We start from the raw sequence: 142,100 nt of genomic DNA, 5'->3' as shown, positions 1-142,100 counted from the left end.
ATTATGCTGGCCAAAATAAATCAGGAGAAGAAATATCAGATGTGAAATACAGCGAAACTGAACAAAATGTAAAGAAAAAGACAACCCTAGCAGGCTGACCAAGAGATGAGGATCCAGCAGGGAGCGGGAGGGAGGGGGCTAAACAGGGGGGGAGAGAAGAGCACAAGGAGTTGTAGTGATGGGTCACAGCTGCTATGGTGGTGGGAGCACTATGGGGACCACCCCTGGGGGAGAAACCAGTAAGTAGACAAAAATGAACAAGGATGTAAGAAAAGAAGAATAAAAGAGATGGTCTTTAAGGACAGGGGAGACCCTAAAATAACATAAATAAATGCACTTAAAGGGGAGTCTCATCCTGAAAAATAATGGCGGCATTGCAGATGCATCCCCTCCTCACCAGATCTAGAATAGATCTCCAGGAACTTTCTCTGGTAGGTGCCGCAATTAAGCCTGCTGTGTTAGAGAAACAGAGAAAATGCTTTTTTAAAAGATTGATTTATTTTTATACAAGAGCCGGGGTGCAGGGCAGAGGCACTGCAGGGTGAGAAGATTCACCAGACACAGAGTGGGGAGCAGAACAGGCAGATGGACCAAAATACACTGCTGGGGGGAGAGAAGCAGGGAGATAGGAGAGGTCTGCTGTGCCATGTGCTTATATCCCTGGCCGGCTGGGAATTGAACCCGCACATCAGAGGCTGTGGACAGTTTCACAGCATTGTTCCCAACATACTGTGCCACTGGGGAGGCCCGAAAGGGCTATTTTTTTTTCAAGATTTATTTATTTTTACAAGCACTGGGTACAGTCAGAAGCGGGGGAGGTTGAGAGAATTTACCAGAGCCAGAGTGGGGAACAGAATAGGCAGATTGATGAAGGACAATGCTGAGGGGAGCAGCGGGCATGGCAGGAGAGGTCTGCACGCCCTGTGGGACCCTTGCCAGCAGCCGGGATGGAACCAGCGATACGAAGGCTGCAGGCAGATTTGCAGCCCAGCGCTCAACCGCTGCACCACTGGAGGCCCACCAAAAGGGCTGTTTTTAACTGCAGTCTCTTATGACTAGCAATCATGTTTGGGATGAGGGGCATTCTAAAAATATTAAGTAATTCATGTTCAATGTTAATGACAGCATCCTCAAATGCTACAATGATACCTGAAAGTTTTGTTCTGTCTCGTTTTAGCCCAAGCTCCTTCCTTATGAAGGAGGACGTCCAGCACCCACAGACCTGTTCTGAGGATGGACGCAAACTCCTTCCCTCCCCTGTCCTACAAGAGGGTTATAACTTACCATTATTATAAATCCTTTGGTGAAGTACAAAATACAAAATTTGGGAGTCCAAAAATATCTGGTCCTTGTGCTTATTTTTTGATCTCAGAGAAGTTACTGATACCTTTTGGACCACAGGGTGCACAACTACAGTGTAGGAATAATAGCTCTATAGCGTCATTAATGGAGATCATGGAACTAAAGCAATGAACTTGTTGCACAGGGTCAGGCAATCTCCATCAGATGCTCAATAAAGTCCGATTCCTTTCTCCTTTCAAGAGAAATTCAACTTCTCTCCAAAGCAAGCATAACAGAGGAAGTGGCAACACATTTAAAAGTAAAGTGCAGCTATCCCCCCACCCCCGCCGATGGGCTAGGGGTTAAATCCCAGTGCTGTCACCATGACTGGCCTGAGTTCAATCCTCAGCCAGGAGTTGACCCACTAGGTGCAGTAGACCTCTCCTGTCTCACCCGCTGCTCCCCTCAGCAGTGTATCTCAGAAGATCCTCCTGTTGTGCTCCCTACTCTGCCTCTGGTGAATCCTCTCATCCTCCCACACATCTGGCCTGCACCCCAGTTTTTTTATGCAAATATTTTTAAAAAACCTTAAAAAAGGGCCTCCCCTAGTGGGAGAGCAGTTGAGCACTGGACTGCGAAGATGCCCGCAGCCTCTGCAGCGCCAGTTTAATCCCTGGCCGCCGGCAAGGGTCCCACATGGTGCAACAGACCTCTCCTGTCATGCCCGCTGCTCCCCTCAGCAGTTTATTTCGTCAGTCTGCCTGTGCTGTTTCGCACTCTGGCTCTGGTGAATACTCTCACCCTCCCACACTTCTGACTGTACCCCAGTGCTTGCATAAATAAATATCTTTAAAAAATCTTTTAAAAAGACACATAAAGGGGATTTTCTCTAAAATATCCAGTTCCCACGAGTAATTGTGGTTTACACAATCCCTGAAATAGGAGGGATCCTTATAGCACCATCTATAGAGAAAAGATCTCAAGAGCTTAGGAAAGAAACCTTCAGTGTCAAAGGTGCTCCCCATTTTAGAAAGTTTCCTTCCCTGTTTGTGACAGTGTCCAGATGACCCTGCTGAAAGGTTTGTTGGGTGTGTCCTTTAGTGATGCAGAGAGGGCCACTGCTTTCACTGCAAGGAGTGGGTTAATAATAACCCATTTTAGAAAACCAAACACTTGCAGCCAGCATGTGGCAGGCTGTGTGGCTCCTGGTCACTCAAGTCTCTGGGAAGCCTGGATTCTCTTCAAGGAAGAGTGTAAAGTTGCCTCCTGAGGCAGTGTCCAGGGGTCCAAGGTCGCTCTTCCAGGCTCTGAAGTACCACGTCAGCTGCACAACAGGGAAGCAGTGCTGCAGCCCTAACATGTGGGCCCCAAACCAGCAGGGGCAGCATCCCAGACCCCTTGTGAGAAATACAGAGCCCCAGGCACCAACAACCCTCTGGGTCAGAACTTGTGCCCCCAGGAGACTGGGACATGACTCTGCCCTCCTGACTGCTGGACCTGGGGTGGGAAGGCGGTGTCAGCCCCAGAGAAGATTACAACATGTAAACTTATAATTCCCCAAAATATATCCTAAGTTTACAGAAATTAAACACACAAATCAGTGGAACATAGCAAGGAGCCCGGCAAACACACCCCAGCGGTCATCATTACAGCAGGGAGGCTCTGGGAACAAAGACGGGGGATGCGCTTTCCGTCAGGGGGGCTGGCCACCCACCGGGTCACAGTCAGGAACGACCTGACCCCCATGTTCCTCCAGGACCCAAAATGACCCGCGCAGAGCTCTGCACCCCCAGACAGCCCCATCCCGGGTCCCCTGACTGGCCCGCTCTGCACCAGCCACTGGCAGGGACTTGTCCTCACCTCCCTCTTGCTCCGGGTGGTTCCTGAAGAAACTGGGCTCCCGCAGGCAAGAGCTTCACCCGAGTCTGGAGCAGCGAGTGCCGAGGAGACCCCAGCAGCGGGGGAGGCGGGAGCGGGCGCAGGGCCAGGGCTGCAGGGGCGGGTGTCGGGGCGGGCCCAGGGCCGGGCCAGCGGGAGAACCCCGGGTGCTCACGGGGCGCCCCCGCCAGTCCTGCATCGCTGAAGCTCAGAAAATCCAACTAAACGGAGGCGAACACCCCGCGTCTCCGACGACGCCGTTAACGTAGAATTTCCACGCGACTCCACAGCAAGTCGCGCCCCGTGACTGAAAACACGCGAGGATTGTTCACCCGGGACCACACAGGCCCGAACCCGCTGCCCCCACAGGGAGAGACGGGGCGTCCCGCCCCCCATTATTCCCTGCCTCTCCCCGTACCGCCACCAGCCTGCGCGCTCCCCGCCTGCGCGCTGCCCCCGGGGCTGCTCCCTCCTCGGCCCGCGGGCCGCTCCGCTGTGGCGGGTGCTCCTGGCCCTGAGTCTCTGCCACTTCCGCTCCCGCATCAGCGCGCAGGGACGTGACGTCAACACGCAGGGGGCGGGGCGAGGCCGAGGGAGGACAGGCTCGCGGGGGAGCCAGGCGCGGGTACAAGGCGCGCGCCGCCTGGTGGCTGGGGTGTGGGGGGACAGGGCCGCCCAGGCGGGATAATGGGGGGGTGGAGGCCCCAGGCCTGGGACAGGGGGCCAAGGGGGAATGGAGCTGGGGCCGACGGGCGGGTCAGCCCCTCCAAGGGGAGATGCAGCCGCCGGGGAGAGTCGTGGAGGCGGTAGGCCAGTGCAGACGGGGGCAGGAAGCGGGAGTGTGTGACATCACAGCCTTCAAGATGCGGAGACAAAATGACGTGGAGGCAAGAACCCTCTGAAATAGGGGTTCTCGCTCATTTAGAAAAATTTTATATCGCCCTTCTGTGGGGAACTTTGATTCAGCTATTAGAATTTGGAATATTAAATATATGCATGTGCATTAAAAATATAGTAATGTTTTTTTTTTTTGAGAAATGACCTCAGGAAATTCTGTGAACACAAATAAAAATGTATAGCCGTAAAAATGCTAACCAGCACTTTCTTGTACTAACAAATACAAGAAAAAATCTCCATCAGAACTCCAGGAAACAGTCAAATATGTGACAATAAATGTAGCAATTAGGTACAATCATTCTGAATAGTTATCAATGGATAACACTTATAACATTAAATGAAAGAGAAACAATATAAAATTGCAAATATAGTGTTATTCCAGCATGGATAAAAAATTTTATGAAATAATATACTGTGGACGCAGAACAGAAGGGAGAAGTTACTTTGCATTCGGTGGAAGAATATAAAACAGTGAAAATACAGAGACTCTAGCTAAATCCAGTATGTGGGTCACCTTGCCTGCATGTTGTTGAGTGAAAGAGTCAAGACATAAAATGAACATATTATGAATGATTTAAATTTTAGATACGAGACAAAATTGAAATCATGTGTTAATCATGTGTGTCACATGATTAATCACACCTAAGTGACACACATAGGTGTTGAATTGTCATGAAAGGCAGAGGTTATACTTGTAATGACAGCCACATATTTGTGCTTACACAAAGAAGATTATGAGAGTGTGGCCTTGTGTTTCTTCACCCAGTTAATGGAGTCATTTGGTCATTCTGAAATTTCACGTTTATACTATCCAGGACCCTTGCACACAGGTGTTTCAACAGTGAGTCTTCCCTTAACCCAGGAAGGCCAGATCACCTCTTCTAATTGCTCTCATTTCCTCAACTTTTCCAGTGACTCTCAGCCATCAGTGACATCTTGTTTAATATGCTATTTACCCAGATGCACACAACAGATACAACACCCAGAGCAAACCTAGAATATGTGTCCCCTTCTTCACTGACATCAACCACCTGCCCCTGTTCCATGTAAATCTTGTGATCACCCCATAAGAATAGGGGATATTTCCACATGTGACACAGACACCCACAAATAGGGATGCCACAGAAACACTGAAAGTGACGGATGGCCTGTTACTACCTTACTGGAATCAGGTTATGTTCAAGTGTGTGATGACTATAGATCCTTTCTGGTGATTTCTTTTTCCCTAAACACACTCTAAAATATGATTTAACAAAAGAGAGAGCTAGCTGGATTTTGGAGTTTATTTTGTTATAAAAATTATATTTTATTTATCCTTTGTGCTAAGCTATATTTTATAATCTTTTTAAAAGATTTATTTTATTTATTTATGCTACAAGAACTGGGATGTAAGCCAGCGTACAGGGAGTGAGAAAAATTCAGCAGAGACAGAGTGGGGAGCAGAACAGGCAGACCCACTGAAATACATTGCTGAGGGCAGCTGCCCCTCCCGGATGAGCCATGTGGGTCAGCTCCCTGGACAGATTCAAACTCCTCCTGCAGTGGCTTTGGATAGCTTTATAGTGCTGAGACTTCGCCCCTGAATCACCAGGGGGGACCCTATAGTTTGTAATCTTCAGAAATTTGATGATACATTAATGATTCTCTTTTCTTTTTCTGAAATTACAGAAAGGATTAAACAAGGATATATATGGGGAATAACTGTATATACACATAGGGTTGAATGATTCCAATATCCACTTGCAGAGCCACTGTCTCCTACCAATAGGCAAAGAGCTTTCTTTTTTAATTTTTTAATTCGTGTTTATTTGTGCATGCAAGAAATGGGGTACAGGCCAGTGGTGGTGGACTGAGAGGATTCAGCAGAGAGATCAGGAAGCAGAATAGGCGACTGACAGAAATACACTGCTGAGGGGAGCAGTGGGGAAGAGGAGAGGTCTGCTTTCCCATGTGGGTAACCTCCCTCGCCGGGGATCAACTTCCTGATGTAGTAGCTACGGATTACATCATAGTGCTGATACTTAACCCCTTGCACCACCACGGAGGCCCGAGCCTACATTTTTAAAATTGAATTGGAAACCAAAAAGTAATTTTTTTTCCAGATCTAGCCTGATGACTTTGTCACACCTCCCAGGGTGTCAGTCCTCAGCCTTGGTCAGTGGTAAGTGGGGGATTCCTGATGTCGCTGGGAGCCTCCACGTGTGCAAGGGAACTAGTGACGAGGGTCACTTGGTCTTCATTGGGACAAAGGGACAGCAGGGCCTGATCCGCACAACAACCTGGACCCCAGCTGGGGTGTCTGCCAGTGGTTAAAATGGTGAGAGGTGCCGTATTTGTTTCATCTGAAAGCCCCTTGGTGACAGTATTAAGTGAGTTGGGGACCTGTAGCTGCCAACCCATGTCTAAGAAGCAGTTCTTGTCACTGGTTACTTGCAGGAGCCCAGGAGAAGCTGACAGTTGGGGACAGACTGATGCTTTCCTAACACAAAATCCAGGCAGTGTGTGCTCTTTGTCCACACTGGCTGGCTCAGGCGTGAGTTCCTTGTGACTCTCCTCTTCTGCAGTCTCACCCTGACATCCAGGGTAAGCTCAGGCACTTTGGCCGTGGGCAACCTAGGACTACCCGGACTCTCTGGACACTGGCAGGTGGCTGGGAGGGCTGGATTGTCCCAGTGAGAGCAGTGGGCTTGGACTGAGGCTTCTACTTGCCTTACTTGGTCCTTACTTTGTGCAAATAGTTTTGTGAATCTGAACATTGTGTCTGTGTAAGGAATTCAAGCAAGTATCCAGAATCAGATCTTGGTTATTTAGAAATTTGGTATTTTTCTTATTTTTATGTGTTTAGTCAGACAGCCAATTCAGTATCCACCTGTCACTGTGAAAATGGGATGGAAAGTAGGCTGAAGAGAGTGTACTCCACTGAAAGGAGGCCGTTTCTTCCTCTGAGTTGGCTGGCCTCTTCTGATCACACTTGGGGTCACACTTCTGTGATCAGGCTCAGTTGGTTTTGTCAAAATTACTTTGGAATTTCTCGTCAGCTATAAAGGAAGCTTGCCAGTTGGTTGGAAAATTTCTAAACTTCTTATTGATCATTAAAAATCATAGGTTTCTTTAAAAATCCAAGTTTTATTTAAAATAATCAATTTATTCATCAAAAGCTACATAATAAGTTTCTGTAAACAATATTCCTTGTCAAATCTTTTTCTTAAAAGATTTATTTATTTGTGCATACAAGAACTGGGGTACACACCAGAGGTGCGGGGCGGTGAGAGGATTAACCAGAGACAGAGCGGGGAACAGAACAGACATATCTACTGAAATACACTGCTGAGGGGAGCATCAGGTGAGTCAGGAGAAGTCTGCTGTGCCATGTGGGCAGCTCCCTGGACAGGCATCAAACTCATGCTGCAGTGGCTGTGGACAGCTTCGTAGGTTGTGTCTAAGTCCCTTGAACCATCAGGGAGGTCCTCTTTTTTCAAATTTCTGATAAGAGTCTAAGAACAGACAAACTGCAAAGCAGAAATATTAATATCTCTCTCCTTTTTTTTAAGATTTACTTATTTATGCATACAAGAACTAGGAGACAGACCAGATGTGCAGGGGGTGAGAGGATTCACCAGAGACAGAGTGGGGAACAGAATAAGCAGACTAACTGAAATACATGGCCAAGGGGAGCAGCGGGTAAGTCAGGAGCACTCCACTGCACAGTGTGGGTAACTCCTTGGCTGGCTGGGGAGCGAACCTGTGTTGCGGAGGCTGCAGACAGCTTCACAGTGCTGTGCTTCACTCTTTGCACCATCAGGGATGCCCAATCTATTTCTATCCCTTCCCTTTTCATGGCCCAGCTAGAAGGGGTCTTTTGTCTTTCCTAGGAGCAGGCCTCATCTGTGAGGTCAAATAGAAACCAGGACTTTATATAACAATTTGAATTTTCACTGCTTGACTTTAAAATGTTTCCAGGGCCTCCCCAGTGGTGCAGCGGTTGAGTGCTGCATTGCAAAGCTGCCCGCGGCCTCTGCAGCACTGATTCGATTCCTAGCTGCTCCCCGGCCACCGGAGGAGGGTCCCACATGGCGCGCAGACCTCTCCTGCTGCCTGCTGCTCCCCTCAGCATTGTACTTCGGTCCTTCTGCCTGCTCTGCTCCCCGCTCTGACTCTGGTGAATTCTCTCGCCCTCCCACACTTCTGACTGTACCCAGTGCATGTATTAACAAAAACAAACAAACAAATAAATAAATAAAACATGACTCTATTAAAAATATAATATGGTTCCAATTGTGGGTTCTAGAGGTTTTAAAATGATTAAAATGGGACACTTATTAGAACACATAAGAACTTCAGTTTCCATCTCAAATTAGAAACCTCCTTGATAACCAAAGGGGGGGGGGGAAAACTTAAATGGCTATATCGACTTAACCTGAAAAACTTAAGTTGTTTTAGGAATTAGTCTAGCTAATTCCTAACTGCAGCGCCAGTTTGTTCCCAGCCACCGGCGAGGGTCCCACCCAAAAATAAATAATAAAAGTAAATTAATAATAATTGTTGTCAGTGTTGTCACAAATACTGGTAAAATAACTTTCTCTAAAATATAGTGCAAATGGCCCAAATTCTAAATAAGAGATCTGTTTTTACCTTTGTGTCTTTTGTCTCCAGAGGGTTGCTGGGTTAAAATGGTGCCATTATATATTCTAAGATTTATTCATTTATGCATACAAGAGCTGGCATACAGGCCAGAAATGCGGGAAGTGAGAGGATTCACCAGAGACAGAGCAGGGAGCAGAACAGGTAGATCGACTGAAATACACTGCTGAGGAGTGCAGCAGGTGAGACAGGAGAGGTCTGCCTCGCCATGTGGGTTTCTCCCTGGCCGGCTGGGGATCGAATTCGTAATGCAGAAGCTGTAGATTGCTTCATACTGCGGTGTTTAACCCCTTGAACCACCAGGGAGTCCACCACAAACACGAGTTCAAAATGCAACGGTTTAATTAAAGCACTGGTGAGCACCTTCATTGATGTTTCCTCCCCTTGTCCTAGCAAAAAAAAAAAAAAAACAATAATAATAATTAATTAACCAAAAAAAACCTCTGGTATATAAATTTGTTTCATTTGTAATGCTGCATTTTGAACTTCGTATCCTAAGACAAACTAAAGCTACTTCTGGTTTCTCTATCTTCAATCTGTTCTATCATTATTTAAATTGTGGAATATTTCTCCTATAAAATTAATGTTCTAATAAGTTCAATACAATGAAAACTTGACTACTTAATGAGCTTTTGGTTTATATTTTGCTTCTTAATGTAGGAAATCTAAACTATATTGTTTATCATTTCACCTAAAAAAAAAAAAGACGTGTTTATGTATGAGTTATCCAGTAGAAAGGAATAACAGCATAACAGCTCTTACAATGTCCTGAGGTGAAAAATGTGAGCCTGACTTGTTCATTAGCCAAAGTTATGTTGGACAAGGCCTGGGTGTGGACAAAACGTTCGGGGAGTGACTGATGGAGTTTCCCTGTCCAGGCGCCTGACTTGTGGCAGGGCAGCGCCCCCTGGCGGCGACGGAGGGGGCGGCGGGAGGGGCCGGCTGGGGTAGCGCGGGCAGGTGCCTCAGCCTCTGTGGTCGCTGCTCAGAGAACCCGGGGACCCCACATCCGCCACCCCGGGCCCCCTGGACGCCTCAGACTGTCGTGGACACAGCGGGCTGCACCCCGAGGCTGGGTCTGCGTGGGAGTCTCTGGCCGGTACCCCGGGGGCTGCTGCAGGGGGCCAAGAGTCCGCGAGCAGCGGGCGCGGGCGCGACTGTGTCCTGACGCCCTGGGCTTGCCCGTGTCATCCCAGGAATATTCTCTCTCCGCCTAGAGTGCAGGAGGCAGACTTGTCAGAGGTAAAAGATCCGGGTGCTCATCTGGGGGGGCGCCAGGAGAGACCTGTCCCTGCCCCTGTCCACCTCTCTGCAGGCGGCTGCCCTGTGTGTGGACAGTGTCCGCGTCTCCAGGTCCATCCACAATGTCACGTGTGGTCTTTTATTCCCGTCCGCGTTTTCACTGACCTTTACCTGTGTGTAAACTCTATCTGCTCTTCATGAAATACAGCCCCTCCCCCCATTCTGGACAGTCCATGGCCTGAGAAAGTCAGAGTGAATGACCTTCACTGTGGAGCACTCCCTGGGACACCCCGAGGGGCATCAGACCGGATTCGGGTTGGGAGGGGCAGCAATCAGGTGAGAGTAGCTTTAGATTTCCTGTGGGGGAGCCTCTGCTCTGTGCAGCAGGGTGGGGGTACACACTAGACAGCGAGCAGGATCGCCCGGAGCCCCAGGATTGTGAAAACGAATGAGGAAGTGTAGCTGGGACAATGCTCACTAAGCGCTAAGTGAAGAACCAGACAGTCAATCACAGAACTTGGGAAAACAAGTGCCTTCGATGCAAATAAACTATGTTTTCTCCCGAGTAGATTTGCACCTTACCGTACCATCCACTGGCAGACATCGCAGCTCAGGTGCGTGTCCTCTGTTCAGATCAATCCCTGCTGTGCCGTTGTCCCAATGTGGCCCATGTGACCCTCGTCCCTAGTTCCCGTGCCCATGTGGAGGCTCCCAGCAACATCAGGAATTCCCCACTTACCACTGAACAGGGCTGAGGACTGACAACTTGGGTGGTGTGACAAAACCATCAGGCTAGATCTGGAAAAAAATTACTTTTTGGTTTCCCAGTCAATTTAAAAAATGTAGGCTCGGGCCTCCCTGGTGGTTCAAGGGGTTAAGCATCAGCACTGTGATGTAATCCGTAGCTACTACATCAGGGATTCAATCCCCTGCCAGGGAGTTGACCCACATGGCGGAGCAGACCTCTCCTCTCCGCCACTGCTCCCCTCAGCAGTGAATTTCAGTCGCCTATTCTGCTCCCTGCTCTCTCTGCTGAATCCTCTCAGCCCAGCACCTCTGGCCTGTACCCCAGTACTTGCATGCACAAATAAATAAGAATTAAAAAAATAAAAAAGTAAGTTTTTTGCCTTTTGATAGGAGACAGTGGCTCTGCAAGTGGATATTGGAATCAATCAACCCTGTGTGTATAAACAATTATTCCCCACATATATCCTTGTTTATTCCTTTCTGTAATTTCAGAAAAAGAAAAGAGCCATTAATGTATCTTCAAATTTCTGAAGATTGCAAACTATAGGGCCCCCCTGGTGATGCAGGTGTTAAGTCTCAGCACTATAAAGCTATCCAAAGCCACTGCAGGACGAGTTTGACCCTGTCCAGGGAGCTGACCCACATGGCTCAGCATTTCTCTCCTGTCTTCCCAATGCTGCCCTCAGCAGCGTATTTCAGTGGATCTGCCTGTTTTGCTCCCCACTCTGTCTCTGCTGAATTTTTCTCACTCCCTGTAACGCTGGCCTACATCCAGGTCTTGTAGCACAAATAAATAAAATAAATATTTTAAAAAGATTATAAATTATAGTTTAGCACAAAGGATAAATATAATTTTTATAACAAAATAAACTGCAAAATCCTGCTAGCTCTCTCTTTTGTTAAATCATATTTTAGAGTGTGTTAAGGGAAAAAGAAATCACCTGAAAGGATCTATAATCATCACACACTTGAACATAACCTGATTCCAGTAAGGTAGTAACAGGCCATCCGTCACTTTCAGTGTTTCTGTGGCATCCCTATTTGTGGGTGTCTGTGTCACATGTGGTAATATCCTCTATTCCTATGGGGTGATCACAAGATTTCCATGGAACTGGGGCAGGTGGTTGATATCAGTGAAGAAGGTTTGCTAGGTTTGCTCTGGGTGTTGTATCTGTTGTGTGCAACTGGGTAAAAAGCACATTAAACAGGATGTCACTGATCGCCGAAAGTCACTGGGAAAGTTGAGGTAACGAGAGTAATTAGAAGAGGCGAGCTGGCCTTCCTGGGTTAAGGGAAGACTCAATGTAGAAACACCTGTGTGCAAGGGTCCTGGATAGTATAAACATGAAATTTCAGAATGACCAAATGAATTCCATTAACTGGGTGAAGAAACACAATGCCACACTATCATAATCTTCTCCGCCGAGTAAGCACAAATATGTGGCTGTCATTACAAGTATAACCTCTGCCTTTCATGACAATTCAACACCTATGTGTGTCACGTAGGTGTGACTAATCATGTGACGCACATGATTAACACATGATTTCAATTTTGTCTGGTATCTAAAATTTAAATCATTCATAATATGTTCATTTTATATCTTGACTCTTTCACTCAACAACAGGCAGGCAAAGTGACACACATATTGGATTTTGCTAGAGACTTTCTATTTTCACTGCAAAGTAACTTCTCCCTTCTGTTCTACATGTAAAGTATATTATTTCCATGCTGGAATAACACTGTATTTGCAATTTTATATCATTTCTCTTTCACTTAATGTTGTAACATAAGTGTTTTGCAAGTCATTGATAACTATTCAGAATGATGGTACCTAATTGCTACATTTACTGTCACATATTTGACTGTTTCCTGGAGTTCTGATGGAGATTGTTTCCTGTATTTGTTAGTACAAGAAAGTGCTGGTTAGCATCTTTACGGATATACATTTTTATTTGTGTTCACATCATTTCCTTAGGTCATTTCTCAAACACTGCATTACTATTTCTTTTAATGCACATGCATATGTATAATATTCCAAATTCTAATAGCTGAATCAAAGTTCCCCACAGAAGGGCGATATAAAATTTTTCTGAATGAGCGAGAACCCCTATTTCAGCGGGTTCTTGCCTCCATGTCATTCCGTCTGCCCATCTTGTAAAGGCTCTGAAGTCACACACTCCCTCTTCCTGCCCCCTCTCTGCGCGGTCCTCCCCTGTCCAAGACTCTCGGCGGCTGAGTCTCCCCTTGGGTGGTCTGACCCGCCCCTCGGCCCTGGCTCCATCCCCCCTGCGGACCCTGGCCTGGCCTGGGGCCTCTACCCAACAATTGTCCCGCCTGGGCGGCCCCCACCCCCCCCATACCCACCCCATCCCCACCCCCCAGCCACCAGGCAGCGAGCTCCAGGTACCCGCGCCCGGCTCCCCTGTGAGGCTGTCCTTCCTCAGCCTTGCCCCGCCCCCTGCGTGTTGACATCACGTCCCTGCGCGCTGACGCGGGAGCTGAAGTGGCGGAGACGCGGGGCCTAGAGCGCCAGCCCAGGCAGATGGGCCCTTGGGCCGAGGAGGGAGCAGCCCCGGGGGCAGCGTGCAGGCTGGTGGCTGGTGGCGGGGCGGGGAGAAGCAGGGAATAATGGGGGGCGGGACGCCCCGTCTCTCCCTGTGGGGGCAGCGGGGTCCGGCCTGTGTGGTCGCGGGTGAACGATCCTCGCGTGTTTTCAGTCACGGGGCGCGACTTGCTGTGGAGTCGCGTGGAAATTCTACGTTAACGGCGTCGTGGAGACGCGGGGTGTTCGCCTCCGTTTAGTTGGATTTTCTGAGCTTCGGCGCAGCAGGAGGGGCGCGGGCGCCCCGTGAGCACCCGGGGCTCTCCCCTCCCTGCCCTCCCCTGCAGCCCCCCGTCCACCTGCAGCCCCTCCGCACGCCTCTCCTGCAGCCGCGCCCCTGTGCCCGCTCCTGCCTCCCCAGCTGCCGGGCTCGCCTTGGCACTCGCTTCCCGGGACTCGGGGTGAAGCTCTTGCCTGCGGGAGCCCAGTCTCTTCAGGAGCCAACCGGAGCAAGAGGGAGGTGAGGACAAGTCACTGCCGGTGGCTGATGCAGAGCGGGCCAGTCAGGGGAACTAGAACGGGGCGGGCTGGGGGTGCAGAGCTCTGCTCTGGTCATTTTGGGTCCTGGAGGAACATGGGGGTCAGATCGTTCCTGAGTGTGACCCCGTGGGTGGCCAGCGCCCCTGACGGAAAGCGCATCCCCCTTGTTTGCTCCCAGTGCCGCTCTGCTGCACTGATCACCCCTGGGGTGGGTTTGCTTGGCTCTCCGCTGTGCTCCACTGATTTGTGTGTTTAATTTCTGTGTGTTTGGAATATAATTTGGGGAATTATAAGTTTACATGTTGTAATCTTCTCTGGGGCTGACACCGCCTCTCCACCCCAGGTCCAGCAGGCAGGAGGGCAGAGTCGTGTCCCAGTCTCCTGGGGGCACAAGTTCTGACCCAGAGGGTTGTTGGTGCCTGGGGCTCTGTATTTCTCACAAGGGGTCTGAGATGCTGCCCCTGCTGGTCTTGGGCCGGCATGTGAGGGCTGCAGTGCTGCTTCCCTGTTGTGCAGCTGACGTTGTCATTCAGAGCCTGGCATAGAGACCTTGGACCCCTGGACACTGCTTCAGGAGGCGACTTTACACTCTCCCTTGACGAGAATCCAGGCTTCCCTGACTCTTGAGTGACCAGGAGCCACACAGCCTGCCACAAGCGGCTACAAGTGTTTGGTTTTCTAAAATGGGTTATTATTAACCGACTCCATGCAGTGAAAGCAGTGGCCCTCTCTGCATCACTAAAGGACACACCCAACAAACCTTTCAGCAGGGTCAGCTGGGTGCTGTCACAAACAGGGAAGGAAATTTTCTAAATGGGGAGCATTTTTGACACTGAAGGGTTCTTTTCTAAGCTCTTGAGATCTTTTCTCTATAGATGGGGCTAAAAATAGCTCTCCTATTTCAGGGATTGAGTAAACCACAATGACTCATGGGAACTGGATATTTTGGAGAAAACCCCCTTTATCTGTCTTTTTAAAAGGTTTTTTAAAGATATTTGTTATGCAAGCACTGGGGTACAGTCCAAAGCGTGGGAGGGTGAGTGAATTCACCAGAGCCAGAACAGGAAACAGAACAGGCAGACTGATGAAATACACTGCTGAGGGGAGCAGCGGGCGTGGCATGAGAGGTCTGTTGCACCATGTGGGACCCTCGCCAGCGGCCAGGGATCAAACTGGCACTGCAGAGGCTGCAGGCAGCTTCGCAGCCCAGCGCTCAACTGCTGTCCCACTAGGGGAGGCCCCTTTTTAAAGCTTTTTTAAAAAAATTGCATAGAAAAACTTGGGTGCAGGCCAGATGTGTGGAAGGGTGAGAGGATTCACCAGAGACAGAGTAGGGAGCAGAACAGGAGGATCTTCTTAGATACACTGCTGAGGGGAGCAGTGGATGAGACAGGAGAGGTCTGCTACACCTGGTGGGTCAACTCCCGGCTGAGGATTGAACTCAGGCCAGTCATGGTGACAGCACTGGGATTTAACCCCTAGCCCAACACCGGGGGGGTGGTGGGTAGGGGGGAAACGCTGTACTTTACTTTTAAATGTGTTGCCACTTCCTCTGTTATGCTTGCTTTGGAGAGAAGTTGAATTTCTCTAGAAAGGAGAAAGGAATCGGCCTTTATTGAGCATCTGATGGAGATTACCTGACCCTGCACAACATGTTCATTGCTTTAGTTCCATGATCTCCATTAATGACGCTATAGAGATATTGTTCCTACATTGTAGTTGTGGACACTGTGGTCCAAAAGGTATCAGTAACTTCTCTGAAATAAAAAAATAAGCACAAGGGCCAGATATTTTTGGACCCCCCTCAAATTTTTGTAATTGGTTCTGAACCAGAGGTTTTATAATGATGGTAAATTATAACCCTCTTGGAGGCCGGGAGAGGGAAGGAGTTTGCGTCCATCCTCAGAACAGGTCTGTGGGTGCTGGACTTCCTCCTCCATAAGGAAGGAGCTTGGGCTAAAATGAAACAGAAGAAAACTTTCAGGTATCGTAGCATGTGAGGATTCTGTCATTAATATTTAACATGAATTACTTAATAGTTTTAGAATGCCCCTCATCCCAAACATGATTGCTAGTTATGAGACTGCAGTTAAAAACAGCCATTTCCGTGGGCCTCCCGGTGGTGCAGCGGTTGAGCGCTGGCCTGCAAAGCTGCCAGCAGCCTCTGCTGCGCCAGTTCCATCCCCGGCCTCTGGCGAGTGTCCCACAGGGTACGCAGATCTCTCCTGCCGCGCCCGCTGCTCCCCTCAGCAGTGTCCTTCATCAGTCTGCCTGTTCTGTTCACCTCCCACACTTCTGACTGTACCTAGTGCTTGTAAAAACAAATAAATCTTTAAAAAAAAAATAGCCCTTTCGGGCCTCCACGGTGACATGGCGGTTTGAGCACAATGCTGTGAAGCTGTCTACAGTCTCTGAAGTGAGTTCAATTCCCACCCGGCCAGGGAGTTACCCACATGGCACGACAGACCTCTCCTATCTCCCTGCTGCTCCCCCCCAGCAGTATTTTCAGTCCATCTGCCTGTTCTCCTCCCCACTCTGTCTCTGGTGAATCATCTCACCCTGCAACGCCTCGGGCTTGCACCCCAGCTCTTGTATAAAAGTAAATCAATCTTTAAAAAAAGCATTTTCTCTGTTTGTCTAACACAGCAGGCTTAATTGCTGCACCTACTAGAGAATGTTCCTGGAGATGTATTCTAGATCTGGTGAGGAGGGGATGCCTCTGTAGTGCCAGCAGTATTTTTCAGGATGAAACTCCCCTTTAAGAGCATTTATTTACTTATGTTGTTTTAGGGGCTCCCCTGTCCTTAAAGACCATCTCTTTTTTTCTTCTTTTCTTACATCCTTGTTCATTTTTGTCTAGCTACTGGTTTCTCCCCCAGGGATTGTCCCCATAATGCTCCCACAACCACAGTAGCTGTGACCCATCACCACAATCCCTTGTGCTATTCCTTCCCCTCTGTTTAGCCCCCTCCTTCCCTCTCCCTGCTGGATGCCTTAGCTCTTGGTCAGCCAGCTAGGGTTGTCTTTTTCTTTACATTTTGTTCAGTTTCTCTGTACTTCCCATCTGATATTTCTTGTCCTGATTTATTGTGCTCAGCATAATCCCTTCCAGCTCCATACATATCACCAACAGTGGCATGAATTTGTCTGTTTTCTTTGCTGAGTAATATTGCCTTGTGTATCTACACCACACCATTTTGATCCATTCATCTGTTTTGTGGCATTTGAGTTGTTTCCATGTCATGGTTATTGAAAATAGTTCTGCAGTAAACAAGGGAGTTCAGTTTTCCTGGGGTGTTTTTGTCCCTTGGGTAGATTCCTAGGAGTGGACTCACTGGATCATGTGTAGAACCATTTTCAGTGTTCTGAGGAACCTCCACACAGACGTCCATAGTGGCTGGACCAGTTTACCTTTCCACCAGCAGAGTAGGATGCTCCCTTTTCTCCATTACTCCTCCAGCATTTGATGTTTCTGGGTTTGTTTTCTTTTAATGTGGAGCATTCTTACTGGAGTGAGGTGTCAACTTTGCGGTTTTGATTTGCATTTCCTTGATACTAGTGATGCTGAACCTTTTATCTGTGCCTGTTGGCCATTTGCATTTCTTCTTTGGAGAAGAGTCCTTTAACTTCTGCCCATTTTTTGGACTGGATTATTTGTTTTTTTGAGTTGTGTGAGCTCTTTGTAGATCTTTGATATCAGTCCTTCATCTGTCATATGGTTTGCAATTTTTTTCTCTCATTCAGCAGGGTGTCTCTTTGTTTTGATCATTGTCTCTTGCTGTTCTGAAGATGTTTATGTTCATGGAGCCGCAACTGTTTACATTTTCCTTTGTTTTCTTTGCTTCTGGAGAAGAATCCTCAAAGACTTTACTGAGGTTTGTGTCATGGAGTGTTTTACTATGTTCCCTTCTGTGTATTCTATGGTTCCAGGTTCCACATGCAAGTCTTTCATCCACTTGAGTTGGCTTGTGTATAGTGTGAGGTAGTGGTCTAGTTCCATTCTTTTTGATGTTGCAATCCAGTTTCCCCAGCACCATTTATGGACTTTAGATATTGTTGGTGCGCTTATGGTCCTTTGACATGGATCTGCTCATTTGCAGAGTTTTTTTTTTTTTTTCCTTCCTCAGTTCCTCACTGGCGTCTTAGCACCCAAATAACTGATGGTACTTCTGATCTCGTAGGGTGGAGCCTTCCCGGAAGTCAGCCCACGGCTGCACTTCAGCAAAGTGGAGCTCTCTGTTCTTTGTTGTTGACCGTCTTTGTTGTTGACTGTGGACCCTCTTCTGCCCTCAGGATCTGAGCTCTAGGGGGAGACAGAAAATGACAGGGTGCCGTCTGGCAGGACACCGGGATGGCTTTCAACGTTGGGCAAGTTCATTGGAAACACAGGAATTTCATTCTATTCTGTCTTATATTTCTGGTTTGTGTTTTGGTAAAGGCAATGAGCTAGTCAGAGTTAGGATCTTCCCGTCAATCACTGTTTCCTTTGCTCATTATGACACGTTCCTACACAATCATGTAGTATTAAATGTATAATAAAATCAGGCTTTTCATTTTGCCTGGTGTTTAAAATATAAATAAATCATATTATGTTCATATTCTTCTCTAGGCTCTTTCACCCAACAGTACGTGGGCGAGGCGATCCACAGGCTTGGCTGTGGCCGGAGGCTGGCGTTTTCACTGCATAGAGTATTCCACTCAATGTCAAGTAAGTGTCCCTTTCTATGGCACAGGCACGCTGGATCATTCCATTCATATTTTCTATCCAAGCTGGAATAGCACCACCTCATGAACTGTGCACGCCCATTTCTTCAGGGATCACGGTGGCAGTTTATGTATACGGAACTCTTGGACTGCTCCTGGGCTTTTCACTGAGGTTGTTTCCCAGCATTTGTTCCTGTAGATAAATGAAGGGCCAGGGACATCTCCACAAGTACAGATTTTTCCTTTTCCAAAGTCCTTTCCCAAACACTGAACAGCTCTTTCTCAATGGCTGATTCTCAGGCCCCAGTGCCACGGGAGGATGGCAGGGACTGCTCTCAGGAGTGAGGGGAGCCCTGCATCCGTGCTTCCCAGCACCGCTTCATCCTCACCCTTAAGGCTTTGGCGCCATCTGTCCCCTACTGCCAGTCCCGCCCTTCACCCTGGTTCCCACCTCTCCCTGCTGTGCCTCTGGGCGCTCCCTGCTCATGGTAGGCCTTGGGCACTGTGCGTTTTGGGTCCAGGTCCTCTCCTCCGACAGCTGTGGTGGGCTGGGGCCTGGTGGGTTGCAAGGGTGGATTTCAGCTCCCCGGAGCCCTGTTTTTGTCCACTTTGGCCCTGAGCCCTTGGGCAGGGGCAGCTCAGAGCACCCCCACCCTGCCGGCTCCATCCACACTGCTCCCCGTGTTCTTCGGCCTGTCGGGCCACAGGAAGTTCCCTGAAGATGTGGGGGGTGTCTTCCCTGCACCCCCATCACCGCTCAGGGCCTGGTGGGCCTGGTGGGAATGTCTGGGCCAGGAAAGGGTTAGGCGGGCAGCACTGCCCCCTGGTTGCTGCAGGCAGTGCTCCGGTAGGAGACAAGGGGGCAAAGGGGGAGGCTGAGGGTCTCAGGGCAGCCCCGCTCTAAAGCAGGTAGCTGGACTGTGGTCCTCACCCAACCACTTCAAGGGGACTCACACTGCAGTCACCCACAGAAGGTTAACAAACATTTATTTACAAGGGAAGGGGAATGAGGAAATGAATGACTCATGGAGAAAAGGGAGATAAAGTTTTAAATGCGTCCTACCCTTTCCTCCTACCTGGAATCCCAATGACCCTCCGAGACCAAACCTGCCTGGACGAGAGCACGAGCCAAGTCCCCGAGACCCCCTAACAGGGCTGGTTTTATTTACAAACAGGGAAGATGGCCGCTTAACACCACCCTTTGGCGATAATGGGACTTGTAGTTCCCAGTGACTTGACGGAGTGGGGTTGGCGTCCACAAAGCCCATATGGAGTTTGCTCAGGACATCCTTTCCCCCTATAGGGGAAGGAAGGGCACAGAACAGGTTTTCTATGATCCGAGCAGACCAGGTAAAGGGGAGCCCTGGAGCCCTCAGTGGGTTACTCAGGCTTTTATTGAGCATTTACATGTAGTGCATCTACCAGAGACACGACAGGGAGGGGTGCTGGAGGGGCCAGGAGGCCAAGGCCTCCAAGCCCCCGGCAAGTCTTCACTCTGGCTGGGTTCTCTGGTGTTCTTTCCCCCCTTTTTCTCTTCTGCCTCTCTCCTGCTTCTTCCTCCTGCCTCTGCTTTCCTTGGTGACTATCTCTTTACTCCTCCCATGGCCCACAGAAGTAAACAACACAACAATGTAACAACTGCAGGTACCCTTTAGGCTGGGCAATCCTAATGCTGGGATGGCAGAAAAGCCTGAAAACCGTTTACCCTACAGCCGGCAATAATGGGAGGGGGAGCCAAGCGAGGACCTGAGCCCGACACTGCTTCCCTCTTCTGCACGGTGCGAGGATGGTGCCCTCAGCCTGCTGGGGTGGCTGCCCAGGAGCCAGTGAAGGTGTCCCCCCTGCAGCTTTAGCACCCCCCCGGGAATGGAGGCCCAATCAACACAAGTGGCCCTGGGCACGCAGGACAATTGAGCCAGATCCCAAGGCTGGCGTCCCCTGGGTCCTGCTGCTCTTCAGCCCTATTCTGTCATTTCTTTATTTCTCGGTTCTCTCAGAGTCCTCTCCCCATCCACGCTCCCCCAGCAAGTCTCGCGCAATGGCGCACAAACAGGGGCCTGAGGGGAGGACAGGCTCCTGCCCCCACAGTGGGGGATACAAGGGCGAAAAAGCCTCAAAGGTTGATAGGCACAGGCCTGAGGCCCGGCTGTGTGGGGAGGACTGGGGGCTCCTGAGGAGCAGATGGGACAAACTGATAGTGAGAAGCCTGAGTCTGTGAAGCTTCTTGGAAGTTTGCTGAGGACCTCCCCTGGTGGTGCGGCACTTGAGCACTGGGCTGCAAAGCTGCCCACAGCCTCTGCAGCGCTGGTTCGATCCCCGGCCACAAGGGAGGGTCTCACATGTTGCACAGACATCTCTTGCTATGCCCGCTGCTCCCCTCAGCAGTGTACTTTGTTGGTCTGCCTGTTCTGCTCTCTGCTCTGGCTCTGGTGAATTCTCTCTGGCTTCTGTTCAGGTAATCTAAAAATTGTGATGCTCTTTTACCCTCAGTGTACTTTGCTGAGCCTTGTCAGAGGAAGAGACCTATTCTTAAATCACTCTGAATTTCATGCATTGACGGACTGATGCTGACCGCATAGCTGCCAAAAGACGTCAGCTTTCAGGGGCGGCTGTGGTCAGAGCACCGGTTCGGTGCATCACGTAACTCTACTGGGTTTTTCTCCCCTGTGTGGTTGCCATTTCTCCTGAGTGTGGGGAGGGGTCATCTGTACTTTGATGTAGAATTTGCTGTTTGAGCTGCTGTCCAGGGCACCCCAGGACTGACTTCTAACACGAAGGCTTGACCACGATCAACCCTAAAGTGATACATGGGGCTATGTGACTCCCTTGTAATTGCTCTCACTAAACTTACCCTGTTTTCAAAGTCTCAGGATTGTAGGGTGACAACTGGAACCTGTGATTTCTGCCAACAACACTCCACATTTTTGGAGTTTGAATTTTTTTCCCCTAAGCCTATGGAGAAAAAACTGCAGTTGTGCAAATTATTCCTCCTGGCATAACTAAGAAAACGGCCTGTGTATGCATGTTGTGGTTGTAGGGCCTTTCCTTGTGTCTGTCTTGGCCTCTAAAAGGCTGTCAACATTCTGAACGGAGAAATGTGATAAAACTAGCACAAGTGGTATGTTCCTTAATCCCCTTCCTCCCCGTCAGGTCTGCACCTGGACACCCCACAGCAGCTGACCCCTCACCCCTCCTCACCCCCCCCAGCCTGTGACCTAGGCCTTGGGGCCTGCGGACCCATTTTCTGCCACTGTGTTCTGGCATGTGGGTCCCGCTACAAACTCCTGAGCGGCAGGCACCTGTTTTCTCTTGTCCTCAGGGGCCTCTGGCCTTCAATGTCTTCATCACTGAGTGCAGTCCCCCCTTCCTGCCCGTGGTCCCCCGTGTTCATCCCCCCTCCCCCGGTGTCATCCCCTTTCCAGCCGGGGTCCTTAGGCCATGCTATTGGCAGGTCTGGGCGCCTCCCCAGTGCATCTCTCTGCCCAGGCTCCTGCCAGCAGGCCCCCTGTGCTGCCAGGCCAGGCCATCTTTCTCTGGCCCAGAGCTCGGGTGCAGCTGGGGTCGGGCTCCTTCTCTGGGGCCAGTGTCCCCAGCACCATATAACGGGTGCCTCTCCAGCTCGCTGCCCGTGGGCAGCGGTGGCGGTCCCTCCCCTCCAGGCAGGCGATGCCCTGTGCGTCACCTGATCCATCTGAGTCCATGAGGTCAGGCTGCCGGTCAATCTATTGCGCTGACACTGAGGGGCCTTCCAAGTCAGCCGGGAACCCCGGCTGGGTGGCCGGGCAGGGCGGACATCAGGGGCGAGGTGGGGCCTGGAGATGCACAGTGGACGCCTGGGATATGATGGGAGCCAGGCACTCCAGGTGCGGCCTTGGTAACAGCACCGAGGCCTCAAGCAGAGCCGACGGGGCTGGGGCCCGCGCAGACCCAACCTGCGGATGAGCGCCTGGTCTCCCTCCCTCTTCCCTGCCTCCTCCCTCGCACCGCAGCGGGGACTGTCCTGCCCTTGAAGGGCCGGGCCTCGTGCCTCAGCAGCCTCCCATGTCCTGCAGTCGGGGTCAACCAGCAGCAAGGCCCGAGGCTTCTGTGTGTTGGGTCTTCCCGAGGCCCGTGGGGATGGGGGTGGTGAAGACCCCAGCAGCAGGGAGCCGGGCAGGACATGGGTGGACACGGGGAAGGAAGAGGGGACACAGGGTGGGCCAGGCGGCTCTGTCCCATGGAGCCCCCACGCACTCGGGAGACCCCGCCTGAACAGTGCCCTCCCGGCCCCCCACGTGGCGGGGGCCTGTCCTGTCTGGCTCCGGCCGCCCGCGGAGGCCACCTGGCAGCTGGACGGGGCGGCTCAGGCTCGGCCGCACCAGAGGAAGGCGTCCTGGGTCTTGGACCCGGCTCAGTGGAGGGAGTCGTGCACCCGCAGGGTTCGGCTCGCCTCAGGGAGCAGCAGGAGGCGACCGGCCCGTGGGCTCGTGCTGGACCATGCCGAGCAGACAGTCCCCGCGCCCCCGGCAGGAGCTTCGGTCCCACGGAGCCCTGGCCTCCAGCTGCTCAGGCGGCACTAGCGCTGGAGAGACGAGCAGACCCACCCCGGGGTGAGTGGGCGCCGTCCTGGCCCCCTGCGCGTGACACGCGACCCTCTCACGGCCTGCCCCTCGGCAGCCGCTTCAGCCAAGGCGGCCCGCGGGGGGGCTGGGAGGAGCCATGGCTTTTCGCTGGGCATTTCGGAAGAATGTGGATAGGGCAGGCGGGGCCTGTGGGAGCGGCTGGAGCTTGTGGGGCGTGGGGGTGCAGGAGGGGCATGGGGTGCGGCCGGGGCTGGCAGGGCGCGGGCTGTGAGGGCCTGGCTCCTCCTCCAGGCCATAATTTCCCGACGTGTCATCTTCAGGTTTGCTCTCTGGCCCCCTCAGTCTGAGCTGGGGTGCACCGATGAGGCCCCACCTGGGGGCCGAGCTGGGGATCCCTGCTCTATTCAGCCAGACACCTAGAAGCTCTTGGATTCTGGGGGCGAACAGCAGGGACTCCCCTTCCTCGCCCTTCCTGGCGCGCCCTGGCCCTCCTGGAGGCCTGGCCGGTCCTCCCCGGCGACCTAGGGTGGCAGCAGCGCGGGCAGAACCCACAGCTGGGCATGTGCCCCGGGTGACGCCATGGTGCTCCCGCAGGCCTCCAGCATCACGCGCGGTCAGGCGCCCCAGTGCGCCCCGCAGCCCACGGTCCCGCGGTGCAGAGGACAGGGCGGGTCTCCCTGTCGGGGAGGCGTCGGCGCCTGGGTGGTGGCCGGTGGGGGGCGGGGCGCCTCTGGGGCCTGGTTTAGGGGAACCGCAGTGGAGCTGCTGGGACCGCGCGGGGCACTGGGCGTGGGGCCACAGCAGCAGCAACACGCCTGCTCAGCAGAATGCGGTGTTTTGGTGCCCTCAGCAGCTGGACCCTTGATACACGATTCGGGGGTGGACTGTGCTGAGAAACAGAAGTGTAACCACGGATTAGGACCACGGGAGGGGCCACGTGGAGGCTGCCACGCGCACGCAACCCCAACCCCCGCTGCGCCCCCGGACCCCCGCTATAAAAAGGCAGCTGGAAATGTAATGTTAAGGCGATTTCTTTAGGGTGTTCATTCCCCAAGTTCCAGGTTGCAGCTGCCTCATTGAAGCACAGTTTAAAGACTCCGCTTCTGGCTGTGCTTTACTAGCATTCGCTGGTGACAGGTCACTGAACCCCAGGCTGCCGGTGCAACCCTCCTTGTGGACTTGTCCTCTACGGCTCTTATGATAGTGAGTTGTGTGCCATATACACTCCGTTTGCCAAGGGTTTCATCATATATGGATGATGAATGTGTCAGAGGTTTTCTCAGCCTCAGTTGATAGGACGGCATGGTTTTCACTTTCCTTTTTATCGATTGGGTGAGTTTCATTGATTGATTTCCAGATCCTGAGCCATTCTCGGGTACTGGTTTAAATCCCATTTGGTCATGTTGTGTCATCTTTTCATTGCATTGTTGGATTTGGTTCATTAAGCTTTTATTGAGGATTTCTGCATCTGTGTTTATTAGGTGCACTGTCTCTAATTTTCTTTCTTTGTGTTCATGTTTGCTTTTGGTATTAGTGTCATGTGGACCTCATAAAATCTATCTGGACATATTCCTTCTTTCTCAATTTTTGGAAGTATTTTAGAAATACAGGAATTAGTTCATCTTTGAACGTTTTGTAGAACTCACCGGAGAAGTCATTTGGTCCTGGACTTTTGTTTTCTGGGACAATTTGGTGACTTTTTCAATTTCTTTGCTTGTGATTGATTAGTTTGGGTTTTTCTATTTCTCCCCTATATAGTCATGGATAATTCTCTAATATCTAAAATTCTATCCATCTCATTTAGATTGTTGAATTTATACATTTTTTCAAAGAACGAGTTAATGATCATATTGGTCTTTTAAACTGTCTTTTTCCTTTCTATTTCATTTATTTCTGCTCTGAATTTTATTATTACTTTCCTTCTACTGACTTTTGAAATTTGTTGCTCTTCTTTTTCAAGTTCCTTGAGATTAGACACAAGTTCTTTAGTTTGGCCTCTTTCTTGTTTCTTGATGTGGGCCTGTATTGCTATAGAATTCCCTCTTGGTACTGCTTTTGAGGTGTCCCACATATTCTGGAAGGTTGTGTCCTCACTATTATTTATCTTAAATTAAGTTTTGTTTTCTTTCTTGATTTTCTCATGAATCCAGTGACTTCTCAGTAGTGTATTTTCAGCTCCTTGTATTAGAGACTTTGTTTTCTTTTTGTAGTTGATTTCTAATTCAATATCTTTATGGTCAGAGAAGATACTTGGTATGATTGAATCTCCCAAAATTCATTGACATTTGTTGTGTCACTCAGTATGTGGTCAATCATGAAGAATTATCCTTATACAGGGCCTCCCTGGTGGCACAGGTGGTTGAGTGCCACATGGTGAAGCTGTCTGCAGACTCTGCAGCATGGGTTCAATCCTGGTTGGCTGGTGAGAATCCCACATGGTGCAGCAGACCTCTACTGTCAAGCCTGCTGCTCCCCTCAGTAGTGCATTTTGTCGGTCTGTCTGTTCTGTTCCCTGCTTTTGCTCTGGTGAATTCTCTCACCCTCCCGTAATTCTGACTGTACCAAGTGCTAGTATAAAAAAAATAAAAAGAATGATCCTTGTACACTTGAGACAAATGTGTATATTGGCTTTTGTCTATGTGTGTGTGGGGGGGGGTGCAGTTCCCTATGTATGTCTATTAATCCCATGTGGTCTATTCCTTTGTTTAGGATAATTGTGTCCTTATATATTTTGTGTCTGATTGTTTTGTCCATTGGTGAGTGTGGGATATTAGAGTCTGCAAGGTCATATGTATTTTCTCCAGTGTCAGTTTTCTGATTAGAAATTAGTTGTCTAATGTATTTTGGTGCTCTTCTGTTGAGTACATATTGATGAATGTTATATCTTCCTGTTGTATTGTTTCTTTAGTCATTATTGTCCGTTTCTGCCTCTTGCTACCTTTTAAAGTTGGAAGCCTATTTGATTTCATATCTCTGTCCTAGCTTTACTTAGGGTGTCATTTGCTTGTAGAATATTTTCTTTCCCTTGTCTTTCAGTCTATGTTTATCATTGGGATTTGGGTGTGTTAGCAGCAGAAGGTTGGATTCTGTTTCCAGTTCCAACTTCATACTGTATAGCTTTTATTTTGCCAGTTCAGCGCATTGACATTTGATATAGCCGTCATACTTATTTTTTTGTTTGTTTTGTTTTAATTCTATTTAATTGCTGTTTCAGTTTTTGTTCCTCTCTTTCATTTATTTATTTTTATTTTTTAAGATTTATTTATTCATGCATACAAGAACTGGGGTACAGGCCAGATGTGCGGGAGGGTGAGAGGATTCACCAGAGACAGAGTGGGGAACAGAACAGGCAGATCGACTGAAATACACTGCTGAGGGGAGAGCAGGCAAGACAGGAGAGGTCTGCCGCACCATGTGGGTCTCCCTGGCTGGACGGGATTGAAACCACACTGCAGAGGCTGTGGACTTCTTCACAGCACTGTACTCAACCGTCTGTGCCACAGGGGAGGCCCCATCTCTTTCATTTAAATACAAAAATTCCTTTTAATACTTCTTGGAGAAGGGGAGGTAAAGACTGCAAACTCCTTGAGATTGTGTTTGTCTGAGAAGGTCTTTATTTCTCTCTCTATCTTTGCAGGAGGGAGTTTTCTTCTTGGCAATTTTTTTCTGGGTGTATTTTGAATATGTCACTCCATTCTCTGTTGCCTACAGTGTTTTTCTGGAGAGTCTGGTGTTAGTCTACTCAGGGTTCCTTTATATCTGTTTCTTTTCCCTTGTCAGCTTAACTATTTTTTTCTTTATCTTGAACTCTGGTAAGTTATACTACTCTGTCTGGCTATAGGTTTCCTTTCCTCTAGTAGCTTGATTTTCTTTCATATTCCTGTATTTGCATGTTCAATTCACTCTTCAAGTTGGGGAAGTGTTATATTATTTCTTTAAATAGTTTTTCATTTCTCTGTTCTCTCTCTCCTGTTATGCCTATCATTTTGATGTTTCTATTCTTTGAATTCTCATTTTTTTCTCTTTTAGTTCTCTTTATCTATTTTGTTCTTTCCCCATTTGCATCTTTGAACTCACTGATTCATTCTTCCATTTGGTTTGTCATTTTTCCTTGGTTTCTCCAGAATTTTTTATCTCCCCCATTGCTCTCTCTACTTTTTGCATTTCTGTTATTTTCTTTTTAGAGTTTTAATTTTGATCTTCTGTTCATTGTGTTTCTCATGCCATTAATTTGCATTTCTAGATTTTCTTAAATATCTAAACTGTTTTTCTGAGTTTCCATTTTATTGTTCCAATTATTTAATTTTCTTATTGTACTTTTAAATTCTGTGTCTGATAGGAAGAAAATCTCTTCCATCTCCTGTGACTTGGCTCTGGATATTAGTTTTCTTTCTGTGGTGCCATTTTCCCCTGAAGACTTGCATGGCCATTTGTATTTTCCTTTCTTCCCATTATATGCTTTTGATTTGCTCTGCTGTAGTGGAACATTTGCTGTGTGAAGGTCTTCGTCTCCCACTGCTATGGCATTTACTGTTTGGTGAGCATGGCAGCTGAGTCCTTGTGGGGTTTAGTTTGATGCTGGGAATTTGCTTTGAGTCTCATTGGGGCCAGGAACTGGGCATGATAGCATATGGGGCTGGGAGGCATGGGGCCTCCCCTAGGGTCAGTTGTATTCCCCAGTCCAAAGATGGAATAAAGATACTGAAAAGGTACAATATTCAGCACTAAAATGTACAGTATTCAACAATAACAGAATTACAACAACAATATTACAGACAAAAAGAAAGTATGACCCAAAGCCATGAAAAAAAGAAATGAAGAGAAATTTTCTGTGAGGAAGTGCAGACATTGTTCTTACTAGACACATACTTTAAATTAGCTATTTTAAATATTTCAAAGTCCTAAAAAATCATATCTAGAGTAAAGGGAAAGTGTGAAAGTTATATCTTACCAGAGAATATAAAGAAAGAAACATGAATTATACAATGGAAATTTTGGAGTTGAATACAATAACAGACTTGTATAAAAATACAAAAGGGAGGGTCCTTCCTGGTGTCACAAGGGGTTAAGATGCAACCTATCACGCTATCCACAGCCTCTGCTGCAGGAGTTCGATCCCTGGCCAGGTGGCTACCCACATGGTGCAGCCGACCTCTCCTGTCTCGCCCGCTGCTCCCCTCCGCAGTGTATTTCTGTCAACCTGACTGTTCTGCTCCCTACTCTGTCTCTGGTGAATCCTCTCACACTCCCACACATCTGGCCTGTACCCTGGATCTTGTGTAAATAAATAAATAAATCTTCAAAAAATTACTGAAGGGAGTCTTTTAGGTTCAAATGAAAGAACACTAGCCAATACCTTCTGTCCACATGAACTGATGGTGGGAATATGATGGTGACTACATATGAGAGGAGAAAGCCTACACTGTACAAAAATGAACAGTGATGTAAACTATATATTATTATATTATTGTGTATGTAAAATAGAAATTAATTACAAAAAGAAATAAAGACCTCCAGAAAGGGATACACATAGCAGACTTAAAGGTATTATTAATGCTTATTTTCGCATTTTAAAATCAGATGATACTGACTTATGTGAACAGGTGCAAAACTGTATAAAGTTGCTTTTTGTGAGACTCTATGAAAGGGTAGAGGGGAACTATATTAGAATGAGGTTTTTGTGTACTATTGAAATTAAGTTGGTAGCAACTTCAATTACTACCAATTATATATTTATAATTACTAATTATAAATTAAGATTAATTTTAATCCCCAAATCAGTCAATAAAAATATCCAAAATATGTAATTAAAAACAAAATAATTAAAATGGTACACTGGATGGCTAATATAACATAAAAGCATGCAATAATGGACAAATGAAGAAAGAAAAAAATACATGACATATAAGAAATATTTAAATGCCAGATGCCAATTCTACTTTATCAGTAATATTATTGAATAAAAATGGGTTAAATGCACCAATGAAAAGAGACAAACATTTAAAATGGGTAAAACATGATGAACTACATACTGTCTACAAGGCCCACACTTTAGTTGCAAACACACAAATAGGTTTCAAGTAAAAGTCAACAGTCACATCATCTAAACAATAAATGAAAGAGCCTGAGTGGATAAGTTAACACTATCAAAATATATTAAAGACAAAAAATCTTACTAAGACAACAAAGAACATTTTAGAAAAAAAAAAGAATCAATGTATCAAAGATACAAAATGATTAAAAGCATAATATATCATATACCTAACAACAGCGCCTCAAAGAACATGAAACAAAAACTGACAGAATTTGACAGAAGTTAATAATTTAACGACAACCATTGACAACTTCAATAATATAGTAATTAATTTCTATAATGAATACATAAAATAGAAAAATTGTGAGCAAGGAAATATAAGATTTTATAGCACTGTATGCCAACTAGACACAAAAGATAGCCTAAGTCCACCCCACCAAACAAGAATAGAATATGCATTCTTTTCCAGTTCACATACAGCATTCTCTAGACTAGATCAAATGATAGGCAATATAACAAAGGTCCATAAAAGTAAAAGAACCACATTAGAATAAAAGTAGAAAACAATAAATGGAGAAGATTTGGTATTTGTGATTTAGTTTGTATAATTTATGTTATTTGTAAATTTGATCTACCATTTATGTAAATAAATGTAAATACATAACTATAAAATTTCAGGAATTCAACTTTATACTTAGACATATGCACATTTGCACACGAACAGCCCCAGCCCCAGTGCCACAACCACATCAGTTCATGCCATCTACCCTTCTCCCCTCCCCTGCCCTTTCCCCTCTGGTAACCACCATAGTTTTCATAGTCTAAGATTATTTCTGTGTCTTATGCCCATTTATTTTATTGGTTTCTTTGCATTCCACAAATGAGCGAAACTATTCAGTAATTGTCTTTTTTTACTTATTTCCCTTAGCATAGTCACCTCAAGTTCCATTAACATGTCTCAAAAGGTAATGATTCATCTTTTATAATAGCTGATTAGTTTTCAACTGTGCATATAAACCATAGTTTCTTTTTTAAATAATAAATTTTATTTTTATATTCCCCATAAAATTGCAGTCCCCCCATTCTGACCCCAATCCCTCCCCTCCCACCCCCGCCCCCCAAAAAGTGACTCTGGTTCATAGTTTTTTGTTGATTTTGATTTTCACTTTCTTATAGTTATTCATTTTCCTTGTCCCTTATTTAAGTTTTCTAGATTCCTGCTATGAGTGAGACCATCCGGTATTTTTCTTTTTCCTTTTGGCTTATTTCGCTGATCATGATCCCTTCCAGCGCCATCCATGTTGCTGCAAATTGCATGCGTTTATCTTTTTTGAATGCTGAGTAATATTCCATGGTATATATGTACCACATCTTCTTGATCAAGTCATCTATTTTTGGGCATTTGCGTTGTTTCCAAAGCTTAGCTATTGTAAACAGTGCTGCTATAAACATAGGGGTGCAGGTGTTCTTTGGAATTGATGTTTCTGTGTCCTTTGGGTAAATACCTAGGAGTGGAATTGCTGGATCATATGGAAGCTCTATGTTTAGTAGGCCCAGAAATCGCCACACAGCTCTCCATAGTGGTTGGACCAGTTTGCACTCCCACCAACAGTGCAGGAGAGCTCCTTTTTCTCCACACCCTCGCCAACACTTGTTGTTGTTAGTTTTTTTAATATGTGCCATTCTCACTGGTGTAAGATGGTATCTCATGGTAGTTTTGATTTGCATTTCCCTGATGACAAGTGATGTTGAACATTTTTTCATATGCCTGTTGGCCATTTGCATTTCCTCTTCAGAGAAGTTTCTTTTTAGCTCTTCTGCCCATTTTTTGACTGGATTATTTTCTTTGTTGTTGTTGAGTCTCATCAGCTCTTTGCAGATTTTTGTGATCAGACCTTTATCATTAGTGTTGGGTGCAAAAATGTTCTCCCAGTTGGTGGGGTTTCTCTTTGTTTTTGTTATTGTCTCTTTTGCTGTGCAGAAGCTCTTTAATTTGATGTAGTCCCAGCTGTTTATCTTTGCCTTCACTATCACTGCTTTGGGTGATGTGTCTGTAAAGATGTCTTTGATGTGCAAATCACGTAGTGTTTCGCCTGTATTTCCTTCTATATATTTTATGGTTTCAGGTCTTATGTCTAGTTCTTTAATCCATTTTGAGTTGATTTTTGTGTATGGTGTGAGGTAGTGGTCAAGCTTCATTCTTTTGCATGTAGCGACCCAGTTTTCCCAGCACCATTTATTGAACAAACTTTCTTTGCTCCAATGCATAGTCTTTGCTCCTTTGTCAAAGATTAGTTGACCATAAATCTGTGGGTTTATTTCTGGATTTTCTATTTGATTCCATTGGTCTGTATGTCTGTTCTTGTTCCAACACCATGCAGTTTTGATGATTATGGCTTTGTAGTATAGTTTGAAGTCTGGGAGTGTGATGCCTCCATTCCCTTCTTTTTTTTCTTCAGGAGAGCTTTGGCTATTCGGGGTTTTTTGTGATTCCATATGAATTTCATCAATAATTGTTCTATTTCTTTGATGAATGACATTGAAATTTTGGTTGGAATAGCATTGAATCTGTATATTGCTTTTGGAAGGATGGCCATTTTAATATTTATTCTTCCAATCCAAGAGCAGGGCATGTCTTTCCATTTCTTTGTGTCTTCTTCTATTTCTTTTAACAGTGTTTTATAGTTTTCTTTGTATAGGTCCTTTACCTCTTTTGTTAGATTTATTCCCAAATATTTGATATTTTTTTGTTTCAATAAAAAAGGGATGTTTTTTTTTATTTCTTCTTTTTCAGATTTATTGTTTGTGTATAGGAAGGCTACTGACTTTTGCGTGTTGATTTTGTATCCTGCCACTTTACTGAACTGATTGATGAGTTGAATTAGTTTTTCTGTGGAGTTTTTGGGGTTCTCTATGTATATTATCATATCATCTGCAAATAGTGATAGTTTGACTTCTTCTTTTCCTATTTGGATTCATTGGATGTCTTTCTCTTGTCTTATTGCTCTGGATAGGACTTCCAGTATTATATTGAAAAGCAGTGGTGAGAGTGGACATCCTTGTCTTGTTCCAGATCTTAATGGAATTGCTTTCCGCTTTTCACCATTGAGAATGATACTGGCTGTTGGCTTGTCATAGATGGCCTTTATGATGTTGAGGTATGTTCCTTGTATCCCAAGAATTTCAAGGGCTTTTATCATGAATGGGTGTTGCACTTTGTCGAAAGCTTTCTCAGCATCTATTGATATTATCATGTGGTTTTTATATTTCTTTTTGTTGATGTGTTGGATAACGTTTATTGATTTTCGCATGTTAAACCATCCTTGTGTCCCTGGAATGAATCCTACTTGGTCGTGGTGAATTATCTTATGGATACATTGTTGGATTCTGATAGCTAAAATTTTATTGAGGATTTTTGCATCAGTGTTCATTAGGGAGATTGGCCTGTAGTTTTCCTTTTTTGTGTTGTCCTTGTTTGGTTTTGGTATTAGTGTAATGTTGGCTTCATAGAACGTGTTTGGTATTGTCCCTTCCTTCTCAATTTTTTGGAAGAGTTTGTGAAGGATAGGTACTAATTCGTCTCTGAATGTTTGGTAGAATTCATTTGTAAATCCATCAGGTCCTGGGCTTTTGTTTTTGGGGAGGTTTTTGATTACCATTTCAATTTTGCTGCTTGTAATTGGTCTGTTTAGGTGTTCTATTTCTTCTTTATCTAGCTTTGGGTGATTGTAGAGTTGTAGAAATTTATCCATCTCCTCTAGATTGTTAAACTTGTTTCCATATAACTGTTCATGGTAGTTACTGATTATTCTTTTGATTTCTGCTGTGTCCATTGTGATTTCTCCTCTTTCACTGATGATCCTGTTTATTTGTGCTTTCTCCCTTTTTTCCTTTGTGAGTCTGGCTAGGGGTTTGTCTATTTTATTGATTTTTTTCAAAGAACCAGCTCTTGGTTTCATTGATCTTTTGGATTGTTTTTTTTATTTTATTTTCAATTTCATTTATTTCTGCTTTGGTTTTTATTATTTCTTTTCTTCTACTGGTTTTGGGGTTTTTTTGTTGTTCTTTTTCTAGATCTTTGAGCTTTGAGATTAGGTTGTTTCTTTGAGTTCTTTCTTGTTTCTTGATGTGAGCCTCTATTGCTATATATTTTCCTCTTATTACTGCTTTTGCTGCATCCCATACATTTAGGATATTGGTGTCCTCCTTGTCATTCAATTCAAAGAATTTTTTAATTTCTTCTTTGATCTCCTCATTAGTCCAGTGGTCTTCCAGTAGTGTGGTTTTTAATCTCCATGATGTAGGAAAGTTCCTTGCCTTCTTTTTATGGTTTATTTCTAGTTTGATGCCTTCATTAAACCATAGTTTCTTTATCTAGTTATCTGTCAATGGATATTCAGGTTGAGTCCATGATTTGGTTATTGTGAGTAATGCCGCCATAAACATAGAAGTGCATAAATGTTTTCATATTAGTGTTTATATATTCTCTGGAAAAATACATAGAAGTGGTATTTCTGGATCTTATGGTATTTATTTTTATTTTTAAGGAACCTTAAGACATGCATTTTTCATAGAGGATGTAATAATTCACATGCCCAGGAGGATTGAGGGAGTGTTCCTCTATCTCTACAACCTTGCTGACTCTTTGTTCCTGTCTTTTGAATAGAATTCATTTTCACAGGTGTGAAGTGATACCACACTGTGGTTCAGATTTTCATTTCCCTAAAGCGTAATGAGCATTTTTTTCATATGGCATGGACCACATGTGTTCTTTGGAGAAAACATTTTTTGCTCTTTTATCCATTTTTAACTGTTGTTTAAAGTTGTTCAGTTGGATGAAATCTTTATATATTTTGGGAATTAACTTGTTTTTGGATATGTGCTGTGCACATATTTTCTATCAGTCACTAATTGTTCTGTGAATATTTCTTTATCTGTGCAAAGGTTTTTCAGTTTGTATCTTTAAAGATGTATTTATTTATGCATATAAGAACTGGGGTACAGGCCAGAGGTTTGGGAGGTGACAGGATTCACCAGAGACAGAGCGGGGAACAGAACAGGCAGACTGACGTAACACATTGTTGAGGGGAGCAGTGCGTGCAGCAGGAGAGGTCTGCTGTGCCATGTGGGTAGCTCCCTGGCTGGCAGGAATCAAACTCCTGCTGCAGAGGCTACGGCCAGCTTCATAGTGCTGTGCTTAACCCCTTGCGCCAGAATTAATCCACTTGTTTATTTTTGTTTTTGTTTCTGTGCCATTAGAGTGAGTCCCTGAATGCATCTCTGAGGTTGAGATCCGTGAGCACATTGCCTCTTTTCTTTTATGTATTTTATGCCTTAAGGTCATGCTCATCACTTGGGAAACTGCCAGGGTTTTGGAAGATCTGTGCTACAAATGGTATACAGAACAAATATATGCTAACTTATGCCATGGAATGTTATCTAGCAAGGAAAAGGAATGAAGTACTGATCCATACATTGTACAGCATGCATGAACCTTGAAAATAGAATAAGTGAAAGCAGCCTGTCACAAATAATACCTATTGTGTGACTGCATTTACATGAATTGTCTGTAGTAGACAAATAACTCCACAGATACAGAAAACAGATGGGCAATTTTTCATGTACTAGAGAGGGAGGGACACAGGGAGGATTTGTTATTGGGTTAAGTTTCATTACCTCAGAAGTTCATGAATATGTCCTAACATTAAGTTGTGGTGACAGTTCTACAACTATGAGTTCCTAAAACCCACTGAATTGTACACTTTAAAAAGGGAAATTTTTGGTCTATGAATATAGTTGATATTTAAATTAGATGAAGAGGGCCTCCCTGGTGGCATAGGCAGTTGAGCGCTGCATTGTGAATCTGTCCGCAGCCTCTGCAGTGGGGGTTCCATCCTGGCTGGCCGGCAAGGGTCCCACATGACTCAGCAGACCTCTCCTGTCTCCCCACTGCTCCCCTCAGCAGTGTATTTTGTCAGTCTTCCTGTTCTGTTCCCCGCTCTGTCTCTGGTGAATCCTCTCAGCCTCCTGTGCATCTCGCCTGTATCCCAGCTCTTGTATAAATGAAAAAAAAATCTTAAAAAAAATGGAAAATAAAATAAATGAAGAGATTGCTTACTTGGGCATTTAAATTCAATTTTAAAACCCCTGTAAGGGGGCCTCCCTGGTGGCACAAGGGGTTAGATGCAACCTATGAAGCTGTTTGCAGCCACTGCAGCTCAGGTTCAGTCCCTTCCAGGGAGATACCCACATGTCGTGGCAGACCTCTCCTGACTCAGTCTAAGCTGTTCCCCTCAGTGGTGTATTTCAGTCAATCCACCTGTTCTGTTTCTCACTCTGTCTCTGATGGATCCTCTCACTGCCCACGACCCCTGCATCGCTGGCCTGTACCCCAGCTCTTGTACGCATAAATAAATAAATCTTTAAAAAAAAACTCTGTAAGACCACAGATGATACTGACTTGTGGTCAAATCCTGTCCTGGTAGACAATTTCTATCCTCTGGGTGACATTTATGCTTGCTGTCTGCATCTCAGGGGCAGATTACTCATTGCCCTCCCTGGACTCTAATATGTACAAGGCAAGGCCATGTCTTCCAGGTTTTGTCTCCTGTACTGAGCACCTGCTGTGCTGGGCTTGCAGAAGGAATCATACATGTTTGTTAAGTGCATTACGTCGCATTCACTCATCTCATCTATACTGATCAGTATCAATCTAACACATGTATCATTAAGAGAGAAAAACTGACCCCAGAGTACAAGGCAGAGATGATCTGAAATACAAAGTGCTTTGGGGAAACTCATATAAAAGCATCAGGAGTGAGTGACAGATGAAATTACAGGGACCCTTGATTCCTGGATTTGCACTACCCCACTCAAGTCTGTACTACTTGTATGAGCTCTTTACAGAAATAATGGGCACTTTTTCAGTTGTTCTAAATGTACATATAAAGGCTATTTCTCTGCCCTATGCACCAGAGCATTATTACTTGTGTTCCTTGGCATCAAATGCTGCATGTCTGTCCTCTCTGAAAACAATTTTAACATCAGTAGGAAAGCCTTTAACTCTCTGGCTCTGAGTTTTATTTTCCTAACAATTAAGTTGTCATTTCATACTGTCCACAGTCTTCCACTTCTTTCATTTTTGGACCATATCAAGTGGGGATAAATTATAAATTTGACTCACTCAAGATACTAACTGAAATCATTATTCTATTTTATCAGTGTCCAGAATGTAAACAAACAGGGCAGATTTGTTCTTCAATAAAATCATTGTTATGCAATGGAAGGCTGTGATTGCTTAATATAATAAAACTACAAGCAGGGTGACCATGTGGTGTCAGTCACAGAACATAATGCAGACACAAAAGGGTGAGAGTCTCACAGGTGTGTCTAGACTTAGAGAGCACAGATGTTTTGGTGGAGGGACATTCATTATCTACTGAGCGTTTGGTGTCCTGAGTCCACCTGGAGCAGGCTCTCCTTCGAAGCATGAAGTTGTCTATCAAAGTCTTGTTCTGGATGTTTCACCTGCAGCCCAGATTCCCCTTCCTCACCCCCATTCTAATTCAGCCCCCATTTCTGTGTCCCACTTTGCCCAAGGCAGTCCTGGGAAATTATTCAATTCCTTCAGGAAACCCATCATGTTGTAGAAGAGATGAGGTCTATTACCATGAATCTTTAGGTGACAGTGGGTGCCAGCACTTGATGTTAATGGAATTTTGAGCGCACAGCTGGAAAAGGAAGTGTGCTAATTAGCCCTGACTTAATGGATGCTGGACTGGGTGGGGTTATATAATCACCATCTCTGGTGCAGTCCTCATTTAAAGCTGAATGCATTTAAAGCACTTAGGGCCCCTCACACATCCCAAAAGAGCCACGCCAGGGCCTGTAGATTTGAGACAACATTGCTCTTCAGGCCATAGTTCTGCCCCTCAAAGATTGCAAGCACACTACCACCCAAGGCTTGCCCCTGCTGGTCCCCCTGCTTGTCCTTCCTTGCTTTCAGAGAGGCTTTCCCTGAAGTCTTGATTTAAGACAATATGGCCTTCTTCCTTGCTTATTTCTTCTCCATAGTGTTAATCGTCAAGCTATCCACCACACTGCCAGCTTAGTGATGTTGATGATGTGTCATCTTTTTATTATAGAAGCACCATTGGTTTACATTTTTGTTAGTGTTTTGGGAGTATAGAATTTCCCCCCTCAGGTGCAAAAACCTATACTTGTTTGCTTAGCAGAGATGAGTGGACTTCCTCCCCCAAATGGAGTTTTTCTTTTTTTTCCAAATGGAGTTTTTTAAAGGAATAGAGGAATCAAATGAAAGAATTCTCAGTGGCCATATGGAAGAGATAATGTGGTGTATATACATATACACACAATGGAATACTACTCTGCAATTAAGAAAAAAGATAAATTTACACCATTTATGGCAACATGAATGGAACTGGAATCTATTATGCCAAGCAAAATAAGCCAGAAGAGCAAAGATAAATACTGGATGATGTTACTTTTCTGTGGAATATCAAGAAACCAAACAAAGTTTGTCAAAGACAAACTTTAGAGTCTATAAATCCTTGATGATGTGTCTTCTTGCCTAGGACACCAGCACCTTGAGGGCAGGGGACAGCAGAGTTCTTGTACATCTAGTAGGCTGGGTTAACAGTTTAACCAATCAACTCAATGCCTTCCAGGGATGGATCATATTGCACAGGTTATGTTGGACATATAGGAATGTTCTGACAGGCCTATGACTCCAACCCCCAATTTAAAAACCAATAGCAAGTCCAGATTTGATTTTACAAAGTCGAGTCAGTCAGAGTTACCTGTGAGGGGGAATATGTAAGGACCAAAGCTTATTGGAATCTCTTATTTTGACAAGTGCCCTCATAGACACGCTCGTCACTTAGGTCATTAGCTCATGTTCCTTCGTCTAGCAACTTATAAACATGATAGGACTGTGGACTTTCTCGACATTGTCTTTGCTTCTTACCAGAGGAACTCTTCAAAGCAAACAAAGTTATTGTCTTGCTGACATTATTGCCCAGGCAGCCTTGCCAATGTGGAAAGGACATTTCCAGCAGAGCAAACTGTAGAATTCTTTCCTTCTTTTTGAGTCTACAGCACCTTTTCCAAAATCTCTTTCTGTAAGCATGTGTCATACATACAGTGTAATACAGATACATTCTATTGTCATCGTCTGTGTCACATTCTGGTGTACCCGAACTTGCAAAAGGATTCTTTAAAATGTAGGTAGACCAAGGGTCATTCTTAGTGCTGTGAGTTCTATGGGTTTTGACAAATGCATGTTGGTAAATGCAGCTATCTTAGTATTTTCCTAATAAGTTATTTGTGTTTTTAACATCATTTTTGCAGAGCATAAACTTTTAATAAAATGCAAAGGTCTGTTTATTATTTCATAGGTCATGCTTCTAGTGTTTTACCTAAGAAGTTATTAGCAAATCCAAAGTCACATCTATTTGTATTATTATGTCATATTCGAGAAGTTTTATAGTATTGCACTTTACTTTCATGTTTATGATTCAATTTTCATTTGTTCATTTTAAATTAAGGTTTAGGTCTGTATCTAGGTCCATTTTATGAGTGTTGTTGGATTTCTGTGTATAGGTCTCCTGCAAATTTTGTTAGATTTATGCTTAGATATTTATTTTTTTCTTTTTTATTATTTATTTATTTTTAAAGGCTTATTTATTTATTTACTTATTATTTATACAAGCACTGGCTACATTCAGAAGCATGGGAGGATGAGAGAATTCACCAGAGACAGAGCAGGGAACAGAACAGGCAGACTGACGAAGTACGCTGCTGAGGGGAGCTGCGGTCGGAAGGAGAGGTCTGTGTGCTATGTGGGAACCTTGTTGGTGGCAAGGGATGGAACCAGTGCTGCAGAGAATGCGGGCAGCTTCACAGCCCAGCGCTCAACCACTGCACCACCAGGGGAGGCCTTGCTTAGGTATTTCATTTGGGGTAGAATATTTATAACAGATAATGTTTCTTTAATTTTAAATCCCAGTTGTTTGTGTTGCTTATGGGGAAACTAATAAACTTTTGTATATTGACCACATACCCTGCAACCTTCCTATAATTGCTAACTATTTCTGAGATTTTTTAAAGATTTCTAGGGGTTTTCTACCTGGAATACAAAATTGATTGTTTCATATCAATATGTATTCCCTTTATAGCTTTTCTTTTCTTTTACTTATCATATTAGTTAGGACAGCCCCACAGTTCTGAATTGGTATAGTGGCAGAGGACAAAATGGCCTTTTTCTCCATCTGAAGAGGAAATCTATTTGGTGGCTCATCGTTAAGTGTAATGTTAGTTACATATTTTCTTTTATACATTTAATTAGTTTAAGGAAAAGCCCCTTAAATTCTGGGTTTTTGAATTTACTTTTTTTAATTTTGAATACGTGTTGAAATATATTGAGTGTTTTTATGTCTGTTGATACGGTAATATATATTTTCTTATTCACTCTTAATGTAAACTGTTATATTACTTGATATGTAAGTGTTGAACTGGTCTTGTATTACAGGAATGAACCACACTTAGCCATGATGTATATAATTTTTCAATAATTTCAATACAAGTCACTGGATGTGATTTTTTTTAACATCTCTAGTTTTTCAGTTTTATTATCTTTTTATTATATTTAGTTGTTTTGGTTTACAAAGTAATTATGTTCTCAAAAATGAATTGTGTTACGCAGGAGGTGCAATACGGAGGCAGAGTGAAGACACTGGGCTCAGCGCCACCATAAACTCACAACAATGTGCAGGATAACATCGATGCCCCTGAAAGAGAAATGAGTGACCAGGGCACACACCAGGAGCAGGGACCAATGGCAAGAAACCGGGAAAACGTTAACTGACCTGCATCTACAGTTATACTGGAGCAGAATTAAACCCCCTACAGATGTGGACTCGGTGACACAAGCCACATTGGGGACTTTGGAGATTCAGCACTTCCCTCAGCGCTGGGCTCAACCCGCTGGGCCCTCCGGGAGGCCCTATTTTTGAAGACACCGTACCAATTCTCTACAGCTGTGAGTGTTTTTCTGATGGTAGAAGGTACATAAATACTTCATACCTATAGATGCACACACAAGCCAAACTCATGTAGACTCATATGCACAAACTTGCACACAGTGCAAGACATGCACATACACCTAAAGAAAATAGTGCAAATACCTAATTCCATACTCACAGCTAGCTCTGCTTCACACTCCTGTCTCACTGTCTTATCACCACTTGACCCCTCTCACTTTTCTAAAATTTTCTAAATGCTTTCCAAAATTTTCTAAATTTTCTAAACTTTTCACTGCTTATTACAAGAATGTTAAAGGATTTTTAGGTCTCTGATGTCCGATGTGTTGGAAGTGTGGGTGCCGTCATAAATGGGGAACAAACATGGTCAGTTTCAAACACCAATTTAATGTGTCCTGGGATAGACATTTTAACTAAATAATCCATTTCAGACTGTCTCCTCCAGGCGTAGAAAGAGCGTCCAGATGCCTCCACACCCCAGGGCTCGCAGGAAGAACAGGTCACCTGGAGGTGCCCCTGCAGTGGGAACCAGTGTGTCCACGGCGGCCGCCTCCTCGTGCCCTCTGGGATCTGCATGGGAAGAGCAGAGCCAGTGAAGCCCAAGCACGGAGGAGGCTCTTTCCTTAGTGACACCCCCCGGGAAGTGCTGCATGGACTCAGATGCGACAAAGTACAGATGGAAACCAGGAGGCCCTATCGAGGCACCACTCACTGGCGGGTAAGCAATTCTCAAAGTTGGAATCTCCATTGTGAAAAGGGGCTCAGTAGAGGGGGACTTCCTACCGTGTATGTCAGTCCCTGACAGCGCCAGTCAGACCAAAGAGCTCCTGCATCGTCTGCGCCGTCCGGGTGCCCAGGGGACACCAGCAGGGCCCAAACGGGATAGAGCCTAAGATGGGGAAGCAAGGCCCTGGGGTCCCAGCCTATGGCCCTGGGGACTCTGGGGGCTCAGCCCACACAGCTCCACTCCCATCCTGGGCCCTGCACCTGCTCAGCTGCCCTAAGCCCTCCTCTCCCCCCTTCCTCTGCTCTGTTCCCCTCAGGTGCTTCACCAGAACCTTTGCCCTCCCTGCCCTTCACTTGCTCTGCTCCTGGGACTGCTGTGCTTGCGGACATCTGTGCTCCACACCTATGTTCTCATGCTGCTTCTGGCCCCTCTGGCTGGGCCCAGCCCCTGAGCCCTCTCCAGGGCTCGGCCTCCGCTGGTGTGCTCCTTTCACTATGGCCACTGAGTGGCTGCCCTGGAGCGGGGAAGTGAATTCTAGGGAGATGCTGGTGACCATCTAATCCCCAGCAGGGTGAACTCTGCTCTTGTGTTTTCTTCCGAAGGGTGGACAGAAAATGCAACATTTTAAAATCCTATTAAGGATTCAACGAGCTCTGGCCTTGTAGCCTCCGCTGGACTGAAGGGTGGATTGGGAATGGTGTTAATAGCCCAGTGTTCTGCAGGGAGTGGGCTGAACAGGGGCTCCTCCTTGGGGTTATTTGGGTGGTGCTGGAGAGCTGGGGGGGCTGGGCTGGAGGTCTTCCTAATGCTTTCCTGGCCCCCTCCTCCAGCTGGGGGCCTAGCAAGGTGGTGCTGGGCTGCAGGGCTTCCTCCTGTAGGGGGCCTGGCAGTGATGTGGTGTTGAGCTCCCAGGCCTCCCGCTGCACAGGCCCTGACCTGGAGGCCATGCTGGGCCTCCAGGCGTCCGGCAGCAGGGGCCCTGAGCCGGAGACATAACTCTGCAGGCTGGCATCCTTCTGCGGGATGCCTAGCCCGGAGGTGGTGTTGGGCTTCTGGGTATCCTGCTTCGGGGACAGTCCCACCTGCAAGATTTCCCATCCCGAGAACTCAGGCTGCTGGTGGTCCTCTGGTATCGGGGTGCAGTGGGCCCCATTGGGACTGAGGAGCTTGGGGAAGATGGTGGGGTCTGGCCCCTCCTCGCCCACCCACTGCCTGGAAAGCAGCATGAGGTAGGACCCCATCACAGGGTCATACCTGCCCTCCAAAAGCGCCCTGTCGATGACCTATTTCCGGAACCCCAGGCAGACCATGGCTTCCATCGCGGCCTTTTTCTGGCCTGGGACAGCTTGCAGCAGGGCGGGAGTCCATTGGGCAGCCCCACCCAGGGGTGCTGGATGATGCTGTCCAGGGTGCTGCGGCTCTGGGGGTCGAGCGTTATCATCTTCCTTAGCAGGTCACGGCACTGCTGGGAGAGGTAGTGCGGCTCGTTGTAGACACCGCTCAGCACCCTGGCCCGCAGCTCCCCGAGGCTGTTGCCCTTGAAGGGCAGCTCCGTGTCCATGTCGTAGAGGACCACCCCCAGGCTCCTGATGTATGCCGCGGGGCCACTGTACTCCTGGTGACGGAGGATCTTGTGCGCCACAAACTGCAGGCTGCCGCATGGGGTCTTGAGCAGCGCTGTCCCAGAGAACTGGGCACTGAGCCCGAAGTCTGCCAGTTTTATGTTTCGGTGCCGGTCCAGGAGCAGGTTCTCTGGCTTCAGGTCCCAGTGCACCATGCCCCGGGCTTAGCAGTGGCTGAGCGCAGCGAGGATCTGCTGGAAGATGCGGCGCGCCTCCATCTCCCTCAGGTGCCCACACCTGCACAGGTAGTCCTGCAGGTCGCCCCCCTGAGTGCGCTCCAGGACCAGCAGCACCTCATCCTCAGTGTCCACCACCTGGAAGAGCTGGAGAATGTTCGGGTGCCAAAGGACTTTCATGCAGGCCACCTCGCAGACCAGGAACCTCTGAGGCATGCCGGACTTGGGGATGACTTTATGGCCACTTCCGTGCCCATTGGCAGGTGCCGCGCCTGCTTGACATTGGCGTGGGTGCCCTCCCGCAGCTTGCCGAGCATCACATACTGTCTCAGGGCCATTCCCTGGGCAGACATGCACATGGACGCAGTGAGGGCGGACCCGCTCCTACACTCGCAGGTCCTGGCTGTCTAGAGCCCTCGGCACTAGCTCCGCTACCCGATTAACAAGTTCACTACTAGCCTAGAGCTAGTAGTACGTGAAAAGGATCCCCAAAACTAACTAAATGCTCCCTGCGCTGACTCCTCTACCGAAACAGTAAGGACGCTAACTTACCTCTACCAGAAACACTAACTATGCTAACCTAAGTAGGATACTAATACTAACTACGCACTCAAAAATGAAAACACACAACCAAAAAATTAACAAAGATAAATACTTAAAAATATAAAAAAAAACAATAACAAACTAACAACTCCAAATGACAAGAACACAGACAAACGAACAAACAATTACAAACTAACAAGTAAAATAAAAAAAAAAAACCAGACAACAAAGGGGAAATAAAAACACGCAAAAATAACAACACCAGGGAAAATGGGGGCAATAAAAAATTTTAAAAATAAAAACAAATAAAAAATTAAAATAATAAAAGGAAAAAATAAGCAAATAATAAAACAAAGGAAAATAAAAATCAGAATTAAAAATAAAATAACTAAAATAGCTAAAATAAATAACTGAATAAGAAATAACCAAAGCAAAAGCAATCCAATCCACCAACATGCCTCTCTCTCCCTTCAAGTCCACCGTCACGATCCCAACACTCCTCGCTCTACCTACACCGCCGCGGGCCACGTGGGGGCTTAAGTAGGCTCCGCGGGTGACATCACAGAGCTCTCTGTGGCGTCAGAGCAGAGGCCACGCCCCCGGCAGAGGGCACCCCGGGGGCCGTTCAGCCTTCACAGCACAGCAACCGCCAAGAGGTGTGTGGACAGACTCCCTGGAGACTGGATTCCACCCCGTTCCAGAAGCCGGCGGGGCGCTGGCGAGGCCGCGTCCTCTGTGGCGAGCACCTGTCCCAGGTTTTGGCTTTTAGGGTCTCTCCGCACAATCCCCCTCAAGCCCTGATGCGTCTCACATGACACGACACATTCACAGGCACAATAAACGACACCATGTTGGGAGCATGAGATGCGACAGAGTCCGCTCTTCACACCCCGACACTGAAAACTCTCTGGGACATGGTCCCCCGTTTGGCCCACGAGCTGCGTGTGCCCCTCGGCATCCTCGCAGGCCGGAGGCCGGGGCGGCTCCCAGGGCGGCAGAGGCTGTAAAGCGGGCCCTGGAGGGGGTGTCCGCCCCGCCCCCAGCGCTGTGGGGACACCCCCTGACCTGACTTAGCCAGGGCTGGGGGAAGCTGGGGCTGGTCAGCTCCCCCCGAGATTTCTGGCTTGGAAATATCTGCGTCTGCAGCTCCTGTTGGTGCAGCGGGTTGAGCGCAGCGCTGTGGAGCTGTCCGCACCCCTGCAGCGCTGGTTCGATTCCCGACCCGCCAGGGAGGCGAGCAGACCTCTCCTTTCCCGCCCGCTGCACCCCTCAGCAGTCTATTTCATCAGTCTGCCTGTTCTGCTCCCCACTCTGCCTCTGGTGAATCCTCTCACCCTCACACCTCTGGCCTGTACCCCGGTAATTGTATAAATATATCTTAAAAAAAAAGAGTAAAAAAAATCTGCTTCTTGCTTGAACTCGGGGTTGGGGAGCAGAGGTTGGCAAAGGCCAGGTCCAGACGCTGTGGCCCTGCACCCCGCGGGGAACGGCCTGGCTTCTGGAAGTGGTGGGTTCGCGTGAGCAGTGGGGTCCGCTGCTGCTCAGGCTGCAGGTTCCCCCCGCCAGGCCAACCCTGATCACTCACGCACAGCATCCGCTGAGGACCAGGTCTCCCCTGAGCAGCCTGGGGCGCGGCCAGAGCCCCGAGGCTCAGAGCCTGGGCTCGGGGGTAGGGCTCGGTGGCCCCAGCGCCGCGTGTCCCAGGCCTGGAGGGCGGAGGGTGTCATCCTCTGGGGGACAGGACGCCCAGGGCAGGTTCCCTTGGTCCCGCCCCCCGGGGACCTGACCCAGCAGCGGCCAGGAGAGGCCGTGCTGCTCCTCCTTAGACCGCGGCTGCTCCGACTGCCGCAAGAGAGAGGTCGCAGCCTCTCCCGTGTCGGGGGCGGACTCGCAGGCCTGTTCCCGTCTTTCTCCCCAACCTCCATGGCCGCCTCGGGGGAGTCCGCTCTATGGCCGCCTGTGTCCACACCCACCTCAGCCTCAGGGGCTGCAAACCCCACGGAGGCTCCGCATCCCTCTTGCCTCTGAGAACCCACGATGCCCCCACCAGCCTGGGATGCTGCGCCTCACGGGCCAGGGCTGCGGCCCCGCACTGGTTCCTCCCCTTCCTTCAACCTCCCCCACACCCAGGGAAGAGCGAGAGCATCAATCAGATCATCCGCTCGCTCGCTCGCTGGCCTCAGGCTTTCCTGTGGCCCTGCTGGGCTTGACACTTTCCCCAAACCCCTTTTCACAGACTTCCCTGCCCCGCTGGCCTCAGACCTGCCCCCACCCACCTCCCCTCCCTGTCCAGCCCTGCTGGGTGAGCTGCCCTTCTTTTTCATTTTTAATTTTATGTATTTTTACTTCCTTTTTCATTTTTGCCAATGTATGCATTTTCACCTTGGTTATAGTCCCCGTACAATTCCCACCCCCTTGACGATCCTACTTCCTCCTCCCCCGCACGGTAGTGTGTCTCTGGCTTGTAGATGCTGTTGTTTGTGATTTTTATTATATTTAGTATTTTCCTGGTCCCTAATTTAGGTTTTCTAAACTCCTGCTATGAGTGAGACCATCCGGTATTTTTCTTTTTCTTTCTGGCTTATTTTGCCTGAGCATGATCCCTTCCAACTTCATCCATGTTGCTGCAAATTGCATGTGTTCATCTCTTTTGATTGCTGAGTCATATTCCATTGTGTATATGCACCACATCTTCTTGATCCTGTCATCTATTTTGGGATATTTGGGTGTCCTTCTTTCTGCCACATCCTGTTGCCACCTGAGGCATTTGCTCTTGTTTTTGCAGAATCCCCAGTCTGCACCTACCAGCTCTCTGACCTTGCTTTCCTCCAACCCACATGTCACTTCTGACCACCTTGCAGGCAGGTGCTGCACATTTCTTCATGAATCACATCCTCTCCTCCCTTCACAGTGTCAACTGCACATAAATCATACTAACATGTTTTCAGAATTTCATGCTAGAATGGAATTTCCTCCTGTGTCTTGAGGTCCTGACACAGTTTTGCTTATGGGAAGAATGCTGTTGACTGACCCAAAGCAGTCCTAAAACAAGAACATTCTAAAGAACAGTACATTTTGAATGTTCCCTTGTCTTTTTACATGGGAACATTTTCTCACTCTCTATCAGGAAATAGATTCAGTTTGACTAAGGAAACTTTGTTTTAAGCAATATTTCAAAGTACTTCAAATGACAAATGTCACGTGTGATGTCATAAAGGTTTACATCATCAGCCACATTGAGTTTTTTTGCTGTGTTTTAATCTGTTGGCTTAATTTTAGAAGTGCCTCACAGCCCAAATCAGTGTTAATACCTATGTCTAAACATACAAGGAATGCAGATGGAGAAAGAAGTAAAACTATCACAATTTGCAGATAATATGATAATATACACTGAGAACCCTAAAAACTCCACAGAAAAACTACTCAAAATAATCAAACAGTTCAGTAAAGTGGCAATATTCCAAATCAACACACGAAAATCAGTAGCCTTTCTATACACAATCAGTCTGCAGAAGAATAAATCAAGAAAACCATCCCTTATGTAATTGAAACAAAAAAAAATAAATACTTGGGAATGAACCTAATAAAAGAGGTGAAAGATCTATACAGGGCCTCTATGGTGGTGCAGGCAGTTGAGCGCAGCACTGTGAAGCTGTCCGCAGCTTCTACAGTGCCTGTTCGATCCCTGTTCGATCCCTGCCGGCCCACATGACACGGCAGACCTCTCCTGTCTCGACTGCTGCTCCCTTCAGTGGTATATTTCGTCAGTCTGCTTGTTCTGCTCCCCACTCTGTCTCTGGTGAATCCTCTCACCCTCCCGAGTCTCTGGCCAGTACCCCAGTTCTTATCAGCATAAATAAATAAGTCTTTAAAAAAAAAGAGAAAAAGATTATTTAATTTGCTAGCATAGTCAGTCACAGTGCTCTCATGACCTTTGTATGTCTCTGCTAGCTGTAGTAATTTCCATTTTTGTCTAATTCTATTCATAAATTTTCTCTTGCTTCCATTGTTAGCCTAGCTAAAGATTTATCAGTGTTGTTTATTGAAGAAGTAACTCTTAGTTCATGGATCTTTGTTTTGGCTTTTTGACTTGTGTTTCATTTATTTCTGCTCCAATTTAAATAATTTCCCTTCTTTTATTTTAGTTATTCTTTGTTTTATTTCTCAAGTTGCTTGAGGTGTACTGTTTAATTATTTATTTGGGATTTATGTTACTTCTGGGTGTAGGCCCCTTCTGCAATTCCCACTCAAAATCCTTTCTCCCTTACCCCATATGTTATTTTTGTTCAAGGAGTCAATAAAAAAAATAATCTTTTAAAATGTAATTGAGTAAGATGGGTTTCCACCAGTGTTAGTATTTTGTAAGGTCTCTGTGCCCTATATGCAGTCACCAAAGTGCACCCACTGCAAAAACACACACAGTCTGCCCCCATAGCCATTGTGCTTTCTCCCGCGTCTCTCTCACCCCTCCCTATTGTTCTTCCCCTTGTGGACCTCAGTTCTGTGACCAGAGGCAAGGATTACCTTTAAAGTTTGAGGTTCCTTTATTTGCTTTCTCTATAGTCCATGTACAAGTGATGCTACCTGGTATTGTCTTTTTCCTAGTGACTTATTTCACTCCACATAATGCCTTTTAGTTCCATCCATGTTGCTTTAAATGGCATGAGTTTATCTTTTTTCATTGCTGAGTAGTATTCCATTGTGTATACACATCACATATTCTTTTTTTTTATTTATTTATTTATTTATTTATTTATTTTTTTTAATAAATTTTATTGTTATATTCCCCATACAATTGCAGCCCCCCATTCTGACCCCAATCCCTCCCCTCCCGCCCCCGCCCCCCTAAAAGTGTCTCTGGTTCATAGTTTTTTGTTGATTTTGATTTTCACTTTCTTATAGTTATTCATTTTCCTGGTCCATTATTTAAGTTTTCTAGATTCCTGCTATGAGTGAGACCATCCGGTATTTTTCTTTTTCTTTTTGGCTTATTTCGCTGAGCATGATCCCTTCCAGCGCCATCCAACACATCACATATTCTTGATCCATTTATCTGATCGGGCACTTAAGTTGTCCCCACATCTTGTTTATTGTAAATAGTGCAGCAATAAACATGGGAGAACAAGTTTCCTTTCAAATTAGTGTTTTTGTATTTCAGCAGTAGAAACCCAGGAGTAGGATTGCTGGGTCACGTGGCAGATCAACTTTTTGTCTTTTGAGAAAACTCCATACTGTTTTCCATAGGAGCGACACCAGACTACCAACACCAACAGTGAAAAAGTGTTCTTTTGACTCCATATCTCCACCAACACTTGTTGCTTCTTGCTTTTTGATATGTGTACCTTATGGATATTTTTTGTCAAAATTATGCACAAAGCGTTCTCTTATTTTTTAAGATTTATGTATTTATGCATACAAGAGCTGGGTACAAGCCCGAGGTGTGGGTGGTGAGAGGATTCACCAGGGACAGAGTCAGGATCAGAACAGGCACATTGAGTGAAATACACTGCTGAGGGGAGCAGCGGGCAAGACAGGAGAGGTCTGTCGTGCCATGTGGGCAGCTCCCTGGCCAGGGATCTAACTCTGTGCTGCAAACAGCTTCATAATGCTGAGATTTAATCCTTTGTGCTGTGAGGGAAGGCCACTTTCCTGCAATTGCGAAGATGATTTTATCTCGATTGAACTTTCGTTTGCTGTAAATTCTTGATAGTTTCCCAGAGTGCCTTCCAAGTTGGTAGAGATGCCTGGAAAAGAATTAGGCCAAGAATTGAAACAGCACTTAAGAGGCTGCGGGCAGCTTCGCAACCCATCGCTCAACCATTGCGCCAAAGGGGAGGCCCCTCTTATTGTCTTTAGAAGCAGTCCCCGCGTCTTAGCCTGACATCAAGGGTTTTTCAGTATGACTCTATTCTCTCCTAGCAATCATACCTTCTCAGTAACTACTTACTCAGTTGTACTAAACTACATATTCCTTCAACTTTTTTCCAGAATGTGCTACTTCTGTCGGGAATGTCCATTTTTTTTCTCTTCAATTAACCTTGTGTCAGGAGTTAGTTTAGCTGTTTGTATCAGGAAACCTTTCCCAATGTTCTCTGCTGGGGGTTCATCAAGAACCATTGCCCTGATTTCTCAGCTCACACTGTGGAACAGGCCGTCCCAATTCTGATATTTCCAAGTTCCTGCTGAGCATCAGGGTGTTACACAGGGGTAGGCATCCTGACTAGAATTTTTACTTTCTGTGTTTTAGTTTTTGCCCATCAGACACAAACCTGATAAGGCTTCTGTGAATCAAATACCAATAATAATTTATTAGCCACCAAGATGGCTTGAGTTCTTTAGTGCCAATGGCGGGGTGGACCTCTCCACTAAGAGGACTCAGGAATCCCTTGGGAGCTTTTTGGGCTCAGAAGACCTGAAGACCTAATTCAGCCTTGGAAGAGACTTGGTTCAACCTGAAATTGAAGCCCTGGTGAACAGTGCCTTAGAGGAGTCACCGGGAGCCCTGTGGAAGAGACATCTGGCCCTTGAAAGTGCTTCTGAGTTAAAGCATACACTGTCAGGGTGCTTCAAACAGGATGTGATTTTCAGTTAACACAGCTGGTACTTGATGTATACATCTACTGAGTGAATCAAATCACTCCCTAACTTAGAAGCGTAAACAATATCATTGCTTATTGCCATAATGAGTCAAGAATGGGAATGTAGCTTTCCTCAGTCCTCCAAGTCAGTGTGGCTAAGCAGCTCTGGTCACAGCACAGTCAAGACTGTGTGTCCATGTGAAACCATGTAAAGCTGAGGTGATGACACAGTCTGTGGGTCCTCATCTATGTGCTCACAACTGCAAGACACAAGTCAGGCTCAGGGTGCAATGAGGGGGAATTGGGGAAAAGGAAAGTTTCTAAGGCCACGGATGGCAGGCTGTCCTACCCCAAAGAGTGCCCATAGCGTCTAGTAGTCCAAACCAAAGCTTGCTTATGCAGGATGGCCCTGTCCTGTCAATCAGAGCCTGGAGGTAGTGCACACCAAAAGTGATGAACCAGGACCCAGCTCATGGTGGCAGCTGGTGGTAGTCACAGTGCAACAGGGATGCAAGGTCCCTAAAGTCAGAGGGGCCCTAGAGGCTTTCCTGCAGCCTGCTGCCTAAGCAAAGATGCCCGGAGACTGAGTGGCAGCAGTGATTTCCCACTCCACTATCCCAGTATGTGTAGCCTGCTCTGAAAGCAGCAGAGACCACAAGCTTTTCACTATTTGCCACTGCCAGTGCAAGCAGCCACATTGTTTTAATAGGAGGTGCTGAGGCAGAAATCTGAAGGCTGGACTGGACAGTGTCAGATGCAACTGCACCAAGAGGTTGTGTCAGGAATTCTGGAGGAAGGGGCGGCAGTGAGCAGGGGTGCTGGAAGATCAGAAGCTGCTGATTAGAGGTGGTGGTGCATATGCCTGCAGTGCCAGTCAGCATGCGGGGATGTGGAAGATCAGGCATCGGTGTTACACTCTTTAAAGATGCCAAACATGGGCCGACAGGAGACAGCTCTTTTCACAAGTGGTGTTAGAGGACCAAGCACCAATTTACAGCTTTTCCAGAGATGCTACACATAGGCCAGGGACACCAGTCAACAGGCAATGTGGGAGCAGAGTTAGAGGCAGAAGCAAATGACAAGCAGTGTTTCCAAGGAGAGATCAGATGCAAAGGTCTGCAATGAATGAAGGTTTTGATGAATGAAGGTCTCAGTAAATGAGTGTCCAAATGGAGTCTCCCAATCAATGCATGAAACCAGAAACTGTCCCAGCTTATACTTCCTTCAGTGTTATCCCCCTTTCATACTGGATTGGTGCATCTTCAAAACTGACACCATTTGAACATTTGATTGGCTCCTGCATGAGATAAAATCTGACTGCTCTTTTTACAATGTCACATCTTCTTTAAAACAGAACCCCTACCAGCATGTGAAACCCTATCTACCCTGAGGTTGCGTGGTCTTGTGCCAACAGTGGGCTCTGCAGAAGAGCCAGGCAGGCAGGCTGTGCTGCCATTAAATGACACTGGCCAGGTTCAAACCTGACTGGCATGTACCCAAAACCACTCTGGTGCAAGGAGCCCCTTCTGCAATGGAGCTGGTCATGCCCCATTGCACCTGGCTGCTGTGCTGGGGGAGCTGGAAGTTAGGGAGGGGTCTTCCTACACATGCTGCAGATGTAACACCTGCTATAGAGTTGCATGCTGATTTCCAGCAAGGCCTTTCCAGGACTAGACACCTAACTACAGGAGGTATCACTGATAGTGTTTTTAGTCTGAGAATTCAGGTGTCTCCAGACAGGGCTACCTGATTGGATCTGATATGACCATTGGTGCCATCTATCCAATGTGCCCCCAGATCCTTTTTTGTCTTGTCCTTGTTCGGTTTTGGTAATATTGTAATGTTGGCTTCATAGAACGTGTTTGGTATTGTCCCTTCCTTCTCAATTTTTTTGGAAGATTTTGTGAAGGATAGGCACTAATTTGTCTCTGAATGTTTGGTAGAATTCATTTGTAAATCCATCAGGTCCTGGGCTTTTGTTTTTGGGGAGGTTTTTTATTATCATTTAAAATTTGCTGCTCGTAATTGGTCTGTTTAGGTGTTCTACTTCTTTATCTAGCTTTGTGTGATTGTAGAGTTGGAGGAATTTGTCCATCTCCTCTAGATTGTTGAACTTGTTTCCATATAACTGTTCATAGTAGTTACTCATTATTCTTTTGATTTCTGCTGTGTCCGTTGTGATTTCTCCTCTTTCATTTATGATACTGTTTATTTGTGCTTTCTCCCTTTTTTCCTTTGTGAGCCTGGCTACGGGTTTGTCTATTTTATTGATATTTTCGAAGAACCAGCTCTTGGTTTCATTGATCTTTTGGATTGTTTTTTTAGTTTCAATTTCATTTATTTCTGCTTAGGTTTTTATTATTTCGTTTCTTCTACTGGTTTTGGGTTTTTTTTGGTTTTCTTTTTCTAGAGCTTTGAGCCTCGAAATTAGGTTGTTTCTTTGTGTTCTTTCTTGTTTCTTGATGTGAGCCTCTATTGCTATATATTCTCCTCTTATCACTGCTTTTGCTGCATCCCATACATTTAGGAAATGGTGTCCTCATTGTCATTGAATTCAAAGAATTTTTTAAAGATTTATTTATTTATTTGTTTGTTTGTTTATTTATTTATTTATTTATACAAGCACTGGGTACAGTCAGAAGTGTGGGAGGGTGAGAGAATTCCCCAGAGCCAGAGCGGGTAGCAGAGCAGGTAGAAGGCAGAAGTACACTGTTGAGGGGAGTAGCAGGCGGCAGGAGAGGTCTGTGCACCATGTGGGACACTCCTCCGCTGGCCGGGGAGCAGCCGGGGATCAAACCAGCACCGCAGAGGCCGCGGGCAGCCTCACAACCCAGCGCTCAACCGCTGTGCCACTGGGGAGGCCCAATTCAAAGAATTTTTTAATTTCTTCTTTGATCGCCTCATTAGTCCAGTGGTCTTCCAGTAGTGTGGTTTTCAATCTCCAAGAGATAGGAGAGTTCCTTGCCTTCTTTTATGGTTTATTTCTAGATTGATGCCTTTGTGGTCAGAAAAGATGGTTGGTATGATTTCGATCTTGGTGTTTGTGTATCTGTTGATGTTTGTCTTGTGTCCCAGTATGTGATCGATCCTGGAGAATGACCCGTGTGCGTTTGAGGAAAATGTGTACACTGTTATTTTTGGGTTTAGTGTTCTATAGATGTCTGTTAAGCCAAAGCACTCTAGGTCCTTATTTAGAGCTTTAGTGTCTTTACTTATTTTTTGTCTCATTGATCTATCCATTGTTGATAGTGGTGTGTTGAAGTCTCCCACTACGTATGTGTTTTCTCTAATGTCTGTTTTCAGAGATGACAATAGTTGTCTGATATATTTTGGTGCTCCTTCGTTTGGTGTATATATGTTAATGAGTGTTATTTCTTCTTGAAGTATTGTCCCCTTGATCATAATGTAGTGACCATTGGGGTCTCTTTTTACCTTTTTGAGTTTGAAATCTATTTTATCTGATATAAGGGGAGCATCTGGTGAGACAGGAGAATCTTCTGAGCCCTTGGAGAGTCAGCTCCCTGAGCTGGGCTAAATTCAGGCCTCAGTGGTGACAGCACTGAGGCTTCACCCCTAGGACACCAGGGAGGCCCAAAAAACCAAATGTGTGTTATACCTACCATGTGTACTACCTCTGTTGTATACTTGGGAAGATCCAAGGTCACCATTTATTTGGTTCCTTCTCTGTAAAATGCCCAGGTAGAATTCAGAACAGAGGCAGCAGACATGTGAGGGAATCAGGGCCTGAGGGGCCTCGGATGTGAGTGGTTTGGGTAAAGGGTTTACACTGGGTTGTAGATCTTCTGCAAGGCCATAGCGAGAAGGAGGCCAGCACTATGACAGAACTGGATGCTAAAGGAGTTAAAAAAAATTGGGTGATACAAAACATACTTTATTAGTATTTCTATAATGAACAAGATACCCTGGAGGAAATAAAATGAAACAACTTGAAATCAATTAGGAAACAAAGATTTTGAACTACAAGAGGAGGGCCAGGTGTCTGTGGGTGGAGGGGTAGTAGAAGTTCAACGAGGATATGTGGCTAGAGAGGTGGATAAGGTTTGGGGTCAGCGGTGCTTAGTCTGCACCAGAGGTGGACAGGCAGGACAGGGGTCAGGGGATGGGACCCTGGAGGAATGGTATCAGGTGATCACCCTCTGCATATGTTGTTCCAGAGGAACAGGAGAGCACAGCAGGCCTGCTGGGTCAGACAGAAAATGCCCAGGATGCTGTAGGTGTTCCTGGGCACTCTGAGCTCACTAATCCCCTGCAGAGTCAGCTGGAAACTCCCCAGATTCCAGCAGGATATCCCCAGGCTGCTGAGCCCTGCTAGGGAAACCAGGCCAGGACCTGCAACCGGTGGGACAACCTGCTGGGCACAAGCACACAACACCTGTTTGCAGGGAGCCAGGCTCTTGCCAGGCCCAAGCAGGGCATCCTGGCAGTGTTGTGTTTAGACCAGCCCCACTGTGGGAGACAGGTATAGGCCAGGATGCTTCAGGAGCTGCCCAGTGTGGGCAGTTCACACCCACCCATTCTGGGGAAGCTAAGACTGGAGCAGGATTCCGAAGACTTCTTTGAGGATTCTGAGATAAGAGGAGTGCCACAGGAGGAACCAGACAATGACTAGGACGCTGCACACCATGGGGAAAGTGCTGAGCTCACACCTCCCCCGCAAGAACAGCCAGGCCCTGGCCAGGAGAATGCAGTCTATGCAAGAGCATCCTGAGCTCAAACCACACCTGTGGGAGGAAGCTACCTCTGGCCAACATCCTGCAGGTTCAAGTGGGGTGCGAAGGCAACAGCAGCCCTGCCTGGGGAACCAGCCCCTGCAGGGATCCTGTAGCACAAGCAGAGACACCCCTGGTGTCTGTTTCTCTCCAATCAGCAAATACTCTGGGCTCGTGGCCTGTCCCATGGGCTGCAGGGGAGCCCGGCTGTACTCCTTGAGAAGGCACTTGATATGCAAGAGGACAGGCCATCAGCCACATGCCAGATTGCCATTTGCCTTTTCAAACAGACCACATGCTAGAGCCCTGAGCAGAGACAAGCCTAAAATAATGGGCCCTTGGGATTCTGTTCCCCAAATTTGTCAGCTACAGATGCCAAGTCATACTGCTCGTGGTCCAAATCTAGCCCGTGTGGTCTCCTCCAAGGGGCACCTGACCCTACCCATCCAGTCGGGCCCATGCACCAGCCTGGGCCGCTCACCCGTGGACAGCAACTCCAAGGGTTTTTTGTACTCCAGCCAGTTCCTTTGGACATGTGCCCCAATCTCAAAGTTGTGGGTGCACTTCAACCTGGAAGTGACAGATCCCACACTGGGCTGTGGGAGGACAGTCGGGGAAATGCACTCTTTGGGCCTCTTCACCTTCCTGAACAGAGAGCACCTTCTGGGAGCAAACAGACATACCTGCTGGGTGGCAACCAGCTGGGGCAAGAGGGAGCAGCCATGACTCTCTGGGTCCAACCACAAGCCAGGCTGGTTGTGGTGGAGACATGACCCGCCTCCTGGGTGCGCCAGACCCTCCTTCCTTGAGCACGCACACACTCACCCTCACAGCTCGCACACCCACACTCACAGGGGGTAAGGGAGGGGTGGGGGGCATCAGAGCCCTGGCTTGGCCTGACCTGTCCCCAGGGCCCCCCTAGTTACCTCAGGGGCAGTGCTGGTGTTGGCCTGGGACATACGAACAGGCTCCTCATGCTTTGCAGCAGAGGGAGACAAGAGTTTCAGGGACCTTTTTTGGGTCCACTGTGGGGAGACCTGGGCAAACAGTAAGAAAACGTGGGGCCGGGTCCAGGTCCACCAGGCAAGTGAGCTGGGTCAGGTTTGGTTCAGAACCAACTGCCTGGGGACCAGGGTTCCAAGGTGATGTGTGCCCTGTCATCTCTCGGAGGTGATGTCACTTCCTGGGACCCTTCCCTGGACTTCCTGCTCACACAGATGCCCTACTTCCCCCCATGGCTGCCTGGGCCACTTCCTTTTTGCCCTCCATGCCAGGCTCATCTCACAGCACTGAGAGCAGCACAGCCTCCAAGAGACCTTGGATGGTGCCATGAAGCCAGGGCCAAGCTGGAGACCCAGGTCTCTGGCTGCTAACCTGACTCGTCCTCCCTGCCAGGGAGCAGGCCCTGCAGCACCAGCAACTTCAGGCTCCCGTCTCCAATGGGCCCAGAGGAGCTCCAGAGTGTGGAGCCTCTCCCTGGGGTGGTCCTGGGGAGTGAGCCACCCCTCTCTGCTGCCCTTGGAAGGGAGGCTGGTGTCAGGCTCACAGCACTTGGAGGGTCCCACCCGGGGGAGGGCACCTGCACATGGCTCACCCAGGCCTGGCCAGCCCTGCTGGGGGCTGAGACATCTCCCACCCGGTGTGCCTGTTCTCCCTCGAGGTGGAATCCACCCAAACTCAGCCCTGCTCCTCTCTGGCTGTGCCCTACAGGGCCTTGTCGGCACAGTCAAGGTGCCAAGGCCACAAACAGTGTACACGTGCTGGCGACAAACATCTCAGGGACCCCCAAGCCCTGCCTGCTCACACACCTGCCCAACTGCCTGGAGGTTGTATGGACTTGGGGCTAGGTTCTGATTGGGACGAGGCCACCCAAGGCATGGGGTGTCCACTCCAACAGTGACTGATGCCAGCGAGGCCTCTTCTGTCTCCTTCCCTGTCCTCACTGGCTGACTCTCCCTTTCTCTTTCTGTATGTCCCTCTGATGTTCTCTCTCCCCCTCTTGGTCTGTCCTCATCTCACTCTGTGTGTGTGTCCCTGTCCTTCTCTGCTTCTCTGTCCCTGCCCCATTCCTTTGTGTCTGTCTCAGTTTCCCTCTGATCCCCAGTGTGCAGAGGACCAGAGGGAGGGAGGGAGAAGATAGGGCACTGAGGTGATGGTGCACGGGTGCCTTGGAGAAGGAAACTCTATGGGGACTACACCTGAGTGGGGGGGAAAACAAACAGCGTTTACAAGTGAAAACTGAAGTTAAAAAATAAAAAAAGAATATATATGAAAAAATACAATCACGCCTGCAGGATCCTCCCCCTGTCTTGGCTTCTCCAGCAGTGGGGTGTGAACTGTCCACACTGGGCAGCTCCTGAAGCATCCTGGCCTATACCTGTCTCCCGCAGTGGGGCTGTTTTGATCCTGACACCTGGAGGCAGCATCAAGTTGGGTTTTGTTTTTGGTACAACCACCAGTCACTCTGTGTCTTATTCTTTGGTGAGTTCAATTAATTTCCATAAAGGGTGATGACATGATGACTTACTACAGTGCTTTTGTCTTCAGTCAAATCCAACCAAGAAATGTGTGGTATCTGGAGCGGGTGGTGCGGGCTCCAGGGTCACCGCCTCCTTGGTCCCCTGATCAGTTTGGAGGATGGTGTCCGTCCAGAGGCCCTGACATTCGCCAGGTGGCTGGGGTTCTGACCTGGGCACTGCCATAACCCCTAAGTCTCCATGTCCTTGTTTCTGAGAGGGTGTGGGGGAGGGGTGTCAGGTCAGTATCACTTTCCAGTTCACAGAGTGCTGGGGAGGGATCTCCAAAGTCACACAGCGAAAGTAACTGCTGAGGTCAAGTAGCCGGCCTTTCATCAGCTCCCTGAACCACTTCTGTTCCTGTGCCCACATCTGGCTTTCAAGACCCAGCTCCCACGTCCCCTTCCTGCTGAGGAAGGAACCTCCCTGGCTCTGCCCTTGGCCCCCTCTGAGGCAGCTACTGCAGCCCTTCTCTCCTCACACACCCCAGGCTGCAGGGCCTCCAGGGTGGGGTCATGTGGTTCTCTGTGACCTTAACGCCCTGTGGAGTATGTTCCTGGGCACCAGCATGCATTGGGTTAGGGTACCCCAAATGTCCACTGCAGGTCTGTGTCAGCGGAGTCGCCTGGGATGTGTTTAGAGAGAAGTTCCCTGGCCCATCCCCAGAGGCAGAGAGTGGGCTCTGGCTGCCCAGGGCTGGGGAGGGGAAAGAGGGGGTGGTGCCCCATGGGCCCAGACCCAGGAAACAAGGTTGTTGTGGTGATGGAGATGTTCTCAAGGTAGAGTACGGGATGATTGTCCTGCTCTGCACTTACCAAAAGGACATGACAGGTGAGCCTTCAACAAATGACTCAATGACCAAAAGTTATATCTCAATAAATTTGCTTTTAAAACATTAAAAAATGGGTCTACAAGTAGCACTGTGTCTGTTCTCCACTGTATCTTCATCGAGGGCTTATGGGAAAACTGCTGTAGCCCACGAGGAGCTGAGCACAGACAATTTGACTGCACAGATGTTCTCAAGGCGCCTCCTCTGCGTGGTCCTGAGTCACGCGATGAGATGCTGATGTCACGCTGCTCCTGCGATGGGAGAGACTTTTAGGGGCCTTGGGTGGGGAGAAGCTTATTTTTTATGTGGACAGAATAGAAATAATGAGTGTCCAGAAGGTCTACTGTGTTGGTTTTCAATTTTCCTCCAATTCTGGAATACACAGGAGGGAAGACAGTGCTCCCCACATGCATGAGCTCTGAGGCAGTTCCTTCCATGCTGATCATGGCCGGTCAGATCCGCCAAAATCTCGTCCCCATCACAGCCTCATGGGATCCAGAGCTGGAGCCTCTGAGTGAGGCCCCTCCTTCCGCCTGCCCCTCAGAGACTGTGGAGATGCCGGATCTTTCTTTTAGAAGCAAAGTAGTAAGAGATTTGGTATAAACCAGTAAGATATTCAGGCAATAAAGTGATCAGTGGCTGTTTTCTCACAAGAAACAGTGGAGGCCAGAGTAGCTCACGTGACAGTCAAAGCCCTGATTGCAATGTGCTGTCAGACAAGGCATCCACATCCCCTGAAGTGTCATTCAAAATATGTGATTTTTAAAAATCAGTTCTACCGTTTTTAGATTCCCATTTAATTTTGCTGTTTTGTTTCTTTATACTATCCCCAGAGTGGTGTCTGCAGGATCACGGCACAGAGGGGCTCTCAGCAGCCTGGAACTTTGAGCAGCAGGGCTGACTCTGACCTGCCTGTAGGGAGTGGGGCTCTGGAGCCCCAGAATCAGCCCCCAGGGCTGACCCTCCAGAGCAGCGCAGGCCTTTCTCCTCTTGATTCCCTGAATCACCTCCTCTTGATTCCAGGAATCTCCCTGCCACCCCAGCATTGGGGAGTTGAGGAGGATGTTGTGGCTCAGGAAATGGGGGCCTCCTCCTAACCATCTGTCCTCTCCTCCTCTCTCTCCTTCATCAGCCTGAGTGTGCATGTTTGAGTCACACCAGCCCTGTATGGATAGGAAAGGCCCAGAAAGTAAGTGATTCCCTGGTCAGTTACAGCACCAGCCCCTCTGCAGTCCCACCGGGGGAGACAGAGACTCTCCCAGCCCCAGTCTGAGCCGCGTCACCCACACAGACCTTCCCCTCACAGTGTCCCCGATGCTGCCCCTTCCTGGCCCCACCCTTCCTGGTGCCCCCACCACTCCTTTTGTGCCCCATCCTCTAGTCCCCATTTTCATCCTCTGCTCCATTTCCAGGAGCCTCCAACCTTCCTAGCCATGCCCTGGGGGCTCTCCTCAACCTCCCCTGATTCAGAGATGGAGAATTTTTAAAAGATGTATATTTATTTATTTATTTTCTGACAGTGTGGGTCATCTTTCTATAGTTATTGTTCCTCTTAGGTGTGGCCCTTCCACCAATGATCCACCACATACCACCACCAGCTCCCGGGGTCTCTCCCCGGCTCTGATCACTCCTGCTCCCCCCTGCTCTAAGACGTGGATGGGTGGTCGGCCCACGGGTCTTGGCATTATCCTGGAATCTTTTCCTTTTCTTGGGCGAGGACCTGGGCTCCTGGGTAGAATTGAATGTTCATTCCCAGGAGGAGGCGCTTTCACCCCTGGAAGCAGAAGCAGAAACAAAGTACAGAGACTCTGGAGTCCAAGGATCCACCCGAGACCGAAGGAACCTCTATATTTGGGGATCAGCCCATAATCTGGGAATCAGCTATTAGGACCTGGAAACCTGCTTTTGTCCTTTGTCCATAGGACTAAGAAAATTGGAGGACTCTGACCTGACACTGGTCTTGGGCGCCCCCTTGTGTGCAGATCCCTGTCCTGCCGCTGGGGGCCCAGGGAGCCTGGGGAGGGCCTGGCTGAGCAGGAGAAAGGGCGACTCTGGGCTCCTGTGCTCAGCCCTGTGGCCACACGGGGGCGCTGCCGCCTGTTCCGGATTCTGGTGGAGCCGCCAGGACATGGCGGGGGCTGAGGTGGGCAGAGTTGGGGGTCCTGGAGGGCGGCGTCCTGGGGTGAGATGCTCTGTGAGGAGTCTGAGCAGCAGGGCTCAGAGGAGAGGAGACTCCGGAGCCTGCCCTGTGTGTGAGGTTTCCAGCTTTTCTCCCCAGAACCCTTCTCTCCACTGCCTGGACGGTGATACCTGGGAAACTGGAAAAAAAAAAAAAACTTTCCATCTATAACCTATTAAATATTGAGAGTATTTTTAAAAATAACATTTAAAGAATACTGTTCGAATTACAAAAAAGTTGCAAAGGCAGTACAGGTCTTGTTTATCCCACACCATTTCCCTTTTGTTAACATCCTACATGAGTACAGATTTTTTTTTTTACCACTAATGCAGCAATGTTGACATAATAACTAAACGCCATACTTTAATTTGTTTTTGCTAATGCCATTTTATGCCCAATAATCCCATCCAGTTTGCCTGGATGACAGTTTCTCAGACTTTCCTTGTTTCCTTGGGAGAGGTGTTGGGGTCACAGATGGGGGTTCTTGGGTCACCTCTAAGAAAAACTTCACCAGAGTCCTCCTTTCAGTGGGGTGAGGGCACACACACACACACACACACACATATGCGCGCGCGAGGAAGAAGAGAAGTCGATGCTTGTGCAGACACAAATTGGCAGGAGGACCTGATCCTGGAGAGCGGGCATGTGTTAGGGGAAGCCTGTTAGTGGAGGCTCATTAGAACTCTGTTGGTGTGTGTGGTGTGGAATTACACATATTAATAGGTGTGAAGCTGTACACCAAAAATTTATGCAGTGTTATAAACTAGTGTAACACACACATATGTATATTAATTATTGCTTTTGGGTATTTTGCTTACATAACTGCTAAAAATCATGATCCTTTATGGAGGTCTTACTATGTGGGCCTCTTAGTTGAATGATAGTCTCTGGTATACTATCAGCTTTCCAATCCTCAGATGTGGAGGAAATTTCTCATTCCGTTTATACCACATCTAAGTCATGGGTAAGAAAATGTTTGCTCCTCAGTTGATCTATGTAGCCAACATCTGCATCAATAATATAGAAAGTCATTGAATTTCCTCAAATTATGTCCTGGAAAATGTTCCTCAAATTATGTTCCCTGCAGTTATTTCATTGTTTTCCTTTCCTTTCCAGTCTGATTTGGCTTAATGCCATTCCAATAGGGAATAGAGGTAGTGAAAGAAATAGACGCGATAGTAAAACATTACTCCTTAATTCCTGTAGCCCTAGGAAAATCAAGTGTCCTCTATGGTGGTGAAAAGAGGAGATTATTTCCTGATGCAGGAGCACTCACAATGTAATGGAAATGCAGGGTAGTATTGCCATGGTTTTGATCCCTAGCACATTTTGGAATAGGGCCCAAGTCCTATTTCACAAGCCTAAATAACTAACCTGGACCCTGGTTCCAAGGAGGACCATGGATTTGTGGCTCATGCCTGCACACTTCTCTGCCCCACGGGAGGCATATTGTGGCACCACCCGTGTAGAGACTTTGGGCCCAAGACCTGTTTCCTGTGGTTTCCTGAGGGGAGGTTCCCCAAAATGTGTTTGCATGGAATAGCTGTGAGCCATCTACAAACTTCCATAATGGAGTTTTCCTTCATATATTTAAGTTGTATTCTGTTGTATAGTGATTTGTGGACTAGACAATGTATCAGAAATACACTGAAGCAAGTCAATTAAGAGTTGATAAATGAATGTAATGTAACAGAATTAGCTGATTGATTTATTCTCAAAATGTTTATAATTCAGTTAGTTTATGCTTTAGTTTGAGTGACCATGTTTATCCCTTCATCATATTGCTCTCTACTATTCTCAAATAGTTTCTCATTAAAGTCTTTTCTCCTTGATCTGCTTTGCAGACTTTCCAAACAAAGACTGCCACCTTTTTCCAATGTATTTTTTTAAGCATAGAAGAACTGGGGTGTAGCCCAGAGGTGCAATTGTTGAGAGGATTCACCAGAGAGAGTGGGGAGCAAAACAGGCAGATGTACTGAAATACATTGCTCAAGGGAGCAGCAGGCATGACAGGAGAAGGCTGCTGCACCCTATGTGGCTTAGCTCCCTCGTGGGGAATTGAACTCAGGCCACAGCAGTGACAGAGCTGAGACTTACTCCCTAAGCCACCAGCGAGGCCCCTTTCCCAATAATTTCTCACTGCAGTATTGGCCATATAGAATTTAATATAAAATTAATGTGTCTTTACTGATCAAAGAATCATGTCACAGGCAACTTTTAGATTTAAATTAATTGGTAAGCATGTGTAAGGACTATATACTACATGGTTGATATGAACAGTTTTTCTGGTTTTTAAGTGACTCTGAAAATGAAAAGAGTCTTTTTGGTAAATGTCAGAGTAAAAACTAATAAGAAAATATTTAACCTTTCATTCTTATCATAACAAAATAGAAAATAACAAATGGCAGGGTTTCACATTATAGTCCTGAAGGATAATGCTTTTCAGATCCCTTTTATCCATTTCTTTTAATAAAGAGCCCTTCATTAACTTTTTATGTTATAAGTTTTCATACGGAATCAGATTGCAATGAAATAACAGTCTAAAGAAAAACACTATGTTTGAAATAGATGTAGGTCATTCTGTGCCCATAAATTTTTAAGTGGTTGATGGAAAATTGGTCTAAGTAAGAGATTTTTGTTTATTTTCAAGTTAGGCTATAGTTTTGGATCTGTGGGCAAACCATTTACTCTCCCTGGTATTATCTTTCTTCTAACTAATTCTGTGAGTCATAGTCTCTTCTGGTACCATCGATATTATTTCAAATAGCAAGATTTAATCTGGAGGGGTTTTTTAGTAGCTGAGTAGTATTCGTGTGTTGTGTGCCATATCTTCATAACCAACTCATGTATTGTTGGACCCTTAGGTTGCTTCCATCACTTTGGTATTGAAAATACCATTACAGTGAACATAGGAGTGCACATATCCCTTCATATTAGTGTTTTTGTATACTTCAGAGAGATATCTATACTTCAGAGAGATTGCTGGATCATAAGGTAGAACTATTGTTAGTATTTTCAGAAATATCTGTCCTAATTTTCTAGGAAAGGAAACAGTCTACATTTCCACCAACAGTGGAGTAAAGACATGGATAGAAGTTCTCAAATCACAAAATACACAGAAAAACAAAAATGACAGAGTTCCTTAATCAGCCCGGAGATGACTTTTGTCAATCGGATTACATTGTCAAAGGAAACAAAAGCAAATATAAACAAATGCGGCAATATTAAACTAAAAAGTTTCTATAGAGTGAAAGAAACCACCATTAAAAAAACTAATGATTTGGAGAAAATATTTACATATGTCAGACAAGGGCTTAATATAGAAATTTTATAAAGAACTCATTAAACTCGTCAACAAAAGAACAAATATCCCCATTAAAAAGTGGACAGAGATGTTGCAGAGCGACTTGTCCACAGGACAGAGATGGCAGCAGGCCCATGAGCACGTGTTCCTCCTCTCCTATTAAGAAAGCAAATCAGAAGCAAAATGAGTGATCATCTCCTATCTGTTAAGAGGGTTATTATCAAAATAGACAAGAAACAAGTGATGGTAAAGTTGTGGAGAGACAAAATCTTTGTAGATTGTTGTTACGGATTTAAATTGTTGCAATCATGGAAATAGTGTGGCAATACCTCAAGAAATTTAAGAAAATAATATCACATGACCCAGCTAGCTGACTTCTCTTTAGTTGTCAAGCTTTACCACAAAAATATACAAATTTAAATTCAAAGATATATATGGAACACCATGTTCATCATAACATTATCACAACACTCAAGACAGAGAAACAAACTTAGAGCCCCCGGTAGATGATAAAATAAAAAAAATGTGAGATATATATATATATATATATATATATATATACACACACACACACGCAGACACACAGTGGGAGACTACTCAGCTATAGGAAGATGAAATCCTGCCCTTTGCAACAACATGGATTGACCTAGAGTATATATATTTTGCTATCTAAAATAAGTCAGCGGGATACTAAATGTACCATACGATTTTGTTACAGGGCAGGGAGAGGGGCAGCCCAGACACCACAAACCTATCTGCTCTAAATAAGTTCTGCCATCCGCTGCATCAACACAAAACATATGAGACTTTACTGGGAAGGAACTTCAATACAATTAGGAAACAATACAGGAAAGGCAAAGACTACAGTTTCTTTTTTTAATATTTTATTTTATATAATTCTTACATCATTTTTCATCTTTGCACAATGTATGCATTTTCATTTTGGTTATAATCCCAATACAATTGCACCCCCCCTTATTTTGACTCTAGTCCTTCCTCTCCCTGGCCCTCCCTCCCCACCCCCACACCCCCCATCCACCCACCCCCACCCCCTCACCCCCGCACCCCCTGCCGAAGTGTGTCTCTATAGTTTCTAAATAAAGTACCCAAAGTTACCAGTCCCCTTGTGGGTAAAAGTCCATCCAAAAGGGATTGGCCCAGAATAAGGCCCCAAAGCCTGCCACAGGTCTAAGGCATCTTCCAGTGGGGACCCATAGAAAAGGATCAAAAACCACCAGACAATTCTGGAAGGAAAAGAGTAAATTATCAAAAGCAAGACAAAAACTGCCATTGCCACCTCCCCACGGGTCTCTCGCCCACATCTGCATCACCCAGTCCATGACCAAAAGGCAGGCATGGTTTCTTCATGCCTCTCTCTGCTCCATGTGCCTCCTCCGGGTCTCCTTCTGGCTCCATCCTGCTTCCTTCCTTCTTCAGTTTCCTCTGCAGCTTCTTCTCTCCCTGCTCAGCTCCACCCTCCCTTGGGTGGGGTGGAAACCTGGAACCACCCCCGTTCCTCGGGACCACCCTGTTACAATTTCACACCTATATAGATGATAAAGAAACAAAACAAATGAACAAACAAAACAAAACAAAAACAACATCTTTGTCTGTAAGAACCAAATATCCGCTGCCAGAGGGAAACAGGAAAAGGGGCTGAGGAATTTGGGTAAAGGAGTTCTTGTATGGTGAAGAATAGAAACTTTTTATTCAAATGTTAATTTTTAATGTACACCAAAACCTATCACTATATAATGGTAGAAACCAGTGGAACTTCAGTAAAAATTAAAAGAAAATGAAGTGAAACACAAAGATGTTTATTAGAGCTCATGAAATTGGTGATAATTCCAAAACTCCATTTTTATATATATGTAAAAAAGTGAAAGCTATTCTGAGATATTTTGACTTGCTCTTTTATACGCAATCCTCATACTTTTCCTTTTTTAATTTTTTTCTCTCTCAGCAGTTAATTTTTAAAAACAATGGAATCAAATGATGGCATATGAAGGGACATTTAAAGGTCTTAATTTCAGAGGACATTTATTCTTATTCTTATTGCTGTGTGTTCTTTTTTTTTTTTTAAAGAGGCATGTATTTTTATTTTTATTTATTTGTTTGTTTATACATGCACTTGGTACAGTCAGAAGCGTGGGAGGGTGAGAGAATTCACCAGAGCCAAAGCGGGGAGCAGAGCAGGCAGAAGGACCGAAGTACACTGCTGAGGGGAGCCGTGGGCGGCAGGAGAGGTCTGTGTGCCATGTGGGACCCTCCTCTGGTGGCCGGGGAGCTGCCGGAGATCGAACTGGCGCCGCAGAGGCCGCGGGCAGCTTCGCAACCCAGCGCTCAACCACTGTGCCACCAGGGAGGCCCTGCTGTGTGTTCTTTACAGTTTTTGCTCTAATACGTGGGAGTCAGAATCTACAAGATGGATGAGGGTTGCTCAAAGACCCATATTTTGATGCAAATTTTCTAAGTCATCCTAAATTCCAGCCACTTCAAAATTCATGGAGCAAACCCAAAGATGTAGAATCGTGGAGAAAAGGGAAATTATTTCCTTAGAACAAGGAAATGACACCTTCAGGCTAAATTCAACCTTGTAAATACAATGAAAAACCAGCCACCTTAATTTAATTGCCTTTGGCTATCTTCTTGCTGTAGTGCAGATTTTATTAGTTGCAAAAGAAACTACAATAGGGCCTCCCTGGTGGCTCAGCGGTTGAGCGCTGGGTTGTGAAGCTGCCCGCGGCCTCTGCGACACCGGTTCGATCCCCGGCTGCTCCCCGGCCACCCGAGGAGTGTCCCACATGGCGCGCAGACCTCTCCTGCCGCCCGCTGCTCCCCTCAGCAGTGTACTTCGGTCCTTCTGCCTGTTCTGCTCCCCACTCTGGCTCTGCTGCTCCTCACTCTGGCTCTGGTGAATTCTCTCACCCTCCCGCGCTTCTGACTGTACCCAGTGCATATTTAAACAAAAAAACAAACAAACAAATAAATAAATAAATAAAAACATGCCTCCATAAAAAAGAAATTAAAAAAACAAACAAAAGATAAACTACAATATATGATGAATAAAGTTTGAAATATTTATTCCTTGACGAGAGACAAATCTGTCAATCCTTGTTCTCCAGTCATGATTTGTAAACATTCAAGCGCATCTTCTCTGGCATAGGGAAGGTGAAGAAAGAGATCTGAGCCTGTGTCCTTCCCTTATCATGTCTCTGAATCTACAGAAAATAAGGGAACATTTTAGAGTTTGAAAATCAATGAATTTATCTTTAATTGCCCAACCAATATTAGCTTGCTAATGCTGTTGATAACATTTATATCAGAAATAATAATAATTCAGGGGTCAGTGATATAAGCGATGATTGGATAGTTCATTAAGTTGAACAAACATTATTAAGCACTCTTTGTTGTGGAACCATAGCTGAGGGATGTGTGAGGTATGGGGGTGTAAGAGTGCAGCAGAGATGGAGTAGAGAACAGAAAAGGAGGATTTATTGAAATAGCCTGCAAGGGAACAGGGGACAAGAGGGAGCTATACAGCTGTGTGTGAAGGATTTGAGACTTTTACACTAGAGTTACATAGGGTTTCTTACTTGGGGAGCCAGTTTGCACGGGTTATCAGCTGGGATGTCTGCTCTTGGGTGCAGCCCTTTGACACAGACATATGTGCAGGCCCTGCCTCTGCATTCCTGGAGTTGGACTGGTTTATCTGCCATGGTGGTCAGACTAGTGGCCCAGTTCCCGTGGCAGCCTAATTGATGCCCTTCTCTGCTCAAGTCTCTCAAACATGACTATGGGGTAAGAGTGAGAGCTTAGTTTTTAAACTTATGAAATGATACCCTGACACCCGTGTTGGGCCAGATGTATACTGCAGGAGTGACAACATGATCCTTTCTCTGGAAATCACAGTATTTTCTTTCCTTTTTCCAGAATTTATATTATTTTTGCTTATTTGATGGGCACATGTTTTAATATTTGGTATTTAAACATGGTTTTGACAGGGAATGAGCAATAAAAAAATAAAGCAACCCAATTCAACCCCCTTTTGCTCTTTTGATTGTACCATAACTTACAACCTAATTGTCAGAAATTCTCTCTTAAGAAAACATAGAATTGCTTCTGTGTTTAGCCTTTGGGGAATTGGGGTTCCCTTTTTGGTAATTTACTTGACACTTATTGATGTAAGAGTGTTAAGTCATAAAGTGCATGCTTTGAATTGTTTCTGTCAGTAGAGACTTCTGAATTTAACAGATGCAGACAGGTGAAGACCAGGAAGAGGGAATGTAAATCGCATATAGGAAAGTATCCACTGTGGCAGGAAAACAGAAATCAAATGGTATCTGGTGGGGTAGCGTTAAATAAGGTTAAAATTAAACCCCACCCATTGCCCAGCAGGAAGGTTTGTGAGGCTTGAACACAGAGAGAATTGATAAGGCTGCTCTGGGTCCCAAACCATAAGATGGATCCCTTTGACCAGGAATGTGGAGGCATGGCCAGGACACATTCTGGGTCAAAGATCAACCCCCCAGGATCAGACACCCCTGCACTAACCAGCCCAAAACTCACTCCCCAAAGCAAAACTGACAAAACCAGTTATAAAAGGGAGCCCCAAATCTGTCTTCACTTGCAGGTCTTTCCTGTCTCCCCAGCTGCTTCTCTTAGCAGTGTATTTGAACAAATGTGCCTTTTCTGTTCTCCAGTCTGCCTCTGGTGAAATTTTTCACCCCTGCACCTCTGGTCTGTCAAGGTATCATTAAGAATTTGAAAACCAAGCCCCCACTCCTTGGCCAGCAGGCAAGTATGGTAGGCTGGAATGATAAAGGGAGTAGGGATGGAACTGCCATGGAAACATGGACCTTAAGCTGGTGAGGCCCAGAACTGATGATCCTCTATGCTGATTCAGATCATCAGTCAGGACACACCCAAGACTAGTCACCCTAACCAGTCAATGGTGTCTAGAGTATAAAGAGAGACTTGGGACCCAAACTCTGAGCAGTACACCCTTCCGCTTTCGCCCTCTGCTTCTTTTAGCAGTGTATTTCAATAAATTCACCTGGCCTTTCCCATCTGTCTCTGGTGAATTCTTTCACCCCTGCAACAGGGTCTCCACTTTGATTCTTCCCCACAACATTATATATCAATAAATCTTTGTTAGATATTAGAGTGGTGTGATTTCTTATAAAAGAAGATGGAATCTAACTTCTTCAACTACAGCAATCTTCTATCTACCCAAACCTCTACTCTTTGTTCTCTGAATTCAGCAAATAAAAATAAAACTTAAAAAAAAAAGCATGGGTTTCCCCTGGTGGTGCAGCGGTTGAGTGCAAGGCTGCGAAGCTGCCCGCAGCCTCTGCAGCGCAGGTTTGATCCCTGACCACCAGCGAGGGTCTCACATGGCTCCACAGAACTCTCCTGTTGTGCCCACTGCTCCCCTCAGCAGTGTATTTCGTCATTCTGCCTATTCTGTTCTCTGCTCTGGCTCTGGTGAATTCTCTCACCCTCCCGCACTTCTGAATGTACCCAGGGCTTGTATAAATAAATAAATAAATAAATAAATAAATAAATAAATAAATAAATAAATGAATGAATGAATGAATGAATGAATGAATAAATAAATAAAGCAAATAGCAATTAGATCTACCAAGTTGCTCAGGATAGAAAGTTTGGCATCATCTTTAATTTCTGTCTTTCCCTCACTTTCTATATCCATCCAAATCAGCCCTATTAGCTAACATCCTAAGCAAAGTACCATTCTGACCCACACCTCTCTCTTTGTCTACTGCAAGTTTCTCGGTTGTTTTCCCTGTTGCATTCTTGTTCTCCTACAATCTAGTTTCCCCAATGTAAAGAGATTTTTCTCAAAAACAAATTATTCAATTCACTCCACTCACCAACATCTCTCTCCATTTTCACGATTAGCATGAAGTTCAGGCCATCACCCTGAATCAGGAAGTTCTGAGTGACTAGTTTCTGTGAATATCTGTGACCTTATCTCACAATTCCTTCTCCTTTGTCCACATGAAACACTGACCTCCTTTTTCTTACTTCAGGGTGATTCAGTCATTTCTGCCTGTCCGTGCTCCCCTCTGCAATTGTGATTTCTCCCAAACTTTGCTGTATGCATCCTGGTCTGTAAATAGAGTTCATATTGTCATTTATTGAAGTCTTATAATTTCCATTAAAGAATAATGTTTTCATAGCTTTACAGATGCATACATTTTATTAAAAATATCCTGAAGGGTTTCATATTTTGATGTTATCCTGTATGTTATTGAAAATTCAATTGGTTTGTTTTGATCCTTTGTACAGATCCTATCACCATTTGTTATTTCTCTGTTGGATATTTTAAAACTTATTTATATTGCTTTTATTCCCTGCCACTGAAAAGTCAGTTTTATCACAACAGTCTCTCTATATGTTGATCAGTAGAACACTATCAATTCTACAAAAGTACAGTGTAGTTTCTCAATAATTAGTCATTGCTTGTTTTGAGTGAATGTCATATATAGGTAAACTTGGAAAAAGTAATTAACCTCTCTAAATCGCCTTCCTCAGATATTAATATATTTGTAAGTTCACATATAGATATATGTAATATATATAGAATTAAAACAATGATACTTATAGTTCCTGATATTTATCACTATTAAATCACTTTATTTTGGCTAAAGTGTTAAAAGCAAACTAAAAAACAAAGTATTCTGAATTTCCTAACATTTTTGTTTAGTTTTTAAGCACATTGGTATTGTTATGACCTATTGGATTTGTTAGTATATTCCTTCTCAAAGGAACTATTGTGTATATAGTATTATTATTTAATGTTATTTTTCTACTAAACTAAACTCCATGTCGCAATTAAAACCTCCAAAAAGAAAGACAGGCTGAAAAAGAATCCTGAAATTACCACTTGAAAATTTTAGAATTTAAACCTTACTAGTTCACTCCAACAGTAGTAACTGTGACTCCTTTTTTTAATTTTTTTTAAAGATTTATTTTATTTATACAAGCACCGGGGTGCAGGGCAGATGTGCAGGAGGGTGAGAGGATTCCCCAGAGACGGAGCCGGGAACAGAACAGGCAGACTGACTGAAATCCACTGCTGAGGGGAGCAGCGGGCCCAGCAGGAGGGGTCTGCGCGCCACGTGGGCCCCTCGCGGGCGAGGCAGAGGCTGTGGACAGCTCCCCAGCGCGCGCCCAACTGCCTGCGCCCCCTGTTTGCTGTTCTCTCCACAGTGTGAGGCGACAGTAAAGCATCTGCACAAGGCAGGGCCAGGATGGGGACGCCTTGAAAAGCCAAAACCCAGGACGGGATTGCTCAGGGCAAATGAAAGGGCCTCTCGGGCGTTCCAAGGGTTGCGGTTAAGCGGCAGCTTTTTCGTTAAGGCTGAGAAAACGCTGGGGGTTCCCTCTGCCAATGGCTGTGACCTCTGGCTCTGACGCCACAAAGAGCCATTGTGACGGCACCGGCACCGCCTACATCAGGCCCGCCCGGACTGCGCCTGTGTCCTCAGGAGCCGGGAAGCTTTGGACAGTGACCTGTGCACTCCAGACGCCGACACAGAGAGAGAGATTGTGTTTTGCGGTATTTGGTTTTCTTTTGCTTTATTCATTGGTTTATTTATTTAATTATTTGTTTAGGCTATTTATTTTAGTTATTTTATTTTTCTATCTTTGTTTTTTCCTTATTTTCCTTGTTTTTTTATTTGCTTATAGTTTTTTTCTACTTTTTCTTTTTCCTTTTATTTCCTTTTTTTTTTGTTTTCCTTTATTGTTTTGTTACTGGCTTTTTTATTCTTTTATGTCAGTTTTTAGTTTTTTGATTTTATTTTTTCAGTGATCTCCCCCATTTTTCCTTTTGTTCTTGCTTCATTGTTTGTTCTTTCTTCCCCTTTGTCGTTTCTCTGGGTTTTTATTTTGGTTTGTTTGTTTGTTTCAGGTTTTAGTTTCTAATTGTTTTTTGTTATGTTTGTTCTATTGGGCTTTGTTGTTCTGTTTTATTCTTAAATTTAGTGGTTAGTTTTAAATTAGTTTGTTTTTAATCACATTTTTACATTTACATCTCATTTGTCATTTTTGTCTGTGTAGTTTCATTCATTTGTAGTGTAGTTTGTATTGCTAGTAAGCTGAGTGTGCTTAGTATTGTTGGTGGAGTTAAGTTAGCATTGTTAGTATTTAGTGAGGTGAGTGAATACTTTCTGAGTACTATTAATACTAGATTAATAGTACATTTGTTAATATCGTAGGAGAGTCAGCTGTCAGTGGAGTTAGCACAAGGGTTGGGAGCACAGTCAGGGCTGGTGAGGGTAGTCAGCGTAGTCAAGTGCATAGGCACTATGTTCCAGGGTCGTCAAGGGAAAAGCTACCTGGTGCTGCGGGAGCTGGGACGGGGCTCCCACGCCAAGGTGACGTTGGCGGTGCACGTGCTCACGGGCACGAAGGTGCTCATCAGGGAAGTCCGCAAGTCCGAGCTGTCTGACCTCCGCCTCCTGGCCCGCGAGATGGGGTGCATGAAGGCCCTTCACCACCCTAACATCGTGGAGCTCTTCCAGGTGGTGGACACCGGGCCAGAGCTGCAGCTCGTCATGGAGTACGTGCAGGAGGAGCACCTGCAGGTCTTCCTGAGGAGGCATGGGCGCCTGGACAAGAGCGAGGCCCGCCCGCTCTTTAAGCAGATCCTCGCAGCCCTCAGCTACTGCCATGCCAAAGGCATCGCGCACCTGGATGTGAGGCCTGAAAACATTCTGCTGACCCGAGAGGGAAAAGTCAAGCTGGTGGGCTTTGGGCTCAGCGTCCAGGACTTCAACCGGGCGCTGAGCACGTGCTGTGGTCTCCCAGAATACAGGGCCCCCGAGGTCTATCTTGGCCAGCAGTACAATGGCCCCAAGGTGGACGTGTGGAGCCTGGGCATCGTGTTCTATAAAATGGTGACTGGCACACTGCCCTTCAGGGGCCCAAACCTCGAGGTGATCAGGGTGCGCATCCTGGGAAGGTGGGTCCATCTGCCTAAATACCTCACGGAGCAATGCCAGGACCTACTGGTCAAAATGCTGGCACCAGACCCCTGGAGGCGCAGCACCCTAGAGAAAATCCAGCAGCATGCCTGGGTAGCAGAAACGAGCGAGGGACTCCTGCCCTTCAGCGAGCCATCGCTCAGCCCCCAGGACCCGGCCATAACCAAAGCTATGGAGCGCCTGGGCTATCAGAGGCAGGAAATTCGGGAGGCCATTGATGCTAACAAGTACGACAAGGTCATGGCCACCTACCTGATCCTCCGCTCCAGGAAGCAGGCGGGGGAGGAGGACTATGAGGAGGAGGGGGAGGAGCAGACCAGGCGCGTCACCTCCCGGGTGCCAAAGCGTGTCACCTTTCGGGAGCCCAGTGACACCAATTCCAAGGACTGCCTCCCGCAGCCTGAGGTTTCGGGGAATACCCCAAGGCCGGGTATCCTGCGAAAGCAGGAAGTCCATAAGAGGGGAACGGATGCCACCCCGGGCAAAAGGGTCACCTTTGCAGGTGTCTCTGAGCTGGTGGACGCCCAGAAGCACACCACCTCCGCAGGGCCAGGCTCCCTGTTAAAGGACGCCCCGAAGGGTAGACCCTCTGAGCTAGGCCCGGTGCTGGAGGACGCATGGGGGGACACCAGCACCTCTGTGGCCAGACCCCAGCAGGAGGACACCAGGGAGCACAGCAGCACCTTGGTGTCAGTCCTCCGGCTGGAGGACGCTGGGGACCACAGCAGCACCACTGAGACAGGCCCCCAGCTGGAGAGGGACCAGGAAAGCAGGGCCAACACAATCTGTCCAGCTCCCCAGCCCTGCAGCACCACTCTAAGACCTCCCCCAAGAAATGGCTGGCCTTCCAGTGCAGTGGCCCCTTCAGCAATCATCAGGGCCAGAGATAGGGTATTAGATATTATCCTAGAATTTTGTTGCTGCTGTTCAGCATTCGAATTGCAGAGCAACAAAGACTAAAAATAGCACCAAACCAGACAAAAGCCTCCCCACCCCCAAAGCACAACCACTCAGTGGCCATGGTGAACAGGAGTACACCAGGGAAGGTTGAGGCTCTGGAGAGGCTCAGGGACTGGGTCCAGTCACAGGAGCCAGGAGGAGCGTGAGACCCACGGGACTGCAGCACAGAAATCTGGGCAAAACCGATGTCCCTGGAGCACAGATGTCCCTGGAGCAGAGCAGGTGAAGGGCCAGGAGGGCCAAGGAACAGGGGAAACACCTAGAGGGGAGCAGAGTGGGTGAGTGGTAGGGTGTGGAGGGGCTGGGGAGAGCTGAGCAGGTACAGGGCCCAGGAGGGATATGAGGCTGTGTGGATGGCCCCAGGGTCAGAGGCCCCAGGGCCAGAGGCAGGAAACCCTGGACCTCTCTCCCCCATCATAGGCTCAGTTCCCTGAGAACCATACTGCCCCCTTGCTGGGAGAGACCTGCTGCTCTATCCTGGGCACAGGGATGGCATAGAGGATGCAGGAGCTCTTGCAAAGGCTTGGGCCCAGGTGGTAACACGTGCAGATTGCAAGGAGCAGATAGAGAGGGTCTCTAGCTGCCCTTAAGAAAGACTCGGAGGCCTGTATATTAGAATCCAAACAGGACTCTTCAAGGTGGACAGAGTTTATTCACAGGCCAGCCATACTCCACACGACCTGCTCAGATGGAAAATCTGCACCCCATCTTCCTACACCAGGAAGCCCTAGGCTATGATCAATCTCAGTCCCGCAGTGAGCATTGTCACCTTGAACTTTTGCAGCTTGGGATTCTTACACAGTGTCAGCCCAGCTGGAATTTCTCCTTTTAAAAATCCTCTCCAGATGGCCAACCACCCCTCATCCTCCCTGGATTCAAACCCTGCAGGGTGACCTTAGCCAAATTGGAAACATTATTATCGCCCAACATATGCAGGCTTTGGACACCATTCTCTGCCATTGAATCACTGGGTCAGGAACGAAAAGCTACAGGGGCTATCTACCTTAAATTTGTGTTTTTTCATCATTGTTTAGATGGTGTTCAATTCCCTTCTAAAACAGGTTTTGCTAAGTCTGGTAAATGCAAGTGAGGTGATGTATGTGTGTTTGAAAAAAGAAATGTATGGAAGAGGGATATTCTGAAGGGCCTTAAGATTATGTAAAGCCGAATGGGTAAAATGAAATGGCATTAGAATGAAAGCAAGCAAAAGAAAGTGTTGAAGGTCTGAGAGAGAGATTTTGGTGAGAAATCGTGCCTCCCTCTCCTCCAAATCATTCATGGGCTTGCTCATCTGACCAGCAAAGCCCCCTCTGATCGCTACCTCATCAGCCGAACGTGGGGCCAAGACATCATTGATCCTACCCCTAGTAGGCCCAATGATCATGATTATGCTTTTCTTTGTTTCTGCACCCTGTTTTCTCTGCTTTATCCAGGCAAAGCTCTCTGACATGAGCCTTCACTCTCCCAGACCTGGGAAAGCCATTCCTGTAATTGACAGATGAGCAACAGGGCATTGCTCTAGGGGTTCTGGGCCAACCTGGGCTGTCCAGCGACCAGTTGCTTATTTCTCTACACAAATGGATCCCACTGTAAGAGGATGGCAGGCCCGCCTGCGCACACTTGTGGCAGCTGCTCGTCTCGCTAGACAGGCCTTAAAACCCACACTGGGCCTACCTGTACATGTTAGTTCTCCACATCGGCTCCACGACCAACTCATTTACCAGCCTCTCTCCCCTCCATCATCCTCTTGTCTGTTAGATTTCTACTCTTTGTCAAAGACCCTCTCCTCTCCCTCTCCCAATCGACAACTCTCCAACCTGCTAGGCCTCACGGGTGTTCCACTCCCTAACGCAGATAACACCCTCTTCTTACTATGGTGGACACCATCACCAGTTGGACAGTGGACCTGCTTTTATCTCAAAGATTACTCCACAGGTCTCCTCCCTGGGCATCACCTGGAAACTACACATTCCCTCCCGACCGCAATCCTCTGGTAAGGTAGAACGGGTAAATGGTCTGACCAGAGACCACCTAACCAAACTCTCCACTGAGCTGGGGAAATTCTGTGTGGAGCTGCTCCCACTGGATTTAATGCACCTCTGAGTCACCCCTTGTGGCCCCTTGTTCCTGACCCCCTTTGAACGGATGTATGGCAGACCTCCTCTTACTAACCATGAGTTCCCCGTCCATCCTACACTGTTGGCTGGATATTTTCCATACTGCTCTTTGCTCAGACAGCTGCTCCAAGAACACACAGACCGTTGTCTGCCACAACCTGTGCCTCTGTCCCCTGATGCACCTGTTAACCTGCTGTGTCCTAGAGACCAGGTTCTTCTGAAAGCCATCTCTCCAAAATCACTTCCGCCAAAGTGGATGGGTCCACACACGATCATCCTGACTACACCAACGGCTGTCAAGGTCTTGGGCAACACGTCTTGGCATCAGCTTTGCAAGGTCAAACTGGTCCCTGTGGACAAGCAGTATGTATGCGAGTGCTGGGCCCAACTCGGGTACGCATCACTGCGCCCCTGGTCCAGGTTCCACTCAGCCTACAGAGCAGAGGCCCTCTGACTCTCTCTCCTCTGTTTCTAATCCCATCACTTCAAGCCACATCCCGTTCTTCTGTCTATGCCTAGAGATTCCAGATCAGTACAGCCTCAGGCAAGGTATTAGCACTCCCAGGGCCTCTGATCCTAACCTTATTTTTTCTTTTTGCCCCATGCTTACTGCATTTCATCCAACACGGGATCCAAGACCTGCCCCGTAGCACCTTTAACCAACTCCTCCACCCATATCCTCGCGTCCCTGCAAAGACCGTCTCATAACCAGGCCTGAGCCCCACCCTGGTCTTCGCCCCCGTCGAGCAGGAAGTAGCCAAAGAAAGAAACGTCGCCCCTTTTCCTATCAACAAAAGGCTGGTATGAAAGGTCGATGCAGGGGCCAGGAATGGGGAAGCCCACATACAAACAATAAGATGGCCCTAACACCAGTACCCCTGATTCCATCAAACAGAAACTGAAGCCATAAGCAGGAGAAAACAACTCGGCTCCACGAAAAAACAACTTTGTTCCCCCTAAGCCTGTTTCCCCCGCTACCAACCCAGTTTTTCTGCCTAACGTCTCCTCACCCTATGAAATGACATCTCCCCCCACAACGGGCGTGACTTCAGGGACAACCCACCTTGGGTCAGCAAAGCTCGCCTTGGGGCACAATGAGTTTTCCCTTCCTTTGAGAAAGTTTAGCCTGGCTCCCCTTTTCTTTGCCACGCCAAACCATTCATCTTCGTGCCCGAAACACAGAAAGAAGGCTGTGTTCCCTGGCGCCAGGGATGCCTCCCTATCCCTGGGACTCTCCTCTCAATTGTAGACGCTGCACATCCAACACAGGCCTTGATCCTTGGGGGTGAGTCACCTGCCTGACCCTCCTTTCTGGGAGGCCCTCACCCCGTGTTACCGGCTCCTCTCCTCACCCCCATCCTGGTTGACTGTTCCATAAACCGCAGGCCTATGCCAGCCGACCCCCATTGCTCCTGGTTCTGGATTTGGGGACGCCCGTCCAGCCCAGTTGTCCCAGTCCGGGTGTCAACTGAGCGGTGGAGATGTCCCCCTCGCTCGCCTGCCACCATTCCAAAGGCCAGGACTGGGTCGTGGGACGCCGCGATTCGGGTCCTTTGCCCCCAAAGTTCAGATGAGGTCATGGGAAACTGCGTTCCTGAGTCTGTACCCCCATTCGTTCGGGAGAGGAGCCGACTTAGCCACTGGGTCCTCACATTCCAAGCTGAGCCCAGCCATCCCTCTGGGACACCGTCTCTCAAACCTCGATCCGCTGGGGCTCAGGCCAGATCTGCGCCTCAGTGTCTAGTCTTCTCCTGCAACACTGCCCAGCCTCAGTGCCCATTGGAGAATGGCTCTCATTGGCCAGAACAGGGCGCTTTCCATCTCACGGTCCTTACAGACCTGAACAGTTTCTGTCACCGCAATGGAACATGGTCAGAGATCCCTCATGTCCAGGCTTACTTTCTCGTGCGCTCCAGTCCCTCCCTCCTGCAAACCAGTTCTACTTCCCAAGTCTCGAGGCTCTTCTCTCTCTTCACCCTCTCCAGACACCTGTTCTGCATTCTCTGATCTTCTAGATGTTCAGTCTTCACCTCCTTCAGCTTCCCAAGCCTGGCCCCCCTTCCACCTCCCAGCCACCACACCTGCTCTCATAGTCGTCCTCTTTGTCCCCTTAGGCAGGTTGCGGGGACCGAAGGAGTAGGTGGAGTCTACGATCCTTTCCCTCTGTCTGATCTCTGCCAGATTGAAAAGTGTCTCGGCTCTTTCACTAACGATCCCACTACCTACACCAAAGAATTTCGTTATCTTACCAAGGTTACACCTAAGTTTACACCTATAACCTTCAGTGTCATGATTACACGTTATCCTCTCTTCCACCCTGACCTGTAATCAAAGAGAACGTGTTTTTCAGTCTGCTCGAGGCCACACAGATCAGGTCCACTTCACTGACACAACCATGCCCCCGGGCCCTGAAGCAGGTCCCCGCCAGGAGCCTGGCTGGGAATACCAGACTGACACTGACGCGGGTCGTGGGGGCAGGGCTCGCTGAGACACATCATCACCTGCCTCTTAGCTGGGCTCCGAGAAGCAGCCGGTCTCCAAGGCGGTTAATTTTGACAAGCTGCGGGAGATCACCCAGTTCCACCCCGTACAGAGGAGAACAGTGACTACAAACAGCTCTGAAGTGCATGTGGCTGCTAGATCCGTTCATACACCTACCCGGGATGGGGTGGTTGCATTACAACTGGCGTAGAGTAGATGGCAGGACGGTTCAAAGCAGGATGGCTCGACGCAGACGAAACCCTTTGGAACCTGGGGAGGGATTGCCAGGTGGCCGGCCACGAGCAGATGGTACTCAGTGGCCGACCTCCTCGCCATGTGGGCACCTCCCCAGGAATGGCCAGAGGTAGATGGATCCCCAGGGCAGTTGGAACAGGCCCTGTATGAAATAGAAGAAACAGGCCCTGTATGAATGGGTGCAGTGCCCGCGAGGTAACAGGAGCAGTGGGGTGTGTGTTTCTCACAGCTCTGCGACAGTCCAGGAAGAAAGAGCAATCTAGAGTCCAGCGAGTATGGGATGAGATACGGGAAGAGATTTGAAAACTGCAACAATATTTGAGGATTCTGGAGGAGGAAGTTCAGAGAAACCAACCCACCATACTGGAGATGCCAGACTCCAGCTCAGACAGGAAGGAGAGGGATGCTGGCCCTTTGCCCGAATCGCAGCTGGTGGTGGCAAACCAACCTGAGATTCCAGAGATGCCAGACCCCTCCTCAGGACAGGAGGAGGGGGAGGCTGGCCATTTGTCCGAGTCCCAACCGGCGATGGCAAACCAAACTGCGGCCCTGTAGTTGCCGGACTCCTCTGGAGAGGAGGTGGAGGCTGGTCCCTTGCTCCAGGCCCACCAAGTGGTGACTCAGAAATAAAGCAGCAGCCACCCGTGGCCCCAGCGGGGGAGGGGGGGGGGTCAGGCTGCTGAATCACCACAAATGACAGAATTTACTTTCTATCATCCATACACCCAGGTGGAACTGGTGGACTTGGCAAAGAGTTTCCACCAGAATCCAGGGGAACCCTTGGCAGCCTGGCTGCTACATTTGTGGGGCCTGGGGCTGGATGGGATTATTTGCACGGCACAAGTGATGGAGAGACTGGCCTCCGTGGCTTTACACCCATCCTTACAACAGAGGCTACAGAACAGCCAGCGGTATGAACAGGGCGACCCCACCCTCCGGGAATGGATAATGGCTGCCATACGGACAGTCTGGCTGATGCAGGAGACGTGCCGACACAGTAAGTGGATGGGAGACATACGCCGAGCTGATACAGGTCATTCGGGAATTGGGGATGTGGTAGGCCATGTTTAATGTGAATTCCCGTGGTCCTGATGACGAGCGTTTCACAGCAGGGATGAGAGACTTAGTATTAAAAAATGTCCCCTCATCCTCATTTGGATCCCTCATGACAGTTGTAGCACGCCATGTGGGTCGTCAACTACATGACGTCACAACAATGATAGCCAGCTTGGGCGAAGTTGAGAACTGGCACTCTCAAACTCAGAAGGGAATATGGGTAGTTGTTGAAAAGTGAAAAGGAATGCCAAGGAGGGAAAGGAAGCCTCTTGGCATCACAGAACTTATTAAAGTCACCCATAACCAAATGTGGACAGATTTAGTGAGAGCAGGTGTAGATAGTAGTAAAATACATGCACAGCCCAATCTATGTTTGTTGGAATTATGGCAGCAGCTGCAAGAAGACCACAGGTTCATGACCATGAGAAGGACTGCTGCTCAGGGGGAGCCTGGACGCTCCAGGCTTCAGGCAAATACCCTGCACCTGGAAGATACTTGCTGCCAACCCTATCCTCGGGTGATGGCCTGATCGCTTTCAAATAGGGTGAGGGCCAAGGAACCTGTCCACAGGGGACGGGGGGGGGGACCGGAGGCCACATGTGGAGCTTGCCATCCACTGGTCCCCAACTAACATGCAAAGGGTTTTAGCTCTGGCAGACACAGGAGCAGAATGTACTCTGCTCTATGGAAATCCAGAAAGATTTCACGGGTCTATTTGTATTGATGGCTATGGAGGCCAGAGTGTCAAGGTGACAGCAGTGAGACTATCTTTGGGGATTGGGTGGTTACCCCCCAAAAGAGTATAAAGTATATGTATCGCCCATCCTGGAGTACATCCTGGGGGTGGAAGTACTACGTGGCTTATGGCTAGAGACCACAGCCAGAGAGTTTCACCTTAGAGTGTGTGTGGTAAAGGCAGTGGTGAGCGGACACACTAAACATCTGCCCATACATCTGCCAGTCCCTAGGCGAGTGACTAATACCAAGTAATATCAGTTGCCTGGAGGCTACAAGGAAATTACGGGCACAATATCAGAACTGGAGAAATTGGGCATTATGCATACTTCCCACAGCCCCGACAATTCACTGGCGTGGCCAGTGAAGAAGCCTGATGGCTCTTGGTGCATGAGTAGATTATCATGAGTTAAATAAGCTAGTTCCCGCCTTGCATGTTGCAGTGCCTTAGGCAGCAGATTTGGTGGATCATCTGCTGGTGCCAATGAATGTCTTTTGCCACTAGGTTGATACCTGGCCTGGACTAACTTGTGTTCTGTTGTATTTTGTTATAGTGTGATGTATACTATTCACTTTTGTGGGCCATGGCTGCATTGTGTATGTTTGCTAAGAAACAAAATTGTATATATGTATATGGTCTGGCAGAAAACCCTGAGGGGGTGGATTGTAGGGTAAGTTAAAAAGCATCAGGCTTTTCTGCCCTCCTGCCATTAGGAGAGATGATGGATCCCTGGGGGCCTGAACGCAGGCCTGATGGCGGCACCTGGAGTAGGGTGGGGTGTGGTGTCGAGGGTGGAGGAGAGCAGTGGAGTGTGCGGAGGAGAACGGTGACTACAAACAAGGGCGAGGAGCATGTGGCTGCTAGAACCGTTCATAAACCCAACTGGAATGGGTTGGTTGCGTTACAGCGGGGTCCTGGGGTTCACTCTGGGAAAGGTGTCAGTGCTCCCCTGTCAGTGGCATGCTGCGAGTTTCCCAGGCAAGTTTCTCCACGAGACAGAGACGGTAGTTATATTAAAAGAACAGATTTATTAGGGAAAGGGAATGGGGCAGGTTTTGCTGAGAGAGGCCTGCATGGTTGCAGGCAGGCGGCCTTGACAGGTCATTGCGGGCAGGAAGCTGCTGCCCTGCAGAGGGAGGGAGTTGGTAAGAAGAAGAACCTACACAGTCCCAGGTGGGTAGAGGGAGTGCTGCCCTGAGCCACTGCCGAGACTTTACAGACACAGTCCTCTTCTGTTGGGGGGGGGGTCACTCCTTGTGAGCCGTCAGTTGGTTGCTGATTTTGGATAACCACGCAGAATCCAAGAGGGACCAGAGATAACAGTATGGGGAGTGGAGATTCCAGGATGGGCCCAATCTCCAAATCTTTCCCCTCAGGTCTGTGCTCCACTCCCTGGAGCATCTGATCCTGCTTGGGTCTCATGCCTTGTGATAAGGTCCTGGTGCCTAAGGGTCATGACGTCTACAGCTGAGTTAATGGTCATGCTATTTCCCTCTGTCCTTACCTCCTTGTGAGTCAGGTTCTGGTGTCAGGGTACCTCCTTTCCAGTCTTTCTATTCTGTCTGCCATTAAGGCATTCTGCCGCGGACCAGCACAGCAGTAGACGATGAGGCCACCTCAGGGCTGAGAGAAGCGTGCAGGGTTGTCAGGGCGTCGGCGAAAGAAATGACAAACAGACACACTTCAAGAGTGAAAATCTGAGTGTAATTTTCTTTGAGTTTGTGACCAGTATATATATGTTTTCCAAAAGCACAGGAATGGATATCCAAGAAATTAGCTTGCTCATGGGCTCAGTCTATCACCATCAGGGAGGTGATCTACATAACAAACAATGACCATTATAGAAGAAAGAAGGAAGTTTAGAAAGACAGATAAGGGATTAAAGTTTGTAGTTCTAGAAAGACGGGATAGATTTTTAGCATTCTTGTAGTGGTTCTTGGTGGTAGTTATCTTTTGATAAGCTTCTGCCTTTTCAGGGAACTTCCACTGAACTTCCTCTGCTTCAGGCTGTTCTCCCCCGGCGCGCTGGTTGCCCAGCCGGATCTAGGGACCGTGGCGAAAGCCATTCCTAAAGATCACTGCGGGGGGAGGTGCAGCAGGTATGGTTTTGCTGTTCTCCCCCTGCGTGCTGGTTGCCCAGCCGGACCTAGGGACGGTTAGCCCTAAAGGTCACTGCAGGGGGAGGTGCAGCAGGTCCCCTTTGTTTTTAGAAGGGAGCTGGAAGGCGTACATATCTCGTTGAAGATGATGAATGGACCTGTGAAGTAAGCGGGACACAGAGGGGAAGGAGTAAACAAAGGAACAGGACGAGTAGGGAAAGAACAATAAAGGAGAGAACGAGGTGATACCAGTGAGTAGGAGTCAAAGATTGGAGAGTGGAAGCTAGAGAATGAGCAAAGGAAGAGAGTGAAGTGTGCAGATGAGACTTACTGATAGCAGAAATTTCAGCTTGGAGAGAGGAAAGGTCATGAGAAAGGTCATTGTCTTGCCAGATGCCCAATAGGTGATGTTTGGTGAGATTCCAATGTAAGGAAGAGTTATAATGTAAAGGCGTAACACAAATGAAATGAAACTGAACATGGCAACGAGTAGACAGTTGTTGTTTGAGAAGTTGAACCTCATTGCCAATAGCAATAACAATTTCTTCCAGAGCATTTAACTTTCTATCTACTTTATAATCAATGTCCCGCTGTATTGCGAGCACCATGGACACGTTTTTTGGTAAGGTCATTTACAAAAGAATCTGTCTTAGCTTCCTGAATTAAAGCAATGGAGGAAGCAGCCAATGAGGTAACCAGGGAAATCAGGGCAGCAATGCCTAAAATGAGGGTAACAATAAAACGTTTAGGACGAAGAAGAGCATGTACCTCATCTAAAACTTGCATGGCAATATTATCATACCAAGGCATATCATGTAAATCAACAGGTAACATAACATAGGAGGGTCTTTTGAGCAAGACCACCACAGGATATAGACGAACAAGAGAGGGGATAATACAATTAGTAACAATGCAAGTGGAGCAATGAATGGAGTAAGAAGTCCCATGCGATTTAATGCGTGTAGCTGAGGCATTCCCCAGAAGTATAGCGAAGGGGTATCCAACGTAGGCATGCACTGGGATCTTAGTGGTGTCCTGTCCAGGTTGTTTGAAGTGTACATCAAAGGCAGCAAAAAGACGAAAGAGTTCAGGCTTTATGACAGAGCTTTCTGTTCAGGGAACCGGGTTATTCAGTCCTGCCAATGGAGGCAAACTTTCTCATCATTTTCAGAGGTGTCTGGAACCCTATGAACAAAGCAGCAGTTTCTCCACATTTTAGTTTAGCTCTATGTCAACTCCCTGGAAGAGTTGTACTCAAAGCCACACAAAAGGTTAGCTCTGCTAGAAAAAGAAAAATATACATATATATAACATTGCTGTATGGAGTGTGGTCAGTCAAAACAAGAAAACTTTGTTGAATTAAGGCAAAATGTAAAAACATTTTCAATGTTATGCCAAACAAAACAGTAAAAATCAGGTGTATATCCAACAGTCTATACAGTCCTTTGTAGAAAGATTTTTACTCTCAAAAGTTTATCATTTTGAATCAATTGAGGCCTTTTCTTCTTATATTGTGTAGAAACAAGTGCTGCAGACATTAAATCATTGAAGTATATAATATTGCAAGGCAACAATAATCATTGACAATTTACATATATCAGGTATTGAAAGATTTTGTTTTAGAAAACCAATGTTAACATTTTTGTACATATTAGAGTTTTACCATTTTTTTCAAGTGACAGTGGTTTCCTTGTAGTGTAACTTTACCAGGTAAACCAGATAGGATAAATTTATCTAATGTCCTTCCCAGGAGGAAAAGGAGAAAGTTTGTGGAATATCTCTAAAGCTCTGCTGAGGTTCCACAAAATTTCCTTTAATTGATTAAATGACAGGCTACCAAATTTTACTTTAATTTAGATTTTTGGGAAGCTGTGTCATAAATACTTAGAAAGCAGCAAAAACAACCATATTTAATTTTTATAAAAAATTCTAGCCCTGAGTATAATATTGACAATCAAATCATAACCTTTAATTGTCATCTCAAAAATCTTAGTTTTTCAGACATTAGAAGACATTATGTACCCAAAATCATTAACCTAGAAAAGGGCCAAGATTATACCCAATGTTAGTGTATAAGTACATGTTTTGAAACAGCCCATTAGATTAAAACTCAGTTATTATTAACCAAAAATTATTTTAGCTAATGTGTTCCCAAAATACTAAAATAATATAAATCATTTTAGTATACAAAATTTGTTTTTTGTAAAATTTCTTTGAGATTTTTAACACTTTCCTTAGCCTTGTTACTTTTTAATTCTTTTATACCTTCAACATTTGCTTTAACACTTATCACTTTACTTTTAGGACCATTAAAATATCTATTTTTAATACATGTTTTTCTTTGTAAACACACATTTTACATTACATCGATATAGGATTGTCACATCTTTCATTAGCAGTAAGGCATTATAATACTGTTATCTGTTTGTACTAGATTACTTAAAAATGTGAACACACAAGGTAATATGACATTAGAATTTTTAGCTTTCACAAATAGGTGCAAAAAGTAAACCTGAAAGTTTAGTTGTAGTTTTAGTTTCTGTTATGACTGGAATTCCATTTTGCATGGCTGTTAATAACATAATGGCACATACCTAGGTTTTTCTAGGCTAGCTAATAAAGAAGCAATTAGGCAAATTAATAAAAACAAAAAAAAATCAGAGCACCATATAGATACTATGTACATTTTGCACATACATGTGACTCAGTAGGAAGGACAAAAGTACCTTTTATACCAGAAATTTCTTTTTGAAATAAACACATTTAAACAAAATATTCATAACTTTAAGGCATATATACTTTGAATTATATTATAAAATTTAAACTAGTTTTTGTTTATTAAAAAAATGTTTGATTAAGATCTTTAAGATTTGTTTTATGATAATTTATAAAGGCGCCATTTATAATTAGTCCTCCGGAGGTAAAAACAAAACAAACACAAAGACAGACAAACAGATACAGAGATCTCTTGATAACATTTAAAATTTTGGCCATGTGTATATATTTTGAAACAGTTATTTTAGCAATGTGTGAAGATACTGAGGTTTTTAATGAGTTAACAGCTAAAATCTGTACACAGAATAAGTGTCTAATCTTAATTATTACCAAAGACCTTGGGCTCGAGACCACAGTAGTCACGGCAGTTTTTACTAAATTTTTTTTTGATAAGAAAATATTTTTGGAGTTTACATTTTTAAGAAATGATTATATGGCTTTAGGTTGTTAACATATTATCTCACTGGGAACGGTCATATTTTAAAACATAAAAGTACACTGTTATCTTGAGAACAGGAGAAGAGGTAAATTTTTACAGTCTGCCTGTAAAATTTGAGGTTTAGAATTTAGCTCAAAAATGTCTGTATCATCACTTTATGTTTTACCAGGTTAGTTTGTTTTAACAAGAAACTTAATCTTTTACAGGTCCAATAAGTAAAATTAAAAGCTTTTATTCAACCAATAAGCATTTTGTATAGCTTGTTAGCACGTCAAAAGTAACTCAGCAGTTTCTGCCTAAGACAATTTAAACTTTAAAATCAGAGAAACACAGGGAAATGGAACTTTTTTTTTTGTAGAATGAACCAATAGTCATTTAAGGTGGATAATAGAAAAGCTCAGTCCTGCACAGCAGGAAGGTAGTAGAGACCTGTCAGTGATCCCAACACTGGAGAAAAAGTCCAGGCAGCTGCTTGTTGAGATCAAGGGCAGCCTCCACCAGCACACTGCAGTGGGTTCATACTATTTTAATAAAAACCTTTTATTTATATTATAGTCATATAGTCTCATACACTCATATTTAACCATTTTTTATAACTTTAACAATTGTGAATGAACTTTGAATACTATTATTTAAAAATGCTTTATTTATTTATTTTAAAAGAAACAAATGGCAAAAAACTTCACTGGGGGGAACCTAGCCTCCTCCCAAAATAATTAACAGGAAAAAATTGGAGCATTTTTGTTTTGTTTTGTTTTATTTAAGATTATGACACATTATCTCTTATTTGTTTTTGAGTTTTTATTTTTATCTCAACAATTTTAGCCAAGTCCGAGCTGGAAATTTGGGCTGGATTTTGGAATGGTCTCATAATTGGGAACCGATGCCTCTGCAAAGAGGTCAGCATTGGCTCTAGAATCAACTTTTGGCTTTTGAAAAACAATTTTACTATCCCAAGAATCCTGATCACTTTCTGTAATACTGCAGGCTATTTTTTATTTTACCTTTTGTTTTGCATATTTCATTTTGCCTCCAGCCAGGCAAAAACGACCTATCTGTTTAGGCAATTGTTTTATTAATACGGGGCTGTCAGCTGAGTCCTCTTTGATGTTATTTAGGGATACAGACAGCCATAAGTTTTTGAGTTTTTTATTTATTTTCTCTAATTTAGACCCTTGATCCAGTGTCGTGGGGGAAGCATGTAAGCAAACTTTAATGTAATCTTGAAGTGTACCAGTTTTTCTTATAGGTCTAATTAGTTGTTTACAGAGGGAATTAGCATTTTCCCATGCAAGTTGTTTAAACAACAAATATCCTGCTCTGGAATATGGAAGAACTTTATCCAGAGCAGTTTCGAATCTAGCCACAAAATCCTGGTACATTTCATCCTGGCGTTGGTGTATATCAGTGAGATTAGTGGGTTTGTACTCAGGTGAAGGAAGATTTTTCCATGAGGCGACTGATAGTTTATTAATTTCAACTAGGACATCTTTTGGAAGGGCAGCTTGTCTGCGTACCTCAGCATATTTGTCTGTTCCCATGAACATAGAAAGGGAAATTTTCTCAGCCTTAACCTCATCATCATGCTTCATAAGGAAGGCATGTACTTGGTCCTCATATTCCATGCGAAATAATACATACATTCCCGAGGGAAGTACAGCCTTGGCAAGATTTTGCCAATCATAAGGGGTCATCCAGGTGGCTGATAACATGTCAATAATTTGATAAATATAAGGGGAGTTATGACCTGTTGTCTGAACAGCTAACTGTAATTTTTTAAGAGTTTTTATGTGGATGGCCTCCCATGCAGGGCCTTCATTAGCGCGAGACAAAGCCGGAGGTACGGGAACGGTAAAAGTAAATGAAAAATCTTACTGGCCTTTTTTGCTAATCCTAAAATGCTACCTAGGGGCCCTTGATGGGCTTTGATATGATTAGGATTATTATGTAATGCAATTTTAGGTTTGGTAACAACTGGAAAAAGGTTAGCGGGTGGGCAGGAGGGTTTATCATTTTTGAAAGTTAATTTATCTAGCATTTCAGTATATTCATGATCATTAAACTCATCCTCTGACTGGGAAAGGGATTCCTTTGATACGGGAGCAGAGGCTTGAGTAGATCATTATTGTTTTTAGGATTATCCTGAACTTCATCCTGTTGGCCTTCCCACAAATCTGCCTCAGTGGCATCAACCAACAAATCTCTAATTTGTACCCACAAGGACAGAGCCTGTCTCGGAACCTGAGATGGTCCATGAAGGGCATAAAACTCTTTCACTTCTTTTCCTACTTTCTTCCAAGTTTCCAGTGACAAACTACCTTCTTGTGGAAACCACGGGCATACCCGTAATATAAATTTATAAAGTTGCAGTAGAGCTTTCTTATTTACTTTAATACCTCGTGTTTCAATCATATTTTTTAATATAGATAGAAAAAGAATTTTGTTTTTGGTCTCGTGGTGCTTTTGTTCACTCAAGCAAAGATTTCTTTCAACTGTGCTGTCCGGCCCGTGTCCCTCGCAGGACCTGGCGGAGGTGTCTTAGCTAAGGTCTGTCCGTATAAGTCCCGGACCAGGCTACTCCGAAGAGCAGATGACCGTTATGCCATATGACATTCCTCCACGGGAATCGCGGGTGCAGCCCACTCAGACTCCGTAGCCATGAGGCCGTGGAGCCGTATTTATACACTCTCACACACACACAGCAACACGAGCATTCACTCTTAGAAAAAAATTCTCACTATCTCGAACTGATCACCCTTTATCAGTGAGCTCTGGATGCTCCAGTGAGGATCCTATCCCTGACTGTTTAAAAGAGGGTATTTTAAGGGAATCACATTCACACTCTCACACAAGAAGGGAGATAGCTTACCCAACACGATCTCTTCGTTACTCACCTCTTCTTTGGGTGGAAGACTCAATGAAATGAAATGAAATGTCGGGGCCCCACGTTCGGGCGCCACCTGCCGCGGACCAGCACAGCAGTAGACGATGAGGCCACCTCAGGGTTGAGAGAAGCGTGCAGGGTGGTCAGGGCGTCGGTGAAAGAAATGACAAACAGACACACTTCAAGAGTGAAAATCTGAGTGTAATTTTCTTTGAGTTTGTGACCAGTATATATATGTTTTCCAAAAGCACGGGAATGAATATCAAAGAAATTACCTTGCTCATGGGCTCAGTCTATCACCATCAGGGAGGTGATCTACATAACAAACAATGACCATTATAGAAGAAAGAAGGAAGTTTAGAAAGACAGATAAGGGATTAAAGTTTGTAGTTCTAGAAAGACGGGATAGATTTTTAGCATTCTTGTAGTGGTTCTTGGTGGTCGTTATCTTTTGATAAGCTTCTGCCTTTTGAGGGAACTTCTGCTGAACTTCCTCTGCTTCAGGCTGTTCTTCCCCCCCCCCCCCCCCCCCGCGCGCTGGTTGCCCAGCCGGATATAGGGACCGTGGCAAAAGCCATTCCTAAAGATCACTGCGGGGGGAGGTGCAGCAGGTATGGTTTTGCTGTTCTCACCCTGCGCGCTGGTTGCCCAGCTGGACCTAGGGATGGTTAGCACTAAAGGTCACTGCAGGGGGAGGTACAGCAGCATTCCTATGATATTTTGTGAGGAGGGGAAGTTGGGTCCCGAATGCTGGGTGAGTACAGAGTAAGTGGCTCCTATAGCAATCAGAAAATTAATATCTTACCTATGACATCCAGGGTTACCCTAGGCTTAACCACAGAGACCATGTCATTGGGGAGCTGGTGACGTCCTTGGGCCCTATCACTTGTCATCCAGGAGGTGTCAGTAGTCAGTCTACTACAGGGCAGGGAGAGGGGCACCGCAGAACCCCCAAAGCTGCTTGCTCTAAATAGGTTCTGCCATCTGCTGCATCGACACAAAACATTTAAGACCTTAATGGAAAGGAACTTTACCACAATTAGTAAACAATACCGCGAAAGGGAAGAGGGCCCCGTTCCCCCAAGGGGAGGATAATCCCGTACCCCCATGGGTGCAGGGTTGGCCCCAGCCCGGTGGGGGCTGAGGGTCCCAGAACCCCCTCACCAGCGCCCCCTAGCGGCGGCCCTAGGAAGTGCACCTGTGCGCAGCCAGAGTTGGGTGGGCGGGGTCAGGCTCCGGCCAGGGGCGGGGCCTGGGGCTCATCAGCGCTGCTGGGCCAGGTGCGGACTCTTCCCCTTTGAGTGGTGCTGGCTTGCCCCGGGCTTTCCACGCCGGCCTGTGCGCCTGCAGTTTTGGAAGAGGCCGCGGTCGCCGCTGTCCCTGGCATACATGGGGTGCCCTCCCCTGACAGGGACCCCCACCCTCCGTCTAGGGCATCTGCGGGAGCATGGCCCCCCCCCGCTGGGGCTGTGAGTGCGAGAGGAGGGTGCAGGCGTGTGCCGGGAGGAAGGTTTGGGTTCCGCGAAGGGAAAGAGGGCCCCGTTCCCCCATAGGGGAAGACAATACCGTACCCGCATGGGTGCAGATGTGGCCCCAGTACCGTGGTGGCTGAGGGTCCCCGTACCCCTCACCAGGTCCCCCTAGCGGCAGCCGTAGGAAGTGCACCTGTGCGCAGCCAGAGTCGGGTGGGCGGGGTCATTCTCCGGCCAGGAGCGGAGCCTGGGGTTCTTCAGCGCTGCTGGGCCAGGTGCGGACTCTTAACTTTTGAGTGGTGCTGGCTTGCCCGGTGCTTTCCGCGCCGGCCTGTGTGCCTGCATTTTTGGAAGAGGCCGCCGTCGCCGCTTGTCCCTGGCTTACAGGGGGTGCCCTCCCATGACAGGGACCCCAGCCCTCCGTCTAGGGCGTCTGCGGGCCCACAACCCCGGAGCCGGGGCTGTGAATGCGAGAGGAGGGTGTAGGCGTGCCCTGGGAGGAAAATTTGGCCTTCCCCCGAGGGGAAGAGGGACCCGTTCCCCCAGGGGGGAAGAAACTCCCGTATCCCCATAGGTGCAGAGGTGGCCCCAGCCCCGTGGGGGCTGAGGGTCCCCGAAACCCCTCACCAGCGCCCCCTAGCGGCGGTCCTAGGAAGTGCACCTGTGCGCAGGCAGAGTCGGGTGTGCGGGGTCAGTCTCCGGCCAGGGTCGGAGCCTGGGGCTCATCAGTGCTGCTGTGCCAGGTGCGGACTCCTCCCCTTTGAGTGGAGCTGGCTTGCCCGGGGCATTCCGCGCCAGCCTGTGTGCCTGCAGTTTTGGAAGAGGCCGCGGTCGCCACTTGTCCCTGGCTTACAGGGGGTGCCATCCCCTGCAGGGACCCCGGCCCTCCGTCTAGGGCTTCTGCGGGAGCACGGCCCCGCCGCTGGGGCTCTGAGTGTGAGAGGAGGGTACAGGCGTGTGCCGGGAGTAATATTTGGGCTTCCGCAAAGGGAAGAGGGCCTCGTTTCCCCATGGGGGAAGACAATCCCGTACCCCTATGGGTACAGAGGTGGCCCCAGCCCAGTGGGGCTGAGGGGCCCCGAATCCCCTCACAAACCCCCCCTAACGGCGGCCCTTGGAAGTGCACATGTGTGCAGAAAGATTCGGTTGGGCGGGGTTGGGCTCCGGCCAGGGGCGGAGCCAGAGGCTCATCAGCGCTACTGGGCCAGGTGCGTACTCTTCTGCTTTGAGAGGTGCTGGCTTGCCCGGGGCTTTCCGCGCTGGCCTTTGTGCCTGCAGTTTTGGAAGAGGCAGCATTCGACGCTTGTCCCTGGCTTACAGGGGTTGCCTTCTCCTGACAGGGGCCGTGGCCCTCGGTATAAGGCTTCTGCGGGCGTACGGCCCCGCCGCTGGGGCTGTGAGTGCGAGAAGAGCGTGCAGGCGTGCCCTGGGAGGAATATTTGGGCTTCTCCCGAGTGGAAGGGTGCCTCGTTCCCCCATGGGGGAGGAAAGTTACACATCCCCATGCGTGCAGAGGTGGCCCCAGACCCGTGGGGGCTGAGGGTCCCCGAACCCCCTCACCAGCGCCCCCTAGCGGCGGCCCTAGGAATTGCACCTGTGGGCACCCAGATTGGGGTGGGCGGGGTCAGACTCCGGCCAGGGGTGGAGCCTGGGGCTCATCAGCGCTGCTGGGCCAGGTGCGGACTCTTCCCATTTGAGTGGTGCTGGCTTACCCGGAGCTTTCAGCGCCGGACAGTTTGCCTGCAGTTTTGGAAGAGGTCGCGGTCGCCGCTTGTCCCTGGCTTGCAGTGGGTGTCCTCCCCTGACAGGGACCCCGGCCCTCCGTCTAGGGAGTTTGCGGGTCCACGGCCCCGCTGCTGGGGCTGTGAGAGCTAGAGGAGGGTGAAGGTGTGTGCCGGGAGGAAGGTTTGGGATTCCGCGAAGGGGAAGAGGGCCCCATTCCCCCATGGGGGAAGACAATCCTGTACCCCCATGGGTGCAGAGATGGACCCAGCCCCGTGGGGGCTGAGGTTCCCCGAACCCACACAACACCGCCCCCTAGCGGCGGCCCTAGGTACTGCACATGTGTGTAGCCAGATTCGGGTGGGCGGGGTCAGGCTCCGGTCAGGGGCAGGGCCTGGGGCTCATAACGATGCTGGGCCATGTGCGCACTCTTCCCCTTTGAGTGGTGCTAGCTTGGCAGGGGCTTTCCGTGCCTGCCTGTGTGCCTGCAGTTTTGGAAGAGGCCACGGTCGCCGCTTGTCCTTGGCTAACAGGGGGTGCCCTCCCCTGGCAGGGACCCTGGCCATCCGTCTAGGGCCTCTGTGGGCGCACGACCCCACCGCTGGGGCTGCAAATGCGAGAGGAGGGTGCAGGCGTGCCCCGGGAGGAAGTTTTGGGCTTCCCCCAAGGGGATGAGGGCCCCGTTCCCCCATGGGGGAAGAATGTCCCGTACCCCCATGGGTGCAGAGGTGGCCCCAGCCCCGTGAGGGCTGAGGGTCCCCGTACCCCCTCACCAGCACTCCCTAGCGGCGGCCCTAGGAAGTGCACCTGTTCGGAGGCAGATTCGGGTGGGCGGGGTCATTCTCTGGCCAATGTCGGAGCCTGGGTCTCATCAGAGCTGCTGGGCCAGGTGGGGACTCTTCCCCTTTGAGTGATGCTTGCTTTCCCGGGGCTTTCCGCGCCAGCCTGTTTGCCTACAGTTTTGGAAGAAGCCGCGGTCGCCGCTTGTCCCTGGCTTACAGGGGGTGCCCTACACTGACAGGGACACTGGCCTCCGTCTAGGGCGTCTGCGGGCGCACATCACCGTCGCTGGGGCTGTAAGAGGGAGAGGAAGGTGCAGGCGTGCCCTGGGAGGAAGGTTTGGGCTTCCCCCGAGGTGAAGAGAGCCCCGTTCCCCCATGGGGGAGGAAAGTTTCGTTCCCCCATGGGTGCAGAGTTGGCCCCAGCTCGGTAGGGTCGGAGGGTCCCAGAACACCCTCAACAGCGCCTCCTAGCAGCGGTCCTAGAAAGTGCAAATGTGCGCAGGCAGTTGGGTGGGCGGGTTCAGGCTCCGGCCAGTGGCGGAGCCTGGGGCTCATCGGCGATGCTGGGCCATGTGCGGATTCTTCTCCTTTGAGTGGTGGTGGCTTGCCCGGGGTTTTCTGCGCCGGCCTGTGCGCCTGCAGTTTTGGAAGAGGCTGCGGTCGCCACTTGTCCCTGTCTTACAGGGGGTGCCCTCCCCTGACAGGGACCCCGGCCCTGCATCTAGGGCGTCTGCGGGCACACGGACCCACCGCTGGGGATGTGAATGCAAGAGGAGGGTGCAGGCGTGCCCCGGGAGGAAAATTTGGGCTTTCCCCGAGGGGAATAGGGCCCAGTTCCCCCATGGGGGAAGACAATCCCGTACCCCCATGGGTGCAGTGGTGGCCCCAGCCCCGTGGGGGCTGAGTGTCCCCGAACCCCCTCACCATCGGGCCCTAGCGGTGGCCCTAGGAAGTGCCCTTGTGCGCAGCCAGAGTCGGGTGAGCGGGGTCAGCTCCGGCCAGGGGCGGAGCCTGGGGCTCATCAGCGCTGCTGGGCCAGGTGCGGACTCTTCCCCTTTGTGTGTTGCTGGGTTGCCCGGGGCTTTCCGCGCCGGCCTGTGTGCCTGCAGATTTGGAAGAGGCCGCAGTCGCCGCTTGTCCCTGGCTTGCAGTGGGTGCCCTCCCCTGACAGGGACCCCGGCCCTTCGTCTAGGGCGTCTGCGGGCGCACGTCCCCACCGCTGGGGCTGTGAATTTCGAGAGGAGTGTGCAGGCGTGTGCCTAGAGGAAGATTTGGGCTTCCCCCGAGGGGAAGAGGGCCCCGTTCCCCCATGGGGGAAGACAATCCCGGACCCCCATGGTAGCAGAGGTGGCCCCAGCCCCGCGGAGGATAACGGTCCCAGAACACCCTCACCAGCGCCCCCTAGTGGCGGCTCTAGGAAGTGCACCTGTGCGCAGACAGTGTCAGGTGGGCTGGGTCAGTGTCCTGCCAGGGGTGGAGCCTGGGGCTCATCAGCGCTGCTGGGCCAGGTGCGGACTCTTCCCCTTTGATTGGTGCTGGCTTGCCCGGGGCTTTCCGCGCAGGCCTGTGTGCCTGCAGTTTTGGAGAGGCCTTGTTCGCTGCTTGTCCCTGGCTTACAGGGGGTGCCCTCCCCTGACAGGATCCCCGGCCCACCGTCTAGGACGTCTGCGGGCGCACGGCCCCCCCGCTGGAGCTTTGACTGCGAGAGGAGGGTCCAGGCGTGCCCCAGGAGGAATGTTTGCGCTTCCGTGAAGGGGAAGAGGTCCCCGTTTCCCCATGGGGGAGGAAAGATCCGGACACCCATGGGTGAGAGTTGACCCCCATCCTGGTGGCGGCTGAGGGTCCCCGAACCCCCTCACCAGCGCCCCCTAGCGGCGGCCCTAGGAAGTGCACCTATGCGCAGGCAGAGTCGACTGGGCGGGTTCAGGCTCTGGCCAGGGGCGGAGCCTGGGGCTCATCAGCGCTGCTGGGCCAGGTGCGGACACTTTCCCTTTGAGTGGCTGGCTTGCCCGGAGATTTCCGCGCCGGCCTTTGCCTGCAGTTTTGGAAGACTCCGCGGTCGCCACTTGTCCCTGGCTTACAGGGGGTGTCCTCCCCTGACAGGTTCCCGGCCCTCCGTCTATGGCATATACGGGCGCATGGCCCCGCCGCTGGGGCTGTGAGTTGGAGAGGAGGGTGCAGAAGTTCCCCGGGAGGAAGATTTGGGCTTCCCCCGAGGGGAAGAGGGCCCCGTTCTCTGAAAGGGGAAGACAATCCCGTACCCCCAAGTGTACAGAGGTGGCCCCAGCCTCATGGGGTCTGAGGGTCCCCGAACCCTGTCACCACCGCCCGCTAGCTGCGGCCCTAGGAAGTGCACCTTTGCGCAGCCAGATTCGGGTGGGCGGGGTCAGTCTCCGGCCAGGGGCAGAGCCTGGGGCTCATCAGCGCTGCTGGGCAAGGTGCGGACTCTTCCCCTTTGAGTGGTGCTGGCTTGCCTGGGGCTTTCCGAGCTCGCCTGTGTGCCTGAAGTTTTGGAAAAGACCGCGGTCACTGCTTGTCCCTGGCTAACAGGGGGTGCCCTCCCCTGACAGGTTCCCAGGCCCTCCGTCTAGGGCGTCTGTGAGCCTACGGCCCCACCGCTGGGGCTATGAATGTGAGAGCAGGTTGCAGGCGTGCCCTGGGAGGAAGATTTGGGCTTCCCTCTAGGGAAGAGAACAAGGTTCCCCGATGGGGGAGGAAAGTTCCATACCCCCATGGGTGCAGAGGTGCCCTCAGCCCGGTGGGGGTGGAGGGTCCCAGGACCCCCTCACCAGTGCCCTCTAGCGGCAGCCCTAGGAAGTGCACGTGGGCGCACCCAGATTGGGGTGGGCGGGGTCAGGCTCCGGCCAGGGGCAGAACCTTGGGCTCATCAGCGCTGCCTGGCCTGGTGCGGACTCTTCCCATTTGAGTGGTGCTGGCTTGCCCGGGGCTTTCCGCGCCGGCCAGTGTGCCTTTAGTTTTGGAAGAGACCGCGGTCGCCGCTTGTCCCTGGCTTGCAGTGGGTGTCCTCCCTGACAGGGAACCAGGCCCTCCGTTTAGGGCATCTGCGGGCGCATAGCCCCGCCGCTGGGTCTGTGAGTGTGAGAGGAGGGTGCAGGCGTGTTCTGGAAGATTTGGACTACCGCGAAGGGGAAGTGGCCCAGTTCCCCCATGGGGTGAGACAATCCGGTACCCCCATGGGTGCAGTGGTGGCCCCAGCCCAGTGGGGGCTGAAGGTCCCCGAAAGCCATCACCAGCGCCCCCTAGCGGCGGCACGAGGAAGTGCACCTGTATGCAGCCAGAGTCGGGTAGGCGGGGATCAGGCTCTGGCCAGGGGCGGAGCCTGGGGCTCATAAGCGCTGCTGGGCCAGGTGCGGACTCTTCCCCTTTGAGTGGTGCTGGCTTGCCGGGGGCTTTCCGTGCTCGCCTGTGTGCCTGTAGTTTTGGAGGATGCCGCGGTCGCCGCTGGTCCCTGGCTAACATGGGATGCCCTCCCCTGACAGGGACCCCGGCCCACCTTCTAGGGCGTCTGCGGGCGCACGGCCCCGCCGCTGGGGCTCTGAGTGTGAGAGGAGGGCGCAGGCGTGTGCCGGGAGGAAGGTTTGGGCTTCCGCAAAGGGGAAGTGGGCCCCGTTCCCCCCTGGGGGAAGTGGGCTCTGTACCCCCATGGGTGCAGATGTGGCCCCAGCCCGGTGGATACTGAGGGTCCATGAACGCCCTCACCATCGCCCCCTAGCGGCGGCCCGAGGAAGTGCACCTGTGTGCAGCCAGAGTTGGGTGGGCGGGGTCAGGCTCTGACCAGGGGCTGAACCTGGTGCTCATCAGCGCTGCTGGGCCAGGTGCGGACTCTTCCCCTTTGTGTGGTGCTGGCTTGTCCGGGGCTTTCCATGCCATCCTGTGTAACTGCAGTTTTGGAAGAGGCCGCAGTCGCCGCTTATCCCTGGCTTACAAGGGTGCCCTCCCCTGACAGCGACTCCGCCCCTGCGTGTAGAGCGTCTGCGGGCGCACGGCCCTGCCGCTGGGGCTGAGAGTGTGAGAGGAGGGTGTAGGCGTGCCCCAGGAGGAAGATTTGGGCTTCCTCTGAGGGGAAGAGAGCCTCGTTCCCCCATGGGGGAGGAAAGTTCCGTACCCCTATGGGTGTAGAGGTGGCCCCAGCCCGGTGGGGGCTTGAGGTTCCAGAACCACCTCACATTTGCCCCCTAGTGTCGGCCCTACGAAGTGCAACAGTGTGCAGGCAGAGTCGGGTGGGCGGGGTCAGTCACCGGCCAGGGACAAATCCTGGGGCTCATCAGCGATGCTAGGCCAGGTGCGGACTCATCCTCTTTGTCTAGTGCTGGCTTGCCCGGGGCTTTCCGCGCTGTCCTGCGTGCCTGCAGTTTTGGAAGAGGGTGCAGTCGCCACTTGTCCCTGGCTTACAGGGGGTGCCCTCCCCTGACAGGGACCCCAGCCCTCCGTCTAGGGTGTCTGTGGGCGCACAGCCCCGCCGCTGTGGCTGTGAGTGCGAGAGAAGGGTGCAGGCGTGCCCCAGGAGGAATGTTTGGGATTCCGAATGGGAAGAGGGCCCCGTTCCCCCATGGGGAAGGAAATTTCTGTACCACCATTGGTGCAGAGGTGGCCCCAGCCCGGTGGGGGCGGAGGGTCCCCGAACCCCCCCACCAGCGCCCCGTACCGGCGGCACTAGGAAGTACACCTGTGCTCAGGCAGATTCGGGTGGGCGGGGACAGGCTCCAGCCAGGGGAGGAGCCTGGGGCTCATCAGCGCTGCTGGGCCAGGTGAGGACTCCTCCCCTTTGAGTGGTGCTGGCTTGCCCGGGGCTTTATTCTGCGCCGGCCTGTGTGCCTGCAGTTTTGAAAGAGGCTGCGGTAGCCGCTTGTCCCTGGCTTCCAGGGGGTGCCCTCTCCTGACCAGGACACCGGCCCTCCGTCTAAGGCGTCTGCGGGCGAACGGCCCCGCCGCTGGGGCTGTGAGTGCGTGAGGGGGGTGCAGGCGTGCCCCAGGAGGAAGCTTTGGGCTTCCACGAGGGGAAGAGGGCTCCGTTTCCCCATGGGGGAGGAGAATCCCGTACCCCCGTGGGTGCAGGGGTGGCCCCAGCCCGGTGGGGGCTGAGGGTCCCCGAACCCCCTCACCAGCGCCCCCTAGTGGCGTCCATAGGAAGTGCACCTGTGTGCAGCCAGAGTCGGGTGGCGGGGTCAGGCTCCGGCCAAGGGGGAAACCTGGGGCTCATCAGCGCTGCTGGGCCAGGGGCGGACTCTTCCCCTTTGAGTGGTGTTGGCTTGCCTGGGGCTTTTTTCCGCGCCGGCCTGTGTGCCTGCAGTTTTCGAAGAGGCCGCGGTCGCCGCTTCTCCCTGGCTTCCAGGGGGTGCCCTCCCCTGACCGGGACCCTGGCCCTCCGTCTAGGGCGTCTGCGGGCGCACGGCCCCGCCGCTGGGGCTCTGAGTGCGAGAGGAGGGTGCAGGCGTGCGAGGGGAGGAAGGTTTGGGCTTCCGCGAAGGGGAAGAGGGCCGCGTTCACACATGTGGAAGGACAATCCCGTACTCCCATGGGTGCATGGTTGGCCCCAGCCCGGTGAGGGTGAGGGTCCCCGAACCCCCTCACCAGCGACCCCTAGCGGCGGACCTAGGAAGTGCACCTGTGCACAGCCAGAGTCGGGTGGGCGGGGTCAGGCTCTGGCCAGGGGCGGAGACTGGGGCTCATCAGAGCTGCTGGGCCAGGTGCAGACTCTTCCCGTTTGAGTGGTGCTGGCTTGCCCGTGGCTTTCCACGCCATCTTGTGTGCCTGCAGTTTTGGAAGAGGCCGCAGTTGCCGCTTATCCCTGGCTTACAGGCGGTGCCCTCCCCTGACAGGGACTCAGCCCCTTCGTGTAGAGCATCTGCGGGTGCACGGCCCTGCCTCTGGGGCTGAGAGTGCGAGAGGAGGGTGTAGGCGTGCCCCGAGAGGAAGATTTGGGCTTCCCCTGAGGGGAAGAGAGCCCCGTTCCCCCGTGGGGGAGGAAAGTTCCGTACACCTATGGGTGCAGAGATGGCCCCAACCCGGTGTGGGCATGAGGTTCCATAACCACCTCACTTTTGCCCCGTAGGGTCGGCCCTAGGAAGTGCAACAGTGCGCAGGCAGAGTCGGGTGGGCGGGGTTGTCGCCAGCCAGGGACAAATCCTGGGGCTCATCAGCGATGCTGGGCCAGGTGCGGACTCATCCTCTTTGTCTAGTGCTGGCTTGCCCGGGACTTTCCGCGCTGTCCTGTGTGCCTGCAGTTTTGGAAGAGGCCGTAGTTGCCGCTTGACCCTGGCTTACAGGGGGTGCCCTCCCCTGACAGGTACACTGGCCCTAAGTCTAGGGCGTCTGCGGGCGCACGGCCCCGCCGCAGTGACTGTGAGTGCGAGAGAAGGGAGCAGGCGTGCCCCAGGAGGAATGTTTGGGCTTCCGCGAATGGGAAGAGGGCCCCGTTCCCCCATGGGGGAGGAAATTTCCGTACCCCCATGGGTGCAGAGGTGGCGCCAGCCCGGTGGGGGCGGAGGGTCCCCGAACCCCCCCACCAGAGCCCCCGTACCGGCAGCACTAGGAAGTGCACCTGTGCGCAGGCTAATTCGGGTGGGCGGGGACAGGCTCCAGCCAGGGGCGGAGCCTGGGGCTCATCAGCGCTGCTGGGCCAGGTGCGGACTCCTCCCATTGAGTGGTGCTGGCTTGCCCAGGGCTTTTTTCCGCGCCGGCTTGTGTGCCTGTAGTTTTGAAAGAGGCCGCGGTCGCCGCTTGTCCCTGGCTTCCAGGGGGTGCACTCCCCTGACCGGGATCCCGGCCCTCCATCTACAGCGTTTGCGGGCGAACGGCCCTGCCGCTGGGGCTGTGAGTGCGTGAGGGTGGTGCAGGCGTGCCCCAGGAGGAAGGTTTGGGCTTTCGCGAAGGGGAAGAGGGCCCCGATCACAAATGTTGAAGGACAATCCCGTACCCCCTGGGTGCAGGGTTGGCCCCAGCCCGGTGAGGGTGAGGGTCCCCGAAACTCCTCACCAGCGCCCCCTAGCGGCGGCCCTACGAAGTGCACCTGTGTGCAGCCAGAGTCGGGTGTGCGGGGTCAGGCTCCAGCCAGGGGCGGAACCTGGGGCTCATCAGAGCTGCTGGGCAAGGTGCAGAATCTTCCCCTTTGAGTGGTGCTCGCATGCCCGGGGCTTTTTTCTGCGCCAGCCTGTGTGCCTGCAGTTTTGGAAGAGGCCGCGGTCGCCGCTTGTCCCTGGCCACCAGGGGGTGCCCTCTCCTGACTGAGACCCCATCCCTATGTCTAGAGCGTCTGTGGGCGCTCGGACCTGCCGGTGGGGCTCTGAGTGGGAAAGGAGGTTGCAGGAGTGCCACGGGAGAAGGTTTGGGCTCCGCGATGGGGAAGTCGGCCCCGTTCAACCATGGGGGAGGACAATCACGTACCCCCGTGGGTGCAGGTTTGGCCCCAGCCCGGGGGGGTGCTGAGGGTCCCCGAACCCCCCTCACCAGCGCCCCCTAGCGGCGGCCCTAGAAAGTGCACCTGTGCCCAGCCAGAGTCCGGTGGGCGGGGTCAGGCTCCGGCCAGGGGCGGAGCCTAGGGATCATCAGCGCTGCTGGGCCAGGTGCGGACTCTTCCCCATTGAGAGGTGCTCGCTTGCCCGGGGCTTTTTTCCGCGCCGGCCTGTGTGCCTGCAGTTTTGGAAGAGGCCGCGGTCGCCCCTTGTCGCTGGCTTCCAGGGGGTACCATCCCCTGACAGGACCCCGGCCCTCCGTCGAGGGCGTCTGCGGGGGCACGGCCCCGCCACTAGGGCTGTGAGTGCGAGAGGAGGGTGCACGCGTTCCCCGGGAGTAAGGTTTGGGCTTCCGCGAAGGAGAAGTGGGCCCCATTCCCTCATGGGGGAGGACAATCCCTTACCCCCATGGGGGCAGGTGTGGCCCCAGCTCGGTGGGGGCTGAGGGTCCCCGAAGCCCTCACCAGCGCCCCCTAGCGGCGGCCCTCGTAAGTGCACCTGTGCCCAGCCAGAGTCGTGTGGGCGGGGTCAGGCTCCGGCCAGGGGTGGAGCCTGGAGCTCTTCAGCGCTGCTGGGCCAGGTGCGGAGTCTTCCCCTTTGAGTGGTGCTGGCTGGCCCGGGGCGTTTTTCCGCACCAGCCTGTTTGCCTGAAGTTTTGGAACAGGCCGCGGTCGCCGCTTGTCCTTGGCCTCCAGGGGGTTCCCTACACTGACCGGCACCCCGGCCCTCCGTCTAGGGCGTCTGCGGGCGCACGGCACCGCCGCTGGGTCTGTGAGTGCGAGAGGAGGGTGCAGGCGTGCCCCCGGAGGAAGGTTTGGGCTTCCGCGAAGGGGAAGAGGGATGCGTTCCCCCATGGGGGAGGAAAATTCCGTACCCCCATGGGTGCAGGGGTGGCCCCAGCCCGGTGGGGGCTGAGGGTCCCCGAAACCCCTCACCGTCGCCTCCTAGCGGCGGCCCTAGGAAGGGCAATTGTGCGCAGCCAGAGTCAGGTGGCGGGTTCCGGCTCCGGCCAGGGGCGGAGCCTGGGGCTCATCAGCGCTGCTGGGCCAGGTGCGGACTCTTCACCTTTGAGTGTTCCTGGCTTGCCCGGGGCTTTTTTCTGCGCTGGCCCGTGTGCCTTCAGTTTTGGAAGAGGCCGCGGTCACCGCTTGTCCCTGTCTTCCAAGGGGTGACCTCCCCTGACCGGGACCCCTGCCCTCCGTCTAGGGTGTCTGTGGGCGCACTGCCCCGCCACCGGCACTGTGAGTGCGAGAGGAGGGTGCAGTCGTGCCCCAGTAGGAAGATTTGGGATTCTGCGAATGGAAAGAGTGCCCCGTTCCCCCATGGGGGAGGAAAGTTCCGTACCCCCATGGGTACAGAGGAGGCCCCTGCCCAGTGGAGGCTTAAGGTCCCCGAACCCACTCACCAGCGCCCCCTAGCGGTGGCCCAAGGAAGTGAACTTGTGCACAGACAGAGTCGGGTGGGCGGGGTCAGGCTCCGGTCACGGTTGGAGCCTGGGGATCATCAAAGATCCTGGGCCAGGTGCGGACTCTTCCCCTTTCAGTGGTGCTTGCTTGCCTGGGGCTTATTTCCGCGCCGGCCTGTATCCCTGTAGTTTTGGAAAAGGCCGCGGTCTCTGCTTGTCCCTGGCTTCCAGGGTGTGCCCTCCCCTGACCGGGACCCCGGCCCTCCATCTAGGGCGTCTGCGGGCGCATTGCCACGCTGCTGGCACTGTGAGTGCGAGAGGAGTGTGCAGGCTTGCCCAGGGAGGAAGGTTTGGGCTTCTGCGAAGGGGAAGAGGGCCCCGTTCCCGCATGGCAGAGGACAATCCGTACCCCCATGGGTGCAGCGGTGGCACCAGCCCGGTGGGGGGTGCGGGTCTCCGAACCCCCTCACCAGCGCCCCCTAGCGGCGGCCCTAGGAAGTGCACCTCTGCACAGTCAGAGTCGGTTTGGCCGGGTCAGGCTCAGGCCATGGGAGAGCCTGGGGCTCATCAGCGCTGCTGGGCCAGGTGCGGACTATTCCCCTGTGACTGTTGCTGGCTTGCCCGGGGCTCTTTTCCACGCCGGCCTCTTTGCCTGCAGTTTTGGAAGAGGCCGCGGTCACCGCTTGTCCCTGGCTTCCAGAGGGTGCCCTCCCCTGACCTGGACCCCGGCCCCCCGTCTAGGTCGTCTGCGGGCGCACTGCCCCGCTGCTGGCGCTGTGAGTGCGAGAGTAGGTTGCAGGCTTGCCTGGGGAGGAGGGTTTGCGCTTCCGCGAAGGGGAAGAGGGCCCCGTTCCCACATGGGGGAGGACATCCCATACCCCCATCAGTGCAGTGGTGGCCCCAGCCCAGTGGGGGTTGAGGGTCCCCGAAACCAGTCACCAGCGCCCCCTAGCGGCGGCCCTAGGAAGTGCACCTGTGCGCAGCCAGAGTCGGGTGGGCGGGGTCTGGCTCCGGCCAGGGGCGGAGCCTGGGGCTCATCAGCTCTGCTTGGCCAGAGCGGACTCTTCCATTTGACTGGTGCTGGCTTGCCTGGGGCTTTTTTCCGCGCCGGCCAGTGTGCCTGCAATTTTGGAAGAGGCCGCGATCGCGATTGTCCCTGGCTTCCAGGAGGTACCCTCCCCTGACCTGGACCCCGGCACTCCGTCTAGGGCGTCTGCTGGCGCCCGGCCCCGCCACTGGGGCTGTGAGTGCGAGAGGAGGGTGCAGGCGTGACCCGGGAGGAAGATTTCGGTTTCCGCGAAGGGGAAGAGGGCCCCCTTACCCCATGGGGGAGGACAATCCCGTACCACCATCGGTGCAGGTGTGGCCCCAGCCCGGTGGGGGCTGAGGGTCCCCGAACCCGCTCACCAGCGCCCCCTAGCGGCGGCCCTAGGAAGTGCACCTGTACCCAGCCAGAGTCGGATCGGCCGGGTAAGGCTCCGACCAGGGGGGAGACTGTGGCTAATCAGCGCTGCTGGGCCAGGTGCGGACTCTTCCCCTTTGAGAGGTGATGGCTTGCCCGAGGCTCTTCCGCGCCGGCCTTTGTGCCTGCAGTTTTGGAAGAGGCTGGGTCGCCGCTTGTCCTGGCTTCCAGGGGGTGCCCTGACCTGTCCATGACACCAGCCCTCCGTCAAGGACGTCTGTGGGCGCACGGCCATGCCTCTGGGTTTGTGAGTGCAAGAAGAGGGTGCAGGCGTGCCCCGGTAGGAAGGTTTGGGCTTCCGCAAAGGGAAGAGGGCCCCGTTCCCACATCAGGGAGGACAATCCCGTACCCCCATGGGTGCAGGGGTGGCCCCAGCCCGGTGGGGGCTGAGGGTCCCCGAACTCCTCACCAGGCCCCCTAGCGGCGGCCGTAGGTAGTGCACCTTTGCGCAGCCAGAGACGGGTGTGCGGGATCAGGCTCCGGCCAGGGCTGGAGCCTGGGGAACATCAGCGCTGATGGGCCAGGTTCGGACTCTTCCCCTTTGAGTGGTGCTGGCTTGCCCGGGGCTCTTTTTCACGCCAGCCTTTGTGCCTGCAGTTTTGGAAGAGGCCGCGGTCGCCGCTTGGCCCTGGCTTCCAGGTGTTGCCCACCCCTGCCCATGACCCCGACCCTCCGCCTAGGGCATCTGCGGGGCACGGCCCCGCCGATGGGGCTTTGAGTGCGAGAGGAGGGTGCAGGCGTGCCCCGGGAGGAAGGTTTGGTCTTCCGCGAAGGGGAAGAGGGCCACGTTCCCCCATGGGGGAGGATATTCCCATACCCCTTGGGTGCAGGGGTGGCCCCAATCGGTGGGGGTGAGGATCCGCGAAAACCCTCACAAGCGCCCCCAAAAGGAGGCCCTAGGAAGTACACCTGTTTGCAGCCAGAGTCGCGTGGGCGGGGTCAGGCTCCGGCCAGGGGCGGAGCCTGGAGCTCATCAGCGCTGCTGGGCCAGGTGCAGACTCTTCCCCTTTGAGTGGTGCTGGCTTGCCCGGGTCTTTTTTCCGCGCCGGCCTGTGTGCCTGCAGTTTTGGAAGAGGCTGCGGTCGCTGCTTGTCTCTGCCTTCCAGGGGGTGCCCTCCCCTTACCGGGACCCTGGCCCTCCATCTAGTGCGTCTGTGGGAGGTCGGCACCGCCGCTGGGGCTGTGAGTGCGAGAGAAGGGTGCAGGTGTGCCCCAGGAGGAAGTTTTGGACTTCCGCGAAGGGAAAGAGGTCCCCGTTCCCCCATGGAGGAGGACAATCCCGTACCCCCATGGGTGCAGGGGTGGCCCCAGCCCGGTGGGGGTTGAGGGTTCTCAAACCCCCTCACCAGCGCCCCCTAAGCCGCGGCCCTAGGAAGTGCACCTGTGCGCAGCCAGAGTAGGGTCGGCGGGGTTAGGCTCCGGCCAGGTGAGGAGCCTGGGGCTCATCGGCGCTGTTGGGCCAGGTGAGGACTCCTCCCCTTTGAGTGGTGATGTGTTTCTAAGGGCTTTCCCCTCCGGCCTTTCTGCCTGCAGTTTTGGCGGACTTTGCGGGCGCCGCCTGTCTGTGGCTTACAGGGGAGGCCCTCCATGTCTATGACCCCGCCCCTCCGTCTAGGGCATCTGGGGGCACACGTCCTGCCCCTGGGGTTGTGAGTCAGAGAGGAGGGTGCAGGTGTGCCCCGGGAGGAATATTTACCGTTCCCCCAAGGGTGAAGTGGGCCCCGTTCCACCAAGGGGGAAGAGGGTCACGTTTCCCCCTGGGTTAAAGGTTCCCCTATCCCCGTGGTCACTGATGGTCCCCGAACCCTCTCGCCCACGCCCCCTAGCGGCGGCCCTGTGAACTGCATCTTTGCTCATGCAGAGTCCGGTGGGCAGTGTCAGTCTCCGGCCTGGAGTGGAGCCTGGGGCTCACCAGCGCTGCTGAGCCAGGTGAGGACTCTTCCCCTCTGATTGGTGCTGGTTTGCTAGGGGCTTTCCCTGCCGGCCTCTCTGCCTGCAGTTTGGAGGACACGGCGGGCGCCGCCTGTCTGTGGCTTACAGGGGTTGCCCTCCATGACGGAGACCCCGCCCCTCCGTCTAGGTCGTCTTGGGGCGCACGTCCTGCCCCTGGGTTTGTGAGTCCGAGAGGAGGGTGCAGGTGTGCCCCGGGAGGAATATTTACCGTTCCCCCAAGGGGGAAGTGGGCCCCGTTCCCCCAAGGGGGAAGAGGGTCCCGTTTTCCCCTGGGGTAGAGGTTCCCCTACCCCCGTGGGCACTGAGGGTCCCCGAACCCCCCTCGCCCGCGCCCCCTATCGGTGGCCCTGTGAACTGCACCTTTGCTCATGAAGAGTCGGGAGGGCGGGGTCATTCGGGAGTTGAGCCTGGGGCTCATCAGCGCTGCTGAGCCTTGTGAGGACTCTTCCCCTTTGAGTGGTGCTGGGTTGCTAAGGGCTTTCCCCGCCAGCCTGTCTGCCTGCAGTTTTGGAAGACGCGGCGGGCGCCGCCTGTCTGTGGCTTACAGGGGAGGCCCTCCCTGTCGGTGACCCCGCCCCTCAGTCTAGGGCGTCTTGGGGCGCACGTCCTGCCCCTGGGGTTGTGAGTCCGAGAGGAGGGTGCAGGAGTGCCCCGGGAGGAATATTTACCGTTCCCCCAAGGGGGAAGTGGGCCCCGTTCCCCCATGGGGGAAGAGGGTTCCCGTTTCCCCCTGGGGTAGAAGTTCCCCTACCCCCGTGGGGGCTGAGGGTCCCCAAACCCCCTCGCCGCGCCCCCTAGCGGCGGCCCTGTGAACTGCACCTTTGCTCATGCAGTCGGAAAGGCGGGGTCAGGCTCTGGACGGGGGCAGAGACTGGGGCTCATCATCGCGGCTGGACCAGGTGAGGATTCCACCCATTTGAGTGGTGCTGGGTTGCCCGGGTCTTTCCGCGCTGGTCTGTCTGCCTGCAGTTTTGGAAGAGGCCACGGTCGCCGCTTGCCTATGGCTTGCAGGGGGTGTCCAACCCTGACAGTGACCCCGCCCCTCCGTCTAGGGCATCATCGGGCACACAGCCTGGCCCTGGGGATGTGAGTGCGAGAATAGGTTGCAGGTGTGTCCAGGGGGCAGATTTATCGGTCCCCAAAGAGGAACGAGGGACACGTTATCCATGGGGGAACAGGTTCCCGTTTCCCCATGGGGGTTAAGGTCCCCTACCCAGTGGGGGCTGAAGGTCCCGAAACCCCCCCTTAACAGCGTCCCCTGGCGGCGTCCCTGAGAAGTGCACCTTTGTGCAGGCAGAGTGCGATGGGCGGGGTCAGGCTCCAGCTGGGCGCAGAGCCAGGGGCTCATCAGCGCTCCTGGGCCAGGTGAGGACTCTTCCCTTTGATTAGGGGGTGGGTTGCCCGGGGCTTTCAGCGCTGGCCTGTCTACCTGGAGTTTTGGAAGAGGCCGCGGTCACTGCTTGTCTGTGGCTTACAAGGGCTGTCCTCATTGACAGTGACCCCGCCCCTCCAACTAGGGCTTCTTCAGGCACACAGACTGCAGCTGGGGCTGTGAGTGCGAGAAGAGGGTCCAGGTGTGCCCCGGGGGTAGATTTACCGTTCCCCCAAGGGGGAATAGGGCGCCATGCCCCCATGGGGGACGTGGGTCCCGTATCTCAATGGGTGTAGAGGTACCCCTAACACCGTTGGGTCTGAGGGACCCCGAAACCCCTCATCAGCGCCCCCTAGCGGCGGTCCTTTGAAGTGCACCTTTGCACATACAGAGTTCGGTGGGCGGGGTCAGGCTCCAGCAGGGGGTGGAGCCAGGGGCTCATCAGCGCTGCTGGGCCAGGTGAGGACTCTTCCCCTTTGAGTAGGGCTGGGTTGCCTGGGGCTTTCTGCATCGGCATGTATGTCTGCAGTTTTGGAATCGGCCGGAGTCGCCGCTTGTCTATGGCTTAGAGGGGGTGCCCTCCCTAACAGTGACCCCGCCCCTCCATCTAGGGCGTCTTTGGGGACAGGGCCAGATACTTGGGGTGTGAGTGCGAGAAGAGGGTGCAGGTGTGCCCCGTGGGGAATAATTACCGTTACCCCAAGTGGAACTAGGGCCCATTCCCCCATGGGGGAAGAGGGTCCCTTTTCCACAAGAGGGTAGAGTCCCCCCTACCCCCGTGGGTGCTGAGATCCCTGAACAACCTCACCAGTGCCCACTAGCGGCCCCCCGTAAAGAACACCTTTGAACATGCAGAGTTCGTTGGGGGGTTTAGGCTCCCGCCGGGGGCATAGGCAGGGGCTCATCAGCGCTGCTGCCCCAAGTGAGGACTCTTCCCCTTTTAGTGGGACTGGGTTGCAAGGGGCTTTCAGTGCTGGCCTGTCTGTCTGCAGTTTTGGAACAGCCGCTTGAATGTGGCTTAAAGGGGGTGTCCTCCCTGTCAGTGACCCCGCCCCTCCATCTAGGGGGTCTTGGGACACAGGCCTTCCCTTGCGGCTGGTAGTGCCAGAGGAAGGTGCAGGTGTTCCCGGGGGCAAGAGGGCCCCATTCTCAAAACGGGCTGAGGTCCCTGGACCTTGTAGGGGGCTTAGGGCCCCATACCCCCGTGGGTGCAGAGGGTCCCCTACCCACAAGGGGACTGAGGGTCCACGAAACACCACACCAGCACCCCCTAGAGGCGGCCTTGAGAAATGCAAGTTTACTCATGCAGAGTCGGGTGGGCGGGGTCAGGCTCTGGCCGGGGGCGGATCTTGTTGCTCATCATTGCTGCTGGGACCAGTGATAAATCTTCCCCTTTGAGTGTGGCTGGGTTGCCCATGGCTATCCGCGCCAGACTCTTTGTCTGCAGTTTTGGAACAGGCCGCGGATTACACTTGTCTGTGGCGACCAGTGGGTGTCCTCCCTGGCAGTGACCCTACCTGTCCATTTAGGTCGTCTTGAGGCGCAGGCCTGCCCTTGGGGCTGGAGTGCGAGAGGAGGGTGCAGGTGTTCCCCAGGTGGAAGAGGGACACATTCCCAAAACGGGTTGAGGTCACTGAATTCTGTATGGGGCTTGGAACGCCTTAAACCTGTGGGTGCAGAGAGTCCTCTACAGCCAAGGGGACTGAGGGTCCACGAACTCGCTCACCAGCGACCCCTAGCGGAGGCTCTGAGAAATACAACTTTACAAATGCAGAGTCGGGTGGGCGGAATCAGGCTCCGGCCGGGGGCGGAGCCTGGGGCTCATCAGCGCTGCTGGGCCAGGTGAGGACTCTTCCCCTTTGAGTGGGGCTGGGTTGTCCGGGGCTTACCCAGCAGGCCTGTCTGTCTCCGGTTTTGGAACAGGCCACGGTCGATGCTTGTCTGTGGCTCACAGGGGGTATCCACCCTGAGAGTGTCCAAACCCCTCCATCTAGGGCTTCTTAGGACACAGGCCTGCCCTTGGGTCTGGTGGAGCGAGGAGGGTGCAGGTGTCCCCCAGAGGGAGGAGGGCCCTGTTCGCAAACCGTTCTTAGGTCCCTGGACCCTCTGGGGGCTTAGGAATCCGTAATCCGTGGGTGCAGAGGGGCGCCTACCCGCAAAGGGACTGAGGTTCCATGAACCCACTCACCAGCGCCCTCTTGCGGCGGCCCTGTGAAGTGCAGCTTTGTACATGCAGAGTCTGGTGGGCGGGGTCAGACTCCGGCCTGGGGCGGAGCCAAGGGCTCATCAGCGCTGCTGGGCCAGGTGAGGACTCTTCCCCTTTGAGTGGGGCTGGGTTACCATGGGCTTTCCCGGCCGGCCTGTCTGTCTGCGGTTTTGGAACAAGCCGCTGTCGCCGCTTGGCTGTGGCTCACAGGGGGTGACCTCCCTGATAGTGACCCCGCCCCTCCGTCTAGGGTGTCTTCGGGCGCAGGCCTGCCCCTGTGGGTGGTAGTACGTGAGGATGGTGCAGGTGTCCCCCTGGGGGACAAAGGCCCCGTTCCCAAAACGGGCTAGAGCTCCGTGCACCGTGTAGGGGGCTTAGGACCCTGTAACCTGTGGGTGCAGAGGGGCGCCTACCACCAAAGGGACTGAGGGTCCACGCACCCCCTCACCCGCGCCCCCTAGCGGCTGCCCTGAGAAGTGCAGTTTTGAACATGCAGATTCTAGTGAGCGAGGTTAGGCTCCGGCCAGGGGCGGAGCCAGGGGCTCATCAGCGCTGCTGGGCCAGGTGAGGACTCTTCCCTTTTGAGTGGGTTGGGTGGTCCGGGGCTTTCCCCGTCGGCCTGCCTGTCTGTGGTTTTGGAACAGGCTGCTGTCGCCACTTGTCTGTGGCTTACGGGGTGTGTCCTCCATGAAAATGACCAAGACCCTCCTTGTAGGGCGCCATCGGGCGCACGGCCAGCCCCTTGGGGTGTGAGTGCGAGAAGAGGTGGCAGGTGTGCCCAGGGGAGAAGACTTACCGTTTCCCCAAGTGGGAAGAGGGCCCCATTCCCCATGGGGGAAAAGGGTCCCGTTTCCCCATGGGGGTAGAGGTCCGTCTACCCCCTTGGCGGCTGAAGGTCCCCGGGCCCCCTCACCAGGGCCCCCTAGCGGCGGCCCTGAGAAGTTCAGCTTTACACATGCAGAGTCCAGTGGGCGGGGTCAGGCTCCTGCCGGGGTCGAGGCAGGGGCTCATCAGCGCTGCTGGGCCAGGTGAAGACTCTTCCCCTTTGTTGGGGCTGGGTTGCCTGGGGCTTTCCCCGCCAGACTGTCTGTCTCGGTTTTGGAACAGGCCGCTGTCGCCACTTGGCTGTGGCTCATACGGGGCGTCCTCCCTGAGAGTGACCCCGCCCCTCCGTCCAGGGTGTCTTCGGGCGCAGGCCTGCCCCTGTGGGTGATAGTGCAAGAGGATGGAGCAGATGTCCCCCTGAGGGACGAGGGCCCCGTTCCCAAAATGGGCTTGAGGTCCCTGGACCCAGTAGGGGGCTTGGGACCCCGTAACCCGTGGGTGCAGAGGGGCGCCTACCCCCAAAGGGACTGAGGGTCCACGAACCCCCTCACCAGCGCCCCCTAGTGGCGGCCCAGAGAAGTTCACCTTTGCACATGCAGAGTCCGTTGGGCGGGGTCAGAATCCGGCTGAAGGCAGAGCTAGGGGCTCATCAGCACTGCTGCGCCAGGTGAGGACTCTTCCCCTTTGAGAGGGGCTGGGTTGCCCAGGGCTTTCCCTGCCGACCTGTCTGTCTGCGGTTTTGGAACAGGCCTCTGTCGCCGTGGCTGTGGCTTACAGGGGGTGTCCTCCCTGCCAATGACCACGACCCTCCTTGTAGGGTGCCATCAGGCACACGGCCAGACCCTTGGAGTGTGGGTGCGAGAAGAGGTGGCAGGTGTGCCCCTGGGGGAAGATTTACCGTTCCCACAAGGGGGAATAGGGCCTCGTTCCCCATGGGGGAAGAGGGTCCCATTTCCCCATGGGGGTAGAGGTCCATCTACCCCCGTGGTGGCTGAAGGTCCCCGGGCACCCTCACCAGCGCCCCCTAGCGGCGGCCCTGAGAAGTTCAGCTTTACACATGCAGAGTCCAGTGGGCGGGGTCAGGCTCCTGCCGGGGTCAAGGCAGGGGCTCATCAGCGCTGCTGGGCCAGGTGAGGACTCTTCCCCTTTGAGTGGGGCTGGGTTGCCTTGGGCTTTCCCCGCCAGACTGTCTGTCTTGGTTTTGGAACAGGCCACTGTCACCACTTGGCTGTGGCTCACAGGGGGTGTCCTCCCTGAGAGTGACCCCGCCCCTCCGTCCAGGGTGTCTTCAGGCACAGGCCTGCCCCTGTGGGTGGTAGTGCGAGAGGATGGAGCAGATGCCCCCTGAGGGACGAGGGCCCCGTTCCCAAAATGGGCTTGAGGTCCCTGGACCCAGTAGGGGGCTTAGGACCCCGTAACCCGTGGGTGCAGAGGGGCGCCTACCCCCAAAGGGACTGAGGGTCCACGAACCCCCTCACCAGCGCTCCCTAGTGGCGGCCCTGAGTAGTGCACCTTTGTACATGTAGAGCCCGGTGGGCGGGGTCAGACTCTGGCCCGGACCAGAGCCAGGGGCTCATCAGCGCTGCTGGGCCAGGTGAGGACTCTTCCCCTTTGAGTGGGCCTGGGTTGCCCGGGGCTTTCCCCGCCGGCATATCTGTCTGCGGTTTTGGAACAGGCCGCTGTCACCGCTTGGCTGTGGCTCACAGTGGGTATCCTCCCTGACAGTGACCCCTCTCATCCGTCTAGCGCTTCTTGGGACGCAGGCCTGCCCTAGGGGTGGTGGAGCGAGGAGGGTGCAGGTGTCCCCCAGGGGGAAGAGGGCCCCGTTCCCAAATCGTTCTTGAGGTCCCAGGACCCTGCAGGGGTATTAGGACCCCGTACCCCCGTGGTGTAGAGGGGCCCCTATCCCCAAGGGGACTGAGTGTCCACCAACGACCTCACCAGCGCCCCCTAGCCTCGGACCAGAGAAGTGCGCCTCTGCACAGGCAGAGCCCGGTGGGCGGGGTCAGGCTCCGTCTGGGGGCGCAGCCAGGGGCTCATCAGCGCTGCCGGGCCAGGTGAGGACTCTTCCCCTTTGAGTGGGGCTGGGTTGCCAGGGGCTTTATGCGCCGGCTGTCTGTCTGCCGATTTGGAACAGGCCGCCCTCGCCGCTTGGCTGTGGCTTACAAGGGGCTTCCTCCCTGACAATGACCACGACCCTCCTTGTATGGCGTCATCGGGCACATGCCCAGCCCCTTGAGATGTGAGTGGGAGAAGAGGTTGCAGGTGTGCCCCGGGGGGAAGATATACCGTTCCCCCAAGGGGCAAGAGGGCCCCGTTTCCCATGGGGGAAAGGGGTTTCGTTTCCCCAGGGGAGTAGAGGTCCCCATAACCCCGTTGCGGCTGAGGGTCCCCGAACCCCCTCACCAGTGCCCCCTAGCAGCGGCCCTGATAAGTGCACCTGTGCACATGCAGAGTCTGGTGGGCGGCATCAGGCTCCGGCCAGGGGCGGAGCCAGGCACTCATCAGCGCTGCTGGGCCAGGTGAGGACTCTTCCCCATGAGTGGGGCTGGGTTTCCCGGGGCTTTCCTAGCCAACCTGTCTGTCTGCAGTTTTGGAACAGGCCTCGGTCGCCTCCTGTCTGTGGCTTACAGGGGGTGTCCTCCCTCACAGTGACCCCACCCCTCCGTCTAGGGCTCCTCAGGACGCAGGCCTGCCCTTGTGCTGGTGGAGCCTGTCGAGGGTGCAGTTGTCCCCCAGGGGGATGAGGGCCCCGTTCCCAAAACGGGCTTGGGGTCCCTGGACTCTGTATTGGGCTTAGGACCCTGTACCCCCGTTGGTGCAGAGGGGCGCCAACCGCCAAGGGGACTGAGGTTCCACGAACCCTCTCACCAGCGCCCTTTAGCGGCGGCCCTAAGAAGTGCACCTTTGCACAGGCAGAGTCCGGTGGGCGGGGTCAGGCTCCGCCCGGGGGCGGAGCCAGGGGCTCATCAGCACTGCTGGTCCAGGTGAGGACTCTTCCTCTTTGAGTGGGGCTGGATTGCCCGGGGCTTTCCTAGCCAGCCTGTCTGTCTGCAGTTTTGTAACTGGCCGCGGTAGCCGCTTGTCTGTGGCTCACAGGGGGTGCCCTCCCTGTGAGTGACCCCGCCCCACCGTCTAGGTTGTCTTCGGGCGCAGGCCTGCCCCTGGGGGTGGTAGTGCGAGAGGATGGTGCAGGTGTCCCCCACAGGGACGAGGGCCTCATTGCCAAAACGGGCTTCAGGTCTCTGGACCCTTTAGGAGTCTTAGGACCACGTACCCCCGTGGTGTAGAGGGGCCCTTATCCCCAAGGGGACTGAGTGTCCACCAACGCCCTCCCCAGCGCCCCCTAGCTGCGGCTGTGAGAAGTGCACCTCTGCACAGGCAGAGCACGGTGGGCGGGGTTAGGCTCCATCTGGGGGCGGAGCCAGGGTCTCATCAGCGCTGCCGGGCCAGGTGAGGTCTCTTCTCTCCGGAGCCGCCTGGAGCATGCGTCATGTTGCACATGTGCTCGATGAATTAGGTTTTGATTTACTGTTTCGCCTTCGGATAAATTCCTGCATTCTCCTATAAATCACGTGAGACTGAGAGGCACGATGGGAGGAACGACCAGGGTATAAGAAGGGAACCGCAAGAGAGAGGAAGGACTGCGAGGAGACTATAAGGAGATACGGCAAGGGTTACTGCAAGAGGAGCAGAGAGAAGGCCAAGGAAGTAAGAAAGTCAGGGAAAGGTAAGACATGTAAATGTAGGAAAAGGATAAAGGAAAAATAAAGAAGCAAAGCTAGCGTCAAGTTGTCAAGCCCCTCATTTCAATCCTCAGCCCTTCTCTTTCCATGCCTCCGAATCCCGTGTGTCGGAACAGGTTGCGCCCAGTGCGAGGCACGAAAAAGTATGAAGGAACCGCTGTAGGACCAGCTGTGGTGAGCCGGCAAGTGAAGTAAAGTAAGGTAAGGTAGCTGGGATCATGGGCAATTCAATGTCCAAGGGGCAGTTAGTTATTTCCCTGGAAGCTCTCCTAAAAGAGTTTGGGGTTCCTCTCAGTAGAGAAATTCTTAAAGGATTTGTGAGACCCTTAGTATCACTAGTAAATGGTTTCTGAAGCAGGATCAGGTCGATAGTGACAATTGGAATAAGGTGAAAGGAGATATTGTCTTGCATCAGCAATTTTATGGCCTTGAATCTCTTCCTGGCACTACTTTGATGGTCTGGAGAGTGGTGGGAGATGCTCTTAATGCCGGTGGCACTGCTGCCACTTAGTTAGCCACTGAGGCCGTCATGACAGCGAGACGAACAGAGGAAGAATATAGAAGTTCCATTAAGAGTTCTACATCGGTAAGTCCCCCTTCCTCTACTCAAAACATAACAGCCCCTTCTCCAGATGATTCTACTGATGAGTCTGGAGGAGACGAGGAACAGGATGAGAAAGTCCTCGGTTGTTATAAGGCAGGGAAGCGTAAAAGGAGATGGAAAACACCTGGGGAGCCACCTCCTAGAACACTCAACAGGTTTGATCTTCCGTTAATGGAAAGACTGTGCTCTATGATGGAAAGAGTTCTGGCTTCCCAGGCCCCTAATTATGCTTATCCAGTAGTGGAAGGGACAGATCCACAGGGGGTGCGTACTAGAGTACATGTCTCCACATCTTTTAAAGATTTGAAGGCTTTGAAGGAGGCAGTTGCTCAGTATGGCCTCCAGAGCGCTTTTACGCATACCTTATTGGATAGCTGGATCGGCACGAATCCGACTCCTAATGATTGGAAGGCGCTAGTCAGAGCGGGGACTTCCCCAGGGGATTATTTGGTATGGAAAGGTATATTTTTAGAGAACTGCACCTATACAGCTAAACCCAATGCTGATGCTGGATTTCCGGTTAGAAACAAGGATATGTTAGCAGGAGAAGGGCAATATGATAGTAATGACCAACAAAAGGATTACGATCCGGCTGTATTTGCCCAAGTTGCAGCAGCTGGACAGTCAGCCTGGAAGGCAATAGGCAATAGAGGAGGAGCCGACATTCAATTAACAAAGGTCATTCAAGGGTCGACAGAACCTTATGCGGAGTTCCTAGCAAGATTGATGACTGCAGCTGGCAGAATTCTAGGTAACACTGATGCCTCCCTACCGATAGTTAAACAGCTTGCATTTGAAAATGCTAATAAATGGTGTCAGGAAGCTGTCAGACCCTGGAACGCTTGAGCTTGTTTGTATGGTTATGTGAGACTTTGTTAGGATATTTGTGTATATGATAATCGTTCATGTCTGGACTGGTGCCCTTTTGCCCTGGTGGGCCAGGGTGAGGTGAAGTTATATAATGGCACTTATTTAGCAAACAGTACCTTTGAACAATCCGCTAGTGTCCAGAATAATGGGTTGAAGAGTTTGTCTGCTGCTGTCTGTTTGTCCCCTCCCTTCTTTTTTGTCCTCCCCAATAATGCAGGAAATGCCACTGTGTTGAACTGTTCAGCAGAGACCTGCCACCTCTCTGCCTCCTGGGTCTGGAGTGTGGAGAGAGAGGTGATCGTTCGTCTACCTTCTATTTTAGTCATGCCCGTGGATGTTTCTGCACACCTTTCCCCTGTTCTACCTAGGAGGTGACGTGATTTTAGCATCACTGCAGCTATTGTTGCCGTTTCGATAGCAGTGGCCGCGACTGCGGCCGCTGCCGCCATTGCTGTCACTCAAGCTGCTGTAAATACAGACACTACGGAAATTTAGCTGCCGGTGTTGCTTCTGCGTTGTCAACACAGTAATATATGAATGGACATTTGCAGAATGGACATTTTGTGCTTGGTCAGCAGACAGCTCTAATGTAAAAAGGGATAGACACACTTTTGTTAATTGCTCACATACATTGTAACCCTCTGTACAGTTTAATTTGTGTTACCCCTGTTACAGGTGAGGGTCTCATTGCCTGGTTTAAAGGACTCCTCCCAGAGTTACAAGCTTGGGGCAGGGTGGTAGCCTTAGCTCCTGACTGTTTGTGCCTTCAGTGTATGGTTTATCCGTCGGCTATGGAGGCGAAACAAAGAGCTATTTTGCTATGGCGGTCAGGCAAGTACTTGGCGCCATGGTACTTGACCAGGACACCCCAGTGGCATCTGGATGGGTCAACTTAGGCCTAGGGAACCTGAAAGCCAAAGACGGGGTAAGAATTAGGTTTCGATTTACTGTTTCACCTTCGGAGAAACCCCTGCGATCTCCTGTAAATCACGCGAGACTGAGAGGCACGATGGGAGGAGCGACCAGGGTATAAGAATGGAACCGCATGAGAGAGGAAGGACTGCAAGTAGACTGGGGCTGTGAGTCCGAGAGGAGGGTGTAGGCTTGCCCCGGGAGGAAGATTTGGGCTTCCCCCGAGGGGAAGAGGGCCCCGATTCCCCATGGGGGAGTAAAGCTCCTTTCCCCCATGGGTGCAGAGGTCCCAATACACCCGAGGGGGCTGAGGGTCCCTGAACACCCTCAACAGCGCCAAGCGGCGGCCCTAGTAAGTGCACCTGTGCGCAGCCATTGTCGGGTGGGCGGGGTCAGGCTCCGGCGAGGGGCGGAGCCTGGGTCTCATCAGCGCTGCTGGGCCAGGTGCGGACTCTTTCCCACTTGAGTGGTGCTGGCTTGCCCGGGGCTTTCCGCGCAGGCCTGTGTGACTGCAGTTTTGGAAGAGGCCACGGTCGCCGTTTGTCCCCGGCTTACAGCGAATGCCCTCCCAAGAGGGAACCGGCCCTCCGTCTAGGGCATCTGCGGGCGCACGTCCCCGACGCTTGGGCTGTGAGTGTAATAGGAGGGTGCAGGCGAGCCCCGGGAGGAAGGTTTGGGCTTCCGCGAAGGGGAAGAGGGCCCCGTAACCCCATGGGGGAAGACAATCCCGTACCCCCTTGGGTGCAGAGGTGGCCCCAGCCCAGTGGGGGCTGAGGATACCCGAACGCCCTCACTAGCGCCCCCTAGCGGCGGCCCTAGGAAGTGAACATGTGCGCAGCCAGAGTCGGGTGGGGGGGTTAGGCTCTAGCCAGGTGCGCATCCTGGTTCATCAGCGCTGCTGGGCCGGGTGAGGACCCTACCCCTTTGAGTGGTGCTGGCTTGCCCGGGGCATTTTTCCGCGCAAGCCTGTGTGCCTGCCGTTTTCGAAGAGGCTGCGGTTGCCGCTCGTCCCTGGCTTCCAGGGGGTGCCCTCCCCTGACGGGGACCCCGGACCTCCATCTAGGGCGCCTGCGGGCGCACGGCAACGCCGCTGGGGCTGTGAGTGCGAGAGGAGGGTGCAGGCGTGCCCTGGGAGGAAGGTTGGGGCTTCCGCTAAAGGGAAGAGTGCCCCGTTCCCCCAAGGGGAGGATAATCCCGTACCCCATGGGTGCAGGGTTGGCCCCAGCCCGGTGGGGGCTGAGGGTCCCCGAACCCCCTCACCAGCTCCCCCTAGCGGCGACCCTAGGAAGTACACCTGTGCGCAGCCAGAGTCGGGTGGGCGGGGTCAGGCTCCGGCCAGGGGCGGGGCCTGGGGCTCATCAAGAGCTGCTGGGCCAGGTGCGGACCCTTCCCCTTTGAGTGGTGCTGCCTTCCCCGGGGCATTTTTCCGCGCAAGCCTGTCTGCCTGCCGTTTTGGAAGAGGCCGCTGTCGCCGATCGTCCCTGGCTTCCAGGGGGTGCCCTCCCCTGATCGGTAACCCAGCCCTCCGTCTACGGCGTCTGCGGGCGCACGGCCCCGCCGCTGGGGCTGTGTGTGCGAGAGGAGAGTGCAGGCGTGCCCCGGGAGGAAGGTTGGGGCTTCCGCGAAGAGGAAGGGGGCCCCGTTCCCCCATGGGGGAGGACAATCCCGTACCCCCATGGGTGCAAGGGTGGCCCCAGCCTTGTGGGGGCTGAGGGTCCCGAACCGCCTCACCAGCGCCCCATCCCGGCGGCCCTAGGAAATGCTCCTGCGTGCAGCCAGAGTCGGGTGGGCGGGGTCAGGCTCCGGCCAGGGGCGGGGCCTGGGGCTCATCAAGAGTTGCTGGGCCAGGTGCGGACTCTTCCCCTTTGAGTGGTGCTGCCTTGCCCGGGGGTTTTTGCCGCACAGGCCTGTGTGCCTACCGTTTTGGAAGAGGCCGCGGTCGCCGCTCGTCCCTGTTTTCCAGGGGTGCCCTCCCCTGATCGGGAACCCGGCCCTCTGTCAGGGCGTCTGCGGGCGCACGGCCCCGCCGCTGGGTCTCTGAGTGCGAGAGCAGGGTGCAGGCGTGCCCTGGGAGGAAGGTTGGGGCTTCCGCGAAGGGGAAGGGGGCCCCGTTCCCCCATGGGGGAGGACAATCCCGTACCCCCATGGGTGCAGGGGTGGCCCCAGCCCGGTGGGGGCTGAGGGTCCCCGAACCGCCTCACCAGCGCCCCATCCCAGCGGCCCTAGGAAATGCTCCTGCGTGCAGCCAGAGTCGGGTGGGCGGGGTCAGGCTCCGGCCAGGGGCGGGGCCTGGGGCTCATCAAGAGTTGCTGGGCCAGGTGCGGACCCTTCCCCTTTGAGTGGTGCTGCCTTGCCCGGGGCATTTTTCCGCGCAAGCCTGTGTGCCTGCCGTTTTGGAAGAGGCCGCGGTCGCCGCTCGTCCCTGGATTCCAGGGGGTGCCCTCCCCTGACGGGGACCTCGGCCCTCCGTCTAGGGCGTGTGCGGGCGCACGGCCCCGCCGCTGGGGCTGTGAGTGCAGAAGGAGGGTGCAGGCGTGCCCCAGGAGGAAGGTTGGGTCTTCCGCGAAGGGGAAGGGGGCCCCGTTCCCCCATGGGGGAGGACAATCCCGTACCCCCATGGGTGCAGGGGTGGACCCAGCCCGGTGGGTGCTGTCGGTGCCCGAACGACCTCACCAGCGCCCCCTAGCGGCGGCCCTAGGATGTGCACCTGTGCGCAGCCAGAGTTGGGGGGCGGGAACAGTCTCCGGCCAGGGGCGGGGCCTGGGGCTCATCAAGAGCTTCTGGGCCCGGTGCGGACCCTTCCCCTTTGAGTGTTGCTGCCTTGCCCGGGGCTATTTGCCGCGCCGGCCTGTGTGCCTGCCCTTTTGGAAGAGGCCGCGGTCGCCGCTCGTCCCTGGCTTCCAGGGGGTGCCCTCCCCTGATCAGGAACCCGGCCCTCCGTCTAGGGCGTCTGCGGGCACACGGCCCCACCGCTGGGGCTGTGAGTGCGAGAGGATGGTGCAGGGGTGCCCCGGGTGGAAGGTTGGGGCTTCGCGAACGGGAAGGGGGCCCCGTTCCCCCATGGGGGAGGACAATCCCGTACCCCATGGGTGCAGGGGTGGCCCCAGCCCGGTGGGGGCTGAGGGTCCCCGAACCCCCTCACCAGCGCCCCCTTACGGCGGCCCTAGGACGTGCACCGGTGCGCATCCAGAATCGGGTGGGCGGGGTCAGGCAAGGGCCAGGGGCGGGGCCTGGGGCTCAGGTGCGGACCCTTCCCCTTTGAGTGGTGCTTCCTTGCCCGGGGCATTTTTCCGCGCAAGCATGTGTGCCTGCCGTTTTGGAAGAGGCCGCGGTCGCCGCTCGTCCCTGGGTTCCAGGGGGTGCCCTCCCCTGACGGGGACCCCGGCCCCCCGTCTAGGGCGTCTGCGGGCGCACGGCCCCGCCGCTCGGACTGTGAGTGCGAGAGCAGGGTGCAGGCGTGCCCCGGGAGGAAGGTTGGGGATTCCGCGACGGGGAAGGGGATCCCGTTCCCCCATGGGGGAGGACAATCCCGTACCCCCATGGGTGCAGGGGTGGCCCCAGCCCGGTGGGGGCTGAGGGTCCCCGAACCCCCTCACCAGCGCCCCCTAGCGGCGGCCCAAGGAAGTGCACCTGTGCGCAGCCAGAGTCGGGTGGGCGGGGTCAGGCTCCGGCCAGGGGCGGGGCCTGGGGCTCATGAAGAGCTCCTGGGCCAGGTGCGGACTCTTGCCTTTTAAGTGAAGCTGCCTTGCCCGGGGCTTTTTGCTGCGCCGGCCTGTGTGCCTGCCATTTTGGAAGAGGCCGCGGTCGCTGCTCGTCCCTGGCTTCCAGGTGGTGCGCTCACCTGACAGGGACCACGTCCCTCCGTCTAGGGCGTCTGCGGGCGCACGGCCCCGCCGCTGGGTCTCTGAGTGCGAGAGCAGAGTTCAGGCGTGCCCCGGGAGGAAGGTTGGGGTTTCCGCGAAGGGGAAGGGGGCCCCGTTCCCCCATGGGGGAGGACAATACCATACCCCCATGGGTGCAGGGTGGCCCCTGCCCGGTGTGTGCTGAAGGTCCCCGACCCCCCCTCACCAGCGCCCCCTAGCGGCGTCCCTAGGAAGTGCACCTGTGCGAAACCAGAGTCGGGTGGGCGGGGTCAGGCAACGGCCAGGGGCGGGGTCTGGGGCTCATTAAGAGCTGCTGGGCCAGTTGCGGACCCTTCCCCTTTGAGTGGTGCTGCCTTGCCCGGGGCATTTTTCCGCGCAAGCCTGTGTGCCTGCCGTTTTGGAAGAGGCCGCGGTCGCCGCTCGTCCCTGGATTCCAGGGGGTGCCCTCCCCTGACGGGGACCTCGGCCCTCCGTCTAGGGCGTCTGCGGGCGCACGGCCCCGCCGCTGGGTCTGTGAGTGCGAGAGCAGGGTGCAGGCGTGCCCCGGGAGGAAGGTTTGGGCTTCCGCGAAGGGGAAGGGGGCCCCGTACTCCCATGGGGGAGGAAAATCCCGTACCCCCATGGGTGCAGGGCTGGCCCCAGCCCGGTGACGGCTGAGGGTACCCGAACCCCCTCACCAGCGCCCCCTAGCGGCGGCCCTAGGTTGTGCACCTGTGCACAGCCAGAGTCGGGGGGCGGGGTTAGGCTCCGGGCAGGGGCGGGCCCTGGGGCTCATCAAGAGCTGCTGGGCCAGGTGCAGACTCTTCCCCTTTGAGTGGTGCTGCCTTGCCCGGGGCTTTTTGCCGCGCCGGCCTGTGTGCCTGCCGTTTTGGAAGAGGCCGCGGTCGCCGCTCTTCCCTGGGTTCCAGGGGGTGCCTCCCCTGATCGAGAACCCGGCCCTCCATCTAGGGCGTCTGCGGGCGCACGGCCCCGCCGCTGGGGCTGTGAGTGCGAGAGGAGGGTGCAGGCGTGCCCCGGGAGGAAGGTTGGGGATTCCGCGAAGGGGAATGGGGCCCCGTTCCCCCATGGGGGAGGACAATCCCGTAACCCCATGGGTGCAGGGGTGGCCCCAGCCCGGTGGGGGCTGAGGGTCCCCGAACCCCCCTCACCAGCGCCCCCTAGCGGCGGCCCTAGGAAGTGGACCTGTGCGCAGCCAGAGTCGGGTGGGCGGGGTCAGGCTCCGGCCAGGGGCGGGGCCTGGGGCTCATCAAGAGCTCCTGGGCCAGGTGCGGACTCTTACCTTTTAAGTGTTGCTGCCTTGCCCTGGGCTTTTTGCCACGCCGGCCTGTGTGCCTGGCGTTTTGGAAGAGGCCGCGGTCGCCGCTCGTCCCTGGCTTCCAGGGGGTGCCCTCCCCTGATCGGGAACCCGGCAGTCCGTCTACGGCGCCTGCGGGCGCACGGCCCCACCGCTGGTGCTGTGAGTGCGAGAGGAGGGTGCAGGCGTGCCCCGGGAGGAAGGTTGGGCCTTCCGCGAAGGGGAAGGGGACCCTGTTCCCCCATGGGGAGGATAATCCCGTACCCCCATGGGTGCAGGGGTGGCCCCAGCCCGGTGGGTGCTGTCGGTGCCCGAACGACCTCACCAGCGCCCCCTAGCGGCGGCCCTAGGATGCGCACCTGTGCGCAGCCAGTGTCGGGTGGGCGGGGTCAGGCTCCGGCCAGGGGCGGGGCCTTGGGCTCATCAAGAGCTGCTGGGCAGGTGCATACTCTTCCACTTTGAGTGGTGCTGCCTTGCCTGGGGCTTTTTGCCGCGCAGGCCTGTGTGCCTGCAGTTTTGGAAGAGGCCGCGGTCGCCGCTTGTCCTTGGCTTCCAGGGGAGCCCTCCCCTAACCTGGACCCCGGCCCTCCGTCTAGGGCATCTGAGGCGCACAGCCCCGCCGCTGGGGCTGTGAGTGCAAGAGGAGGGTGCAGGCGTGCCCCGGGAGGAATGTTTGGGCTTCTGTGCAGGGGAAGATGTCCCCATTCCCCCATGGGGGAGGACAAACCCGTACCCCACGGGTGCAGGGGTTGTCCCAGCCCTGTGGGGGCTGGGCGTCCCCGAACCCCCTCACTAGTGCACCCTAGCGGCGGCCCTAGGAATTGCGCCTGTGCGCAGCCAGAGTCGGGTGGGCGGGGTCATTCTCCGGACAGGGGCAGAGCCTTTGGGCTCATCAGCGCTTCTGGGCCAGGTGCAGACTCTTCCTCTTTGAGTGGTGCTGGCTTGCCCGGGGCTTTCCACGCCGGCCTGTGTGCCTGCAGTTTTGGAAGAGGCCGCGGTCGCCGCTTTTCCCTGGCTTACAGGTTATTCCTTCCCCTGACAGGGACCCCAGCCCTCCGTCTAGGGCGTCTGTGGCGCACGGCCCCGCCGCTGGGGCTGTGAGTGCGAGAGTTGGGTTCAGGCGTGCCCTGGGAGTAAGATTTGGGCTTCCTCGAAGGAGAAGAGGGCCCCGTTCCCCCATGCGGAGGAAAGTTCCGTACCCCCATGGGTGCTTAGGTCCCCTTAGCATCGAGGGGGCTGAGGGTCCCTGAACCCCCTCACCAGCGCCCCCTAGCGGTTTCCCTAGGAAGTGCATCTGTGCGCAGCCAGAGTCGGTGGGCGGGGTCAGGCTCAATAGCGCTGCTGAGCCAGGTGAGCACACTTCCCCTCTGTTTGGTGCTGGTTTGCTAGGGGTTTTCCCCGCCGGCCTGTCTGCCTGCAGTTTGGAGGACGCGGCACGCGCCGCCTGTCTGTGGCTTACAGGGGTTGCCCTCCCTGACGGAGACCCCTTCCATCTGTCTAGGGCGTGTTGGGGCGCACGTCCTGTCCCTGGGTTTGTGAGTCCGAAAGGAGTGTGCATGTGTGCCCCGGGAGGATGATTTACCTTTCCCACAAGGGGGAATTGGGCCCCGTTCCCCCAAGGGGGAAGAGGGTCCCGTTTACCCCTGGGGTAGAGGTTCCCCTACCCCCGTGGGGGCTCTGGGTCCCCGAACCTCCTCGCCCGCGCCCCCTAGCGGTGGCCCTGTGAACTGCACTTTTGCTTATGCAGACTCCGGTGGGCGGGGATAGGCTCCACTCCCGGCCGGAGTGGAGCCTGGGGATCATCAGCGCTGCTGAGCCAGGTGAGGACTCTTCCCCTCTGATTGGTGCTGTTTGCTAGGGGCTTTCCCCGCCGGCCTGTCTTCCTGCAGTTTGGAGGACGCGGCGGGTGCCGCCTGTCTGTGGCTTACAGGGGTTGCCCTCCCTGACGGAGACCCCGCTCCTCCGTCTAGGACGCCATTGTACACACGGCGAGAACAGCCCCTCCGTCTAGGGCTTCGTCGTACACATGGCCAGCCCCTGGGCGTGTGAGTGCGAGAGGAGGGTGCAGGTGTGCCCCGGGGGAAGATTTACCGTTACGGGGACGTGGGCCCCATTCCAACATGGGGGAAGAGGGTCCCTTTTCCCTATGGGGTAGAAGTCCGCCTGCCCCCGTGGGGGCTGAGGGTCCCCGAACCGCCTCGCCAGCACCCCCTAGTGGCAGCCCGGTGAACTACACCTTTGCTCATGCAGAGTCGGGTGGGCAGGGTGAGGCTCCGGCTGGAGGCAGAGCCTGGGGCTCATCAGCACTGCTCAGCCTGGTGAGGTCTCTTCCCCTTTGAGTGCTGCTGGGTTGCCAGGGGCTACCCACACAGACCTGTCTGCCGGCAGTTTTGGAGGAGGCCACTGTCGCCGCCACTCGGTGGCTTGCAGGGGTTGCCCTCCCTGATGGCGACCCCGTCCCTCCGTCTAGGGCGTCTTCGGGTGCACGGCCTGCCCCTGGGGGTGTCAGTGCGTGAGAAGGCTGCAGGTGTGCCCCGGGCGAAGGTTTACGGTTCCCCAAGAGGGAAGTAGGCCCCGTTCCCCCAAGGGGGGAGAGGGTCCCGTTTCCCCCTGGGGTAGATATTCCCCTACCCCCGTGGTCGCTGAGGGTCCCCGAACACACTCGCACGTGCCCCCTAGCGGCGGCGCTTTGAAATGCACCTTTGCTCATGCAGAGTCGGGAGGGCGGGCTCAGTCTCCGGCCGGAGGCGGAGACTGGGGCTCATCAGCGCTGCTGAGCCTGGTGAGGACTCTTCCCCTTTGAGTGGTGCTGGGTTACTAAGGGCTTTCCCCGCCGCCCTGTTTACCTGCAGTTTTGGAGGAGGCCGCGATCGCCGCCACTCCATGGCTTGCAGGGGTTGCCCTCCCTGATGGCGACCCCGTCCCTCCGTCTAGGGCGTCTTCGGGCGCACGGCCTGCCCCTGGGTGTGTCAGTGCGCGAGGAGGCTGCAGGTGTGCCCTGGGCGAATGTATACCGTTCCCCAAGGGGGTAGTAGGCCCCGTTCCCCCAAGGGTAGAGAGGGTCCCGTTTCCCTCTGGGGTAGAGGTTCCCCTACCCCCGTGGTCGCTGAGGGTCCCCGAACCCCCTCGCCCGCGCCCCCTAGCGGCAGCGATGTGAACTGCACCTTTGCTCATGCAGAGTTGGGAGGGCGGGCTCAGTCTCCGGCCGGAGGCGGAGCCTGGGGCTCATCAGCGCTGCTGAGCCTGGTGAGGACTCTTCCCCTTTGATTGGTGCTAGGTTGTTAAGGGCTTTCCCCGCCGGCCTGTCTGCCTGCAGTTTTGGAGGACTCGGCGGGCGCCGCCTGTCTGTGGCTTACAGGGGAGGCCCTCCCTGTCGGTGACCCCGCCCCTCCATCTAGGGCGTCTTGGGGCGCACGTCGTGCCCCTGGGGTGTGAGTCCGAGTGGAGGGTGCAGGTGTGCCCCAGGAGGAATATTTACCGTTCCCCCAAGGTGGAAGTGGGCCCCGTTCCCCCAAGTGGGAAGAGGGTCCCGTTTCCCCCTGAGGTAGAGGTTCCCCTACCCCCTTGGGGGCTCTGGGTCCCCAAACCCCCTCGCCCGCGCCCGCTAGCGGCGGCCCTGTGAACTGCACATTTGCTCATGCAGAGTCCGGTGGGCGGGGTCAGGCTCCACTTTTCCCCGCCGGCCTGTCTGCCTGCAGTTTGGAGGATGCGGTGCATTCCGCCTGTCTGTGGCTTACAGGGGTTGCCCTCCGTGACGGAGACCCCGCCCCTCCATCTAGGGCGTCTTTGTACACACGGCGAGACCCAGCCCCACCGTCTAGGGTTTCGTCGTACACACGTCCTGCCCCTGGGCGTGTGAGTGCGAAAGGAGGGTGCAGGTGTACCCCGGGGGAAGTTTTACTGTTACCAGGAAGTGGGCCCCGTTCCACCATGGGGGAAGAGGGTCCCGTTTCCCCATGGGGTAGAGGTACGCCTGCCCCCGTGGGGCTGAGGGTCCCTGAACCGCCTCTCCAGCGACCCCTATCGGCGGTCCTGTGAACTACACCTTTGCTCATGCAGAGTTGGGAGGGCGGGGTCTACATCTCTTTCTTCTTCATCTTCTTCTTTTTCTTCTGCATTTTCTGCTTTTTCAATTTCTTCTTATTCTTCATCTTCTTCTGTTTCTTCTGCATTTTTTGCTTTTTCAATTACATCTTCTTCTTCTGGTACTTCTGCTTCTTCTTCAGCTTATTCTTCTGTTATTTCTGCCTTTTCTGCTTATTCATCTTATATTGCTGCTTTTTTGGCTTATTCTTCTGTTATTTCTGCTTTTTCAGCTTATTTTACTGTTACTTCTGCTTTTTCGTCTTATTCTTTTGTTATTTCTCCTTTTTCCTCTTATTCTTCTGTTTCCTCTTCTTGTTCTTGTTGTTCGTCTAGTTCTTCTTTTTCTTCTTGTATTTCTACATCTACTTCTTATTCTTCATCCTCTTCTGTTTCTTCTGACTTCTTTGCTTTTTCACTTACTTCTTCTGTTTCTTCTGCTTCTTCTTCACCTTATTCTTCTGTTATTTCTACTTTTTCGGCTTATTCTTCCGTTATTTCTGCTTTGTCGTCTTATTCTTCTCTTTCGTCTTCTTGTTCTTCTTGTTCTTCTAGTTCTTCTTGTTCTTCTTGTAGTTCTACATCTTCTTATTCTTCTTCTTCATCTTCTTCTGTTTCTTCTGCATTTTTTGCTTTTTCATTTACATCTTCTTCTTCTGGTACTTCTGCTTCTTTTTCAGCTTATTCTTCTGTTATTTCTGCTTTTTCTGCTTATTCATCTGTTATTTCTGCTTTTTCGGCTTATACTTCTGTTATTTCTGCTTTTTCCTCTTATTCTTCTGTTTGCTCTTCTTGTTCTTGTTGTTCTTCTAGTTCTTCTTGTTCTTCTTGTAGTTCTACATCTCCTTCTTCTTCATCTTGTTCTGTTTCTTCTGCACATTTTGTTTTTTCAATTACTTTTTCTTATTCTGCTTCTTCTGCTTCTTCTTCAGCTTCTTCTTCTCTAATTTCTGCTTTTTCGGCTTCTTCTTCTGTTATATCTGCTTTTTCGGCTTATTCTTCTGTTATCTCTACTTTTTCCTCTTATTCTTATGTTTCTTCTTTTTGTTCTTCTTGTTCTTCTAGTTTCTTGTTCTTGTTGTAGTTCTACATCTCCTTCATTTTCTTCATCTTCTTCTGTTTCTTCTGCAGATTTTGCTTTCTCAATTACTTCTTCTTCTGCTTCTTCCTCTGCTTAATCTACTGTTATTTCTGGTTTTTCGGCTTATTCTTCTATTAATTCGCTTTTTCGGCTTATTCTTCTGTTATTTCTGATTTTTCGGCTTATTCTTTTGTTATTTCTGCTTTTTCCTCTTTTTCTTCTGTTTCCTGTTCTTGTTCTTGTTGTTCTTCTAGTTCTTCTGTTTCTTCCTGTAGTTCTCCATCTCCTTCTTCTTCTTCTTCATCTTCTTCTGTTTCTTCTGACCTTTTTGCTTTTTCAATTGCTTCTTCTTCTGTTTCTTCTGCTTCTTCTTCAGCTTATTCTTCTGTTATTTCTCTTTTTCGGCTTATTCTTCTGTTATTTCTGCTTTTTCCTCTTATTCTTCTGTTTCTTCTTGTTCTTCTTTTCTACTAGTTCTTATTTTTCTTTTTGTAGTTCTACATCTCCTACTTCTTCTTCTTCATCTTCTTCTGTTTCTTCTGCATGTTTTGCTTTTTCTATTACATCTTCTTCTGGTACTTGTGCTTCTTCTTCAGCTTCTTCTGTTATTTCTGCTTTTTCTGCTTATTCATCTTATATTACTGCTTTTTCGGCTTATTCTTCTGTTATTTCTGCTTTTTCAGCTTATTTTACTGTTATTTCTGCTTTTTCGTCTTATTCTTTTGTTATTTCTCCTTTTTCCTCTTATTCTTCTGTTTGCACTTCTTGTTCTTGTTGTTCTTCTAGTTCTTCTTGTTGGTCTTGTAGTTCTACATCACCCTCTTCTTCTTCATCGTCTTCTTCTTTTTCTACTGGATTTTCTGGTTTTTCAATACCTTCTGCTCTTGCTTCTTCTCCTTCTTCTTCAGGTAAGTCTTCTGTTATTTCTGCTTATTCGGCTATTCTTCTGTTATTTCTGCTTTTTCCTCTTAATCCTCTGTTCCTACTTCTTGGTCTTCTTGTTCTTCTAGTTCTTCTTTTTCTTCTTGTAGTTCTACGTCTCCTTATTCTTCTCCTCATCTTCTTTTTCTTCTGCATTTTTGGCTTTTTCATTTACATCTTCTTCTTCTGGTAGTTCTGCTTCTTCTTCAGCTTATTCTTCTTTCAATTCTGCTTTTACTGCTTATTCATCTGTTATTTCTACTTTTTCCTCTTATACTTCTGTTATTTCTGCTTTTTACTCTTATTCTTCTGTTTGCTCTTCTTGTTCTTGTTGTTCTTCTAGATCTTCTTTTCTTCTTGTAGTTCTACATCTCCTTCTTTTTCTTCATCTTCTGTTACTTCTTCCAATTTTGCTTTTTCAATTCATTCTTCTTATTCTGCTTCTTCTGCTTCTTCTTCGGCTTCTTCTTCTGTTATTTCTGCTTTTTCGGCTTATTCTTCTGTTATATCAGCTTTTTCGGCTTATGCTTCTGTTATCTCTACTTTTCCTCTTATTCTTATGTTTCTTCTTTTTGTTCTTCTTGTTCTTCTAGTTTCTTGTTCTTGTATTTCTACATCTCCTTCATATTCTTCATCTTCTTCTGTTTCTTCTGCATATTTTGCTTTTTCAATTACTTCTTCTTCTGCTTCTTCTGCTTCTTCCTCAACTTAATCTACTGTTATTTCTGGGTTTTAGGCTTAACTTCTATTATTTAGCTTTTTCGGCTTATTCTTCTGTTATTTCTGCTTTTTCGGCTTATTCTTTTGTTATTTCTTCTTTTTCCACTTATTCTTCTGTTTCCTCTTCTTGTTCTTGTTGGTCTTCTAGTTCTTCTTTTTCTTCTTGTAGTTCTACATCTCCTTCTTCTTCTTCATCTTCTTCTGTTTCTTCTGCATTTTCTGATCTTTCAATTACCTCTTCTTCTGCTTCTTCTCCGTCTTCTTCAGGTTATTCTTCTGTTTTTTCTGCTTTTTCGTCTTATTCTTCTGTTTCTCCTTCTTGTTCTTCATTTTTTCTAGATCTGTTTCTTCTTGTATTTCTACATCTCCTTCTTCTTCTTCATCTTTTTCTGTTTCTTCTGACTTTTTTCTTTTTCAATTACTTCTTCTTCTGTTTCTTCTGCTTCTTCTTCATGTTATTCTTCTGTTATTTCTGCTTTTTCAGCTTATTCTTCTGTTATTTCTCCTTTTTCCTCTTATTCTTCTGTTTTCTCTTCTTGTTCTTGTTGTTCTTCTCGTTCTTCTTTTTCTTCTTGTAGTTCTACATCTCCTTCTTCTTCTTCATCTTCTTCTGTTTCTTCTGCATTTTGTGCATTTTCAATTACCTCTTCTTCTTCTGCTTCTTCTCCGTCTTCTTCAGTTTATTCTTCTGTTTTTTTTGCTCTTTCATCTTATTCTTCTGTTTCTTCTTATTATTCTTCAAGTTCGTCTTTTTCTTCTTGTTCTACATCTCCTTCTTCTTCTTCATCTTCTGTTTCTTCTGACCTTTTTGCTTTTTCAGTTGCTTCTTCTTCTGTTTCTTCTGCTTCTTCTTCAACTTATTCTTCTGTTATTTCTGTTTTCCGGCTTATTCTTCTGTTATTTCTGCTTTTTCCTCTTATTCTTCTGTTTTTCCTCTTGTTATTCTTGTTCTTCTAATTCTTCTTGTTCTTCTTGTAGTTCTACATCTCCTACTTCTTCTTATTCATCTTCTTCTGTTTCTTCTGCATCTTTTGCTTTTTCAATTACATCTTCTTCTTCTGGTACTTCTGCTTCTTCTTTAGCTTATTCTTGTGTTATTTCTGCTTTTTCTGCTTATTCATCTTATATTGCTGCTTTTTCTGCTTATTCATCTGTTATTTCTGCTTTTTCGGCTTATACTTCTGTTATTTATGCTTTTTCCTCTTTTTCTTCTGTTTCTTATTCTTGTTCTTCTAGCTCTTCTTGTTCTTCTTGTAGTTCTACATCTCCTTCTTCTTTTTCTTCATCTTCTTCTGGTTCTTCTGCACATCTTGCTTATTCAATTACTTCTTCTTATTCTGCTTCTTCTGCTTCTTCTTCAGCGTCTTCTTCTCTTATTTCTGCTTTTTCGGCTTATTCTTCTGTTATATCTGCTTTTTCGGCTTATTCTTCTGTTATCTCCACTTTTTCCTCTTATTCTTATGTTTCTTCTTCTTGTTCTTCTTGTTCTTCTAGTTTCTTGTTCTTCTTGTAGTTCTACATCTCCTTCTTTTTCTTCATCCTTTTCTGTTTCTTCTGCATATTTTGTTTTTTCAATTACTTCTTCTTCTGCTTCTTCTGCGTCTTCCTCTGCTTAATCAACTCTTATTTCTGATTTTTCGGCTTATTCTTCTATTAATTCACTTTTTTGGCTTTTTCTTCTGTTATTTCTCAGTTTTCGGGTTATTCTTTTGTTATTTCTGCTTTTTCCTCTTATTCTTCTCTTTCCTCTTCTTGTTCTTGTTGTTCTTCTAGTTCTTCTTCTTCTTTTTCTTCTTGTAGTTCTGATCTCCTTCTTCTTCATCTTCTTCTGTTTCTTCTTCATTTTCTGCTTTTTCAATTACCTCTTCTTCTGCTTCTTCTCTGTCTTCTTCAGCTTATTCTTCTGGTTTTTTTTGTTCTTTCGTCTAATTCTTCTGTTTCTTCTTCTTGTTCTTCTATTTCTTCTTTTTCTTCTTGTAGTTCTACATCTCCTTCTTCTTCTTCATCTTCTTCTGTTTCTTGTGACCTTTTTGCTTTTTCAATTGCTTCTTCTTCTGTTTCTTCTGCTTCTTCTTCAGCGTATTCTTCTGTTATTTCTGTTTTTTGGCTTATTCTTCTGTCATTTCTGCTTTTTCCACTTATTCTTCTGTTTCTTCTTCTTGTTCTTCTAGTTCTTCTTGTTATTCTTGTAGTTCTACATCTCCTACTTCTTCTTCTTCATCTTCTGTTTCTTCTGCATTTTTTGCTTTTTCAATTTCATCTTCTTCTTCTGGTACTTCTGCTTCTTCTTCAGCTTCTTCTGTTATTTCTGGTTTTTCTGCTTATTCATCTTATATTGCTGCTTTTTCGGTTTATTCTTCTGTTATTTCTCTTTTTCAGCTTATTTTGCTTTTATTTCTGCTTTTTCGTCTTATTCTTCTGTTATTTCTCCTTTTTCCTCTTATTCTTCTGTTTGCTCTTCTTGTTATTGTTGTTCTTCTAGTTCTTCTTGTTCTTCTTGTAGTTCTACATCACCCTCTTCTTCTTCTTCATCTTCTTCTGTTTCTATTGGATTTTCTGGTTTTTCAATATCTTCTGCTCTTGCTTCTCCTTCTTCTTCAGGTAATTCTTCTGTTATTTCTGCTTATTCGGCTTATTCTTCTGTTATTTCTGCTTTTTCCTCTTAATTTCTGTTCCTTCTTGTTGTTCTTATTGTTCTTCTTGTTCTTCTTGTAGTTCTACATCTCCTTATTCTTCTCCTCATCTTCTTCTGTTTCTTCTGCATTTTTTGCTTTTTCAAGTACATCTTCTTCTTCTGGTTCTTCTGCTCCTTATTAAGCTTATTCTTCTGTTATTTCTGCTTTTGCTGATTATTCCTCCTTTATTTCTGCTTTTTCGGCTTATTCTTCTGTTATTTCTGCCTTTTCCTCTTATTCTTATGTTTGCTCTTCTTGTTCTTGTTGTTCTTCTAGTTCTTCTTTTTCTTCTTGTAGTTCTACATCTCCTTCTTCTTCTTCTTCTTCTTCTTCTGCATTTTCTGCTTTTTCAATAACCTCTTCTTCTTCTGCTTCTTCTCTGACTTCTTCAGCTTATTCTGTTTTTTTGCTCTTTCTTCTTATTCTTCTGTTTCTTCTTGTTCTTCTAGTTCTTCTTTTTCTTCTTGTAGTTCTACATCTCCTTCTTCTTCTTCTTCATCTTCTTCTGTTTCTTCTGACCTTTTTGCTTTTTCATTGCTTCTTCTTGTTTCTTCTGCTTCTTCATTACCTTATTCTTCTGTTATTTCTGCTTTTTCCTCTTATTCTTCTGTTTCTTCTTGTTCTTCTTGTAGTTCTACATCTCCTTATTCTACTCCTCATCTTCTTCTGTTTCTTCTGCATTTTTTTCTTTTTCAAGTACATCTTCTTTTTCTGGTTCTTCTGCTTCTTATTAAGCTTATTCTTCTGTTATTTCTGCTTTTGCTGATTATTCCTCCTTTATTTCTGCTTTTTCGGCTTATTCATCTGTTATTTCTGGTTTTTCCTCTTATTCTTATGTTTGCTCTTCTTGTTCTTGTTGTTCTTCTAGTTCTTCTTTTTCTTCTTGTAGTTCTACATCTCCTTCTTCTTCTTCATCTTCTTCTGTTTCTTCTGCATTTTCTGCTTTTTCAATTTCCTCTTCTTCTTCTGCTTCTTCTCCGTCTTCTTCAGCTTATTCTTCTGTTTTTTTGCTCTTTCTTCTTATTCTTCTATTTCTTCTTGTTCTTCTAGTTCTTCTTTTTCTTCTTGTAGTTCTACATCTCCTTCTTCTTCTTCTTCATCTTCTTCTTTTTCTTCTGACCTTTTTTGCTTTTTCAATTGCTTCTTCTTCTGTTTCTTCTGCTTCTTCATTACCTTATTCTTCTGTTATTTCTGATTTTTCCTCTTATTCTTCTGTTTCTTCTTGTTGTTCTTCTAGTTCTTCTTGTTCTTGTAGTTCTACATCTCCTTATTCTTCTCCTCATCTTCTTCTGTTTCTTCTGCATTTTTTGCTTTTTCAAGTAGATCTTCTTCTTCTGGTTCTTCTGCTTCTTATTAAGCTTATTCTTCTGTTATTTCTGCTTTTGCTGATTATTCCTCCTTTATTTCTGCTTTTTCGGCTTATTCTTCTGTTATTTCTGCTTTTCCTCTTATTCTTCTGTTTCTTCTTGTTCTTCTTGTTCTTCTAGTTCTTCTTGTTCTTCTTGTAGTTCTACATCTCCTACTACTTCTTTGTCATCTTCTTCTATTTCTTCTGCATTTTTTGCTTTTTCAATTACATCTTATTCTGGTACTTCTGCTTTTTCTTCAGCTTATTCTTCTGTTATTTCTGCTTTTTTCTGCTTATTCATCTTATATTGCTGTTGTTTCGGCTTATTCTTCTGTTATTTCTGCTTTTTCGGCTTATTCTTCAGTTATTTCTTTTTTTCCTCTTATTCTACTGTTTCTTCTTGTTCTTGTATTTCTTCTTGTTCTTTTTGTAGTTCTATATCTCCGTCTTCTTCTTCTTCTTCTTCTTCTTCTTCTTCTTCTTCTTCTTCTTCTTCTTCTTCTTCTTCTGCTTCTGCTTCTGCTTCTGCTTCTGCTTCTGCTTCTGCTTCAGCTTATTCTTCTTTTATTTCTTCTCTTTGGGCTTATTCTTCTGTTATTTCTGCTTTTTCCTCTTATTCTTCCATTTCTTCTATTTCTTCTATTTCTTCTAGTTCTTCTTGTAGTTCTACACCTCCTTCTTATTCTTCTTCATCTTCTTGTTTCTTCTGCATTTCTTGCTTTTTCAATTACTTCTTGTTCTGCTATTTCTGCTTCTTCATCAACTGAATCTTCTGTTATTTCTGCTTTTTTGGCTTATTCTTCTGCTATTTCTGCTGTTACGTCTAATTCTTCTGTTATTTCTGCTTTTTTGGCTCATTCTTCTCTTATTTCTGCTTTTTCCTCTTATTCTTCTGTTTCTTCTTCTTGTTCTTCTTGTTCTTCTAGTTCTTCTAGTTCTTCTTGTTCTTCTTGTAGTTCTACATGTCCTTCTTCTTTTTCTTCAAATTCGTCTATTTCTTCTGCATATTTTTTCAATTACTTCTTCTTCTGCTGCTTCTTCTGCTCCTTCTTCATCTGAATATACTGTTATTTTTGCTTTTTCGGCTTATTCTTCTGTTATTTCTGCTTTTTCGTCTTATTCTTCTGTTATTTCTGCTTATTCGGCTTATTCTTCTGTTATTTCTGCTTTTTTGACTTCCTCTTCTGTTATTTTTGCTTTTTCCTCATATTCTACTGTTTCTACTTCTTGTTCTCCTTGTTTTGTATTCCTTTTGTTCTTCTTGTATTTCTACATGTTCTTCCTCCAGTTCATCTTCTTCTGTATTTTTTGCTTTTCCAATTTCTTGCTCTTATTCTGCTCTTCTGCTTCTTCTGCAGCTGATTCTTCAGTTATTTGCTTTTTCCGCTTATTCTTCTGTTATTTCTGCTTTTTCCTCTTATTCTTCCATTTCTTCTATTTCTTCTAGTTCTTCTAGTTCTTCTTGTAGTTCTACACCTCCTTCTTATTTTTCTTCATCTTCTTGTTTCTTCTGCATTTCTTGCTTTTTCAATTACTTCTTGTTCTGCTATTTCTGCTTCTTCATCAACTGAATCTTCTGTTATTTCTGCTTTTTTGGCTTATTCTTCTGCTATTTCTGCTGTTACGTCTAATTCTTCTGTTATTTCTGCTTTTTTGGCTCATTCTTCTCTTATTTCTGCTTTTTCCTCTTATTCTTCTGTTTCTTCTTCTTGTTCTTCTTGTTCTTCTAGTTCTTCTAGTTCTTCTTGTTCTTCTTGTAGTTCTACATGTCCTTCTTCTTTTTCTTCAAATTCGTCTATTTCTTCTGCATATTTTTTCAATTACTTCTTCTTCTGCTGCTTCTTCTGCTCCTTCTTCATCTGAATATACTGTTATTTTTGCTTTTTCGGCTTATTCTTCTGTTATTTCTGCTTTTTCGTCTTATTCTTCTGTTATTTCTGCTTATTCGGCTTATTCTTCTGTTATTTCTGCTTTTTTGACTTCCTCTTCTGTTATTTTTGCTTTTTCCTCATATTCTACTGTTTCTACTTCTTGTTCTCCTTGTTTTGTATTCCTTTTGTTCTTCTTGTATTTCTACATGTTCTTCCTCCAGTTCATCTTCTTCTGTATTTTTTGCTTTTCCAATTTCTTGCTCTTATTCTGCTCTTCTGCTTCTTCTGCAGCTGATTCTTCAGTTATTTCTGCTTTTTCGGCTTATTCTTCTGTTATTTCTGCTTTTTCCTCTTATTCTTCCATTTCTTCTATTTCTTCTAGTTCTTCTAGTTCTTCTTGTAGTTCTACACCTCCTTCTTATTTTTCTTCATCTTCTTGTTTCTTCTGCATTTCTTGCTTTTTCAATTACTTCTTGTTCTGCTATTTCTGCTTCTTCATCAACTGAATCTTCTGTTATTTCTGCTTTTTTGGCTTATTCTTCTGCTATTTCTGCTGTTACGTCTTATTCTTCTGTTATTTCTGCTTTTTTGGCTCATTCTTCTCTTATTTCTGCTTTTTCCTCTTATTCTTCTGTTTCTTCTTCTTGTTCTTCTAGTTCTTCTAGTTCTTCTTGTTCTTCTTGTAGTTCTACATGTCCTTCTTCTTTTTCTTCAAATTCGTCTATTTCTTCTGCATATTTTTTCAATTACTTCTTCTTCTGCTGCTTCTTCTGCTCCTTCTTCATCTGAATATACTGTTATTTTTGCTTTTTCGGCTTATTCTTCTGTTATTTCTGCTTTTTCGTCTTATTCTTCTGATATTTCTTCTTTTTCGGCTTATTCTTTTGTTATTTCTGCTTTTTTGTCTTATTCTTCCTATTCTAATTCTTGCTCTTATTTTTCTTCTAGTTCTTCTTGTTCTTCTTGTAGTTCTCCATCTCCTTCTTCTTCTTCTTCATCGTCTTCTGTTTCTCATGCATTTTTTGCCTTTTCAAGTTCTTCTTCTTCTTCTCCTTCTGCTTCTTTTTCATCTTATTCTTCTGTTCTTTCTGCTGTTTTGGCTTATATTCTCTTATTTCTGCCTTTTCGGCTTATTCTTCTGTAATTTCTGTTTTTTCGGCTTATTCTTCAGTTTCTATTTTTGTTCTTCTTTTTCTTTTAGATCTTTTGTTCTTCTTGTAGTTCTATAGGTCCTTCTTCTTCGTCTTCATCTTCTTCTGTTTCTTCTGCATTTTTTGCTTTTTCAATTACTTGCTCTTATTCTTCTTCCTCTGCTTCTCCCTCAGCTGAATCTTCTGTTTTTTCTGCTTTTTCGGCTTATTCTTCTGTTTTACTGCTTTTTCCTCTTATTCTTCTGTTTCTTCTTGTTCTTCTTGTAGTTCTACATCACATTTTTCTTCTTCTTCATCTTCTCCTGTTTCTTCTGCACTTTTTGTTTTTTCAATTACTTGTTATTCTGCTTCTTCTGCTTCATCATCAGCTTATTCTTCTCTTATTTTTGATTTTTCGGCTTATTCTTCTGTTATTTCTGCTCTTTCGACTTCTTCTGTTATTTTTGCTTTTTCCTCTTATTCTTCTGTTTTCTCTTCTTGTTCTTGTTGTTCTTCTCGTTCTTCATTTTCTTCTTGTAGTTCTACATCTCCTTCATCTTCTTCATCTTCTTCTAATTCTTCTGCATTTTCTGCTTTTTCAATTTCCTCTTCTTCTTCTGCTTCTTCTTCGTCTTCTTCAGCTTATTCTTCTGTTTTTTTTTTTTTTGCTCTTTCGCCTTATTCTTCTGTTTCTTCTTATTGTTCTTCAAGTTCGTCTTTTTCTTCTTGTAATTATGCATCTCCTTCTTCTTCTTCATCTTCTGTTTCTTCTGACCTTTTTGCTTTTTCTGTTGCTTCTTCTTCTGTTTCTTCTGCTTCTTCTTCAGCTTATTCTTCTGTTATTTCTCTTTTCCAGCCTATTCTTCTGTTATTTCTGCTTTTTCCTCTTATTCTTCTGTTTTTCCTCTTGTTATTCTTGTTCTTCTAATTCTTCTTGTTCTTCTTGTAGTTCTACATCTCCTACTTCTTCTTATTCATCTTCTTCTGTTTCTTCTGCATCTTTTGCTTTTTCAATTACATCTTCTTCTTCTGGTACTTCTGCTTCTTCTTTAGCTTATTCTTGTGTTATTTCTGCTTTTTCTGCTTATTCATCTTATATTGCTGCTTTTTCTGCTTATTCATCTGTTATTTCTGCTTTTTCGGCTTATACTTCTGTTATTTATGCTTTTTCCTCTTTTTCTTCTGTTTCTTATTCTTGTTCTTCTAGCTCTTCTTGTTCTTCTTGTAGTTCTACATCTCCTTCTTCTTTTTCTTCATCTTCTTCTGGTTCTTCTGCACATCTTGCTTATTCAATTACTTCTTCTTATTTTGCTTCTTCTGCTTCTTCTTCAGCGTCTTCTTCTCTTATTTCTGCTTTTTCGGCTTATTCTTCTGTTATATCTGCTTTTTCGGCTTATTCTTCTGTTATCTCCACTTTTTCCTCTTATTCTTATGTTTCTTCTTCTTGTTCTTCTTGTTCTTCTAGTTTCTTGTTCTTCTTGTAGTACTACATCTCCTTCTTTTTCTTCATTCTTTTCTGTTTCTTCTGCATATTTTGTTTTTTCAATTACTTCTTCTTCTGCTTCTTCTGCGTCTTCCTCTGCTTAATCAACTCTTATTTCTGATTTTTCGGCTTATTCTTCTATTAATTCACTTTTTTGGCTTTTTCTTCTGTTATTTCTGAGTTTTCGGGTTATTCTTTTGTTATTTCTGCTTTTTCCTCTTATTCTTCTGTTTCCTCTTCTTGTTCTTGTTGTTCTTCTAGTTCTTCTTCTTCTTTTTCTTCTTGTAGTTCTGATCTCCTTCTTCTTCATCTTCTTCTGTTTCTTCTTCATTTTCTGCTTTTTCAATTACCTCTTCTTCTTCTGCTTCTTCTCTGTCTTCTTCAGCTTATTCTTCTGTTTTTTTTTGTTCTTTCGTCTTATTCTTCTGTTTCTTCTTCTTGTTCTTCTATTTCTTCTTTTTCTTCTTGTAGTTCTACATCTCCTTCTTCTTCTTCATCTTCTTCTGTTTCTTGTGACCTTTTTGCTTTTTCAATTGCTTCTTCTTCTGTTTCTTCTGCTTCTTCTTCAGCGTATTCTTCTGTTATTTCTGTTTTTTGGCTTATTCTTCTGTTATTTCTGCTTTTTCTGCTTATTCATCTTATATTGCTGCCTTCGGCTTATTCTTCTGTTATTTCTGCTTTTTCAGCTTATTCTTCTGTTATATCTTCTTTTGCATCTTATTCTACTGTTTCTTCTTGTTCTTCTATTTCTTCTTTTTCTTTTTGTAGTTCTACATCTCCGTCTTCTTCATCTACTTCGGTTTCATCTGCATTTTTGTTTTTCCAATTATTTATCTTCTTCTTCTTCTTCTTCTTCTTCTTCTTCTTCTTCTTCTTCTTCTTCTTCTTCTTCTTCTTCTTCTTCTTCTTCTTCTTCTTCTTCTCCTTCTCCTTCTCCTTCTCCTTCTCCTTCTCCTTCCCCTTCCCCTTCCCCTTCCCCTTCCCCTTCCCCTTCCCCTTCCCCTTCCCCTTCCCCTTCCCCTTCCCCTTCCCCTTCCCCTTCTCCTTCTCCTTCTCCTTCTCCTTCTCCTTCTCCTTCTTCTTCTTCTTCTTCTTCTTCTTCTTCTTCTTCTTCTTCTTCTTCTTCTTCTTCTTCCTCAGCTGAATCTTCTCTTATTTTGGCTTATTCGGCTTATTCTTCTGTTATTTATGCTTTTTCCTCTTATTCTTCTTTTTCTAACTCTTGTTCTTCTTGTTCTTTTAGTTCTTCTTGTGTTTCTTGTAGTTCTATATCTACTTCTTCTTTTTCATCTTCCTCTGTTTCTTCTGCATTTTTTGCTTTTTCAATTACTTCTTCTTCTCCTGCTTCCTCCTCAGCTGAATCTTCTGTTATTTCTGCATTTTTGGCTTTTTCTTCTGTTATTTCTGCTGTTTCGTCTATTCTTCTGTTATTTCTGCTTTTTATGCTTATTCTTCTATTTCTGCTTTTTCCTCTCATTCTTCTGTTTCTTCTTGTTCTTCTTGTTCTTCTAGCACTTCTTGTTCTTCTTGTAGTTCTATATCTCCTTCTTCTTCTTCTCCATCTTCTTCTGTTTCTTCTGAATATTTTCCCTTTTCAATTACTTCTTCTTATTCTGCTTTTTCTGCTTATTTTCAGCTTATGCTTCTGTTATTTCTGCTCTTTCGGCTTATTCTTCTGTTTTTTTTTTCCTGCTTTTTCGGCTTATTCTTCTTTTGTTTCTGCTTTTTAGGCTTATTCTTCTGCTTCTACTCTTGTTCTTTTTTTCTTTCATTTCTTCTTGTTCTTGTAGTTCTACATCTCCTTCTCCTTCTTCTTCATCTGCCTCTTCTGCTTCTTCATCAGCTTATTCTGTTATTCTGCTTTTTCGGCTTATTCTTCTGTTATTTCTGCTTTTTCGAAATCTTCTTCTGTTATTTTTGCTTTTTCCTCTTATTCTTCTGTTTCTACTCCTTGTTCTTCTTGTTCTTCTAGTTCTTCTTGTTCTCTTCTGCTTCTTTTTCAGCTTATTCATCTCTTCATTCTGCTGTTTCGGCTTATTCTTCTCTTATTTCAGTTTTTCGGCTTATTCTTCTGTTTCTAATTCTTGTTCTTCTTGTTCTTCTAGTTCGTCTTTTTCTTCTTGTATTTCTACATCTCCATCTTCTTTTTCAACTTCTTCTGTTTCTTCTGCATTTTTTGCTTTTTCAATTTATTCTTCTTCTTATGCTTCTTCCTCCGCTGTATCTTCTCTTATTTCAGCATTTTTAGCTTATTCTTCTGTTATTTCTGCTGTTTCGTCTTATGCTTCTGTTATTTCTGCTTCTCGGCTTATGCTTCTGTTATTTCTGCTTTCTCCTATTATTCTTTTTTTCATCTTGTTCTTCTTGTTCTTCTAATTCTTCTTGTTCTTCTTGTAGTTCTACATCTCCTTCTTCTTCTTCTTCACATTCTGTTTCTTCTGCACTTTTTGTTTTTTCAATAACTTCTACTTCTTGTGCGTCTTCTGCTACTTCATCAGCTTATTCTTCTGTTATTTCTGCTTTTTCGACTTTTTCTTCTGTTATGTCTGCTGTTTCGACTTCTTCTTCTGTTATTTTTGCTTTTTCTCTTATTCTTCTGTTTCTACTTCTTTCTTGTTCTCCTTGTTCTTTTAGTTCTTTTGTTCTTCTTGTAGTTCTATATGTCCTTCTTCTTCTTCTTCTTCTTCTTCTTCATCTTCTTCTGTTTCTTCTGCATTTTTTGCTTTTTCAATTACTTGCCCTTATTCTGCTTCTTCTGCTTCTTCTTCAGCTGATTCTTCTGTAATTTCTGCTTCTTCCTCTTATTCTTCTGTTTTTTATTCGTGGTCATCTTGTTCTTGTAGCTCTACATCTCCTTCTCCTTCTTCATCTTCTTGTGTTTCTAATTCATTCTGTGCTTTTTCAATTTCTTCTTCTTCTGCTTCTTCTGCTTCTTCCTCAGTTTAATCTTCTTTTATTTCTGATTTTAGTTCTTTTTCTTCTGTTATTTCTTCTTTTTCATCTTATTCTTCTGATGTTTATTCTTTTTTGGCTTATACTTTTGTTATTTCTGCTTTTTTGTCTTATTGTTCTCTTTATAATTCTTGTTCTTCTTGTCGTCTTGTTCATCTTGTTCTTCTTGTATTTCTACATCTCCTTCTTCTTGTTCATCTTCGAAGAAGAAGAAGGAGGAGATGTAGAACTACAGGAAGAACAACAAGAACTAGAAGAACAAGAAGAAGAAACAGATGAGTAAGAGGAAAAAGCAGAAATTACAGAAGAATAAGCCAAAAAATCAGAAATAACAGACGAATAAACCGAAAAATCAGAAATAACAGAAGAATAAGCTGAAAAAGCAGAAATAACAGAAGAATAAGCCGAAACAGTAGAAATAACAGAAGAATCAGCTGATGAAGACGCAGAAGAAGCAGAATAAGAGAAATTAATTGAAAAAGCAAAAAATGCAGAAGAAACAGAATATGATGAATAATAAGAAGAAGGAGATGTAGAGCTATAAGAAGAACAAGAAGAACTAGAAGAACAAGAAGAGCAATAAGAAGAAACATATGTATAATAGGAAAAAGGAGAAATAATAGAAGAATAAACCGAAAAAGCAGAAATAACAGAAGAATAAGCCAAAAAAGCAGAAATAAAAATAGATTAAGCTGAGGAGGAGCAGAGGAAGAAGTAATTGAAAAAGCAAAAAATGCAGAAGAAGATGAAGAAGAAGGAGATGTAGAACTACCAGAAGAACAGGAAGAACTAGTTGAACAAAAGAACAGAAAGAAAAAAAAGAAGAATAAGAGGAAAAAGCAGAGATAACAGAAGAATAAACCGATAAAGCAGAAATAAAAGAAGAATAAGCCGAAATAGTAAAAATAGCAGAAGAAAAAGCTGAAAAAGAAGCAGAAGAATCAGAAGAAGTACTTGAAAAAGCAAAAAATGCAGAAGAAACAGAAGATGAACAAGAAGAAGAAGGAGATGTAGAACTACAAGAAGAACAACAAGAACTAGAAGAACAAGAAGAACAAGAAGAAGAAACAGAAGAATAAGTGGAAAAAGCAGAAATAACAGAAGAATAAGCCAAAAAAGCAGAAATAAGAGAAGAATCAGCTGAAGAAGAAGCAAAAGAAGCAGAATAAGAGCAACTAATTGAAAAAACAAAAAATACAGAAGAAACGGAATATGATGAAGAAAAAGAAGAAGGAGATGCAGAACAGCAAGAGAAGAAAAGAAAATAGAAGAACAAGAATAACAAGAAGAAACAGAAGAAAAAGAGGAAAAAGCAGAAATAACAGAAGAATAAGACGAAAACGCAGAAATAACAGAAGAATAAGACAAAACAGCAGAAATAACAGAAGAAAAAGCTGAAAAAGAAGCAGAAGATGCAGAAGAAGTACTTGAAAAACCAAAAAATGCAGAAGAAACAGAAGAAGACAAAGAAGAAAAAAAAGGAGATGGAGAACTACGAGAGGAACAAGAACTAGAAGAACAAAAAGAACAAGAAGAAGAAAATGAAGAATAAGAGGAAAAAGCAGAAATAACAGAGGAATAAGCCTAAAAAGCAGAAATAACAGAAGAATAAGCTGAAGAAGAAGCAGAATAAGAGCAAGTAATTGAAAAAGAAAAAATGCAGAATAAAGAGAAGAAGATGAAGAAGAAGAAGAAAAAGGAGATGTAGAACTACAAGAACTAGAAGAACAAGAAGAAACAGAAGAATAAGGAAAAATTAGAAATAACAGAAGAACAAGAAGAATAAAGAGAAGATTAAGAGGAAAAAGCAGAAATAAAAGAAGAATAAGGTGAAGAAGAAGCAGAAGAACAGGAAGTAATTGAAAAAGAAAAATGCAGAAGAAAGAGTGGAAGACGAAGAAGGATATGTAGAAGTACGGAAGAACAAGAAGAACTAAAAGAACAGGAAGAACAATAAGTAGAAAGAGAAGAATAAGCAGAAAAGGCAGAAATAACAGAAGGATAAGCCGAAAAAGCAGAAATAAAAGAAGAATAAGCCGAAACAGCAGAAATAACAAAAGAATAAGCTGAAAAAGAAGCAGAAAAAGGAGAAGAAGTAATTGAAAAAGCAAAAAATGCAGAAGAAACAGTAGAAGAAGAAGAAGAAGAAGGAGATGTAGAAATACAAGAACAACAAGAAGAACAAAAAGAACAAGAAATAGAAACAGAAGAAAAAGCCGAAAAAGTAGAAATAACAGAATAATAAGCCGAAACAGAAGAAATAACAGAATAATAAGCCGAAAATGCACTAAAAACAGAAGAATAAGACGATACAGCAGAAATAACAGAAGAAGAAGCCAAAAATGCAGAAATAACAGAAGAATCAACTGAGGAAGAAGCAGCAGAAGAAGAAGTAACAGAAAGATTAAAAAGTGCAGAAGAAACAGAAGATGAAGAAGAGAAGAAGGAGATGTAGAACTACAAGAGGAACAAGAAGAAATAAAAGAACAAGAAGTACAAGAAGTAGAAACAGAAGAATAACCCGAAAAATCAGAAAAAACAGAATAAGCCGAAAAAACAGAAATAAAAGAAAAATAAGCTGAAAAAGAAGTAGAAGAAGCAGAAGAAGAAGAAATAATTGAAAAAGCAAAAAATGGAGAAGAAACAGAAGAAGATGAAGAAGAAGGAGACGTAGAATTACAAGAACAAGAAGAACTTAAAGAACAAGAAGAACAAGATGTAGAAACAGAAGAATAAGCCGAAAAAGCAGAAATAACAGTAGAATAAGCTGAAAAAGCAGAAATAACAGAAGAATAAGCTGATGAAGAAGCAGAAAAAGCAGATGATGAAGAAGAATAAGAAGGAGATGAAGAACTACAAGAACAACAAGAACTAGAAGAACAAGAAGAACAAGAGGAAGAAAAGAAGAATAAGAGGATAAAGCAGAAATAACAGAAAAATAAACCAAAAAAACAGAAATAACAGAAGAATAAGCCGAAAAAGCAGATATAAGAGAACAATCAGCTGAAGAAGAAGCAAAGAAGCAGAATAAGAGCAAGTAATTGAATAAGCAAAAATACAGAAGAAACGGAAAATGATGATGAAGAAGAAGAAGGAGATGTAGAACTACAAGAAGAACAAGAAGAACTAGAAGAACAAGAATAACAAGAAGAAGAATCAGAAGAATAAGAGGAAAATGCAGAAATAACGGAAGAATTAGCCAAAAAAGCAGAAATAACAGAAGAATAAGACGAAAAAGCAGAAATAACAGAATAAGACGAAACATCAGAAATAACAGAAGAATGAGCCGGAAAAGCAGAAATAACAGAAGAATCAGCTGAGGAAGAAGCAGAAAAAGCAAAAGAAGAGGAAGTAATTGAAAATGCAAAAAATGAAGAACAGAAGAAGATGAAGAAGAAGAAAAGGAGATGTAGAACTACAAGAAGAATAAGAGGAACTAAAAGAACAAGAAGAACAAGAAGTAGAAACAGAAGAATAAGAGGCAAAAGAAAAAATAACAGAAGAAGAAGCCGAAAAAGCAGAAATAACAGAAGAATAATCCGAAAAAGCAGAAATAACAGAAGATTCAGCTGAGGACGAAGCAGAAGAAGAAGTAATTGAAAAAGCAAAAAATGCGGAAGAAACAGAAGAAGATGAAGAAAAAGAAGAAAGAGATATAGAACTACAAGAAGAACAAGAAAACTAAAAGACCAAGAAGAACAATAAGCAGAAACAGAGGAATAAGATG

General features: G+C 49.2%; 1 protein-coding gene across 1 annotated transcript; it reads left to right on the top strand.

The window, feature by feature from the left end:
* Nucleotides 1-71,918: 71,918 nt before the first annotated feature.
* On the top strand, nucleotides 71,919-135,263 carry LOC311175201 (uncharacterized protein; the record flags this gene model as incomplete). Its single annotated transcript, XM_084240114.1, has 3 exons — nucleotides 71,919-71,982; nucleotides 130,948-133,490; nucleotides 134,038-135,263. 2 exons carry the CDS (start codon nucleotides 71,919-71,921, stop codon nucleotides 131,994-131,996), a joined length of 1,113 nt encoding a protein of 370 aa, XP_084096240.1. The 3' UTR covers nucleotides 131,997-133,490; nucleotides 134,038-135,263.
* Between the last annotated feature and the right edge of the window lie 6,837 nt (nucleotides 135,264-142,100).

Source organism: Talpa europaea, assembly GCF_964194135.1.
Source record: "Talpa europaea genome assembly, chromosome: 8".
Lineage (NCBI taxonomy): Eukaryota > Metazoa > Chordata > Mammalia > Eulipotyphla > Talpidae > Talpa > Talpa europaea.
Note: the sequence above shows the minus strand (reverse complement) of the source record. Positions and strands in the feature narration are given on the sequence as shown.